The sequence below is a fragment of the Pinus tabuliformis genome, chromosome Q (genome assembly GCF_031772625.1).
Source record: "Pinus tabuliformis cultivar Carrire ecotype Pingquan chromosome Q, CPIR1, whole genome shotgun sequence".
NCBI classification, from domain to species: Eukaryota; Viridiplantae; Streptophyta; class Pinopsida; order Pinales; family Pinaceae; genus Pinus; species Pinus tabuliformis.
The window spans coordinates 775,447,264-775,591,442 of NC_142296.1; positions in this window are offsets into that span (position 1 = coordinate 775,447,264).

Here is a 144,179-nt window from a genome sequence, read left to right on the forward strand (position 1 = left end):
AATCCTGCTGAGAAATTGTATGACCTAGCACGGTCCCTTCAGTCATTAGGAATTCACATTTTTCAGGACTGAGGGACAGGTTCATTTCAATACACTTGGCTAAAACTTTTCTCAGGTTAGTCAAAGCTTCCTGAAAGTTAGAACCATAAGGGGTAAAGTCATCCATATAGATTTCCACTGAGTCGTGAACCAGTTCAACAAATATGCTCAGTACTGGTCTCTAGAAAGTGGCAGAAGCATTGCACAACCCAAAAGGAAGGACTCGGTAGGCAAAGGTACCCCATGGGCAAGTGAAAGTGGTCTTATCTTGGTCTTCTGAGCTGATTTGGATCTGGTTGTACCCACTAAACCCATCTAGGAAGGAAAAGAACTTCTTCCCTGCCAATCCATCTAACACTTGATCTATGATAGGCAAAGGGAAATGGTCCTTCTTGGTGGCCTTGTTTAGTTCCCGATAATCTACACAGATTCTCCACTTCCCGTTTTTCTTTGGCACTAACACCAAAGGAGAAACCCATTCACTATTAGAGATGGGGTAGATGAATCCTGCATCCAGCAACTTTTGTAGTTCTTCTTTGATAATGTCCTTAAGGGATGGATTGATCCTCCTTTGAGGCTTCTTGACTGGTTTACAATCTTCTTTAATGTAAATGTGATGACTACAGACTGAAGGGTGGACTCCCTTCATCTCCTTATAGCTCCAAGAAAAAGCATCCAAGTGGTTATTCAATAAGCTACACAGTTATTTCTCCTGAGAGGTGGATAGGGATGAGTTGATCTTCAAAGTTTTTCCTTGGCTGAACTCCACATTCTTAACTTGGAGAGAGGTCGGATCAGCCACACTGAGATCAACTAAAACATTGGCTTGGGTTTCTTCTACCAACTCTTCTAATGGCAACACACTTATGGGTGGATTCTGAATCAAGTTCTCAATAAGACCATCCTTGGTTTGTGGACCCCCCATGGTAGCTTCCATTGTGCACAATGGTGCGGAGTAGACTTCATCCTCATCTTCCTCCTCCAACCACAGAGGTAAGTCATGTTCTAGCAGAGGTTGGGCAGGAGGATATAAGACTAACTGTTTAGACATATGCCCATTCTTGATGGTCATGCTCCCAGCTCGACAACTAATGTAGGCATCTACAGTAGCCAACCAAGGTCTTCCTAGGATGAGAGGATACCCAGTGAGCTTTGCCTTTGGCTAAAGAACTAGGAAGTCAGCAAGGCACTCCTAGGAGTCAATAGAGACCATTACATCTTCCACAATCCCCTCAGGGGTCACGATGGAGCGGTCTGCCAACTGCAGCACTATTGAGGTCTTTCTTAGGGAACCCTAAAGGTTGATTTTGAGCATAGTGTCCCTAGTCATCACATTAATGGAAACCCATAGACCAATAAAGGTGTGGGGGATTATGGTGCCATTGATGTGGACATCGACTACAGGACTCCCAAGGTCCAGATATTTTGAACAGATTACCTACCCCAACATCAGGTCAGACAGTTGTCCTATGACATTGATAGTTGGGGCATCTCTCTTGCGCCTACGTGGGTTCCTGAAGCACTTCTCTTTGATCAACTTGTTGTAGATTGGTACATCTTTTATGGCTTGTAGAAGTGGTAATCACACATAACTATTTTAGTTCTCCCAGAAGTTCAGTTTCTTCTGGGACCGGTTGTGTGGTTCCAGTTAGTCTCTTAGGAAAGGGTGGAATGGTTTTTGGTTCACTTTCCTGTTTCTCTTCCTCATCCTCCTTAGGAGGAGGTTGGCTATCTGGGAGAACCTTCCCAAAGCATAGGTTGATCTCCTGAATATCCTCAGCATAGGGTGGGCATGTTGTTTCTCCAGTATATACTTGCTGGGCCTGTTTGTTATTGGGGTTCGGGTTCAGTTGAGCAAGTATTTAGGGTTGTCTTGGAGGAGCAGGAGGTAATGGTTGTGGTTAAGCAAGTGGTTGAGACAAAAGAGTGGGAGAAGAGTTGTATTGGGGCCTCCAATCCTGATGAGGTGCATTCCACTGAGGTTGTGGCTGAGCATGAAAATGAAACGAATGAGCAGCTAGTTGAGTATGATATTGAGATGGATACGACCATGGAGGGGGTGTGGACCAAGAAGGATGAGTATAGGGACCCCAAGAAGGCATGGAAATAGCTTGATTGGGGTTGTAATAAGTCTGGGATGTCCGTTGCATTCCCTGCTGGTAAGGTCTGGGTCCATGTGACCTCCTTTGGTTCATGAAATAGACTGGTTTAGTGGCTCCTTTAGCCCCTTGGTACATAGGTCTAAGTCCGAGTAAGGAAGGGCACTGATTTGTAGGATGGTCTTCTTCACAGACAAAACACACTCTACAGAGTGCAATGGACATTTATTCCTAGGATTCTTTCTAGTGCACCTGGGAAAAATATGACCAAAGCCCTCTCGGATTTCTCTTGCTTCCTTTGGATATGCAAGGTATCCATTTGCATGGAAAGAGTCTGTCTCATCTCACTCTTGAAATCTTCCATCTGATTCTTGTGTTTGTTTTTAAGGGATGAACTAGATAAGGGGGTATTGGCTAAAGGTTGTCTTCCCCTACCTCTCTTTTTGGTTGCCCTAGAATGGTTTCTAAACACAGTCTTTATGTCATCATAAGGTAGTTGGTAGATGTCTCCCCCAGCCAGCAAATGGAGGGTATCTAAAAGGTCTTCAGGGACTCCTCTGAGTAGAACCAAATTCAGAGATTTGGGGTCAAGTGTGCACCTAGCCCTTTTATAACTGAGTTGAAACCTCTCTTCATAGTCTTCTAAAGATTCATCACTTCCCATGGTCATTCGAAATATTTCTTCATTGGTATCCTTTGACCTACAGTAGTCCTGGTACTTGTTGTTAAAGGCTTGCTGCATCTGAGCCCAATTTTTGATACTGTTTCCAGGTAACCCCATGAACCAGCATAATGTTGCATCCTTGAGGGTAGAGGGAAAGAGTTTCAACTTCTGCTCGTCTTCTGCATAATCATAGGTTCGACAGAGAATAACAAACTCAAACAAGAAGGTATCAGGGTCTTTGGTAGTTAATCCATGGAAGTGAGGTAAGGCTGAGGGACTTATGTTTTTCATCTTTGTGTTCCCATTGGTCTCTCGGATAGGAAAGGCACCTTCTATTCTTCCCCATTTCCTCTAACGTTTCTATTTTCAGACATGGTATCCGGAGGAATGGTTTCTTGCTCTTCTTCTGTTATAAGATCTTCGTATATCTCTAGAGGTTCACTTATAGGTTCTTCTGGATCACTGCCACCAAAGAAGAGAGAAGGGTGACTTAGTGATGTGGTGGGGGTGTTGGGTAGGAATTTTCCTGAATTGTCTCTGTTCCTACGAGGCATGAAAGGAAATCTATTTTTTTGGGTGATTTTTTGTGTTTCTGTTTTTTCTTGTACCTGCAAAAACTAAAATGGATTGAACAACAAATTGCAACTAACTAAAATAAACTTTGTTGAAATGAAAATTTCAGAATTGAAATGAAAACAATAAAGGACTAATCTATTTTGCTGAAATGAAATTGCAGAATTGAAATGAAAGAAGGAAATGACTAATCTATTTTGCTGAAATGAAATTGTAGAATTGAAATCAAAGCAGGAAATGACTAATCTATTTTGCTGAAATGAAATTGCAGAATTGAAATGAAAGCAGGAAATGTCTAATTTACGCTTGCAGAAATGAAATTGTAGAATTGAAATGAAACAACTACTATATACTTACTGAAATAAACTACTTAGCAGAATGTTGTAGTAGAAAGTAGAAGAAAAGCAGTAATCACAAAATACTCTGACGCTTCCATGGCAACGGTGACAAAAATATGGTGAACTTTAGTATTGTAGCAATAATGTTGCAAATCCTAGGGCTCCCTACTTTACTTTTATCAACCCGGTAGTTCGTAACAAACTTGGAAGCGATGGTGCTATATGTACAAGTGCCAGCGCTTACTGCAAGCTGTCACTTGATCAACTGGCACAAGTTCGCTAGGAGTTTAAGCCAACTTCTATGAGTTCTTAGAAGAAGCTTTTAACTATGATAGAAGAAAGCTAACTCGAAAGAGGCTATTCTACTTGTAGAAAGAGAATGAAAACTGAAATGAAACGCAAACCCTAGCAAACCCTAGTTTACCCACTAACCCTACTTTTGCAAAGAAAGCGATGGAAACTACTGAAATGGGTGCCATTGACTACTGGAAAGGTAAAATGCATGTATTCAAGCTACTTTGGAAGAGAAATGAGAAGAAATCATCTTTTTGTACTTTTGAGAATTTTTATGTTTGTGTTTTAACTAGTTGTGATTATGCAGAGGTTTGGTGGTGAAGGGAGATGGAGTCGGACTTTTTAGGAGGTGAGGATGGTGTGGAGAGGTCCTAAGAAGCCCCTAGTACCCTTTTGGAGACTTCCATTGCAATCAGACTTCGAAAAATCACTTGCATGAACTTCTATAGGAGGCTGCAATGGATCTATAGGAGGTTCTACAGGAGGATCTACAGGAGGAGGCCAAAAGTGGTTTTGGGAGGTTTGAAGGTGGAAAAATGATGGAAAAGGGGAAATGAAGGCTAGATGGAGGTATTGAGGGGTCTAGGACCCTGTCAATGAAGATAAAAAATGAAGGAGATGGTTGGATTTGTTCAAAGGTCAAGAAAGCAAATTTGTGGAAGAATGCAGAAATTAGGGCAGATTGGAGAAGTATGGCAAATGAATGGGGAAATAGTGAGAGATGAATTGGTACAGGATATGTTATGGAGGAATGATAAGCTGGAATGTTCTACAAGTGAGTTTTGTCTATTTTGACCTAAAATCTGACCTAAAACCATAGAAATGTTGAACAGAACTTTATGGACATAAATTTATGCGATAAATCCATGGTAAATGAACAAGAAAGGATCTAAGCATGTGAATCCAACTGATATCAACTTCTCCAACTCGAAATCTCACACTAGCAATTGCATTGGGAAAGCAAAAACAATGTTTTTGGTGGCAACAATAGTGCCTTGATCTCAAATCATGGTCCCAAGGAGGGAGAAAGGAGATCAAGGCTTGCTTGGTAGCCTTTTCGAATCTTTTTTGTTGCTGCAACAAAGTATCTAATCAACCTGAAACAAGAACAACTATTCTAACCATCAAAAGCAACCTAATTAACAAAGCAAGATTTAACCTAAACAATAGAAATTATCTTATGAATGTAAGAAAAAGCATATAAATACACAAAGGAGGTGTTTGGCAGCTTGGTTTGGGCCCTAACCCAAGAGCTTCAGCCCTCTAGGAAATATCAGTGCTAGTTCAAAACTTGATTCATCTGCATTTATCAAAAAGTAGTTGTTACATCAGAAAACTATCTTCAAAAAGAGCTCGAAAATGAGCTAAGTACAAAGCTGCACAAAAGTGCAAAAATATACTATGAAATGGCTAACCTAATGAGGCTTGAAGCCTTCTTATTTATAAAATTTGGGACTCCCAATAGTCCTCCTAAACTTAAGGAACTCGGCTGCCTAAAACTGAAGATAACAACAAATTTACTAGACTTGGTCAGCTGCCCCTTGGAATCATCATTGCGGGCCTTTGTACTCCGATCTGCTGATGGAGAACTCAAGGAAGGGGTCATTAATGAAGGAGACACCCCTCCTATAAGTCCTCAGCCCTGTTTCTTCGAGTTTGGTTGCCAATCTGCTCATAAATGCCTGTTCTTTGTCCAAAAATATGCAATAAACACTCATTAGACTATGTGGCAAAGTGACTATCCCCATTCACTCTATTGACATAAATATATTCAAAAACATGCACAAAACTATGGAGAATGGCAGATTAAATGAAAAGAATAGGCAGAATGAGCCCATATAGTTACCCATTTATGGGGCTCATCACCTCTATCTTAGGAACATCATATAGATATTGTGGTCATATTGGCCTTGAATTTTTTTCTTTTGGGACCTTATCAGACTCCTTTTTTATACACTATTTGATTTTTATGCCCTTCGACCAATTTACCATGTGTTCTTGCATGGCCTCAAGATCCAAGTTGCAACTTTCATAAAATGGAAACTGGGATTGAGGTTGACAAAAAATATATTCTATTGGACTTGCAACATTTCATAACAACTAGGGGCAACCTTTTCTTAAAACTCGATGGATTGTCTTGTTTTAATTGAAAATGCATATAATTAAGGTTTTGCTCAATACTAGGAAATGCATTTTTTTTGTTTAGGGGTTGACCTTCAAAAACTTTACCATTATAACATATGGAAAATATATTCATTTCTACCTTCCCAAAACACATTTGTAGGATGTTATGGCACTATTTTTTACTTGAAAATAGTCATACTTCACAAATATAAGTTGACTTGCACATAGTTATTTTCATGAACATAGTCATAGGATTAAAAAAAGCAACATTGATTAGCTTATGGTGTCAATATTATATATAGGCTTAACCTCATAAATGAGAGTATATATACAATCCATTATGTATATAAAAAATAGGATAGAGATTATCCATGTGCATATTAGTGGCTAGTCTCCTATTCCACTAACTTAGAACAACATCTTAGCAATTTTACTACAATATCTTAAGTCCCCAATTTTTGGTGCATTTTTAGGCATTTCCCTCGTGTTTTTGGTAATTGACATAGAACATGAACCTTCAATTGCATAGGATATTTCACGTATAAAACATGGATTTATATTTGCATATGGTCAAGGAAATTCCCTAAATAGAGTTTTTATGCCAAATTTGTGGCCCCAAAAGTTGATGCATTAAATAGCTCCTCGGGACACTCTTTCCTTTTTCCCACATTGTTTCCTAGGGTTAGGATTTTGGATGTTTAGGGTTCTTACATATTACGACGTCATGATTTATGTTAAATTTTATGGTTGGCGTCTTGTAAGGTCTTCTTGTGAATGATCATAGCCAACACATATATCTTTAGAGATAAGTTATTTACATTCTATCTAGTTTGTATTAATTTTCAATTTGTTGTCTTTTCCTATCTCATTTATTAATAGAATTTGGATTTCATTGTATTGATGTACATTTGTAATATCCCATGGCCTATTCCATTTATATTCCTACCTTCATTTCATTCTGTATATAATCAAGATCAATGGTATTAGAGAAAATAATTCTTCCCAACAAGGTTCAGTGAGCCGTAAGTTGTCTTGTATATTCCAATGGATAGTTCATCACAACATATATGATAAAATATATTAAAAATATGAAATCTATAATATGAGGGTTGATTTACCTTATATTCCCATATTTATTAAGTTATTATTTTTTCTTATTTAGGTATGTATGAAATGCAGAAAACAAAGAATAGTGGAAAAATGAGCACTTACAAGCCACAATGACACAAGATATTCTCTAGGAATTATTACAAGAGAAATCCCAACTAGAAGGTGATGCTACACTACTCTCTCTTTCTTTGAATGGAAATGGATGCAAGTACAAATGTGTAAAATCCATCATGTTATCTTTAGTGTTGAAATGTTATATTTTTTATTGTGTAACACCAACATGAAATCCATGGATGGTTGAGACATTATGTTGTAAACATAAAATAAATTAAATATGAATTTTAATTTTCTATCCTGAATGGAGGGGCACATGGATCCAAGTTTTTGAGAAAGCTTCATGTTGCGTGTTTGTTGGTTTCTTATGAAATTCTTGTTGATTATTGGCAACATGCCTGTTGGGTAGACCCATACCAAAAACATTTAACCTCTTTAATGTTTCCTTGAATAACCACTAACCTGCACTGAAAAGCATTAAAGGTTGTAGAGTAGGAAAAATGGGGAAGGATGGTGCCATACATATTCCTCCTCATCGATCAATATGAAGGGAATAGAAGCCAAGGAAGATAGTGTGGAGAAGTGGATGCAACAACCTCACCCAAAGAGGGAGGAGGTGGTGTAATGGTCAAAATCACCACTTGAAAGATGAAAATATGTGATTAGATGGTATGGAATAGACAAAACATAAGAATAGATAGTGTGGAACAAAGAAAAAGGGAAGAAGACAAGCATTGAGCCATTGAAAAAAAAGGAGGTGCTCTGATTCGAAGCAATGGATCAGAACACTCTCTCATGTAGCCTACGGTCGTCGTGGAGAAGCATAGGGAGATAGTAATAAAGTTGGGTAAAGAAAGAGAAACAAGATAAAACATAACCAAATAGAAAGATTGAAATGGAATGGATCTTGGGTTCAAGCCCTATGATTGAGCTCAAATGAGTGAAGAAGTCACTATGGCACTTACTACTAGAGGGAAGTAGATAAGTCACTTGGGTAGTGGCCTAAACCTCTTATGAATGTGACCTTATCCTTGGTGTGAGTCCTTGAACTAGCATCCCCTTGGAATTTGGATTTGGCTTAAGGGTTGTCAATTGTAAACAAGTTATAATGAGGTTGGTCTATGGTTGGGTGGAGAGTTTAATTCCAACTTTCAGTTGCCAATCATTTCAGTTCATTCAAATAAGTATAAAATTTTTCTTGTTTGGTTTTCAAGATGTGATAACCTCACTTTGATGATCAACTCTATTATAGCTATGCATATTCATGTGTGGATTTTTTAATGATGTTGATTACCCTTATTGTTGGCTATTTCGGATTTTATGTTTTTGATGACTAGTAGCACCTTGGAGTTGCTACTTTGCTTATGAGCTATCTGTTATTTGTATGCATGTAGGTGAATTCATATATGGATTTAATGGTAGGTCCATATCTTATGAAAATAATAAATTTATACAATATTTTCTTTTTACTATTGCTTGGATGGTAGTTTGGAATTATTCATTCAAAATTCACCATCTTGAGAAAATGCATGATAAAATCCCCAACCTTGAGTTGCAGGTTTGTTTCATCTATTGGAGGAAAAATTTTGGACCTTGCCCATCTCTTTAAAAAAAATTGGCCTTCTAGGAAGATTCCTTGGACTTAAGAAATTTTCATAAAACTCCTTAATTTTTCCTCTCTTCCCCTACCTTAATGTTTCTATAGGAAATACAATGAATCTAGATAGACAAGGAAAAGTTCCTTTACGTATGGGATAGATTTCATTAGGACTATATTTTTTTAGTATGTGTATTTCATACCCAATGATCTGGGGTGGTCTTGACTTGAGGTGTTCTCTTATATGAGGACTTCATCTAATCTAGACTGAATTTTCTCATCAAAATGTAATTGCATTAAGGATCTAGGGTATCCTAAGGTGGTTGAGGTTAAGAATATATGGGAAAAGGCTTGGATTTATCCAATATTAGATTAATTTTGGAGGATCTATAGATCTAGGTATTCAGGATTGGGAGTGGAAAAGGTGCACACCCCTCTGGAGCCTTGGATGTTCGCTAGAGGGGTTTGATGAGGGTATTCTTACCAAGGGTCCCATGTTAAAAGGGTTCCACCTTATGGTGGAACAATTATAGTAAGGGCAAGATCAATGTACTACGTTCACCCCACCCCTGATTCGCCATGAGTTAATGGGGGGGGTGGTTGAAATGGGAAAGCCACTTGTGTTAAACTCACCCTAGTTTTTAGGAACCCAAAATCATATATAATATAGAGTCATGGCCTAGTGGTATCCACATGCTAGAAGTGTTATGGTAAGCGCCATGGGGACTTGGTAGTGGTCACATAGATACTATGTAAGGGCCCAAGTGATGTGGACTATTTGCCATGACATGGAAGAGCCAAGTGGAACACAAATGGATGACAATTGGGAGTTCCCTACTGATGTGGAATTATCTAATTGGTTAAAATTCAAATGGACATAACTTTCAATCCCAGAGTTGGATTGAGATAAATTTATATCACCAAAAATATCTCAACAAGATAGATATGGTTATGGTATTAGAATTCAACTATGAAAACATTGGAAAAAGGAGGTATTTTGTGACCTCATATTCATGACCAACCTTGGAGGTTGGGTAAAATTATCAAGTGATGCCTCCCACAACTTGAGATAGTACAAGAGGGTGGGAAGGAGTGTTACAGAGTAGTATCAAAGCCCAATTTCAACTCTTGGACCAGATGGGATTGGGTTCAACACTGGATTTGAAAAGGTTCATGTGAAAAATTTAATACAACAGTGTAATTATTGCATATGTTAATTTTATTTAGATTTACATCTGATGGGATGCTTAACCTTGATAGAATTCTTAAATGTCTTTTGTTTTTGTAACGAACATGGGTTTTATATGTGTGAGTAACATCATGCCAACATGTCTCACATTAGCATGATTAATGTTGGCATGACAAGGTAATGAGTTAATATGTTTATGCTTGATGTCACTAACAACTATGTGTGTGTGACAACACATAAGAAGACACAATTGTAGTAAGAAATAGAGGAATGGAAAATAGTATAGTACAACATTGTATGGGCCAAATCCATTTTGAGTAAGAAGAGGAATGTTTCCTTAATGGAACTGATACCCTCGGGAAATTGAGAGCTGAGTTGGAGAGTTATATATCAAAGAACGAAAGGCTCATTAGAAAGCAAGAAGAATAAGAAAATCTAAACACAATGATGCTACAACACTTTTCCTACATGCAAGGGCTATTAGAACATGGACCAAACTATAGAGATATGTAAGGGTGTCATGCTGACAATATTAGAGATAAACATCAGAAGGTTGGGAAGAAGAGAAGTCCATTGACCTGTTGGGGTTGCAGAGAAAAACACTTGACCCGTGAGTTCCCTAATAAACAACAAAAGAAGAATAGTTCATGTAAGCTCTAGAAACATGAACCAACATCAAACAATGTAGAAACAGATGAAGAAACATCCCCACAAGCTCTAGGAAATACTAAAAAGTTCCTTTTGAACTATTTATAAGGATTTTGGGATATTTAGGTTTCTATAAACCTTGGGAGAGACTCTAATTAAAATTGTGGGCATATGCTAAGTGTTCTTATGGAAATGAGTATAGAATGCTGGTGATGGACATGTTGAATGGCATAACTCAAGAAAGTAAATTTGTTGTATTTCTAATGAATAATGTGTAGAGGGGATGCTTTGCAATTATTTGTTTATGGTTGTTGGCTACATGCTTCTTTGTTGTTGACTTTGAGCATGGCCATGCTTTTTGTTGTTTGTCATGTGTTGTTATTGTTTTCCTTTGTTTTTCATTTTCTTTTATTTCCTTCTCCATTTGGTATTGGTTAGTTTTGTTTGGAAAGGAAAGGAAAGAAACTCATAAAGAGGAGTTGAATAAAAACCAACTATAAGTTCAAGACCTTGATCATTTTTTTTGCATACAATAAATTGCATTAGAGGGAATATGAGGATAAGGAATCAGCCAAGGGGGCTTGGCTGGGTCCACAAGAATAAAATGGATACCGATATTATATCTATAAAAATTGCATAAGAAAGGAGTTCTGTTGGGATGGGGTCCACTAGGGTCAATTTTGGGGCAAAAGCCCAAGTTTTGTTGTATAAATATGTAAAGTCTCCGCAAGTTGTGGTTGCAGAGCGTGTAGATAATTAAAGAGTCATAAAGGGTTTTACCCTTCTTTTATCTAAGTTGAGTCAGCTTTTTAAGATCTACCCATGGTCCACGGACCATGGGATTGTATAAATATGTGTGTCTTAGAGAGTTTAAGGCATGGTCATGATGAAGCAGGGAAAATTTTAAGAACCACCCTAATTTTATATGTATAATAAATGGGATAATCCCCATGATACATAGGAAAAATGGGAGGCGATTTTATCAATAATATAATATGTATATATAATTTTTTTGGCAAATCTCTCACTAGATTATATTATATTGTATAGTGATGGAGAATCTTTTACTGAATTATAAAATCTTGTAAGATCTTGGAAAATATTTTACTGAATAATAAAACATTATGAAGTCTTGGCGAATGTTTTGTTAAAGTATGAAACCATCTATGATAATAAGAAAACATATTCATTAAACTATAATATACTAACATACATGTTTGGAAAAAAGAAACATAATTTTCTCTTCCTACAAACAATGTTCCAAGTTTCAGTGGCCGTGTTTGTCAAGGTTCTTACAATACACTCTTTCATATCCTTCTATTAGTTTTGATAATATTCCACAACAAAGTTCTTGTAGGTGTTAATATTGAGAACGAGTTCTGTCAAGGTAGGAGAGATTAATCTTTTCTCTACAAATTTTGTCAAGCAACCACTTTTTTCAAGTTATCAAATTTATTTCTTATTCCATAGACTCCAATTGCGAGATAAAAAAAAAACACATCAAGTTTGTTTACCCCAACACACCAACAAGTAGCAAGCCCCAACTATATTATATAAGAAAGTATTAGGTATCCCAAAGGCTTGAAGGGGATCTAATTGAAAGAAGTGACCATTGTGAGAATCCTTACAATCAATATATGAATATATAAATGTAGATTATTATTATTTTAATTGGAAATCTTCAATTAAATAATAAAATTTAATTACGTATCTCCCAATCTAAATTTCTTATTAGCATAATTCACTAACCTCATAGGTATCACATTTTTTAACAGTGTTGTAACATGTAGATTAATTTCCTTTGTGGTGAACAATCTTCACCTTTTAGGAAAATATGGTGCAATGGCTCCAACCCCTACAGATCGTTAGGACAAACTAAGAATAGCACAGAAGATGAAAGGTTGTACAAACTAGCTTATTTTTCAAACAACTAATCCAACATCAGTACCTAAACTTTTTCATGAAGATATCATATTGAGAGTGTTTGAAAAATGATGAGAAATCTTTTGTGAGGGTGATTTGGAAAGAGTGATAATATTTCATTGTTTTGAATTTTTTTTGTTAAATCAGAAAAAGTTAAAAACCAATATTAATGGAGATATTGGTATTTTTTACTAAATTTTGTGAAGTGACTAAATGTAGCTTTAATCATTCACCTTAAGATGTTTTTACAATATAATTTCCTAAGTCTATTTAATATCTTCATTATCATAAAAAACAACCTATATCCATCTTAACTCCACATCTACCACTCTTAGGGGATGGAATCTATTTATCCCTCTGAGCACTTGGTAGACCAAGAATTAAGATGGATCTAACATGATAGAATTTCCCCTTTAAATAGTCTATGCTCACATGAATACCATGGTATTACCATGCGTTATCGTAAACCTGGAGCTTAAAAATTACTATTAGTAATTTATAAAAATTAATAAAATTCATACTGCTTTTTTTTTTTTTTTTTTTTTTAACCAAGTTAATTAACATACATAAAATTAAATCCATTTTTACTCTACATCCACCAAGCCCATAGAGGGATCAAATATTTTTTCACTCTATGCTAGTTTGCATATCACGATATTTGATCCCTCTCGGGGTTTAGTAGATCCAGAGTAAAGATGGATCTATGTTGGTTTAATTCCCCCATTTAAATAGGCTACATTCCACCTGAATACCATGGGTCAATACCATGTGCCATTTTTATTTTTATTAATACTAACATTAGGGTTAATAAAGTTTTTTTGCATGGTATTAATAATAATCTAGCCCATGGTATTTGGCCCACAGTATTTTGCCAATAGGTTTCACCTAAATATAACACATTTCTTGAGTGTTCGTAAATATAAGGTAACTTATGGAGTAAATATAAAAAAATGTTTTATTTGTTTACCATACCTCTAGTTTATTTATATTTTTATTAATTTACCATACCTCTTTACAAAAATGGTATTTGACCCATAGGGTTCACTTAAATAAAACCTCTTTTTTGAGCCTTCATAAATAGAAAGAGGGTTATGGACTAAATATAAAAAGAGGTTTTATTTATTTACTATATGTCTAGTTTATTTATATTTTTATTTATTTACCATACCTCTCATTTATTTATATTTTTATTAATTTACCATACCTCTTTTATAAATATGGTATTTGGCCCATAGGATTCACTTAAATAAAACCTATTCTTGAAAATTAGGGCGAATGGAAGGTTGTAACTCCTAATTTCAAGGGCTAAATTTACCTTTTTTACCCTCTCCCTTAAAATAAGGTGGGCTATTTGAGGCGATTTGTAAAAATGTACTATGATACAAAATATTCGCCCACTAAAAATTTAAAACCCCTTAATTTCGCCAAAGGGTGAACATTCGCCCCTAAAATTTTCCATGTGATGAAGTAATGTTTTGGTCTATGGGAGAAGTCTAAAGAGTAAGCGAAGATGAGTAGGAAGAAAGGCTCTGCAGTTGTGTGCGTAGAGGCCTAGAGTAGAGTATGCAACTGAGTGTGCGGACCCCTGCAGGTGAGTGCGCACGGAAGTCTTGAGTCTGTTAGAAGAACTGAGTATTAATAAAGAAGATTGTTACATAAATACTTGTGTTTATCTCTTTAATTTTGTTTATAGGAATGTGCCTTATGTTATAATGGGTTTATAAAATAATGATGTATTTATGCGCGACTCCACATGACTTATACTGTTATAGGAGCTCATTTACTATTAAATATTTACACGAAGATTATCTTGTTGTATGTTGAAGTTATCGAACACTTAAGCTAATCTGAGTAATTACTGAGTTATACGTAATCTTTGATGCACATAAATAGCAGATTCACCTATTCAGGGTCTGCGAAAGGTAGTCATAAACTTTCGCAGAGTTATAGAAGCTCATAAACAACATCACACTCATCTCTTGGGTGCGGAAACTTTCGCAGAGGTAGATTCATGGCATAAACAACATCACACTCATCTCTGGGTGCAGAAACTTGGTTCCAACATCCCCCCATACTGTTTCGAGTGAGACTTTAGTTCGTGCTCCGTGGATTGATGCCGAAAGGGCCAATGGTGTAGGGATTTGTTTGGTGAAACTAACTCTAAACCTGGGTCAGGACCTACTAAGCCAACAAATGGTTCTATTGTCGGGACCGGGATTTGCATAAAGAGATGTGTGATGTCACATCACGAGAATCCAACTAAGAAATAAATTGAGGAGTGGTTGGATAGAAATATCCATGAATTCACGGCACAAGAAAATAGAAATCCACGCCTGATGAAGGAATAGTGGTTGGACATATATCTATACACAAAAATACACAAGATCTTCTTCTGCACCTTCTCGATCGAACTATATGAGTGGATCGCTAAATTGGCAGATGACCAAGGAAGGTGGAGGCTTGACGGTCCAGTAGTGTGGACCCCAGAGCTAGTGTGGAGATTAGAAGCTTTTGAAGATAAGTTCGCGCATGTTATCAATCACTAGCTTGATCGAGTCATACAAGGATTTGTGACAGAATTCATGGTCGATACCTCAGTTAGCTATAGCAAAGTAGAGTGACGCTTCCTCAAGGGACTGCGAGGTAAGTATTTGGGATCTTTGAATACTTGGATTAAGATGCTCTTGTGTGAAAAGCAGGTTATGCCATTACCTTGATGTTTGGAGCTACACGAAGTGGAAATTTCTTCAGGGATAGAGGGAGAATAGGCCCTGAATATAGCCTGCTGATTGAGCCTCCTCTGAGTGATGACAAGGGAGAAACATAGGCTTCACCGCAGAGCATTGTCTAGTTAATAAGGAAAGGGTTTTCGTGAATACCGCATCCATCCACACCACCTCCACCTCCACAGCATACACCTTCGCCCACACCACCACCACCTCCGCCACTAGTCAACAGACAAAAGAATTGGTGGTGCGCGCAACATACTTTTTAGTTATTGCAGGCCATTTGTATAAGATGGGTTCGGATGAAATACTTCAACATTATGTGCCTGAATTTGAAAGAAACAGTATCCTTGCTGAATATCATGGAGGAGTTGCGGGAGGATATTATGCAGGAAAAGCAACAACATAGAAGATTTTGCATGCTGGGTTGTGGTGGTCGATGCTGCATGAGGCTTCTAAGTATATTGTAGGGCATGCGATGCATATCAGAGGATGGGTAGGCCATCACAGAGGGATGAGCTACCTTTGAATCGACAGGTGACATTGCAGCCATTTTAGAAATGGGTAATTGATTTTGTAGGGCCAATTCAGCCTCCAGGAAAGAAGACAAGCACGATATATATTATCATTGCGATAGAATATTTGACCAGATGGGCGGAGGCACAACCCATGAAAGACTGTACAGGGGAAACAACAATGAAATTTCTATTCGAATATGTGTTGACTAGGTTTGGTTGCCTGAAGGTTTTGATGAGTGACCACGGTACGCATTTTATCAATGAAACGATTAGCGTGCTGATAGAGGAGTTTTAGTTTTAGCATCAGAAGAGTATGCCACACCATTCTCAGGCCAATGGAATGATTGAGGCTTTTAATAAGATATTGGAGAATGCACTAATGAAGGTTTGCAATGTGCAGTGGAATGATTAGGATGTGTGCATACCAGCAGTGTTATGGGAATATAGAACTACGTGTAAGAAGCTTACGGGTTACACACCTTTTAAGTTGGTCTATGGTGTAGAAGTTGTAATGCCTATGGAATACATTGTGCCTAGTCTACGCATAGAGACTTTCACAGGAATGACAGATGCAGAGCCTTAGAATAGAGGCTCGCGTAGCTAACAGAGCTTGAGGAAGATAGGTTTTTGGTTGGATTCCATCAACAGGTTCAGAAGGGACGTGAGGAATCCTGGCACGATTGGCACATCAAATTGCACACCTTCAAGGTAAATGATTTAGTTTTATTATATGATAGTAAGTTTGATAAGTTTCTAGGAAATTTTTAGATGCATTGGCTGGGGCCATATGTTATCAAAGAGATTATAGATGGTGGAGTAGTTTAGATCGCAAAAATGAATGGAGATCCTTTCCGGGAAGGGTAAATGGAAGTTGATTGAAGCCATACACCAGGGATCCAGCCTAATGACTACATGATGGTAGCATAGTGTTAGCACTCCAGGTAGCTACAAGGAGGTGCGAGACTCTAAACTACACTGCTCAGTTAGTAGAGATGCACGACAAGGGGTCTGCACGAAAACAAATGTTGTCACAGTACCAGAAGAAGCGTGAAGGGAGTTGCGCTATAGGGGGAGAGACCACGTAATGCAGCTAGAAAGTAACCGTTATAGTCACTGTTCATGATTTGACTGCCAAGAGACAGTTAAGAGGAGTAGGGGTGGTGGCATTAAAGCTAAATTTAAGAGTGAAATATTTGGAAATCTGCCGCCCAATTCAGCATTTATGGATGGATTTTGGGGGGAATGGTCGAATTTGAATTCAAATTTACCTATAAATTACACGTGGCCATCCAGTGAAAAACCCTTTGCATCCTTAGAATTTTTGTGTTATGCTGTCGATTTCCTATGAATCGCTAATATTGGGAGGATTTAGTTGCAAGCCCTACATTTTCGAAGTTATCAAAGGTAAATCAGATATTCATCCTAGAAAAGATGATAGGACCAAGCCCCATGGAAACTATGAGTACTGGTGTAGATGTCGCTTCTGAGGGAGCGGTTCTGGAAGTTGTGAGCATGGAGGCTCCAGCTGCTATGCCTATGACACCAAGGTCACCTAAGCGGAAGCCGACACCAGTGAGGGAAGTCCCAAAACCTAAGAAGGACAAGCAGAAGGAGCCCATGCCGGTGCATGAGTCACCAAGGATGCATGCAGCCACGCAGGCTTAGAAGAAAGACAAACCGAGCGCGAAAGAGAAGGGGAAAGTGGTGGACTTGGAGGCTAATGAGGACATGGAGGACATCGACACTGAGGGGGTGGATCCAATATCCAAGTTTTTGGATTACATCCCTCCACGCAAGGGGAAATTGAACATCCCTAAGGAACCAGATGTAGGAAAATTCCTCCTTAATACACCCCTGCTATCGTAGAACATCACTTTTGAAGGTCCACGCTTGGCATAGATTCAACATCTCAAGATGCAAGATTGGGATTTAGCGGACCATGAGAGGTTCCCCCACTTGGCAACATAAAATTACATGAAGAGGGTGTTCTACAAAGAATCAGGTGTCATTGCACTGGAGACGATGGAGTGGATTCGTGGGGTGAATCAGTCGTGGTTATTGAACCTGTTATGGGTGCCCCACTACCACCGCTCCAAAATCAATCTGATTGTGATCAAGAAGTTGCTAACGCTGGTGCATGACGGTTGTTTGTGGCTAAGCACGCTAATCCCCATCACTGATATGCTGATCCATTGGATCACGCTGTTGTTGCACTCAGGGTTGAATCCGGCCAAGGAGTTTGGCGAAAAGACGAGAGAGCGCGATCTCACAGCAAAAATGAAGGATAAATTCAAGCTCAAGAAGAAGTCATGCGGGTACTCTATAACCTCAATCACTATTGCATGGTGAAGGTTTCCACATAGATCTTTGCAAGAAAAGTTATGAGAAAATGCTGAGAAAATGAAGTTCTAGTGCCAATGATTTCTTTGGCTACCTAGTGTGCCGAAAGGTGTACAGTTCAATTGGGCTTGCTACCTTTGTAGTGAGTTCCTCGCGAATTGTCGAGAGGCGTAGGATGAGATTAAAACATTCCACTATTCGTGGTTGTTGCTATCCATTGTGCTTGTCGCTTGGGATCTGTCGAAGGATAGTCAGTTTCCTCTTGTGGATAAGGATTTGTCGGAGGATGCAAAGTTTGCATCTCTCTGGGCCATAAAAGATCTTGCGTGGGTCATAGAGACCAAAGTATTTTGGGTGCTTATGGAGGCGAGCATTTGCATGGCCATCAACCAGAAGCCACGGTTGTCACCAACCATGTTTGAACAAATTACAGGGCACGCGGAGTTCAAATATGACTTCCATCATGTATACATTTGGGCGCGGAAGGATCCACAACAAAAATGGTTCAACCTACCCTACCTCACTACAGATGATGCTATTGAGGAAGTTGTCAAGCGCTGGTTGACAAAATGGCACTCTCCATTCGATCCAGCCACAGGTACTAACAAGTCCATGAAGAAGAAAAATAAGGAAGCAGCCAAGTAGAAGGCGCAACAGTTGGCTGAGAAGCAGAAAAAATAGGCTGAGGAGAAGGCCCGGGTGGAAGTGGAGCATGTCGCGAAGCAGCAGGCCAAGCAGGAAGTGGACGAATCTGAGTGGAGTGATAAGTCTCCTTCACCCCAAATGAAGGAGGAAGAGCAGTCAGACCAGGGCGGCAGTGGTCAGGAGGAGCAAGAAAGCACTCCCTTTCGGGTCAAAAGATACAGAGGACAAGGAAAGGAAGGAATATGGAAGAAGTCAAAGGCGACAAAGCCATCACTTGATCCGATCACTTTAACAGACGATGACCTGGATGAGATAGGTGACAAGGTGTAGGATACTACAGCAGAACTGCTACAACAGATTGAGAAGCAACAATAATAGGCACTGAGCACCATTCAAAAGGATCTGTGCAAGTTGCAGTTTCAAACAAGTAGGATCTAGGTAGGCACAAGGAAGATCAACGCTGCATCAAAAAGTTTAGCACCGGGAATCACTTAGGAAATAGAGATGGTTCGATCACTGGATCTCTGGAAAATCACACTTCTAGATGGATCTTTGAGCATGGAGGTGGCTTGTGACAAGGCCATAGTTTGTTCTTTGAAGAAAATTGGCCTCAACCTGGTCACGCTCTCGAATGAGTACCTGCACATGCTACATGTAAGAATGATATCAGAATTCAGAGCTTAGGAGCAACGCACACTCGACCTCATCAGCGAGTATAGAGTGTACAATGAACAAATGTTTGCTAAGAAGTAAGAGGCACAAAAGAAAATCTAGGCGTAGAACGACTAGCTTGCAACCGCGGTGGCAGAATCTCGTAGAAGAGTGCTCAAACTGCATATACTAGAGGGAGCGTCGTTAAATGTGAATATCAGAAAGATAGATGAAAGCGTGTGTGATGCCATGACAGAAGTGACTAGAGTTCAGTTTGAGCTAAACTTGAAGATCACAGAATTAGAGTTGAAGTCACAACCTTCAACTTTTCCAGAGGTAGGGGAACAACGTGAAGCTGCTATGAAGGATGGAGTCGCAATGGTGGATGCTGCTGTGGTAGACTGCACTGTGATTTTTGAGCAATCAATGGAGGTAGTCACAGCTCTGCAGAAAGATCCCACCCTGAAAGCCTTGAATACAGAAGCTCGCGAACACCAGAAACAATGTGATGAAGTAAGGGTGATGACGTGCACCGTTGCTACAACACAATGTCTTGCTAAGCTGCAGTAGGCGAGACAATTGTTTACACAGGTGGAAGAAATGTTGAAGAGAGGGGCAGTCCTGAAGGCCATATTGGGGCCTTGGTTGGATGAGGACTACGTTGTCTCTGCCAACTTTTAGAAGAAATTGGAAAATTTACAGAGTACACAGCAAAAAATCAAGGAAGACAGTGCAAGACTGGCAACCGAGCAACAAGTGGAGCAGATCAAGTAGGTAGCTACGCAGAGCACGGACGAGGTAGTAGTGGCGTGAGTGGAGTTGGGGGATCTTGGGAGTAAGATCTCTGTGGCAGTAGAGTGACTTGAGGGTGAGTCATGAGCTTTGTGTTAGGAGCCTGTTGGGATGGGGTCCCCTAGGGTCAATTTTGGGGCAAAAGCCCAAGTTTTGTTGTATAAAGATGTAAAGTCTTTGCAAGTTATGGTCACAGAGCACATAGATAATTAAAGAGTCAAAAATGGTTTTACCCTTCTTTTATGTAATTTGAGTTGGCTTTTGAAGATCTACCCATGGTTTGCGGACCATGGGATTGTATAAATAGGTGTGTCTTAGAGAGTCTAAGGCATGGTCACAATGAAGTAATGTTTTGGTCTATGGGAGAAGTCTAAAGAGTTAGTTAAGAAGAGTAGGAAGAAAGGCTTTGGAGTGCGCAAAGGCCTAGAGTAGAGTCTATAGCTAAGCGCACGGACCCCTGCAACTAGGTGCACAGGGAAGTCTTGAGCCTGTAAGCAGAACTGAGTATTAATAAAGAAGATTGTTCCAGAAATACTTGTGTTTATCTCTTTACTTGTGTTTATAGGAATGTGCCTTATGTTATAATGGGTTTATGAAATAATGATGTATTGATGCATGACTCTACATGACTTATACTGTTATATGAATGCATTTACTGTTAATGTTTACACGAAGATTATCTTGTTGTACGTTTAAGTTATCAAACACTTAAGATGATCTGAGTAATTACTCAGTTATACGTAATCTCTGATGCATGTAAATAGCGGAATGACCTATTCAGGGTCCGAAAAAGATAGTTGTAAATGTTCGCGAAGGTATATAAGCTGATTAAGGGTACTTATATCGATAAGACCTAAAGGCTTATCGATCTGCACGAAGGCAGATTTAGGGCATAAAATGACATCACGCTCATCTCCGGGTGCGAAAACTTGGTTCCAACATCCCCCCATACTGCTTCAGGTGATACTTCAGTTTGCGCTCCACGGATTGATGCTGAAAGGGCCATTGGTGTAGGGATTTGTTTGGCAAAAATAACTCTGAACCCGGGTCAAGACCCACTAAGCCAACAAGTTCCCTTAACTGAATATGAATATATATTATGAATATGCGAATGACAGGAAAAATAAGAAAATGGCATAATGATGCCATTTCATTTGAAATTTATTGAGAACCATCATGTTGATGGACGAAATAGAAATGTTAATCGCTCAACATATTTTGAATCCTTGGTGGGATAAACTAAGAAATATGGGAACGTTACCTAGAGTTTATAACCTTCTTGATTATATTCAACTTTGAAGTAACTACCTAGTATCTAAATACCATTAATATCAATGTGGCTTCCCTAATTGCATATTAATATCAACCACAAATAACTATCACAAACAAAAAACTAAAAACATAATTAAAGCGGTGAACTGAAGATAAATTACAAACATAAAACGAAAAACATTTATGGCAAGAGATCAAAACATGTAAACATATTCATGGAGAAGCAACCTCAACATGAAATTCATTGCATGTGCTTGAAATAGAAATTTATCAATAGAAGAGATGCTATATACAACACAAAAAGATATCGTTATCAAGAAAGTAAAGAAAAGAAACAGTAGAAATAGGACACAAGTTGGTAAGATAAGAAATAGATCCTTCATTATACTTGAAAATATTGTTCAAATATGATAAACTCAAAGTTAGTAGATTAAAGTAATTGGTTTCAAGAATCTCCTTTACAAATGGATACGTCTATGAACTGTATAAGTCAAATGCGAGTAACAAAGAATAATAAATAAGCCTTGGCCTTGTTGTAGCTAGCTTAGTGAAAACTTTTAGACATTGATATGCTATTGCATAGAATGCCAATTATCAGTATAGACAAATATACCAAGTTTTAGTACCATCAATGACCAAAGTAAATAATACTTTACTTAGAAAGTGATATTTTCAAACCTCGATTCACTGATATATTTAAAAGGGCCCTGCAACAAGAGTTTATGGGATTCAAATATCCAAACAACACAAAAAATTATCCCAAAATTGAATTAATCAAACTAGATCATACCATACTTTGTGTAAGGTTCTAATACCATTTTTCTTTTCTAAGCAAGTATTTATATTCTAGCTTTCTTTAACATGGTTATGTAACCATTCATTTTACTTAACTCAGGTAAATAACAAATTACTTAGATAGGTAAGGAGGAAAACAATTTTAATAGTGGGCTCCTAAAAAATATGAAACATTTAGTGACTTAAGAGGGAGGGATTAACCACATCCATATCCATATTACACCATAATATTTCATTAAATCTCTAAATAAAAGTTAAATGTGCATGATAATTCCTTATGTTCTCCACATGGACATGCATCACATAATAGTCAATTAACAAAATTGACTATTATCAAATAATTGTGATATACAAATATATAATTTCCATAAAAACAAGTGCACAGTATATGTCCATGAGAGATTATCACTAAAGTTCATCACAAAACCAACATCAAAACCATATAATAGTGTAAAATTGTATTGGCATAGTAAGTTACAATATATAAGAGAAAACAATTGTATTATGGGTTGTTTAAAAAAATATTTTCCATGGAAATCACTAGTTGTTGTGTGAGTAATTCTGCAAGGTTTTCATTAGATCCAATCTTCTTTCCTTTATTTGTTCCCTTCGTGGATGTAGCTATAGAAACAAGACTAGAATCAAGGCATTTAGAATTAGGAGTAGAATTCTCATAATTAGGACTGGAAAAATTCTCGGGCAGTGGCTCAAAATCAACAAATGTGGAGGTAGAGTGAAAACAACAAAAAATTTACTAGTAGGGGCATTGTCTAAACTAACATGAGCACTTCCAGTAATAGGTATATTGTTTTTTAGACTAGAATTAGGACTGAATGCCTCAAATGGGGAAGAATTTGAATGAGTAGTAGGGGAATGAGAATGAGCAGATGCATGACGAGTAGGATTGATGAGGATTTGTCTCCAATCTTTATCTTTTGCATGAGAAGGGTTTGGTAATGGGTTCCATCTATCTTCATTATTCTAACAATCATTGAAAGGGTACTACACAAGGATTTCATAAATTTTTGGATGAGGGCGCTTCTCTAAAATATAGCGGGCTAATAAGTGAAATTAGGAGGGCCTAAAAGTAGGTTTCCAGTGGTAGCAAACTGATCTTCGAAATCAACATTAAAATGTAGTGAGAAACAAATTTTATTATTTCTCCTAGTATCCCAAATACCATGGGGTCTACTTCCTCTTCCACAACCCATCCTACTTGTCTATGCGTATTCGAACTCATCTATGTAAGGAACCACAATGTTAACAGTAAGAAAAAACCATAAGCAAGTTGATATTTGAAAACGGCAAACCATTTCCCTTTAAAATCACTATAATGAGTTGCATTCAAGACACATACCAATGAGCTCTCATACAAAGGAAAATGAAGTTTTGAGGTGAGAGGATGGGTACAACGAATAATGAAGTAAGAGTGAATCAAACAGGGGAAAAAAAACCCCTTGTAAATTTCTTAGAACATGCCACTTTTTTTATTATGGGAAAGTGCCATTTTAATTGCATTATGACTTTTTTTAATATCAACTCTATTTTTTAATCTTTTATCTGCAAATTAAACCTTTTCTTGTAATTTTCTGTATATAAAAAATCAACAAAGGCTGGAAATGATTTCAAAAATAAAATTGTAATAACTAAGAATAGTAACAAATTGCATGAGGCATGTATAATTAGGGATTGGGTTTTTATATTAAAATGAGGGTTTTAGCTTTGAATTGAAATAACAAATGGAGACAGGGGATAAACCATGTAAATAGATGGATTTACAGTCAAAGTGAGGGTTTGAGGAGGAATGTAGTCAATATTGTATGAGGGTTGTTCTTAATTTACAATGAAATAAGAGTATTTTGTGGAATTTCTCTGCATAATACTCATAACCAATTTTTTTTATAAAAACCCTAGGTTGAAAGAGGTCTTTGAGCTATAAAGGGCTTAACAACAAAATGTGTAGATTTTTTGATAATTCTAATTGAAATTGAAAGGTTTGCAAAGAAAATGATATTTACATGAGAAGAAATGAGTGAAAACACAATGATAAGTAGTATGGATAGTAGTAGAGAAATATTGATAGGAACAAAGAGACATCAACCAATGTCAAAATACAACTCACTGCGCAATTAACCATAATATCAAATTACTGAATATGTCCTCTAACTAGTTGAAACACAACCTTCTAGGATGTACAACGGTCATCCCATGGACTGTTGTACAATTTACCCTTCAAAATTACAACTTTCCATAGTAATAGTCTAAGTAACAATGCGATTAATAGTGGATAAAACTTCCTAAATGAACTTGAGTTCCTAATTTTGAAACACACAATTTCCATGTAGGAAACCCTTATTATGGAGGACCATCAATTTCACAACGAAAATAATTTCCATCCTTTGATTACCATCAAAGACAAGCGCATTAAATACCTGGGCCGAAATTCCCCATTCCAATGTCTCACATTTAAGACTAAGAGTGATGCCAATCCACCTCATGTGTAGTGGATTCAAAAATGGAATATAAACATTAGGTGAATCGAGTTTAAACCAGAACACATCAATCATCCAAATGACTTGACAAGCATGCATCCTTTGAGTGGATCAACTATATATGCAAGGTATGTAGACATCATTTAAATTTCACAATATACTTGCGACAACATATTATGCACAAATAGCGGATCCAAAACATCATAATACCCATAAACCAAAGTCCAAGCCACAGGGAGAACCATAGGTCACCCAAAAAATAGTACAATAAGCATGTTATATGAATAATGCAAACTTGAACCCATCATATGTATCATATAACACCCGACGCCACCATAAAAAATAAACCATTGCCATATTATGTGTATCATTGTAAAACAAATCTCCAATTATTTACAATCATAGTATATGGAAAAAAAATATGACTCTCCTTTTAATCCTTTTAAAAGAAAATATATACTTGAGTTATTTGTATTCATGCAATTGGCTTGCATGGCATTCATAAATATAGGCTGTAAAAAATAGTAAGCATGTCAACATTAGCCATCATTCACGCAAACATCAAATATTTCTGGCACAGGACATATCAAGTTTTCTTTATGTTGTCCTCGCTCCTTCGGTCGCAAAATAGGTCAAAAGAGAAAAAAATAGGGTCACTTAAAACATGACACAACAATGATGGAGGGGTAATTTTTCAGTTTAATACAAAATTGGATTTTAGTGGAAGTACTATCAACACGTCATAGTAGGAAGAAGTGATTTAATTTTTAAAATATATGATTGTGTAAATGTTATGTAAATACAAATTTATACTTACTACGTTTGGGGTACTACAATGAAGTTATTTAATGAATTCCATGTCACATGGAATGCCTATCAAGTAAGTGTGCAAGAATTATTATCTTGCTATTAACTACCATCATTAGTGTGCATATAATATACTTAGGTTTATGAGCCTGGTCATGTAAATGAATGAACACAATATCATTTTAAAGTTGAATTTAAAACTAAAAAGATATGAATAGCATGGAATGTGTGCATGTATGAAACATGCTTGTCAAAATGAGTGGCATAGATTTGGGAGCATGCATAAAAACATGTTTGAGTTGGATATATAATCAACATGGCTTTGTGAAATATTTGAATTGACAAATTTGTGACTAATTTGTGAATAACATGTGAGGTTAAGATCATTTCAGGAATTACTAAATATCACAACAACATATATGTTGGATGCAAGTTGGATCCCTTCAAAAGGATTCATCTGAAAGTGTTGGTAATGATAGCCAAGTAAAGCAAGAAACAAGCTAAGGTAAAAAGGTAAAGGAAGGGAATTGGGTTCCCTTCAGCTATATTTGATATCTATGGCTTCAAAATTAATGCATGTATTGTATAGATGCCCGGGAAGGGGTATGGTTAAGGAAAGTATCTTTCTGTATGAAAGATATAAATGCTTTAGTAAATACATGCAAAAGCAAAGTGGAAACTATTTACTCATGAATTTAAAGATATACAACTCTCAGTTTCGGCTCTTTGGAATAAATGTTTGATTGCATTATGAAATTATTAGAATAAATGTGATGCACACATATGATGATATGATAGTTTCATTTCAATCTAATTCAAATTATATGGATTAATATAATTGTTATATGTGCAATAATTCTGAGATCACTTCAAGATGTTGTGATTCTTTGAAATAGAATAATATATGTAACTATTTGGCTGATTGGAAGCGTAGATTATAGGTATAGTGGTGGAATGGGGTGTGAGATAGAAGCTACCATAATAGAATAACACAACCTATAAGGGAGTTGAAAAACATGAATAAAATTCTCATTCCTATGAGTTCAGGGTTCTAAATGAAGCAAAGTTGGGCAATTTAAATTTCTGGTTTGAAAATTTTAGTACATATCATGGAAATTAAATGTTGTAACATAGGTTAAATGATGGAGCATGGAGCTTAGGAGGAAAACTGTTGTGAGGACATGGAAGCCTTGTGACACTTTGTTTATCTCATGGGAGAAAGTCATAATTGATATTTTGACTATAAGACTCCATGATGAGTGCAGTGGAGCACACTAGACCATCACTTGGCCATAAGACTCCATGCACTTTGCATTAGAGCATGCTAGATCAATACTTAGCTATAAGACTCTAATGATTACCCCATGTGAGAAAGCCCTTGGATAGGTAGATTTCTTGGAATGGGGGTTACCTGGGCTCAGAAGGGTGAGTGGTGGATGGGGGCCCATGAAGGAAAACATTTGGATAGGTAGACTACTCAGAAAGGCGCTTGTTTAGGCCTAAAATAGTGAGTATCTAATGGGAGAATAAATATGCCCCACGCTCACTAGGATATGATCATGAGGGGAAAAAAATTTTGTTGTAAGAGTTGTAATTATAAATGTTGGAATTTGTTTCTATTATTAATTTATATAACACCAAGGTTGATGTTCCTTTAAGAGGGTGGGGTTTGTAACATTCCTTACAGTATCCATGTTGTTGCAATGTTAAAATTGTGATTGTGTAATTCCAACATGGAGGCCATAGTTGGTTGAGACATTATGTTCTAAACATAAGACAAATTAAATGTGAATTCTAATTGGCTAGATTAAATGGAGGGATACACAGATCCAAGGTTTTGAGGGGTATTCCTATTGCATGCCTGTTGGTTTCTTGTGGCATGCTTGTTGATTTTTGGTACGTACCTATTGGGTACACCCATACCAACAACAGTTAACCTCTTTAAAATTTCCCTGATAAACCACCAACCTATGCTAACAAGAATTAAGTTTTTCAAAGTGGGAAGCATGGGGAAGAATGGAGACATCATTGTTCCCACTCAGGATCGAGACAAAGGGAACAAAAGCCCAATAATATTGTGTGGAGAAGTGGAGATGATGCCCTAACTTGAAGAGGGAGAATATTGTCTAAGGTCAATAAATGCTCCATAATTCCATAATATTATAACCACTTGCATCTATCTACACTTCAAAGGGTTGCTACAACTTTGGTTGATACAAATTTGTAAATATTGAATTATAAATATTGATTTTATTGCCTTGGTTGGAACTTACCATTTATATATTTGACTTACCTTTGTGCACATTGATGATGAAGTATTTTATATCCTTGATGAAGTGGTATGGCTTTGATACATGCATGAAGATCACAACCTACATGTACATATAGATACTCCCAAACACAACTCGACATACATCAAGTGGAACTAGATCCAATTCTACTTTATCAATAAAATTGATTCTGCATTGTTTATTTTCCTTTATTTCAACTTTCTTGTCGACCCATCCAATGGATATGAGATAGGATGGTCATGAACCTCCAATTCCAATTTTTTAACCAACTCTGCTATAGTGAGATTCGCTTGCGATCTTGAGTCAAACAAAGCATCATTTTCTTCTTCTTCACCTATATCTTTATATGGAAGAATTTAGTCATCTCCTCTTGGTGGGATCCAGTATTGTAGCAATAATGCTACAACTCCTGGAGCTTCCTATCTCTAATTTTATCAACCCAGTAGTTCGTACAAACTTGGAAGCGACGGTGCTGTATGCACAAGTACTAGCTCTTGTCGCAGCTGTCACTTGGTCAGCTGGCACAAGTCCGCTAGGGCTCAAGTCAACTTCTATATGCTCTCAGAAGAAGCTTTATGAGTGATGGACGAAAGCTAACTCAAAGGAGGCTAATCTATTTGCAGAAAGAAACTGAAAGCTAACGAAGCATGAAAACCCTAGTAAACCCTAATTTGACTAGCTAGGCCCTTACAATGCAAAACTGTGAATGAAACTTCTACCAATGATGCCATTACTTGCAGTGAGCCGAAATACATACATCTAAGCTACTTGCATCTGAAAAGACATGTTTTTGTATTTTTTCATTAAGTGGTTGGATTTATTGTGATGATGCTTTTGATTAGGGTTTGATTGTGCAGGAGTGGTTCGAATGGAAGGAAAGCATGGGCAAGGTCAGGGGGGCTAGGAGAGGTCCCAGAGGGTCTCTAGCGTCAGTCCACAGAATTCTACCACATTCGGATGCTCAGCAACCGAGTTTGCAGGCTTCTACAGGAAGTCTGCAGGGGATCCTACAGGAAACTCAGGGGTTCTACAGGAAGTCTGTGCAATTCTACAGGATGTTCGATCGTGGGAGTTTTGGGAGATGGTGAAGTGATGGAGTGGTGTGGGAGGATAGGTGAGATGGAGATGGAACTGGTGATGGCTCAGGAGCAGAGAAGTCAGATGGAGAAAGAGTGCATGCAGTGGGTTGATAGCTGAAAGGATGGGATCAACGAAAGGTTAAGTAAATGGAGCTATGTGAGTAATGGGAGAGCTGGAAGGTAAACGAGCTGAACAGAGGTCGGTTGAGTGGCTTCAGGTGTGGTTGAAAAGAAGAGGAAGGTAATGGAATGGTGTGGAGCAGTGTACATGAAACAAATTGTCTATGAATGTCACCAAAAACGAGAACTCTTTAACCTATGTTAACTGTGCTATTTTGAACCAATGAACAGCAGTGCAATTTGTGAAAGAAACTCATGCATGGAAGTGGAATGGAGAAGTAATGATCAAGACCAAAGTGCATGGATGGATCTACGACTAAAGTAACTGTTGCAGCTTGCATGGACGTGGAAAGAACTGCATTTCTTTTTGGTGGTTGATATGGACTGCACCCCAATCCCTAAGCAGAGATGGCAGTGATCTCTAACAACCTTTTTCTGGAGCTCCAATGAATTATAACTATCCTCTTCTAACCTAAGGAACTGGAAGCAAATTCACCATAAACTAATCCTATTCAATCTCATAAAAACTAAATCAGCAGACTGTAAATTCGAATTGCATGTCAAAGTAAAGAAACGAAGTGCTGGAACGAAAGGCAAATAACATTACAACACCGAGGAGATCTATTGCTCTCAGGTTGGGCCCTAACCTGAGAGCTATAGCTCCCTTAGAAACTCAGAATGAGATCAAAATCTGCCTGCCTTTATTCATAACCAAAAATCTGATGTCATGCCAAAACTGGCTTACAAAAAGAACCAACATCGAGCTGTAGCTCGTACTTCAAAATTACCAGAGTAATGCAAAAGTTCAAAAAAAGCTCCTATCAAAGGCTACGGCCTTAGTATTTATGCAAAATGATAATCCAACAGGTTTCCTTGATTTGTGGAGCTCGGCTGTCCAACTGAAGGTTAAACTGCTGATCCTGTAGAACAATTGTAACTGCTGTTCCTGTAGAACGGTTGGCTGCCTCTAAGCTCGGTGGGGAGATTGGTTGGAGCTCGGAGCTATGGTGGGAATCACGAGGAAGGTCCCCAAGACTGTGGACATCCTCTCCTAAAAACCAGCAGTGCCACCTTACTGTCTCCTTGTCTCCTTTCTCGTGGTCTTTGCTCCCTTTTAATGCCAAAAACCTGAAATCATCATGTATTAGTCACGTAGATAGAATGCCTACCCTTCTTCCTACAAACAACACGAATAAACCAAGAAATGAATGCATAAGCAATAAAAGATGAATGGTTTGAGCAAAGAAAGTAGGCCAAATGAGCCCAAATTGTACCAAAAATTGGGGCTCATCATCACCCCCCAGCTAAACTATTTGCTCATCCTTGAGCAACTTTGCTCTGGCTCCTCGTCTTTGGCCGAGAACTAGAGCCCGGAGCATGCTCTTCCTTTCTTGCTTTTGGTGGCCCTGCCTTTTCTGCCCCTGGTGGTGACGAGGGTGGCGCTTCTTCCCCCTTTTCCATTTCCTTGAGCCGGGCTTCCGAAGGCGATTGGCCTATTTTTTGTGTCCAGGAAGTTATTTTTGGGCTTCCCCTCTCGGGGGTGGCTGATGTTTTAGAGGGGGTTCTTGCACTGGGTGAAGTAGGGACATCCCCTAAAATGGTTTGGCTGCTGGGTGGAGGCTGTGGCTTGCCCGTGTTTATCCTCTTACTTCTCCTGGCTTCAGATGGTAGAGGGGTCTCCCTTTCTCTCTTCTCCTTCGGCTTTGGAGGTGTACTGAGGGCGGCCAGCGCCGCTGCTGCCTCCTTTTCGAGAATACCAACCTTCTCTTTCTTGCGTTTTGCTCCCTCAGAGCTCCTTGTAGAGGGTCCCTCCTTTTCAGATTTCGGGCTTCCTGTAGAAGACCATGCTTTGCCCACTTCCGGGCCTCCTGTAGAAGATCCTTTCTTTCCTGATTTTGGGCTTCCTGTAGAAGACCCGGTTTTAGTAATCTTCGGGCTTCCTGTAGAAGACCCTTTCTCTGTCTTCAGGCTTCCTGTAGGAGCCTGTTTCTCAATGATTTTCGGGCTTCTTGTAGAAGCCCCTTTTTCCAATTTCGGGCTTCCTGTAGAAGCCCTTGTCTCTGTTTTCGGGCTTCCTGTAGAAGCCTGTTTCTTAATGATTTTCGGGCTTCCTGTAGAAGCCTGTTTCTGCTTTCCTGTAGACACAGGTGTCTCCACCTTTGCTTGCTTGCCTGCCTGAGTTTTGCTTTTTTCTTTGGTTGTAGGTGCTGTTGAGGTACTTGGGCTGACGTGGACCACCTCGGCGTTGTCCATTCTGCTCTTCAGCCTCTTTTCTCTTGCTGACAAGATAGGTGTGCCACCTTTTTCTTTGTCATCCTTTTCCTCATGCTTCTTCCTTTGTTCTTTCTTCTGCACTGTGGTCAGGGTCTTCTGGCCTTTTTCTCTCTGTCCCTCGGCCACTGCTTCTTTTTCCTCACTGCTGGAGGAACCCGTTTCTTCGATCAACATTTTAATGTCTCCATCTTTTGTCAAATTCTGGAAGGATTCCCATGAGAGGGGAACCTTATATGAATGCAGCGCATCCTCCACAAGAAGCTTGATCAACCCATGGTGGGCTATCTGATCTGGTATGCCCTCTTTTAGCTTTGTGGCACACTCCATTAGAGACTGCAATAGGAAATAAGGGATGCTCAGTTTTTGTTCTACAGGAAGATCAATCTGGTGCCTCAATTCAGTGAGCAGCCGAAAGTGATATGCATACACGATGCTAAAACGGCCTTCACAAGTGATATATTTCATGATTTGCAAACTGACTTCATTCCATGGTGGCAACAGACTTGTTCTTCGCACCCCATTTTTGTCCTCCGAGAATTCCTCCTCCGGCGGAAAGAATTCTTTCTTTGCCTGCTGGCTCAGCTTTCTTTCTTCCTTATCCCACGGCAAACCCATAGGAAGTTCTGTGATCCGACTGATATGTTGCGGGGTGAGCTTGAGGCTTAGACCTCTGAAGTTCACTGTGGCCAGTGTCTGGGATTTCAGCCTCAGAGCCTGCAAGAATTCTTCGGCCACTTCATCATCGTAACCCTGCAGCTTATCACAAAAAGACATCCATTGTGCTCGTGTGAAGAGCTCTACCACTTCCTGGTTTTCCCTTAATTTGGTTGAATCAGTGGGTTCCCGTCTTATAAACCCACCCGGCATGATGAACACGGTTGTTTTAACTAAAGGTGGCAAATGCGAAGGAGATTTGGTCTATAATCCGCAAAATTCAACACAGTCTAATTACACTGACATCCTGTAGAACGACAGTATAGGCACAACAAACAACAATTTCACCGATATCTTTATTACCAGACTGTGGACGATGATCTTGCCACTCTTACTAACCAGTTGCATGAAGAGTTCAGGGTTACCTCTTTAATTGGCCACCTTTTTTCGTGAGGCACCCGCTTCCCTGTAGAAGACTGCGTTCCTGTAGAGACTGCGTTCCTGTAGAAACTGTGTTCCTGTAGGAGCAGTGCGCAAATTTCAGGGAGGACTGTAGTTGGCCTGCGCTCGAGGTGTGCTTCACCGGTGTTCTGGTAGCCAAAAGCTTGGCGTATCAAAGTGCAGAGGAGATCAGAATAGCCACTCGAGTTTGAAGTGGTGGTTGATAAATGCATGCGCACAATCTAGCCGATTAGATTTTGAATCAGCGCAATCCGTGGCGTGGGGAGTGAGCTGTCCCCGTCGGACCGTTGGGCGACGTCATCCATCATTCGCCTGCGTATTCACTTGCTTCCGCATCCATTCCCACAGATCTGCTGCCGCCTCTTTCTGTTAAACTCATTGCTTCCGATGGGAGTGTTCTCACGTGCGTGCTGCTCATTTTCTTTGTCGTGGCCGCCACCCAAACATCCAAGTATACCATAACTAGCCGACGTGGCCAGTCGACTGGCCATATGGCTGCTCAACCATTCACTTTTACGCTGTGCAAACAATCCAAAGTAAAATTCATGTGATTTGATGGAAGGAAGGGTCGAGACACTTACCTGCATGACTGCACACGATTTTTCCAGTTTTTGGACGATGGTGAGTGGATCTACCTGCTGCATGTGAACTTACACAGACCCAGAGGCTCATGGTTACAGGCTGCCAACGATAGAGTGGATGCTTTGGTTGCATGCGCCCGCGTTTCATTGCAGATGGCGGTGCTGTGAATGGTATCCACTCTAGCAGGTTTAACTGTTACAGGATTCCCGCGGGGTGTCTCGTAACAGTTCTTCCTCCTTGGCTGCATGCTGCACGACGGAGGATCTGGCCTTTCGATCACGCTCTCGGAGCTTCTGATGCCTGCGGTATGAGATCTCAGCACTTGTTTATCTTTGAAAATGGCTTTTCCCGCGAAAACTCATCGATCTGCTTTGTTGGTGCAGGGAACTTGGTTGCATGTCGACAAGGATGGTGGAGCAAGGTAACAACAATGTGCAAGGGTGCCAACAAAGGCTTGCATGCGTCCAAACCGATCCGTAGTCACTAGATCTCCTTTTAAAATGAATTCTGGGCCGTCCCAAACTTCTACAGGAAGTTTCCTGTAGAACACAGAGCTTCCTGTAGAAAGTTCGGGCTTCCTGTAGAGAGTCTGCACTTTCCTGTAGAAAATCCGCGTCTTCCTGTAGAAAGACTGCATCTTCCTGTAGAAGATTCAAACCATGATAAAATTGCGCATACCTTGAAAAAACATGGGCATCCTTGGAGGAGGTGCTGGTGAGGCCTCTTGACAGCATGATAAGGACCCTTGGCTTTGAGTTGAAGGGCTTCCTCTCCTCCATAGAACATCTGCAACCTGCATGCAATTTTACCATATTTTGCTTATTGTTTTTTCTTTTTTTTTCTTTTCTCTTTTTTTTTTGAAAGATAACAGGGGCGCCTCAAAGAGTTTTTCACCTGTGCCATCTGCCCTGAGCGCCTCAGAGAGGTTTTCACTCAAGGATCTTTTTCAAAACTTTTCCTTTTTTTTTTTTTTTTTTTGAAAGACAATAGGGGCGCCTCAATGAGGTTTTCACCCCTACCACCTGCCTTGGGCGCCTCAGAGAGGTTTTCACCCAAGGATCTTTATTATTTTTTCTTTTTTTTTTTTTTTTTTTTTTTTTTTATATATCCTTCAGGGTATGCCAAAAGCAGAGGCAGAACCCTTCTCTATGACCAATACAGATTTCTCCATAGTTTTGATGAACTCTTGTCTTGAGAGAGGTCTCCTGTAGATCTTCAATCGATGCCCATTGACAAGCATGGGAATGGCTTCCTCATCAATGGTTCGAATAAGGACAGATCCATTGTCATGGCATTTTTCCACTGCATATGGTCCTAGCCATCTGGTTCTCAGCTTCCCCTTGAAATCTTTGTATCTGGAGTCATACAACAAAGCCCAATCTCCCGGCTGAAATTTCTTGTCATGGAGATGTTGGTCATGCCACACCTTTCTCTGAAGTTGAACCACTTCTGAGTGAAGGAGGGCCTGCATTCGGTGCTCATCCAGGCCATTCAGCTGCAATAGCCTTTCTTGTTGTGCATGGCTGAGATCTAGGTCCAGCTGAGATGCCATCCTCAAAGTGTTGTATTCAAACTCAATGGACAACAAAGCTTTCTTCCCATAGACCAGCTCATACGGTGTGAAGCCGGTGGTGGTCTTCCAAGTGGTGTTGTAAGCCCATGTGGCTTCAACCAGGCGATCTACCCAGTCCTTTCTGCTACTGCTCACCACCTTAGTCAAGATCCCTTCTAATGCTCTATTGGTGACTTCCACCTGCCCATTTGCTTGAGGGAGATAAGGGGTGGAAGTCCTATGCTTGATCTTGTGATGAGCTAGTAGATCTTCAACCAGGTTGGAGGTGAACTGGCTCCCTTGATCGGTGACCAGCTCTCTTGGATAGCCAAACTTATAGAAGATGTTTCCTCTTAGGAACTCGGCCACCTTTTCTTCTGTTGCTGCTTTGATTGCTTTGGTCTCTGCCCACTTTGTCAAATAGTCAGTACACACAATGATGTAAGACCTTTGCCTCGAAGAGGGGTTGATTGGGGCACAAAGTCCGTGCCCCACTTCTCAAATGGCTCAAGAGTCACTTGAGGTTGGAGAGGCATCTCATCCCTTTGGGTCGGTTTCCCCATTCTTTGGCATTGGTCACACTGACTGACATATCTTCTGACATCTTGATGAAGTGTGGGCCAATAGTAGCCTGCCTGCAGGATTTTGAAGGTAGTTCTCTTTGCTGCAAAATGTCCTCCCCAAGGCCCATCATGACAAGTGAGGAGGATATCAAAGACTTCCTCCTCCCTTACACAACACCTTAAGATCTGATCGGGGCCAAGCTTGAACATATTGCCCCCGATCCAAGTAAATGAGGCACTTTTTCTGATGATTCTGCTCTTCTCTCTGGAAGATAGGTGCGGAGGGAACTGTGCTGAAACAAGATAGTTTGCTATATCAGCAAACCATGGAGAGAGTACTGAAATAGCAAACAGATGTTCATCGGGCATCTGGTCATCCACTGTTCCATCCTCATCTGCAGACAAATCCAATCTAGATAAAAAGTCAGCAACAACATTTTCTCTACCTGGTTTGTCAACAATGGTCAAATCAAACTGCTGCAATAAAAGTAACCATCTAATAATACGAGCATTCACATCTGGTTTATTCATTAAATATCTAATTGCAGCATGGTCAGTATGTACAAAGGTCTGGTAACCAGTAATATAATGTCGGAACTTGTTCAGTGCATGGACCACAACCAAGAATTCTTTCTCGGTTACAGTGTAATTCAGCTCAGCTTTGGACAAGTTTTTGCTAACAAAGTAAATGGCATATGGAAGTTTTTGCTCAACTTGTCCTAAAGCTGCACCTATGGCTTTGTTCGAGGCATCAGTGTGGATGTGGAAAGGTAGGGCCCAGTTTGGACCTCTCAGGATTGGGGCTGACACCAACTTGTCCTTCAATTCATTTAAAGCCCTCTGACAATCGTCAGTCCATTTAAACTCCACATCTTTTGCCAACAGACCAAACAATGGCGAGGCTAGCTTGCTGAAATATTTAATGAATCTCCGGTAGTATCCTGCTAATCCCAAGAAACTCCGGACATCCCTTACCTTTTGAGGAGGTGGAACCCTCTTGATGAGAGCAATTTTGTTAGGATCCACCTGCAACCCTTGGCAAGAAATGGTATGGCCTAGCACGGTCCCTTCAGTCATTAGGAATTCACATTTTTCAGGACTAAGGGACAAGTTCATCTCGGTGCATTTGGTTAGGACTTTTCCTAGGTTGGACAATGCTTCCTGGAAGTTGGCCCCATAAGGAGTAAAGTCATCCATATAGATTTCTACTGCATCATGGACCAGCTCCGAGAAGATGCTCAAGACAACTCTCTGGAAGGTAGCAGGAGCATTGCATAGCCCAAAGGGAAGGACTCGGTAGGCAAAGGTACCCCAAAGACAAGTGAAGGTGGTCTTATCTTGGTCTTCCAGGCTGATTTGGATTTGGTTGTACCCGCTAAACCCATCCAGGAAAGAGAAGAACTTCTTTCCTGCCAGTCCATCCAACACTTGATCTATGAAAGGTAGAGGGAAATGGTATTTCTTGGTAGCTTTGTTCAGTTCTCGGTAGTCCACACAGATTCTCCATTTCCCATTTTTCTTGGGAACCAACACTAGAGGGGACACCCATTCACTATCTGAGATGGGGTAGATGAACCCGGCATCCAACAGTTTTTGCAATTCTTCCTTGACAATGTCCTTAAGGGCTGGATTCATTCTCCTCTGAGGTTGCCTAACCGGTTTACAATCCTCTTTGATGTATATATGATGGGTACAGACCGAAGGATGGACTCCTTTCATTTCCTTATAGCTCCAAGCAAAAGCATCTAGGTGGTTGGCCAACAAACTACACAGCTCCTTTTCCTGGGAAGGAGATAGGGAGGAGCTGATCTTCAATGCTTTCTCAGGGCCGAACTCCACATTCTTGACTCTGGGAGTAACAGGGTTGGTTGTACAAAGATCCACTAAGGTGCTAGCTTGGGCATCCTCCACCAATTTCTCTAAGGGTAGTGCACTGGAAGGTGGATTCTGGATCAAGGTCTCGATCAAGTCATCCTCGGTTGGGGGGTCTCTTCTAGTGGTATCTAAGGTGCACAGAGGTGCTGAGTACACCTCGTCTTCCTCTCCTTCTTCCAACCAGAGTGGTAAGTCATGCTCTAAGGAGGGTTGGGCAGGAGGGTATAGGACTAGCTGCTTGGACATGGGACCATTTTTGATGGTCATGTTTCCTGCACGACAACTTATGTAAGCATCTGCAGTAGCTAACCAAGGCCTTCCCAAAATGAGAGGATATCCAGTAAGCTTTGCCTTTGGTTGCAGAACCAGGAAGTCTGCAGGGTATTCCCAAGAGTCAATAGAGACCAAGACATCCTCCACAATCCCTTCGGGAGTCACGGTGGAGAGATCTGATAATTGTAGTACTGTCGAGGTCTTCCTCAAGGAACCCTGAAGATTGAGTTTAAGCATGGTATCCCTGGTCATCACATTAATGGCAGCCCCCAGATCAATCAAGGTGTGAGGTATAATGGTTCCATTGATGTGGACATCTACTACAGGACTTCCAGGATCTAGGTACTTTGGGCAGATGACTTGTCCTAACATAAGGTCAAACAGTTGTCCTATGACATTGATAGTTGAAGCATCTTTCTTCAGTCTGCCTGGGTGTTTGAAACACTTCTCCTTAACCAGTTTGTCGTATATTGGCACATCCTTGATGGCTTGGAGAAGTGGTATTTTTACACACAATTGCTTGAGCTCACCCAGAAGCTCATCCTCCTCTGGGTTGGGTTGTGTGGTGGCTGTTAGTCTCTTAGGAAAGGGTGGAATAGCCTTTGGTTCACTTTCCTGTTTATCTTCCTCATCCTCTGGGGGAGGAGGTTGGCGATCTGGTAGAGTCTTTCCAGATCGAAGATTGATCTCCTGGATCTCCACAGCATAGGTAGGGCATGAGGTTTCCCCAGTGTATACCTGTTGGGCCTGTCTATTGTTGGGGTTCGGGTTTGGTTGAGCAGGCATTTGAGGTTGCCTTGGAGGAGCAGGAGGTAATGGCTGAGGTTGAACTGGTGGTGGAGGCAAGATGGCAGGAGGAGTGTTGTAATGGGGCCTCCACCCCGACTGAGGTGCATTCCATTGAGGCTGTGGCTGGGCATGTGAGTGATATGAATGAGAAGTAGGTTGAGTGGGGTACTGAGGTGGATAAGACCATGGAGGAGGCATGGACCATGAAGGATGAGCAGGGGGACCCCAGGAAGGCATAGGAGTCGATTGGTTGGGGCTGTAATAAGCTTGATATGCCCCTTGCATCCCCTACTGATAAGGTCTAGATCCTTGTGGCCTCCTTTGGTTGAGGTAATAGAGAGGTTCAGTGGGAGCTTCTGTCCCTTGGTACATGGCTTTAAACCCAGGTAAGGTTGGACACTGATTTGTGGGATGGTCCTCCTCACAAACGAAACACACTTCAACCGAATGCAATGGACATTCGTTCTTAGGGTGTCTCCTTGTGCACCTAGGGCAGAAGACAGCCAAGGCTCTCTTAGCTTCTTCTTTCTTTTGCTGAATCCTGAATGTGTCAAGCTGCATGGCAATGGTCTGTCTCACCTCACTCTTAAGATCTTCTAATTGATTTGGAAGCTCATGTTTGGAGAAAGGGACACCAGTTGAGAGGAGGTTTCCTCTACCTCGTTTCCGAGCTGCCCTGGAGTGGTTTCTAAACACAGTCTTGATGTCCTCATAAGGCAGTTGGTAAATGTCCCCCCCAGCTAACATGTGAAGGGTATCTAAGAGGTCTTCAGGGACTCCTCGGAGCAGGACCAACTTGAGGGATTCAGGGTCAAGTGTGCATCTGGCCCGCTTATAGCTTAGTTGGAACCTCTCCTCATAATCCTCTAAGGACTCATCATTTCCCATGGTCATCCGAAAGATTTCCCCCTTTGTTTCCTTGGACCTACAGTAATCCCGGTACTTGGTATTGAAAGCTTGCTGCATCTGAGCCCAAGTCGTGATACTATTCCCAGGTAAGCCCATGAACCAGCGTAATGCTGCATCCTTAAGAGTGGAAGGGAAAAGTTTCAGCTTTTGCTCATCTTCAGTATAGTCATAGGTTCTACATAGGACAGCAAACTCAAACAGGAAGGTATCCGGATCCTCAATAGTCAGCCCATGGAAGTGAGGTAAGGCGGAGGGGCTAATGTTCTTCATTTTCATCTCTCCATTGGTCTCTCGGATGGGGAAGGCACCTTCTATTCTCTCATCTTCTCTTCTATTGTCAGCCATAGCTTCAGATGGAGTGGTCTCTAACTCTTCTTCTACTATAGGATCTTTGTATATCTCAGGATGTTCACCTATAGGTTCTTCTGGGTCACTGTCACCAAAGAAGAGATAAGGGTGACTCAGTGATGTGGTGGGGGTCTTTGGTAGGAATTTGCTTGATCTATCTCGGTTCCTACGAGGCATGAAATGGAAAAGACTTTCTTTTTCTTTTGATTGTTTTTGCTTTTTTTTCTTTGGTACCTGCAAAACTGAAACAGATTGATCTACAACTAACTATGAAAGATGCAGAATTAAACTGAAAGCAGGAAAGAACTAATCTACTTTGCTCAAATGAAATTGCAAGAATGGAAATGCTAGTCTACGCTTGCATAAAGGAAATGCTACTCTATGAAAGCAGGAAATGCTAATCTATGAAAGCAGGAAATGTCTATGCTACTTTTGCAGAATGGAAATGAAATAAACTACTTAGCAGAAGGCAAGAGTAAGAAAGTAGAAGAAAAGCAACAATTACTAATACTCTGACGCTTCCCCAGCAACGGCGCCAAAAAGATGGTGGGCTCCAGTATTGTAGCAATAATGCTACAACTCCTGGAGCTTCCTATCTCTAATTTTATCAACCTGGTAGTTCGTACAAATTTGGAAGCGACGGTGTTGTATGCACAAGTACTAGCTCTTGTCGCAGCTGTCACTTGGTCAGCTGGCACAAGTCCGCTAGGGCTCAAGCCAACTTCTATATGCTCTCAGAAGAAGCTTTATGAGTGATGGACGAAAGCTAACTCAAAGGAGGCTAATCTATTTGCAGAAAGAAACTGAAAGCTAACGAAGCATGAAAACCCTAGTAAACCCTAATTTGACTAGCTAGGCCCTTACAATGCAAAACTGTGAATGAAACTTCTACCAATGATGCCATTACTTGCAGTGAGCCGAAATACATACATCTAAGCTACTTGCATCTGAAAAGACATGTTTTTGTATTTTTTCATTAAGTGGTTGGATTTATTGTGATGATGCTTTTGATTAGGGTTTGACTGTGCAGGAGTGGTTCGAATGGAAGGAAAGCATGGGCAAGGTCAGGGGGCTAGGAGAGGTCCCAGAGGGTCTCTAGCGTCAGTCCACAGAAGTCTACCACGTTCGGATGCCAGTCTCCTGAAGTTGTTTCTGTGGCCGAATTGTTGAGAAGATCCCGTAGACTTAGGGGTGAACCTCCTCAAGACGAGTCCAGTCATTTAGAAGGTTTAAAGGTCCTTGTAACTCCTCCTAGTGGCAGTAGAGTAGGTTCACCTGAAGAAGGAGAATCTTCCTTGGTGGTCCATCCAGATTACCAAAGTTTAGAGACAGGTTATAATCCCGAAGCTGTTACAGTTTCTGAGCTTGTTGGTAGTTTTTCGTCTGCTAGTGATACAGGCGAAGAACCAGAAATATCCGAACCTGTTACTCCGACTCCTAGTGTTCCTGATTCACCGAGAATAGAAAGGATTATCACCGAAAATCTTCCTGTTGGTTTGATTGCTATTGAAGAACTTGTTCCAGAGGAAGAAATAGGCGTCTCTGATCCTCAAGATCAAATTACCCTTGATCTAAGGGAGCATGAATCTATCTTTTACAGTCCTCCTAGAAGTACTACTTGGTACCTTTCGTTAACAAATTATCTAGACAACTTTGGGCTAGGTTTTTCTACACCTCATACTCCTTTTCCACCTGGAGGTATTCATACTCCTGTAAATATGTCTGGTCAGTCGTCCGTGTTTACACAAAGTCCTGAATCTTTTTTACATGGCGGTCCGTCTGTTCCTACTGGGTATCAATCTCTTTCTGGTACCTTTGCGGGAGCATCTCCTCAACCCGTTGATCATGGGTTATTAGTTGGAAACAGTGGTAATGTACCATTGGGTGTAGGAGACATTTACATGATGTCAGGTTCAGTTCCCGTTTCCCAACCTCAAGGTGACCAATTACCGCCTGGGGGGCAGCCTCCGTTAATGCCTGGGGGGCAACCTCAAGGTACTTCATTCGTGTCTGGGGGGCAACCTCATGGTCAGTACGCTCCTATAGGGCAATACATACCTCAAGGTCAACCCCAGCCTCAATATGTACCCCAAGGTCAACCTCAGTATCAATATCAACCTCAAGGATGGCAACCTCAAGGATGGCAACCCCAAGGGTATCAACCCCAAGGGTATCAACCTCAAGGGTACCAACCTCAAGGTCAAGGTCAACCCCAGTATCCGTATTTACCTCAAGGTTATCAACCTCAAGGTCAATACTCAAATCAAGGTTATCAACCACCTCAAGGTCAATCGTATGGTCAAGGTATGGGAACTACACCTTACAATTATCAATCCTATCCTCAATCCGGCTATGGATCTCAGTATCCTCAACCTGTTATGGGTCAATACCCTGGAATGTTAGTGTGGGATCCTTCACAGGGTCAACAGATGTTGCAGCCAAGTATGCAGTCGGTACCTCAAGCTGGACAACCTGTAGTTTCTGGTCCACCCCAGCAACCGCAACCTGTCCAGTCAAGTGTTCAAACCTCTGTAACTTTGGTAGTTACTCAGCCGCCAATTGCACCTAGTACTCCATCTCAAACGACTGCTGCAACTACCGCCACATCTACCATACTTACTTCTGGAGTATCGACGGCTCCGGTTTCTACTGTCTCTGTAACCACTCCTCAGACATCTGTACCGTTGTCTGAATCTACGATTCAAACCACGGTCTAGATGCCTGTAGGCCAGCCTGGTATAAGTGCGGTTGTCACTACTCAACCTCAATTTGTTCAACCTCCGTACCAGGGACAGTATCAACCTGGGCAAGCTGTCCAACAACCGGTTTACCAGTATCAACCGTATCCTGGGTACACTTATCAACAACCTCAACAACCCCAGTACGGTCCGGTTAATCCTGGTTTTCCAGGAGGATATAATATCCCAAATGCGACTCCTGTTCCTAGTTATCCTGGATATCCTCTTCCTGGGGCTGGTATTGTGACCCAGAGTTTTAGAGATCCTAACCGGCAGTTACCGTTTATCGCAACTTTGGATTTACCAGACTTGACGCGCCTAACGAACGATCCAATTCAATATCTTCCGTTCTGGCCGCCAATGCCAAATAAGTTGCCCAGCGATATACCCAAGTTCGAAGGTAAGTCTGGAGAGGATCCGTCCAATCACGTGATGACTTACCACCTCTGGTGTGCTTCAAATTCTATCTCGGATGATTCGATCCGCCTACGTCTTTTCCAGCGTACACTCATTGGTCTCGCGGCCAAGTGGTACATTGAGTTACCACGGGCCTCTTTTTACAACTTTAGCCAGTTAGCTACCTCGTTCTTAACTCACTTTCAGTTACCGGTCAGATATGATAACGGTACGGAGTTATTAACTTCACTAAAACAATCAACCTCCACGTATATTTCTGATCACATTCATGAGTGGAGACGTCGAAGAAGGCTAGTGAAAGTCTTTATCCCGGACCAAATCTTAGCTGAATGGTTTGTTAAATCATTATTACCAAGGATTACTGAAGATGTAGCTAAGGCCGGAGTAGTTACTGAGGAGCAAGTCATTGCTCAGGTGCAATACCTTGACTTAGTTTACACTCAGTCGGGTACATTACACGAGAAGATTCCGGATCTTCCAAAGTCGAATCAAATCGCTGCTGCTCCTTCGGGATCTCATGCCGCTGATGGTATGATTGGTATCGTGAATACAAAGAGCAAGAAGAAGTCTTCCAAGGCTTCAACTACTCCAATTATCACTTTGCCCGATTCTCCGACAGGAGAGTCTTCTCCTGAACTTACCGCTGATATTCACGCTGTAGAGTCATCTACGGCCAAATCAAAAAACGGTGGAAAGAAGAAAGGAAAGAAGAAGGCTAAAGCAGACAAGGCCCCGAAGGAGAAAACAGAAAAGACGGAAACCAATGACGAAAAGCGCAAACCTCGATATCCTTGTCTTATTTGCGAAGAGGATCATTTTACGAGAGATTGCCCTCATCGGGCCGAGGTAGTGAAAATAGTCAAAGGTTCTCCCACTCCTGCTGTGTTAAAAAATCCATTTCCGGAGCAGGAGAATAAGATGATAGGTTCTTCCTCGAATGCCAGTGAAGAACCCATTTTGATGATGTCTCATGTGAGGATTGCGACTCGATCACAAGATTATGGTAGTAAGAATCCTGTTGATGGTAAGGAAGCAGAATCTTCTCATTCTAATCCATCAACCTCAGCTCCTGGTTCCGATCCACTACAGATCGAGAAACCTAACCCAGACTTAGTAATTAAACCGCCCGCCAAGGGTCTACTTCGAAGGTCCGCTTTCAATCCACATGCGAGAGCGGCCCAGAATTACAACATTGTTGAGGACTTAGCTGTTTCACCCTCAGCAATGTCGGCTTTAGAAGTGCTGCAATCATGTCCAGCACAACGGAAATTACTTTTGTCGGCTATAGGAGCTGTTGACGTTCAGGATCCGAATCTAATGATCTTCGATCTAGAAAATAGTACGCCGCGTCTCCCCCATCAAATGGCTTTCCAAATTCCAGTGATAGTAAAAAACAGGCCTATTCATAGGACTGTGATTGATGAGGGAGCTTCTACGTGTATTATGTCGATTCAATGTTGGAGATCCCTTGGTTCTCCTTCGTTGAACAAATCCCCCACCATCCTTAAGGCCTTTGATGGCCGTGGGTTCCGTCCGTTTGGTATTCTACAGGAATTGCCTATAGGGGTAGAAGGTAAAACCATTAGTCTGGATGTGGAAGTGGTTGATGCCCCTCTAGACTACAACCTTCTTTTGGGTCGAAGTTGGTCATATGCTATGACAGCGGTCGTTTCATCGGTCTTCAGAGTAATTAAATTTCCACATAACGGTAAGATCGTGACTATTGATCAGCTAACATACTTTTCATCCGACCCAGCCTCTTCAGAAAGTATCCAGCATGTCGGTAAGACGACAATCCCTTATAGGGACGTTGGTGTAGGTTTAGTTAAGGATTCCAGTTTACTGGGAACTTTTCCTCTCCCTCCACTCAGCGTAGAACCTTCGTTTGCAACAATTCATATGATTACATCAGAAAACATTATTTATGATGATCCTTGGTTTGTCCCATCTGACTCTGAGATAGACTCATTCGGTAATGCTATGCCCTTGAGTCCATATGAAATTGCTTATGAAGCTCTCATGTATTTTACCGACTTTCATTCAACCGAGGTCGACCAAATGAATGTGGTCAGTGAAGAGTCACTTTTCACCTCACCCTTAGAACGGATAGCGTTTCCCGAAGTCGTGTCATCTGACGAACAACTTCGCGAAATCCTAAGTGTAGACGATCTACCATGGGAGGATCTCCATCACAGATCTTCGTTTTTACCTAAGGATGATGCATTTGAAAATGATTTTTCATCTATCTTTATCGCTGAATATGTCAAAGACGCTCAGGATCCAAAAAAACATTCTGATTCAGAGTTGAATTTAGGGAATATTTCTCGTACTATTCCCATTGATATTTCAGTGAAGCCCGGAATTGAGGAGAACATTCATATAGGTGCCGCATGTACAGAAGATGAAATCCAAACTTACAAGGCCCTATTCCAAGAATTCCGCGATGTGTTTGCCTGGTCTTACGAGGAAATGCCGGGAATCGATCCTGCCATTGTTGTTCATGAAATAAAGACCTACCCGGATGCTAAACCCATCCGGCAATGGATTGGGTATCGAATATTGTTCCCGTCAATAAGAAACAAGGAACAATAAGAATCTGTATCGACTATAGGGATATAAATCGAGCTTGTCCAAAAGACAACTATCCTACGCCTTATATCGATCAAATTATTGATGATTGTGCCGGAAGTGAAATGTTTTCCTTTATGGATGGTTTTTCGGGCTATAATCAAATCAATATTCTACCTGCCGATCAACCAAAAACGGCATTCATTTGTCCATGGGGAACATTTGCTTATTGCAAATTACCTTTTGGGCTTAAGAATGCCGGGGCCACTTTTCAACGGGCGATGTCTTATGCATTTCATGACATCAAGCACATTGTGCAACCGTATCTCGATGATTTTCCTGCTCATTCTTTACGTCGAGCTGATCACCTTGTCCACCTATGAGCAATCTTTATGAGGTGTAGGCATTATCGAATTCGGTTGAATCCCCACAAGTGTGTTTTCTGTATAGAAACAGGTCGATTGCTGGGATTTGTTGTTTCAAAAGCCGGCATTCGCGTCGATCCCTCGAAAGTCGAGGCTATCATCAAATTGCCTCCTCCTTCGAGTTTGCGCCAACTCCAAAGTTTGCAAGGGAAAGCGAACTTTTTACGCCGATTCATCCCAAACTACGCCGAGGTCACTAAAGGTTTTACACGGTTGTTGAAACAGAACGTTCAATTCTTTTGGGACGAGATTGCCCAACAATCTTTTGATGCACTTAAACACGCGTTGACCCATGCACCGTTGTTGCATCCTCCCAACTACAACCAGGACTACTTCTTATACCTCGCAGCTTCGCATTCCACCATTGGAATGGTGTTAGTTCAAGAAGATGAATTCGGAGCGGAACATGTGATATATTATCTCAGTAGGACCTTAAATCCCACTGAGTTAAAATATTCGCATGTGGAGAAATTGGCCCTGGCAGCCGTTCAAGCTGTCCAGCGTTTCCGTCACTACATTCTTCTCCGTAAAACTACAGTTACTTCGGATTGCAACCCTATGATTTACATTTTGACAAAACAATTGCTAGGGGGCAAGTACTCTAAATGGATCGTTATCCTACAAGAGTTCGACTTGGAATTCGAGAAGTCCAAGTCTAAGAAATCCTTAGTTTTTGCGGAATTGATGTGTGATTTCCCGAGTGCTGACACAGAGACTGTGGCAGAAGAGTCCATTGCGGACGAATCTTTGTTTCTTATCAGTACTGTAGATCCGTGGTACGGGGATATAATCATCTATCTCCAAACCCAAACCTTTCAGCCTGAAGCTTCAAAGGCGGAACGTCGCAAAATTCGGTTTCAATCCCAGCCATACAAAATTATTGGAGATACACTTTATCGCCGGGGGGCAGACTTAGTTTTTCGACGTTGTTTAACTCACGAAGGGGCTGAGAGAGTTTTGAATGATTGTCACTCTGGAGCATGTGGCGGTCATATGTCTGGGTATGCCACAGCTCAGAAGGTGTTGCGCGCTGGTTACTTCTGGCCATCTATGTTTAAAGATTGTATCATTGCAGTCCGGAAGTGCCACAACTGCCAAGTGTTTGATCGAAAGATGCGCGCACCGCCTGCTCCTCTCCACCCTATAATTGCCGTTGGTCCATTCGCCAAATGGGGTATCGACTTTATTACTTGTAACCCTCACTCGGTCGGGGGGCATGCATATATCATCCTCGCGGTTGATTATTTCACTAAATGGGCCGAGGCGATGCCTACATTCGACGCAAGCGACAAAACAGCTGCAATTTTCATATTCAATCATATAATAACTAGGTTTGGTGTCCCACAAGCAATCATTACTGACCATGGGAGCCATTTTCGAAACACCATGATGACTGAACTTACAAGCCAGCTTGGTTTGCGCCACGACAGCTCTACTCCTTATTATCCGCAAGCCAACGGCTTGGTTGAGTCTATCAACAAAGTTCTGGTTATCATGATCCGACGAACCATTGGTATTCATCGGTCGAATTGGCACAACATGTTATTTTCGGCGCTATGGGCATACCGAACCTCAGTGAAAACCTCAACAGGGTTCACTCCTTTCCAGCTAGTTTATGGCTTGGAAGCAGTGTTACCCATTGAATGTGAAATCCCCTCACTTCAAATGGCTGTCGAATTACTTCCAGCTACTTCCGAAGAGGAGAAACGTTTATTGTACTTAGCTAAATTAGATGAGACTCGACGTGATGCTGCATTGGCAATCGAGACTCACGCGAAGTGAATGAAAGCTCAGTATGATAGAAATGTGACCCCTCGAAGTTTTTCGGAGGGAGACCTAGTGCTTTTATATGATCAAGCTAACGATAAGCTAGGTGCTGGAAAATTCGTTCCTATGTGGCATGGACCCTATATTGTAAAGCGAAAGCTAGCAAAAGGGGCTTATGAGCTGGTAGATTTTGATGGGGACTCTTTGGGTAAACCCAGAAATGGACTTTACCTAAAGAGGTATTATGCTTAAATGGTGGGTATGGAGAATTTTTAGTTAGGTTAGGTTTTCTTTCTAGCTAGTATGATTGTTAGTTAGTCAGTGTGCTTAGCTTAGTGAGTGTGTTTTTCGTCGTTATTCTGGCTTATCTTGGTTTTACTCTTGATATTACAGATGTCGACGCCTCTCCAAACATACATTGGATTTGCTGATGGTGCTTGTCGTAGTACACGGAATATCTCTTCCGCAGCTTGGGTTATCTATTCACCCTCTGACGAGTTAGTTTCTATGCATGGGGTAAGCCTCGGTCAAACAACGAATAACATTGCAGAATACAGTGCAGTGGTTGAATTATTATCCGAATCTATTTCATTTGGAATTCGACGTTTGATAGTGAGGTTAGATTCTGAACTTGTTGTATTACAGCTTAATAGAGTTTATGCCATTAGAAATCCTGTGTTATTAAGGTTGTTTTTGAGAGTGCGTCTCTTGGAACGTGAATTTGATTACATTGAATATCAGCATATTCCAAGGTCCTTAAATACATTAGCAGATGCAATTGCTTCTCGAGTGTTGGACAGACATTTACGATAATCATGCAAGTAAATTTAAAAACATTTCATCATACATGTTAAACAAGATAAGCCGGTAATAGTGATATATATATAGATAGGAGTGTGTCAAAAAATATACATCGTCTTCGATCATAGGTTGAAAAACACCTTATGATCGGCAAGAATGATAGAGTACAAAAAGTCAAAAATGTCACATGTGTCTACAAAGTGACTAGCCAATCACTGGTGGTGCTCCCTGTACGACACCACTGCACGGGCTACCTTACGCAAAAATCTCCTAAACGGTCCAGGGACTGCGACTACAAAGCGCTGAAGCCTGATAGGAATGTCATCCATAGTAGTCTCAGGCATATCTGCCGTCAGACGCTCTAGATCATGCTCCAACTCAGCTAGTACTTCTGCAGCCGCGTCCTGTGGGGCCGGTACCGGTGCAGCTGGATGTCTCCTCTCAAAAGGCCGGAGGTTGGCTGGACGCTGTGGACCAACATCTGCATTTTGAAACTTTCACTGTCAGTTTTGAGACGATATATATAAAAACAAAAAAAATACATAATTTGAAAACTCGTGAAAAATAAAGTACCTCTGTCATCCCATTGTTCTCCCTGTGGAAGAACCATGTCCGGATCATGTCGAAAATCTACTCCGGCGTACGGAAAGTCCTGGATCGAGAAAACCTGGTCCTCCAACCAGTGAAAGTAACTATCAGAAAATCGAACAACTGCCGCGCCCTCGTCAGGATGCCGGGCCATCACCGCAACCCATCGTACCAGCTTTGGCTCCCGAGGACCCAAGATATCAACAGTGAGTTGCTGAGGGATCAGCATCGGAACTCTCTCTAAGGCAAAGCTCACGACTAAAGGCCCAGATCCAAAAGTTTTCAGTCGTCCGTTCTTTGCCTTAGTCAGTTGGCTCTTCATATTAGCCGACACAGCATCACACCAGTTGAAAATGGTGCCTTGGTAACAGTCAATTGCCATCCGCATTTGGGACCCAGAAGCAATGTGCAAAGCGGTCGCGCCGCAAATTCTGGTAACCGTGAAAGCAATAACTTTGAGTTCACGCAGAGAGATGTGTTTGATCTCCACGCCTTTCGAATGGTGTGCCCCAGGTGTGCACCAATCTTCCCGGAGACTAACAAGGGATTGGCCACCCGGCCTAGTCCCGGCTAGATTGAGTTGCTCGCCTCTGTTTGGCAAGCCAGTGAGAAAGTATACATCCGAGGGCTCTATCTCGAGTTGGTGCCCTCCTATGTAAAAGCATTGCTCTTGAACATTCCATCTCTCAACCAGCCATTCTAAGAATCTTACCTGAGCCCTCATGCCCGGTATGGCCCAGTATTTGTATAACCCGCATGCTTTTAGGGCATCCAGGGAAGGTTGGTGTTCTATTGCAGCTTCATCAACCTCTTCGTGCTCTCTTTCTCTCCAATCCAACATGGTGAGTGCCCTACACACCAAGAAATGATGATTAGAATTAATTTGGGGAAATTTGAATGGTCATTTGTGAGGATTGGGGTTTCAATTTCCGCGTTCCACGAAGGACGCACCCCGCGTTTGGAACACAGGGCGTCGGGACGCAGCTGGCCTGAAGGTGGGCTGTGTCCCCCGACCATTTTCCTGTATAGGAAAAAGTCGGGGGACGCAGGTCACCCGAAGGGCACCTGCGTCCACCGAGGAGCGCATTTTGAAACCTAAACCCTCCCAAAAAACAAAACTAAAACCTAAAAAACAATTTTAATCGGATAGAAATGAAGAGTAAGATGTTGTAAAATACCTGGAAGAGACGGCGTTCGATTCTGACGGTTGGATTTTCCGCAGTGACCACGGGAAGTTTCTTGTCAAAAGCTCCTTTTTCAACCTCAACAGTCAAACGGTAAAAATGACATGGTAAAAAGTCTTTTTATAGGTTTTTTGGATGAATTTGTTCATTTTTCACCATGGAAAGATGTTTTTCGATGTATTTTTGCCTATCTTAAACAGGTATGAGTAATGTGTCGCTTTTGTGCAAGACAAAGGGACTTAGAGGGAAAATTGTTATTTTTTCACGAACAAAATATCAGAGTCATCTTTTAAGCCCTTTTCTGACTCCTAAAATATGAAAAGATTGCCGAGCGTTTCTTTTACACTCGTTAAAACGGAATTAAAAGACGGTCCCCTTATAGCTCTTTTCTGACCGTAAAATCAGGAAAAGATTGCCGGGTTTTTGTCGTTTCAAACTCGATACGGAAATAAAACGACGTGTCCTTGATCGCTTTTTACTTTTCAGGTCAGTGGCACTAATTATGAAAGTACTCCTTGGTCGCAAGATCAAGCGGTTCCCCCAGGTATTATTTTATACTTTTTCGGGCTTGAGGGACACAAATCTACGAAAAAGTTCAACTTGGAGTCTTCTTAAGTTTTTCAGACTCTCTAAAATTGAAAAACACCGAGTTTCTCCTATACTGGGCTCGTTAAATATTTCACAGTAAAGGACCTGTTCAATTACAAATAGGAACGAACCACTCCTTCCTAGGGTTCGAATCAAAACTAGGTTGGACTCATCCGAAGGATGAGCTTATAATCAAGCACATGTTATCCTCCTCAAGCTTGTTAAAAATAAAGAGGTACTTGCCAGAAATGGTGGGGGAAAAAAGAGAAGAATGAGCCTATTTGTTATCCTTTGTCTCAGAAGAAACTTTATTACCACTCTTGAACGCGACACTTTTTCATTCACCTGGGTTGGGAAATTCTTCACCTCACAGTTGATCAAACCACCTTTGAAAGTCTTTAACCGGGTTTCAGGGATTAACTTTGAGTTATTCGTCACCAAGCCATCTGTCGTGTCGTTATGTGTTCAAGAGGTCTGCAAGCAAAACTTTCATCCGCAAAATACTTGTCATCCATTTGACCATCCCTGAGTCAGTCCTTACAGCAACATTTCTTCAACTTGAACAATGATTTCGTGTTGCGGGCTTGCCTGCAACGGGTCGCTTTCTATCGACATCAGCACATTATCTAGAGAGATGACTTAGAAATCGTCAGTACCTTGAAGTCTGCATGCATCAATGGCAGGTTTCTCGCCTTTGACGTCAGTTTACATCATTGACTTTCGATCGAAGGATTCCGTGAAATGTTCGACATCAACTCATTCATTCACATCTCATGGATTGTACTGGGTACTTTGAGAACCATTGACATTACTGGTGGTCTCTCTCACGCTTGTTAACAGTTTACATCATTGACTGGTAATCAAGTGGTTTCTACCATGTTCGACATCAACTCATTTATTCGCATGGCTAGAATCGTACCAATTCGGGAAGTAAAAATGAAGACCCTGGATCTAGTTTCCACCATCCAGGCTGCGAGGAGTTTTGTATTCATTATCTAAGTAGACTAATCATAAACAGATGGCTGCGTCCATACTGTGTCTACAAAAGTCTATGATTGTGATGTACTGCAAAATCATTCCTGTATCAGAATAGTTAGTCTGTTAGTTAAAGTTTTGATCTGAGTATGGGAATGCCTACCTCAGTGATGATATAATCTTATACATGTATTTTGTGTTGAAAATTGCAGGTTCTGACCAGGCTCTCCACGGGATAATCCTTGAAATGATAAAGCGCTTCACCCTTCCTAGATATTACAAACCCTAATCTATTCCAGGCTTCGCACTTTAGGGGGCAATCTGTTACACTAAAAAATGTCACCATGACTATTTACAGTTAGTATGGCTCAATCAACAGTCATGCTACCCTCTTAGGCAAGTCTTATGCCTCTGCTCTCCATGTCAAACTCCAAAAAGAGAGAAAGTCTTGTATAAATGTATTTATCTCTGGGGACGCAGGTTCTCTCAAACTTACCTGCGGGGACGCTCCCAATGTTCACAAAAGCTGCGTCCGAAGACGCTCTGTATGTAAAGGGACAGGTGCGTCCCCCTGTAAAAGTTAGAATGCGCAAGTTTCATCTTTAAAAAGTTACTTGTGGTCATTTCTAGAGCATTCTAGAAGGTTGTTCGACGTGTATTGGGCGCCTCCAGATGGTTCATGCACTCCTATCAAAGAGGAACTTATCCCATCAATAAGGGAGTGATCCCATCCAAAGAGGGGACTATCCCATTGATGGTGGACCTGATTAACCTCCTCTTGAGTACTATAAATACAGGCATTGGGCCAGAAGGAGGAGAGGTTGAAGCTATACATTTTCTAAGGGTAAATGCTGTAGGAATTAGGACTCCCATTTAGAAGCTTGTGAGGAGAGATTGCCATCTTTGCTTGTTCTATTTGGAAGTGGGTGAGCTTTGTCAAAGTAGAGGAAGACTCTTGTGGACCCTGGAAGGAGCTTGCACAACACCAAGGCTCAGGTTGTAATGGTTCCTTTTGATTACCTTTAATGCAAATTGGTCCATTCTTCTCAATAACTTGTTGTTTATGGGTTATTTCATGTACTCCTTGGTCTATATGTTGGATATGCTTTGTTTTATGTTATAATCAGGTGCTATTTAATTGTTTGACTGTTGGTGATTGCAGGTTTTGGAGAAAAGGAGGAGCTCATCCAGATCAACAAAGCTTAGACTTCTACAACAGCGTTTGGACAAAGGTAAGAACGAAACACTTGATTTCTCATATCATAATGCATGTTTAGAGAAGGATAGCTCCAGTTTGTTTTGTTTGTCATTAGAATGTCTTAGACTTCTAGGAAGGTCGGTTGTGTCCGCACTTTTGACTGATTCCGTGTGACAATACCCAATATGGTAAAATTAGGAATTTAAAAGAGTTCTGAAATCCTCCCACTTAGTCACTAGAGGATCCCCCTTAGCCTCAGGGTTACAGTATGGCTTTCCAACTAGGTCAGTGCATGTCCCTCTAGTTTCAAATGGGTGAAAGAAATTTTATGTTCTTCCTCTTTGTGATGACTGCTAAAATAAACCTTTAACTGATACAACTAATGATTTAATCTCAAAGCACCAATCTCACCTTGATATGGGTTGATGTATACCTTCACTTCCATATTGAATAGGGACTATGATTGGTTCATGGAACTCCAATTGGGTTATACTCTTTTTTAGGTCCTCTCTTGGCCTCATTCTCTAGTTCTTAGTCAATCGCCTAATTTTCCCTCTTATCTGACCTCTGAGTTTGAAATTCCATCTTCTCCAATTCCAAACTTATTTTCAAGAGCCACCATGAGAAGTTTCATATTACAACTAATGTCTATAACTTGATCTTCAAGCCTTGCAAATATCTTATTTGTTGAATATTGAGGGTTATTAATAGATTCGTCATCCATGGTTGTGGTTTTATGACTTTATATTTAACCAATATAGATCTCTTTCAACTCCCTAAAATATACCCAAATAAACATCCTTAAATACTAATATGATCTATAATTTATTGTGGATGTTCCACTAGACAATTTGTCACAGTAGATCTGATAAAATATATTGAGAATACAAAATATATACTATTGGATTCAATTTTCATTAGATTTATGCATTTATTAAATTATTATTTTTACTTATGAAATATGGAAAATATGGAACAATGGAAAAAGGAAAACTCACAAACCATAATGACACAATATATGCTTTGGGAAACCATTAAGAGAGAAAACCTAGCTGGAATGTGAGTTTTCTCTATTGTCTCTCTCTTTGAATGAAAATGGATGCAAGTGCTAAGAAGTGAGACATATAACCCATGAGATGCTATTTTTTTTGTTTTTTCTATGTAGTTCACGGACCTGAGATATTGGTGACTGCTACGTCCACAAAATATTTGTACCAAAAATATCCACCCAAAGAGATCACTTCCTGATGGCTCAACCACATAGCTTGACCTTGATAGTGTCGAGAGAATTGAACCCATGACCTCTCAATAGAAAAGGTGCTTTAACAATGGGGATTTAATCAATTCACATAACCCTTGAGGATAGCCATGGGATGCTATATAACACAAACCATCTCCATTTCCCCTATATTTATTAAACCATATCTACTCTAATAATATATGGAACAAAATGCACTCAAATAGCATGAAACCCTTTTTCCTCCTAGTAGCTCAGTTATAACCTTAGGCGCCTCACTCAATGAACCTTTGACATATCATGTATGTTTGTGGAATACTAAGAAATACCCTTAAGTTTACTACATATTGGAAAATACCTATAAATATCACATTACTTAACCCCCAACCAATACGAACCCAATACACATTCCCAATTTAAAAAACCCCTACTTTCACTAGATTATGTAGGTATCCATTTTTTCATTAACATTTTTATACCTCTTTTTTTTCATTAACTTTGAGCTCTATTTTTTATACCTACCAATATCAAAAACCTTTACCCCCTATTATATGTTCATTATATTATGTCATTTTTTCCTCAATATATATCCCCTAATATGAATGCATGTGGTATGTTATTGCCCCCCCAGTGAATCCCCCATGGTTATAACACATCCCAATAACCTACTCGTGGTTAAGTTCACCTCCTTCAACCCTTAAATAGAGCTACAATATTAGAAATTCAAAGTATTTTTTATCATATTCACATGGATAGCCCCTTACTTATGAGTAATGGGGCTTATGTGGCATCGTCTCGAATCATGGTGGACAAAACAAGAAGGTCAACTTCAAGGTTTAATAACCTTTGCATACATACTCCATTTGAGGTTTTTCTTGTTCCATTGGAAAGATATATAAGTGTAGAATAGTTCAAAGGGTTTCATGAAAGTGAGAGTTTTTGGACACCAAAAAAATTCAGGAAATTCCTCAAACTACCTCCAAAAGAATTAAAAGCCTAATTCACCAAACTTGAACCCTCCTGTAAAAATGGAATTATGAGTTTATTCCCTCAATTTTTCTACTTTGAAAGCATAAATATGGATGAAAAATAATATAATGATATAATCTAGTTCATCAAGGTATATGTAGTGGGGTCTCATACTAGTTGTGCTAGGGAATATCTCTTTCACCACCCTATGTGGCATCACATGGTGGAACAAAAGAGAGATGAAGGAGCAATGGATCATATTAAGTTATTTCTTGAGGAAATTCTCACATGGTGGAGGAATGAAATGATGTATAATTTATCCTAGACACCTAAATGGCTACCAATGGTAATAGAGACTCCCTCAATGAGAAGTGGTTTTGGAAGTGTAACACCCTTCAAGCTACCAATTAACTTTAGCATTCCTTTATCTGGAGGCTAGATAGTTGTATGTGATTTGGAGAAACAGTTGAATCATAGAAGTTTATTACTCTATTTAATTATTTTTCTAATGATGAGAATATAACCTTCACACTCCTCAATTCCCCCCATGTCAAATATTGGTGGGAAAATGTTTGGAGATACATGTGCAAGATGAGTTTACAAAATGTCAAGAGAAAATCAATATGACAAATTTTTTGATTCCCTCAAAGAATAATTCTACCTTGTTGGAAACTGTGATGACCAATACATTAGATGGCAAGTTTGTGCTAGGAGGAATCCAAGAAATGTCAAAGTACACCAATATCTTCTAAAACTTTGCACTCAAGGATGGGTGTCAGTTGGGACTCCAAGTGGCACTTAGGCCTGAAGTACTACATTGAACTAAATAATTAGACCCAAACAAGGATACAGTGGCCTAAATAATTTCATGTAGATAGAGATGGATTTCTTGTACATCTCGTCACTAGGAGCTACTTATTGATATGTTGTCAAATGAGAAAAACTTTAAGTAGGAAAATAAGCAAGATTTTAGGTCTACAAAGTCACCATAGTAAAAACGTGGTAAAGGAAGCCCTAACTCACAAAAAAAAGGATAGAACGAGGATATAAAACCTTAGGACAAATATTTTAATCCACAAGCAAAGAAGGGTAATAGGAAGCCAAAGAAGGACACTAGAAAGTATTGTGAGTTTCAAAAAATCCCTTGGCACGACATTGATGAATGTCACTTGAAGTAGTTATTATTGGTTAAGCTAAAAAGCTTAGAGTCAAAGTCTATCTTAAGCTATGATTTAGAGCAAAACAAGGGAAAGCGATCACCAACACAAAAACCAATGCAACATAGTTAGCAACTGAATGATAATATTACCAAGTTCTGATTGTTTTAGAGGTCAAATTTAGTGGTTATTATTACCCTTATTTAGAAAAGTGATGCTAATTGTAGCACCCATTTTTTTGGGGGACATTTTTTTGACATTTTAAATATTCTTATTTATAAAGTATCAAATTTTTTTTCATCAAATCTTTAAAATTTTAACTTTTTTCAATATTGCTTAAAAAAAATAATTTTTTTCCAATAGTGTTTTTAATTATTTTTTTCAATTTTTTCTCAATGTTAAAAATAAATAAAATTGCAATTTGTATTTTTTGAAGTTAATATTTTCCATCCAATTATGTATTGTTAACTGTTTTAGGGTGTCATACGTTTTAAATATAGGGTAAAAGATTATTTGTAATGATTTTTTATCTTTACTTCACTACAAATGAATAGTTGTCATTAAATAACACTACTTTTGAAACATATATATATATATATATATATATATATATATATATATATATATATATATATATATATATATATATATATATATATATATATATATATATCTATGTTGGAAATAATAGTGAGAGGGGGGGTGAATTAGTATTATCACATTAATAAAACTTTTTTCATTTCCATATTCAGATTCATATATGCTACTTCCACAACTTCTTATGATTCAGTTAGTTGATCCTTAATGAGTGCATTAGAACATTATCAATCATATTAACAGTAAACTGGTGCAATAAAATAGAACTGATCATCACACATAAGTCACACACATGAACACCATGATATAAGGTGGAAACCCAATGTGGGAGAAAACGACCTGCTGTAAGTCATCTCAATCTTCTTCTTAATAAGAAAATCCTTTTACAATATTAGTACTGGTGCAGTCTTATACCAGTACGGGAGCTACAACCCCCTTTGCTCTTGTACTAGCTTAGATACTAGTACGTAGGCGCCAGCCTACAATCTTCTCTCCTCCAGGTACCACATTTCATACATTTTCAGATTGGATACACTTGAAGCACAATACATAATCTAAAAGGCCACGTTTCATCCAATTTTCATACTGGACCCTTTAATATCATTGAAGCACATAATTCTTTTGAATCACCCAATCACCAGATCAATATACTTTACAAGGATAGTATGTATGATCGCAATCAGATCTAGTTACCAAAGCATCAGATCCATATACATGACAGTTATCACCCGATTTAGTCAACAGAGGCTGATATTAAGACCCAAACAGAGGATTTACATACTGCTGCACACCCGGAGGCTAAACAAAAAAAAACTTAATATTGCGCACTTAGAACCCTTTAGTAAACAACAGAAGCGGCTAGAGCATATATAAGAAATGATTGCAACTTTGTTAAAAAGAACCTGTGGGTGACCGCTCCCACATCACCTCCTGAATAGCGATTCTCCACACCCGAAGAGACTTCTATCTTTTGCGTGTCTGCGGCTGCACAGTTTCCTTAAGATCTTCAATTCATAATCGATACGTTGCCACCGGATCCCCCTTTTCTTTATATAGTCATGCTTTTGATAATGCCATGAATCGAAACCAGAGGATCCGAAACCTGACGCACAACTGTTTTGACCAATTCTCTTAAGAGAAGGCTTAAGCGGGAAAACTATGATAGCGGTCCAAAACCACAAAAGGTGGGCTTTTAACTTAATGCATCCAAACTAATAATATATCGGGTCCAATCCTCATTGCTAACAATACATGCCCGGCGTCCGATCCGATGGATCGGATGCGATATGCCCCATTAACCAGCCTTTATTTATATATCGGGTCCGCTCCTTTCATCGCTATCGGTGATTTGAAGTGGGAGGCTATTATAAGATGGGCGAACACCGTGGATGCGATTTAGTATGAAATGCTTTTAATTCCTTCATCGGGTCCGACCCCTCTTATCGCAATCGAAGGATTGGGGTGGGCGACCCTTTATGTATTCCGATATACTGTGGACGCGATATTTTTATAAACCATGCTTTGATGCCTTCATCAGGTCCGACCGCAATCGCATATATGCCGAACTGCGGATGCGATATTATTATAAGCCAGAGTTAATGCCACCATCAGGTCCATTGTAATATGCTTCCGGGTTACACAGCCAAAACCCCAATGCGCTGATATGCCGAAACACACATATATATATATATATATATATATATATATATATATAATTGTTATGTGATATGTCGAAACTTCGATGCCGCAATGATATTATTCATGTAACCGCCGAAAAGGGGATATAGTGCATATATATGGGTTTTAATAAGCCCGATAGCTCCCGATAGTGATAATGCATACATATATGGGTTTTAAGCACCCAAACATCTCCCGATAACACTAATACATGCATATGAGGCCTGATAACTCCCGATAAGCTCTTTATATATGAGAAAGAGCCTCTATTGCTCTGATAAGCTCCCAATGGCTCAAAGGTTCCAATAAGCATATGTAAATGGCCCCTCTTCTCTCCTTTTGGCTCTTCTTGTCCCCATCAAGAGAAATGTCTGTCTGTGAGAGGGTTGCCATCAAGTTCAACACATGTCCATAATGCCATAATGCCAACAATCTCCCCTTTTGGACTTGATGGCAACAACACCGAACAAAAAGCACTCTCCCCCTTTGACATCAAGGGCAAAGGGCGGATATCTGCATCTCCTGATTATTTCTCCCCCTGAGAGACCTGTTCCGCCTGATTATGAACCGGATGCTGAAAGCGATATCAACTTCAGATTTTTTGGGTAACCATTCCACTCCACATCTACTGGCTACTTATAATACAGAGACCGCCCTGTTTTCCCTTCTGCTCGTGTTGCTGATCGAACTCGGCACCTTTAATCAAGAAGTTACCGAGGATCGCCATCCGCCCTGTTTGCTCCTACTGAGATCAAATATGGTGCAATACTATAATGCCAACAATGGATTAGATATGCTCCCCCTGAGCCTTGTACGCGTATACCCCATTACGAACCTTGCGTACAAGAATCAATCTGAGAATTAACAACAGGATGATGCGTCGACAACCCCCAGCTTTTGCCTGAGGTATTCAAAAGTCTCCCTGGGCAATGGTTTGGTAAATATATCAGCCACTTGTTCCTTAGAAGAAACATATTCCAACTTGACCTTTTGTTCAAGCACTTGTTCCCTGAGAAAATGATACTCGATCGATATGTGCTTGGTTTTTGAATGCATGACTAGGTTCTTTGAAATGCTGATTGCACTTGTATTATCACATAAGATGGAACTCTGATAAGGCAATTGAACTCTGTTTCTTGCTGAACCATGATACTAATCTGGAACCCATAAAGAAAGCACCACCACTTGTGCTTTTCCTGTCATCCACACTTCCAGCCCAATCTGCATCTGTGTAAGCATGAAGTGTGAGATCTGCGTCTCTAGGATACCATAAACCATAGTTTTGAGTTCCTTGAAGATATTTGAAGATTCTCTTTACTTCCTGAAGATGAGTTTCCTTTGGATTTGCCTGAAATCTTCCAACTATTCCAACTGCATGCATGATGTCTGGTCAGGTACCTGTCAAATAAAGAAGACTTCCAATCATATATCTGTATGTTGGTTGATGAAATGCAGCTGATTCATCATTCGCACTAAGACTGCATCCTGTAACTATGGGGGTACATACTGGCTTTGAATCTTCCATGCCATACTTCTTCAAAGTCTGCTTGAGGTACTTGGTTTGTGACAAGAAGATACCGTCTTTATTTTGTTGGATTTGCAATCCAAGAAAGTATGTCAGTTCACCTAGTAGGGACATTTCGAATTCTTTCTGAATTACCGAGGCAAAGTTTTGACTCATAGCTTCTTCATTGCTGCCAAAGATAATATCATCTACATACACAACAAGTATTAGCAACTTGTCATTTTCAATTTTTATATAAAGATTGCTATCTGCTGATCCTTTTGAAAAACCTTGTTGATGAAGATATTTGTCCAAACGGTAGTACCAAGCCCTTGGAGCCTGTTTAAGACCATAGAGAACCTTTTTTAATATGCATACAAGATTTGGATCATTCCCAATAATGAAACCATCTGGCTGCTCAATGTATACTTCTTCTTCTAAGTCTCCATTCAGAAAAGCTGATTTCACATCCATTTGAAATACTTTGAACTTTTGAAAGCTTGAGAGAGCAAGGAACATTCGGATGGCCTCAAGTCTTGCAACAGGAGCAAATGTTTCTTCAAAATCTATTCCTTCTTGTTGGGCATACCCTTTACACACCAGTCTTGCCTTGTTTCTAATTACCTCCCCATTTTTGTTCAACTTATTTTTGAAGATCCATTTTGTTCCTATGACATTCTTATCCTTTGGTCTAGGAACCAACTCCCAAGTGTTGTTCTTTTCGATCTGTTCAAGTTCTTCATCCATTGCCTTGACCCAACATTCATCCTTGCTTGCCTCTCTTACATTTTGTGGTTCAGTGGAGGAGAGTAATGCCAAATAGCTTGAAGCTTCTGCAGTTGTTCTTCTAGTTTGTACGCCTGCCTCTTTTTGTCCCAAAATCTGAGATTCTGGATGATTCTTCTGTACATACCTAGATGGAGTCTTTTCTTCTATCCTTATCTATTCTTCTGGTGATTCTTGAGGTTCTTCTTCTTCATCATTCTGTCTTTGAGGGTAGTCTTCATCTTCTTCGATATTTTCATGATTTATTTGCCTAGGAATGTATCCTTTTTCATCAACCACTACATCAATGCTGTCAACAATTCTTCCAAGTCTTTTATTGTAACACTTATATGCTTTAATATAAGGTGAATAACCAAGGAGAATGCCTTCATCTGCTCTAGGCTCAAGTTTTCCAAGCTGTTCATCAGTATACTTAATATAGCATTTGCTTCCAAAAATTTTAAAATGCTTTACCGAAGGAGTCTTACCATACCAGAGCTCATGAGGAGTTTGAGTGTTGTTCACTTGGACATTTGTTTTGTTGAGAATAACAACCGCGGCATATGCAACTTCATCCTAGAAGGTTGCGGGAGTTCCAGACTCATCAAGCATGGCACAAGCCATTTGTTGGACTGTTCTGTTCATCCTTTCCACCACTCCATTTTGTTGAGGAGTCCTTGCTATAGAGAATTCCCTTTTTATTCCATGCTCTTCACAGAAATCGAAAAATTCATTTGAGGTAAATTCCCCACCTCTGTCAGACCTGAGACACTTAATTTTGTGATCTAATTCATTTTCGACCAAGGCTTTGAAGGATTTGAATTTTTCAAATGCTTCGTCTTTGTGCTTCATAAGTCCTAACCAAACAAACCTGGAGAAATTGTCAATGAATAATATAAGGTATTCCTCTCCTCGAGGTGTCCTTGTCCTAAATGGACCACATACATCTGTATGAATAAGTTCGAGAGGTTTGCTGGCTAATCCTTCCTTCTCAGGGAAGTTAGTCCTGGTTTGTTTACCAAACTGACATGATTTGCATATTGTGTTGTCTGGAATTTTGATATTTGGAAGATCACGAACTGCCTGATACTTGCATGCTTTCCTTATTTGTGAAAAACTTAGATGCCCCAACCTCCGGTGCCATAACCAGTGCTCATCATCCTTGCTCATATAGCATTGTTGTTGTCCTTCTTCAAATATGTATAGATTGTTTGGAGTTATTTTTCCTTTGATCACTGTTTCACCTGTATCAAGATCACGAACACGACATCCATTTGATCTAAATATTACCTCGGTTCCTTGATCGCACATCTGACTGACACTTAAAAGATTATGTTTCAATCCATCAACGTACAAAACATTTCCAGCCTTGACCTTTTCTTTCAACTGAGCAGTGCCTTGTCCTTTTATGGCCGCAGGAGTATCATTTCCAAAAGAAACCTTCTTTCCCTTTTCTAGAGTAGTATATGATTCAAGTTTTTCTTTATCACCTGTCATATGCTTTGAACATTCGCTGTAGATAAACCATAAATTTTCTTGTCCTTCTGCGTAAAAGGCTATTCCACATCTTTCTGGTTGTGGTTCCTTCATTCTCCATGTTCTGGCATTCAGGCTTTGTTCCTTCTGAGTTGTCTTCCGAAACCTGCTCCTGCATTCAGATTCTTCATGACCGAAGTTATTGCAAATGGAACATTCAATTTCACTTTCTAGGGTGGAAAAATTGTTATAGGTCCTTTTCTTGATTCCAGACATACTTCTTTTTTTTTGAGCTTCTCTAGTCATGATTGTTTTGTAGGCAACACATTGAGCTGCTTTGTGACCGAAGTTATGGCAAGAGAAACATTGGCCATTGAAGAAACTTCTGCGATTATCAAATTTACCAGTCATATGATTGTGATTTCTATTTTCATCCATTCTTGAGGTAAATTGAGAGGATCTTGGCTGATTGTAGCTTTTGTTCATCCTTAAGGTGAATTTTCCCTGATTTTTTTGGTAGTCTTTGTTTATTCTTGATGAAATTTGTCCCTGTTTTACCTGGTGATCTCTGTTTGGCTTTTGCTCATATCTTCTTGCAGCATCGAGATAACTCTTCGAGGTGGATGCTTGAGATGTTTCTCCATTATACCCCAGACCTGTCTTAATTAGAGGAGAGCGTTGTACATTGATGATCTCATCCAGAGTTTCAGATCCTTTAACAAATTTAAGATTGAGAGCCTTTTTTTCTCAATTTCTTTTCGAAGCCCAACAATTTCACATTCTAACTTTTCAAGAGATTGTTCCTTTTCATCAAGTTGGATTTGCAGAGTCTCAATGATCACATTCTTTTCTTCTAAGCATGTCTTGAGTCTAGACATCTCCTCATAATAGCTATCTATATCTAGAGCATCCATGTAATCATCATCTTCAAAAGCCATTAAAAGTTTATAGGGATTACCTCGTTCATCTTCATCGCTATTTGATAGACCATCACTGTCTTCATGGGTGTAATAGCTCTTCTTATTTGCATTTTGTTTCTTGTTCCATCTAACAGGTTCCTTTCCCTTGTCAATCTTATCCTTATGAGGACATTTGGCAGCATAGTGACCTACTCTTCCACAAGCAAAACATTTGAAGGGTAACTTACCTCTGAATCTGCCAGTACCTCGTTGAAGATTTCTGACAAAATTTGATTCTTCTTCTTCTTCTGACACATGACTTGATTCAAGGTACTCTCCTTTGCCTGAAGCCTTGAAGGCAGCTTCTCTCCTATCTGAAGGACCTCCTTTTCTCATTTCATAAGCAGTTAGAATTCCATGCAGCTGTGACATGGTGAGAGTTCTTAGATTCTCCTTTTCTTCTATGGCAGATACTTTAGATTCAAACTTGGTAGACAAGGATCTTAAAACTTTTTCAACCACAATAGCCTCTTTTATTTCTTCACCCAAGTTTTTCATGCAGTTAACAATCTCATCTACCCTAAGGAAATAGTTAGCCACACTTTCATCATTATACATTCTAAGATTCTCATACTGAATCCTGAGGGTTTGAAGTTTAGCACGCTTTACCTGTTCATCTCCTTCGTAGCTCAAGACAATCTTGTCCCATATTTCTTTTGCGGATTTATATTACATAACCTTTACGAATTCTGACTCAGATAAGCATCCCAACAGAGTATTGACTCCTTTAGCATTTGTTTCATATTTCTTTTTCTCGGCCGGATCTGTAGGAGTAGTTGAAGGAAAAGTGTAGCCTGTCTCTATGATATCCCAAACTTCCGTACCAAGAGATTGAATATAGGCAGTAACTCTTACCTTCCAATAATTGAAGTTTGTCCCATCAAAAATCGGTGGCCTGATTGATGCTTCCCTCTTGTAGTTGCTCATAATGAACGATCTTCCTTCAAGCGATCAAGCTTTTACCAAAGGACCTGCTCTGATACCAATTGTTGGAAATAATACTGAGAGGGGGGGTGAATCAGTATTATCACATTAATAAAACTTTTTTCATTTCCATATTCAGATTCATATATGCTACTTCCACAACTTCTTATGATTCAGTTAGTTGATCCTTAATGAGTGCATTAGAACATTATCAATCATATTAACAGTAAACTGGTGCAATAAAATAGAACTGATCATCACACATAAGTCACACACATGAACACCATGATATAAGGTGGAAACCCAATGTGGGAGAAAACGACCTGCTGTAAGTCATCTCAATCTTCTTCTTAATAAGAAAATCCTTTTACAATATTAGTACTGGTGCAGTCTTATACCAGTACGGGAGCTACAACCCCCTTTGCTCTTGTACTAGCTTAGATACTAGTACGTAGGCGCCAGCCTACAATCTTCTCTCCTCCAGGTACCACATTTCATACATTTTCAGATTGGATACACTTGAAGCACAATACATAATCTGAAAGGCCACGTTTCATCCAATTTTCATACTGGACCCTTTAATATCATTGAAGCACATAATTCTTTTGAATCACCCAATCACCAGATCAATATACTTTACAAGGATAGTATGTATGATCGCAATCAGATCTAGTTACCCAAGCATCAGATCCATATACATGACAGTTATCACCCGATTTAGTCAACAGAGGCTGATATTAAGACCCAAACAGAGGATTTACATACTGTTGTGCACCTGGAGGCTAAACAAAAAAAAACTTAATATTGCGCACTTAGAACCCTTTAGTAAACAGCAGAAGCGGCTAGAGCATATATAAGAAATGATTGCAGCTTTGTTAAAAAGAACCTGTGGGTGACCGCTCCCACATCACCTCCTGAATAGCGATTCTCCACACCCGAAGAGACTTCTATCTTTTGTGTGTCTGCGGCTGCACAATTTCCTTAAGATCTTCAATTCATAATCGATATGTTGCCACCTGATCCCCTTTTTCTTTATATAGTCATGCTTTTGATAATACCATGAATCGAAACCAGAGGATCTGAAACCTGAGGCACAACTGTTTTGACCAATTCTCTTAAGAGAAGGCTTAAGCGGGAAAACTATGATAGCGGTCCAAAACCACAAAAGGCGGGCTTTTAACTTAATGCATCCAAACTAATAATATATCGGGTCCAATCCTCATTGCTAACAATACATGCCCGGCGTCCGATCTGATGGATCGGATGCGATATGCCCCATTAACCAACCTTTATTTATATATCGGGTCCGCTCCTTTCATCGCTATCGGCGATTTGAAGTGGGAGGCTATTATAAGATGGGCGAACACCGCCGATGCGATTTAATATGAAATGCTTTTAATTCCTTCATCGGGTCCGACCCCTCTTATCGCAATCGGAGGATTGGGGTGGGCGACCCTTTATGTATTCCGATATACTGTGGACGCGATATTTTTATAAACCATGCTTTGATGCCTTCATCGCGTCCGACCGCAATCAAATATATGCCGAACTGCGGATGCGATATTATTATAAGCCAGAGTTAATGCCACCATCAGGTCCATTGCAATATGCTTCCGGGTTACACAGTCGAAACCCCAATGCGCCGATATGCCGAAACATATATATATATATATATATATATATATATATATATATATATATATATATATATATATATATATAATTGTTATGTGATATGTCGAAACTTCGATGCCGCAATGATATTATTCATGTAACCGCCGAAAAGGGGATACAGTGCATATATATGGGTTTTAATAAGCCCGATAGCTCCCGATAGTGATAATTCATACATATGTGGGTTTTAAGTGCCCAAACATCTTCCGATAACACTAATACATGCATATGAGGCCTGATCACTACCGATAAGCTCTTTATATATGAGAAAGAGCCTCTATTGCTCCAATAAGCTCCCAATGGCTCAAAGGTTCCAATAAGCATATGTAAATGGCCCCTCTTCTCTCCTTTTGGCTCTTCTTGTCCCCATCAAGAGAAATGTCTGTCTATGAGAGGGTTGCCATCAAGTTCAACACATGTCCATAATGCCATAATGCCAACAATATATACATTTTATGGGCAACAAATGTTAGTGGGGGGTGGGGGAATGTGGTGAAGTAAAATTATAATTGCAGACATGAACGAATTCCTCTAGCACGATAATGGGTCTAGCCACAACAGATACATTCTATGGAAGATTTCCTTAGGTTAGAATCAATCAAGAGGGCCTACCTCTTGGTCACTTATCCTGCTTGATGATGTCCTCGCTTGCTCGCTCCAACAATCTCTCGCTTCCTTCTTCAAGCTCCTGAAACAAGTAAACAACGACAACACACAAACGTAATAATAGACAAATTGAAATTCAACTTACTTAATGAGTCAAGAAGTATCAAGACACGAATATGTAATATTACAAAATATGTAGGAAATCAATCGATAGTTGCATATATTAAGTTCAAAGAGAGATTACAACCATTCGCCTTGATGTCGCAGTCTTCCTCTGACAAGACCAGGTTCCCACACACTTTTGCTAGCATTCCATGATGGCTTCAAAAAACATTAGTTTAAAGGCTCTTCCCTTTAGACTTCACTCCAAACCAAACACACTTTTCCCTCACACAACTAGATGGCTACAACTAGTAATAGCTTTCTTGTCTAATGAAAATAGTATACTCACACTCAGCCAACACTCTAACTAGCTTATGCTTGGGAAGAATGGAGGTTTATATAGGAAATATGGATGGGAGATGGATCCTCTTCTCATGGGAGAAGGAGTTATCCCTTGAGGTAGTTCCATCATTATAAGGGAAAGGAGCCCAAACTGTCTTCCTTGACCCTATCTAGCCAAACCATTTACCAGACTTTCGTTACGAGGCTTCTAGAGTTGGAAGCTTCAGCTCTAATTTAAAAAACTTTCCATAACAGGAACGGGGTGACTAGAACACATCTCAGTTGCACCGATCGATGCGGGAACAATGGTAATCTCTGCACATCGGCATAGAGGAGGCAAAGGTCATTAGCACCGACCTTGTAAACTAAGCAAAACAGAAGTTTCAAGGGAAATGGTGCAAAAGGGAAATGATTTACTTATGAAGAGGGACATAATGGGAGTTTCTTCATGAAGGCAAAGCATGCGGGGTTCACTGTAGAGGTCCTCTAGGGTCAAGGAATGGGGAGTACAGGGACAGTCAAAAATGTTGTGTAACAGATGCCCCCTGGCCGAGCCGGAGTGAGGGAAGAAATGCTTTATAAATCGGTGCGGGGAACTGGTCTACCATCAGAAAACCTGCAAGCAAGTATAGATACATATACATAAATGAGATCTCTGTCAAATGATATATGAATCATAGCATGGATGCAGCCATCTAGAGAATGATAATGTAAATGGATCCTAGGTATGGGCGCAACCATTCGTCAAAGAGGATCATAATGAAACCAAGGTATGGTCACAACCATCCAATAATGAGAAGGATCACATATGATAACTCATGGTCTGGTCACATCCAACCATCTGATAGAGACATGCATATCATCATAACCATGTCACACCACTTCGCAACTTGGAATTTTATGATCTGAGTTCAGGGTCTTGCGCTCCAACACGACCCGATCAAAGTACAGATCCTAGCACGCGAATAGATGGTTGATGTCAAACATGCTAGAAAGTCGCTTGATTACCAGTCAATGATGTAAACTATTAACAAGAGTGAGAGAAACTAGCATTAATGACAATGGAACTCAAGGTACTATCAGCACCGTTCATAGAATGTGAATATAGGAACTGAAGTCGAACACCCGTGAAATCACTCGATTGAAAGCCAATGTTGTGAACTTGTCGTCGAGTGTGAAGAACTTGCCATTGAGGCATGCAATCTCTAACTTACTAGAAGGGAGTCTCTTGGGCAACTTCCCAGATGATGAGTTGAAGTCAATGGAAAGCGACTGTGTCAAAGGAGGGCCATAATGAATCCCACATCATCGATACAAGACAAGAGGATGCAAAATGATTTTTGGATGATACAAAGAAACGAAGGTAAGTGTAACTTCAGAAGGACAACTCTTGAACATATCGATGACAAAACTGGAAGTTTGGCACCTTTTAGATCCATAGGATCAGTGGTCATGATGACGTGGCAGAGATCAAATCGAAGGAAAAAAAGAACGGCCCAAACCCAAGAAGGTCAATGATACTAAGGAGGATGTCCCAACCTGACACGAAGAAAAGAGTGTCATGTTCAAGAGTAAGCTGCTGACACGACTCAATAGATTTCCAAATTTCCCCCCACCATCTCTAGGGAGTACCCCAATTATTTTTTAATCGCAAGCTTCAAGGGGATAACATATGATTGCACTGTAAGTTCATCCTTCGGATGAATCCGACCTAGTAAGTTTAATGAGCCCTAGGAAGGAGAAGCTTGTGTTCATCATGGCGACAAATTCAATTTCGTTTAATAATTTAACGAGTTCAACAAAGGTATAACTTGATATCTTTTCACGTTTAGAGAGTTTGAAAAAGACACGTAAAAGAAAACTCCACATGGTCCCTTTTCATACATTTGTGTCTCAAAATCCTGAAAAGGTAGAAAAAATACTTGAGAGAACCGCTTGACCATTTCAGTCAAGGAGTACCTTTTCGTAAATAGTGCCTCCCAGCTTGAAAAAGGGTAAAATTCGGAAAAGAGCTGAAAGCGGACCCCCCATTTTTATTCTATTTAACGAGTCAAAAAGGGAAAAATACTCGGCAATATTTTCATATGAGTTTAACGAGTCAAGAAAAGAGTTGTTGTGACTCATCGTCATCATGGAACATCCATCACTTGTTGCTACACAAGTAAGGAAAATTGTATTATCGAGTCCTTGAGTCAAAATTGGTAAAAAAATATTTACAAAACCTGATATTTTCATGAAAAAATGAATAAAAGGGGAAAAGTAAATATATTTTTACCATTTACCATTTTACCTTTGCAGTAAAGACTTTTTACACACTTTTTCCCTAGTTTTTCTGAAGCATATTACGGGAGATCTAGGAGGTCAATCGACGAGCCATCAATTCCAGGTAATAGCCGAAGCCCTGAGATACATTTTAATGCTATTCATTTTTGTTTTTAGCCATTTTTTAGGATTTTTAAGGGGGGTTTTTGAGAAAACAATTTGCCCTCAGTCGACGCGATTTCTGGGCACAGGATTGCGTCGACCGAGGGTTATTTTCATAAGCATCCATGTCGACCAGCGTGACTATTTCTAAAATAGGCGCGTTGGTGTCGTGGATAGGGAAAAATCATATTTTCTCAAAAACTGACTATTAAAACTTGAATTTTATGTGCCAAAATTGATAATTGACTCAAATAAATGGCTTTTGCAGGAGAGAAATTATCGAAAATGATGGATTGGAAGGAAAGAGAACACAAATATTTTGACACCCAGGCATTGAATGATCCAAATTGCCTAGAGGATTTGAGGGCTTATGGGCTTCTCAAATTCTTCCTTACACTAGGGATGCAGGCCTAGCCCGAGCTACTTCGATACTTGATAATCCTTTGGGACATCTATCGTGAGATTTTTGTCATTGGGGACTAGGAGATGGAGTTGAAAACTTCAGATATCTACTTCATCACTGGACTATCTTAGAGAGGTGAGCTAGTGAACTTGTATGGGTCACATTCGATTAGGAGAAGCATATCTTCCCTACTTGCCGAATATTATCCTGAGGCCCTAAAATCCAAGACTGGGAAGATAGAGATTTCCAGTGTGTGAGATTTGACACTGAGGGTACTTCTATTGACTATCAACAGAGTGGCGGGGTCCCAGGCAGAACATGAGACTAACAAGTAGAATTTCCTTTATGCTATTGACTACATAGCTCCTATGGTTTTCAACTGGGTAGAGGCTATGCAGATGAACATCAAGTGCTAGTTGTCCAAGGCCAAGGTGAGGAATCTGAAGCAATTTGGCTTCGGATTAGTACTTGTGACCTTTTTCCTCGAACGAATACCACTATTCCAGTATCAGTTGACTAAGGTTGATCCTCCTACACCATGCGATCCACGGATGGTCCGCTGGAGTCGTTTGATGCCCAGGATCACTACGGGTTAGCATATGTCATACCGATTGACATTCTTCTCATGGCTATGATGACAGAAGATCGTCGTGGAGGACTGGCCGTACAACTACATTGATTTTTTTGGAGACCCAGATATACCCTTACCAGATGGAGAGGAATTTGATGACGAAGGTACAAATCAATTTTTTTGATTTTGATTTTTTTTAATTGTTTTGATATATGCATGCTTATAACATTTATTTTTTCTATCCAGATGTTGGACCAAAGCGGCTAGCTGGGATGTCCCTGATAGCTAGGTGTGTCCCCCATCCTATTGATGTTGTTTCCCCTTATCAGGAAGGGAATGATAACGAGGAGGAGATCGTGAGGAACCTCGAGGGGTTGACTCATGGTATCCCGAAGTATGCTCAGATAGGAGACATGCCTCAGCGGTACCAGACGCACACAGTAGGAGTCTCAGATCGGATCCACCGACTACTGAGTCGTGTTGCATGAGTTGTCTCGTGCTATGATGAACACCATTCTAAGTAGTTCCTAGGTCTAGTACTTACATATTTTTTGAGGCCTGCATGCCATGGATATATGAGGTTTTCGAGCCACCGATGTTATTATAGACACACACACTACTTTTTAGGTTATGATGTATCAAACATTCACACACACACACACACATATATATGTTGTAGTTTCTTCTCTATTATGGTACAAATGGTTTTCCTTATCTTTTACATGTTTTGTAAATGTCGATCCAACACGTAATTAACTAATGCACCTGTCAATGTATTCATGCGTCTAGGAATATGACGATATGTAATATAATCAAAATGTATTTCCAATAGATGGATACAAAGATACATTCGTAATATTTCAGGGTTCCTAACGGAATATTACCCGTTGAGTTGAAGGACAACAAGATGTGAATCCAAGTTGACAACTAATTCCCTGATTTCCAGGGTGATGGCTTCTGATAACAGTTCGATGACCGCACTGTATTCAACAATGTTGTTGGTTGTACAACCTAGGCAGATACCTTGAAGGTCAATGAACTCACTATTAGGGTTGTAGATAGCCCATGTCGCGGATGATAGGTTCTGGGTACTTCGGAAAGCACCATCGGCGAAACCAACGTGAGGAGTTGCGGACATCTGCAAAGCTAGAAAGTCATAGTAAACAGGGAATTTGTTTGAAAACTATCACACGAAACCACATTGTAAAAAAATGAATCACACACTATTGTACATAAGTAACCATGCAAGATGACCTACACATAGTACTTTTTAAGGTAAGGCCTGTTTCGAGGCTTATCGAGAGGATTTCCTTCATAATCAATAAGCTCATAGGCTCCTTTCTACAAAACGTGTTTTACAATATAAGGCCCATGCCACATAGGTTCGAACTTTCCTACCTCCAACTTATCGTTAGCTTGGTCATATAGCATGACAAAATCACCCTTAAATAAAGCACGAGGGGAGACCGGCTTATCGAAATGGGATTTGACTCATTTCTTTTGTGCTTCTATGACCAAGGTAGCAAGATGGTGAGTCTCGTCCAGTCGTTCTAAATATAAGAGGCCTTCCTATTGAGGTGATGTTTTGGGGAGGAGTTCAATTACTAACTTGAGCGAAGGAATCTCACATTTGACCAATAATGTTGCTTCTAGACCATAAACCAGTTGGAATGGTGTGAAACTAGTTGCTTCTTTGGTTGAAGTTCGGTAGGCCCACAAAGATGAAAAAAGCATGAGATGCCAATTTGACTTGTACATCCCAATAGTACGCTAAATCATGGTGACCAAAACCTTGTTCACGGCTTCAAATTGGCCATTGGATTAAGGCTAATATGGGGTCGAGCCATCATGGTGCAAGCCTAATGCATATGTCAGTTCTGCCATCATGTAATCTCTGAAATGGGAGCCATGGTCTGTGACAATGGCTTGGGGTACGCAAAACATAGAAATAACATGGTTAAAAAGGAATTGAGACATCATCTTACCATCTGCAGAATATGTAGCCATCGCTTTGGCCCATTTGGTAAAATAATCCACAACGACGATAATATAGCCATTCCCCCCGGTCAAACGGAGCTTACATGTCATATAATCAATGCCCCATGGGAAGATAAAGGTTGTCTTCTCTTGGTCGGCTGGTGCAATATTGATCTAGTTATAACCAAAAAAATTGTCCATAAAGGAAAAGATCTCACTCCCGGCACATTCATCAATGATTTGATCAACGAAGGGAGTAGGATAATTGTCTTTAGGATAGGCACAATTAAGATCTCGATAATCCACGCAAATGTGGATCTGCCTTGTTTTTTAGTCACTAGGACAATATTGGACACCCAATATGTAAGGCGGATGGGATAGTTGAACCCAACTTTGAGAAGATTTTCAACTTCACCCTTAATAGCAGCGGCCTTCCTAGGGTGCATCGGGCAAAGCTGTTGGCGAATGGGCTTCGCCTGTGGACACGTTGGTATTTTATGCACCACAATGCTAGGATTGATGCTAGGCATTTCTTCGTAAGACCATGCAAACACATCACAGAATTCCTGAAATAGACGAGTATATGTCTTGATCTCATCCGAAGAACAAGATACCCCAATATGAATGTGTTTAATGACACCGAGTTTGATAGAAATGTCAATTGGCATCATTTGGGTAATATTACCAAAATTTCCTTCCGACCATACTTCATGAGTAATAGACGGTGGCAAAAATGGAGAAGAGGACTCTTCGAAAGTGGTATACATGACCGCCGGGCGAGGCAACAACGAGGAGTGATGATGGGTATCACTCCATGGTGGTTCCTTGAGAGACATGACTTCCATGATACCTTCATCTGCAAGGAAGGTCTCGACTAAGGGATCAAATGATTCCAAAGTGCTAAGCCAAGGGGATTGAGAATACATATCGAGAGAGGTCTTCGACATATGAGAATCAGAGGATGCAGAGTTCGAAGCCGAAACAATTTCCACGTAATTAACTTCGGCAGGACTAAGCGGCATGACCTCACCCCAAGCATCAATAAGATTTGGTGTAGGTATGACCCAGGGATCAAATTTGACCGAGACCATGTTGACAGAGGCAACATGATGAGGTGGGAGTGGAAAAATTCCCATTAAGGTAGAATATTTGAAGAGACATGCCCCCACACTGTCAAATGGAGCACCAGAATGCTTGACGTAGAGAATGTTGCCATTCAAGGAGGAAGAAACAAAGAAAGATAACTGATCAATGGTGACAATCTTCCCTTGATGGGGAAAAATGATCATGCAAAATAAAGAGGAGGCCATGGCATGCATGGCATGAGTCCAACTTCGGCCGAGTAGAAGATTATAATTGAGATTGGTGTCAACAATCTCTACTTCAACTTACATTGTCTTCCCTTCTAGGTTGATGGCAAGGTTAGGTAAGACAGCGAAGGGTCACGAATCGCGCCCATCAAAAGCTTCCAAAGTGTTCGAAGACTGGTTCAATGCAGGGGAACCAATAGCCTTCCAACATGCAGTTGACATGATGCAGGTGGAAGCACCTTCATCTATGAAAGTGTGGTGGATGGCCTTCTTGTTAATGATTACCTGAATAAGAAATGAAATCTGATGATGGAGCTGCAAAACATGGTTCTCTAGATTGAAACGGATGCAATTATAATCGGTGGGATCGATGCCTTGATAGCCGACAACAAAGATTTTTGTTGTGATGGGTAGCTTTGGAGTACCTCGAGAGCTGACATAGATAACAGTGCCTGAGCCAAATCCTCAACAATATTGTAGTGATGAGCGGCTCGGGTGTTCAAATTATACGAGGATTTCCACAGCACACCTTGAGAGGGTGACCATGTAGCGAAATCAAGGTTAGGGTGCTCGATTTGTGGAGGGCTAGAACTCAAGGTGGAAGAATAAGGAGCAAATTCTTTTTCTTTCCCAACTGTCGGAGCTGTAGTTTGATAATATTTCAATCAGGTAGCCAGATTAATGGGCGTGCTCATCATGAACACTTGAGATCTAGAGGAAGAAAATCGGGATTGGTCTACCATCTAGTTTGCTGAGATGGAAATGGCTCTTTAAGGACAGTAGGGGTCCCTTTGAGTAGGAGACTAACTTCGGATCATCGTGGACAATCCTTAGTATAGTGATCCTCATCGCAAATGAGGCAGGGATATTTAGGTTTCCGTTGCAAAGATTTGCCAGCAGACAATTTGGGAGGACCCTATTTTGGGGCATCAATTTTAGCTTTGCCTTTGCCTTTCCTTTTTCCTTTCGAGGATTTATATGCTATGGTAGACTGGACAACGTTGACCTTTGAGGTTTTACCAGGTCCTGGTGGATTTTGAGATGAACTATTAGGAGTAGCATTCGAGACCAACTTCTATTTGGAAGAAGTTTTAGCAGGGGTATGGGATACTGAACCGATAACTCCATCAATGGGAGGAACAATTGGTGACTTTGATACTGCAGGATTGGATGATGACCGTGGAGCATTGGGTAACAATTCATATAAGGTGCCAGACTGAGAGTAAACCAGATCCAAGTACTGGGCACAAGCAATGGCTTGCTCTTCAGTGATGCATCCACCCATAGCTATATCGCGAGCAATTGGGGCTATGAATGATTTGGTAAACCATTCAGTGAGAAACTGATCAGCTATCTCGAACTTGATCAGGTGACGTCTATGTCTCCATTCATGGATATGATCAGAGATGTGCATCGCAATGTCTTGCTTAAGCGATGTGAGCAAATAGGTGCCAGTTTCATAATGAACTGACAGCTAAAAATGCATGAGGAAAGCCATGGCTAATGAATTGAAGTCATGGAAAGTACTTCGAGGTAGCTCGATGTACCATTTTGCTGTGGCACTTGTGAGGGTTCATTGGAAAAGATGAAGACGAATGGAATCATCCACGTATGAGTTCGACGACCACTAGAGGTGATATTTCATCACATGGGCTTGAGGATCTTCTTTAGATTTTCCATCGAAATTTGGGCAATCACTTGGTATCTTGGATGGAACTAGATGCCAGTATGGCAAATGAATAATCAAATCATTCATGAGACGTGATACATCTGGCAACTCAAGTGTAGCCAAGAAAGGTAATTGAGTGTTAAAAGGAATGGGAGTTCGATAAGCAGGCTCATAGGGAGGAGCCCATCCCTGCTGGTAAGGATTTTGGCCCCATAGTGGGGGATTTTGGCCATATGGCATTTGAGGCTGCCCCCATTGTGGATTAACTTGACCATAGGGAGGATTCGAACCTTGAATACCTTGAAACTATCCATGCACATGTTGCTGATAGGCAACAGGGTTAAAAGGCTGTTGAGCATAGGGTTGTTGGGCCTGTTGTCCCTGAACAAGAGGGATCTAGACTTGCAGTCCTTGGGAATAAGGTTGATACACTTGTTGCCCTTGGACATAGGGGTTTTGTACCTGGTGCCCTTGGCCAACAAGATTCTGAACTTGTTGACCCTGGACAAGAGGATTCTGCACCTACTGCTACAAGATTTGACCTTGACCCTGTCCCTACAGGGGTTGACCTTGTTGATATGTATACAAGGGTTGATGCTTCCCTGGTTGTTTTTGATGTTGTAAGGGCTGACCTTGCGATTGAAAAATTTGTCCCTAGGGCTACAGCGGTTGGCCTTGTGAGGGTATGGGTTGAGAGGTATGCAGAGTATATTGCATCTGCTGCTGCGCGACCTGTTGTAACTATTGAAAGGACTGACCTTGTGGTTGTTGCAGGTGACCTTGCTATAGGATAATCTGCCCTTGCTGTTGCGTGGAAATCCCTTGCTGCAACAAACGTTTCCCTTGCGGTAACAAAGGCTGCCTTGGTTGTTGCAAAAGTTTTCCTTGCTATTGCAAGGGTATTTGAACAGTGCCCGGGAAATTACCGAACTGAATCTGGTCATAGCCAGGCTGGATGTACTGCCTAGGTTGGAGGGTGTAAGTTTGATTAACCAATCCTTGAGAACCATATGGAACGTAAGGATTTTGGTATTGGACTTGAGCCCCATAGGGCTGTTGTTACTAAACATTACTCAATCCAGACGGACCACCAGGATTCTAAACCTGTTGGTACTAGACATTACTTGATCTAGTAGGGTCAGCAGGGTTGTAAATAATACCAGAAGAGGGCTAGTTTATACCAAGCATGTGAGCTTGTGAGCGCTCACATTACTGGCACCTGAAACCATAGAGACATTCAGGTTCTGCCCCCAGGCGGTGGCAAAATCTAGCCACTGACTAATGGGCCAGAAGAACTGACGGAGACAATCTTTGAAGCCGCCGGTTGTGACTGATGCATAACCGGGATCGATGATACAAGAGTGTTCGGGATGGTGGGTTGCACCAGGACTGAAGTAGCCGCTGGTTGGGAAGTCGTGTTCATGATGAACGGGCTTGACGCAAGACACCCAAATAGAATTATGGTAGAGTGATGAGGCACTAAGTGTGCCTGAAACTAAGTGTCCCAAAGACACATAGCTGGGTGGAAAACTGATAGGAATACCTTCCAAATAAGGGAAACCCTCGGGAGGAAACTGCAACTACAATTATTCCCCCTCAACATTGTGTGGAGTAGAACCTTTGGACTCATCGAGAGAAGTGACTAGGGCATCGCAAACGAGTTCCATGTCTAAAAACAAATGACGACGAATGGCCGAAAGTGTACTGGGGGACAGTTCCAAAGGAACACCTCGGTTGTTGTATGGACTGTAAGGATGCTGCGGTGATATCTCAAAAACGTCAAGTAAGGGGTTCAGAGGATAGATAACCAGTCCAAGCTGACCATCAGTGGTCGGCGAGTTCTCTGGAGTTCGAATAGGATTATTCGGAGATTCTGGGCCAAGATCAGTAGATGGCCTTGAATCGAAAGTAGGTGGAGGACGAGATGACAATGGTTGAACATTCAAAACAATTGTGAGTTCAAATCCGTGCTAGCGTTGTCTAATACCAAAGCTAATGACAACTGCTAGGTTTACAGATGCCGAAACACATCTCTAGCCTAGACCTTCTAGTTATGATCGTTAATGTCAAATGTGCCTTAGGTTAATTTAATTCATTTTAGAGTTGATCTTGAGTTAAGTTTCAGCTTTTAGGTCTTAGCGATGCTACTCGAGAAACCTAAAATGCAACTAAATGGGACAAGACCCTTTCAATTCGATGAAACACCTACACTAGAGAGGGTAGAAACTACTCAATCAAATGCAAACAATCAAGAAACTGAAAATGAAATGATCTTTCACTACTTCACTTTTTCAGAAATAAATTAATGAAAATGCATTCCAATTCCTAATTTCCTAACAAGAACTTATGTATGAGTCCTTTCGAAATGAAAAAATTTATCTTCCTTTTCCAAATGCTGATGCAATTTTAGTTTTTAAGAGATGCGAATCATAATGATGCAACAAGCTAGAATTTCATATTTTCTCATGAAACAATGAAACAAAGTTTTCGCATACAAAATTTAAATGAAATTTTTTCGAGACTATGAGCTCTTCAAGCATATGCAAACATGAAAAGAGAAGTTCATTCAGATCGATGAAACACCGACTTTACCAAACACTAGACTAACAATGTAATCTATGCCAGAAAAAGACATTCAAACTAGTAAACAAAACTTTTTCAAGCTTGTGAAAAAAGAGGTGAAAGTCTTAAGAGGGACCAAAAGCAAATGAAAGGAGAAAACACACCCTCAACCAGACTTGATGAGTCCACAAATTGCTGAATGGGTGACTAGCTAGATTCCCTAGTGTTGCTAGCCATTCAATGACTCAATCAATCAAACAACAAGATGACAAGCCAACAAGCAAGCAAAACCAAATAAAAATTAGCTTCCTAATCAGGGAGAAAACAATCAAAAGGGATCATGAGGTCAAAAACACATGAGCAGAACACACTAGCTAAGATTGGGGTCTAGCCCTAATTCTCACTTATAGAGATCAACGTGACTGTCTCACTGACAACAAGCGCCAGAGGTGGTTCGATGCGACTGTTCCTCTATAATTCGCACTGGTCGGCATGACTATCAGTCGATTAAACGCGATGTCTAAGGGAACTAAGGAAAAAAAAATTCAAAATAGGGACCAAATCTGCTACTATGAATTTTAGACTTAGGCCTTTAAGCCAGAGAAAAGAAACAGAAACAAAGGGAAAACGTGAAACTAGAAAAGTTCTCACGAAATCATGAAATCCAAAACAAAAAAATTATGGTATCTCCCTATCAGAGTCGCTAATTTGTGATGAAGTAAAATTATAAGTGCGGACACGAATGAATTCCTCTAGCCCTATAATGGGTGTAGCCACAACAGATACATTCTATGGAAGATTTCCTTAGGTTAGAATCAATCAATAGGGCCTACCTCTTGGTCGCTTATCCTACTTGATGATTTCCTCACTTGCTCGCTCCAGCAATCTCTCGCTTCCTTCTTCAAGCTCCTAAAACAAGTAAACAACGACATCATGCAAACGTAATAATAGACAAATTTCAATTCAACCTACTTAATGATTCAAGAAGCATCAAGGCACAAATATGTAATATTACAAAACATGTTGGAAATCAATCAATAGTTGCATATATTAATATCAAAGAGAGATTACAACCATTCATCTTGACATCACAATCTTCCTCTGACACGACCAGGTTCCCACACACTTCTGATAGCATTCCATGATGGCTTCAAACAACAATATTTTAAAGGCTCTCCCCTTTAGACTTCACTCCAAACCAAACACACTTCTCCCTCACACAACTAGATGGCTACAACTAGTAATAGCTTGCTTGTCTAATCAAAATAGTATACTTACACTCAATCAACACTCTAACTAGCTTGTGCTTGGGAAGACGGGAGGTTTATATAGGAAATATGGATGGGAGATGGATCCTCTTCTCATGGGAGAAGGACCTATAACTTGAGGTAGTTCCATCATTATAGGGGAAAGGAACCCAAACTATGATCCTCGACCCCATTCAGCCAAATCATTTACCAGACTTCCGTTACAAAGCTTCTAGAGTTGGAAGCTTCAGCTCTAATTTAAAAAAATTTCCATAATAGGACCGACACGACTGTAACACAACTCAATCACATTGATCAGCATAGGGAACAATGCTAATCTTTGCACATCGGCGTGAAGGAGACAAAGGTCATTACCGCTGGCCTTGTAAACTGAGCAAAACAGAAGTTTCAAGGCAAATGGTGCAAAATCGAAATGATCTTCTCATGAAGAGGGACATAATGGGAGTTTCTTCATGAAGGCAAAGAATGCGAGGTTCACTGTAGAGGTCCTCTAGGATCAAGTAATGGGGAGTACAGGGACAGTGACAAAATGTTGTGTAATAGAGGAGTAATGTGCCCTAGAGGACAAGAATACAAGCATAAATAGATTTTCCATGGAGCCTAGTAAAAGCTTAAAATAACCAAGTAGAGGCCTATACATTATGTCAATGAATCAAACAAGCTTCTACACTAGACATCAACTAATTGATCATTGTGGGAGATTTAGCAATTAAAATCAAGCATAACAATTTTAACTCTCTTCCCACAAATTGTAGACTCAAGTGATGTTCAAAAGATTCATTTTTCTTTGAACCACATCTAGGAATTTCAATCCCTCCATGTGATGAGACAAAGAAAAAGGAAAATGAATTAGCAACATGCTAGAAGGTATGATGAAGGAAACATTACAATAAATGTCAGGGGTATTTATTCCCTAATCCCATGATCTTGGTATAGTATTGTAGACTCCATTTGGCACGTGGAAATGTTGTTATAATCATGGATAAAAGGTATTCTTCAAATCCATTTAAACTTACATGTCACAATTTCATACATTTCCTGTGCCACTTAGATCAAGAGCATTACTCTTCATATCAGGTGTTCATGATGTTGAAGTTAGTTATGCTCTTAGGAATCCAATTTGATGCATGGAAGTCGATCTTACCCTACATGACCACCCTCACAATGATACTTTTACTAGCCATCAAGGAGGAAGTGGGAAATTTCCCTCTAGATTTGTCACAACCCTCATCTATCACAACGTTTTTCATTGTTATATGCTTATTCCTAATATGAATTTCTTAGAATAGGGAGGAAGAGTGGCTCAACCCATGTTAGCCCCTACTTTGGAGCCTATCTCCCCAGTTTGATTTAGTGTGGGAGCATCTAGAGTGTAAACTTTTGAGAGCCTCTCAATATGAGATGAGCCACATGGATCATCTAGTGAAAATGGTAGAGCATTCCCAAATAGGAAAAAAGGATATCCCTCATAGACATTTAAAATAAATATCTAACTTGCAACATGAAATGAATCATATCCAACCATAGCTTGCACACTTGTGAGCACAGTGGTCCACCAACATTGACATTATCTTCATCCAAAGGCAATAACCTCATAGAATGGAAGATGAAACCAATGCACTCAGGAGCCAGTTGAAGATTTAAAGCTCTCAACCTAGCAATATACCCACTCTCCCTACTCTTCAATGCACTATGTCAATTCCCCTCCACCTACTCTACTTGATTTAAATGTAGAATCTTAGCTTCTCCCTCCTCTAGGTTGAGTTAACAAACCTCTCTACTAGTGGTCTTATGAAAGTTAAAACATGTCAAAATTTGGGAATTTTCTATATAGTATTTACAGTCAACAACAAGACTTATCAAGATTTTTTGTTGATATACTTCATAAAAACTAGTCCCCTAGCCCTGTTAGAAGAACATAGCTAAAAGACAAATTTTTATGTAATTCTTGTCCTCTATTGCATCCCAGATACATATTTATATTAATAGAAATGGTGTTTGTGTGCGTGCACTAATCCTAATTGGATCCATGAAGAACTGTCAAAAGAACCATGACTGTATCAGGTTGAGACAAACATCAAATAATTCAAAATAGCAATCAAAAACACCTTGAACCAGTGGCAGTGGCAACCAACGTGGAACGATGAGGACCTCGATCAAAGTGCACTGACCGAGGCCCATGGAGATTGTGCGGGAGGCGGAATTAGCCCTTGGGAGGCCCAGATCGGGAAATAGAGGAGGTTTTTGATGCATGATTAGTGCTTAGGCTCGAAATGGAGAAGCCCCGAGCACTTGGTCGCATGGGGAGCTAGAGAACCGTAGGGCAAGAGACAGAAGGGCTAAAAGCTAAAAGCAGGACCCGCTCTGAAACCGACGGTATTGATCGGGGGCTCCTTGAATGGTAAGTGGTTTTGGATGAAAGAAAAATGATTCCACTCATTGATTAACACGTAGCAAGCAGAGGAGAGAGAAAATCACCGCTCATCGCGCACTAATGGTCAAGCAAGTCAACTGCATGAAACGTGCGTATGGCATCGGATCTTGGGGTCCCAGATCTAACGGTTGAGATCGTGCTCGATGGAGAACTGGAATCAAAGAGGGATTAAGCTGCAGCTTGTAAAGAATTCAAGGCTTGTTTTGATAACCACGGTGGAGGAAGAATCATTCCACGACGTAATTGCATAATTGAACTAACGAAGCAGGCTGGCGCAGTTACAGGAGGACATGTGGCCACTCCCTGCGAGCTTGGTGATGAATCCAAACAGGGAACTCCAAGCGCAGCTGCAGAAGGTGATTTGACGGAGGTGGAAGAGGAACTGAAAAAAATGGGAACGAATGGATTTAAAGCCATGAATAGAAGACAGAAGACACAGAGAAGTGGAACCAGAACCCCGAGAGGAGGATGGAACACAGAGAGACAGAAAACAGAGAAGCAAAGAAGACAGTGAAGCAAAAGCAGAAAGAAGACAGAGGGCCAAGCTGACCAAAGGCACCATCGAGCACCAGAGAGCTTGAGATATTCAAGCCATCCCAGAGAGGATCTATCCGGACTGAGCACGGCATTGGGCTCTCTCCATTGTAGACCAGAAGGTCACAGAGCTGGTAGGAAAATGAGTCTGTGCACTCCAGTGGCTTGGGGAATCCAAGAACCACCCTGCTAAGCAAATTTGTCCCAGGAGACTTATTTTTAGCTCCTGCATTGTAATCCTCTGCTTAAGACACAATAAAATAAAGCCACCACTTAGCGCTGGACCGGAGATGTAGCCCTGGAGGATAGAGTGAACTCCTTATTAATTTCTTGTGTTCTTGTATTTGCTTACTGTATTTCTTTGTTGTCTTTCCATTTCAAGTGTTTGTGTATTTGCAATCTGATCGATCCGTTGCTTAAATAACATAGACACACACTAGCACATGAGTCTATAATACCTTTAATCAACAAATACTTAACTGATGTCACTCATAGGGTGATTATCAGATCATGCACAGACACACCCCATTTGCACACCATTTGCATTAAAATAAGTATGCATCTAGGGTGCAATATAAAATAAGAATTAAATTAAAATTTTCCTTCTAGTTGTGTTCTCTCTCTCTCTCTCTCTCTCTCACACACACACACACACACATGAATTTCAAAGATAGATATAATAAAAACACAATACATATTTTGGAAACTTTTTTGTTAAAATGATATGTCAAATAAAGCATTTCTCTGGGGATAATTGAACAAAAAAAATAGCTATAAAAATAATAATAATGATAACATAATAAAAATATTCATCATAACACAATAATAAATGAATATTTATTTTTATCATAAAAATATGAAATTCAAAACATTACAACAATAAGTTATTAATAATTTCCAACAATGAGCATGCTTTTTAAGAACAATTTAAAACTAACAAAAATATCATTTATTCAAATTCATCATCCTTGAGAGGCTTATCATCATTTTCTTTAGTATTATTCTATGCTTCCATTTTGTTCTTCCATTGGATTTTTGTTGTCTATAAGTCACCAAAAGCGATCATTTCCATACATCCATATAACGATGGCTAAGGTTCTTTTGAGATATTTCCCACACATGATTCACTAAATCTCTTTTCCTCAAACCAATTTCTTGCATTTCATCTAGAAGAACATTAATTGCATTAATTTTTTGTAAAATAACATTTCATTGTAGTGGGTCATTTCAATGGTTATCCAATTTCTTATTTTTTGAAAGAAACATGTTAATGTTGTACCTAATCACCAAATACAAAATGAATAATTAAATAAATTAGTGTAAATAAACATAAATATTAAATAACAAAGATTGAAGTTTGATTTCATATATGTTATATCATAAATCTTACAAACATCAAAAAAATTACAAACCAATCTCCTTGACTTGAAATGTATCTATACGATAATTAATTGGTGTTTCTCATTTTTAATAAAATATTAACAAACTCACCTTTCAAATCCATTTCCTCATATGTCATTTTTCTCACCACAACATTATAAATCAATAATTGAGTATGCTTCCATCTATGTTTTTTTCGTTGATTGATCCTCCAATCTAGAATATAAAAGATGTTGTAATGTCCCATTATGTTATGTAAACATTTTGACTTGGTCAAATAAAAATAAAATAAAACACACACACGCACAAATCAATTAAGATATCAAAATAAGAAGACGAGAATCAAAATAACTGAAATAAGAAGATATCATATGCTGAAACCAGTTTTGTCTCTCAACATTATGAATATGATGGTTGACCCGAAACACAGATCTCATCCCGGTCTGCTTCCTCTATCCTCCAACTATCCATAAATTGTTGCAGACCCTCTTTAGAAAGCTGGTCTGTTGTGCTATTACATTCCCTGTATATATGACGTAGAGAAAAATCATTGAAAAAAGATTTTAAATGTTTTGCTTCTTCTAATAACGGGGATAATATGTAGTTCTGGCATATTCTCACACCGCTAAACCATTTAATGATATTCATCGAATCCCCGAAGATCTGAACCGAATGAATGCCCAGGTGGGTAAGCCAACAAAGGATAATTTTTAAGGCAAGAAGTTCTGTAAAATTATTGGTTCCAATCCCCAATCCAACTGAGGCTTTGAGGCTTTTGTGCTCATTTAGGTGGATCACCAATCCTGCCCCACATTTATTATTTTGATCGGATGCCTAGTCAAAATAAGCCCATGGGGTTCCTTCCTTTATTTGTTCCTCTCTTATAGGTCTCGGGTTTGCATCCCAAATTGGCTCATGAATACTTGAGTAAATTGTTGTGCATCCTACAATGATATGCCCTGTGGAGGGGTTCTGTTCTTTAAATATAATGTTGTTACGATCCATCCATACACCCCAGGATATGATTAGGGGTAGAATCCTCAAATTTCCCTCAGGATAATCCTTCCACCATTTATTCCATACTTTTGCTAGTGACTCCCCTTGCCAGGTCATCCTGATCTGAATTAGTCTCCCTAATTCCATCCATACCTCTTTTGTGAATAGGCATTTTAAAAAGAGATGTTGGATATTTTATACTTCATTTTTACATAAAGCGAACCTCCCTAGGTCCGACTTATATATCCTTTGTAATATATCCCAATTTGGCACTTTATTCTTGAGAATGCACCAGAAGAACATACAAGCTTTGGCTGGGAATTTTAGCTTCTAGATGAGGTGTTCGGGCCTTCGTTTAAATTTTAAAAAGGTTTTGACCCATTTTGGTTGACCAAGGAACGAGAAGGAAATGGGTGGTAGCAACGGTTGGCTGGTGCAACAAGCAGTTGTGTAAGAGTTGAGGAAAGGTGGCAACGGGAGTCAAAGGTAGCTGACGGGGTGGGAAGGTGTAGAAGTAGCTGAGGGGAAGAACTAGCAGTCCAAGTAACAGAGAAGGGATATAAAAAGAGAAGACTAGGAAAGGAGCGAGGTTAGATTCGGCAAGGTTGAGGGAAGGGGAAAAGGATTATTGTTGCGGCCAACGGAGGGGGAGATCGCAGGACCCGAGAAGACATAATCCGTGAAGTTGCACAGTACTCGCAAAACTGACCCATGTATTTTATGTAGTTTTTTATGGCAGAAGCTTAGTGATGTTGTAATGGTTAACTGGTATGATTAATATAAAGATCTGCTAAGATCAGTTGTAGTTTATTATGTATCTGGGCCCTGCGTATGAGGGATCTTTAAAAAAAATTTGAATCACTTATAAATTACAGGTAATCAGTAGTTCGTGTGACATCATGAGTATGTTGTTATCTCTGTGTTTTATATAATGTATTCATGTATTTGATGAAATGCAACTCGGTTAAGACTTTCATGACTCCATGCTGAACCCTTTTCCCTTTTGGTCGTGACACACCTCGGGTGAGACTCCTTGCCCTTTGGGGTAAGTTGAAAATGTCACCGTTGTCCTAGACTACATCGGACCATTGTTGGACTCCTGTGCCCGAACCCAGGGTCTCCCCCTGATGACTCTCGCGATCCAACAAATGGTTCTGTAGCCGGGACCTATAGGTACTAGCACTGGTTCAGAATATTGTGTCGAGGATATTTAAAAGAGAGATAAGGGGTTGCTGGAACCATAGAGTAGATTAGTTTGTAGTAGAGCAGGCTACCTGTAGAAGTCAACTAATCAGCAAGGTAAGCGTTGAAATTTTATATGCTAACCGAACTAATGACCAGTATGAAATTTTCTGGTGTAAGTCCCCAGAGGATCTGTATATTTAGTTAAGAAGGCTGAAGATACAGACTTAGCCAGGTGGATTGGTGACAACTTGCTGAAGCTGGACCCAATTTGATGTCACCCTAATGCAACAGTTGGATAATGATTTTACCAGAGAAATCAACTTTTGGGTAAGGACTACGGTGGAGGGATACGTAGTTGAGTTTGCTACGGAGAGTTATCTGTGCTTTTAAAAAGCAGAAGCTATGTTCAACTTGGCACTGAGAGGTGAGTTGATGATGGAAGTCCCGACATGGATCAAGATGTTTATGGTGGAAGAAGGACTATTGTCTTTTCCTACTGCAGGGATGGCAGCGTAAATCCTCGGTACCGGGGGGAGACGTAGAGGGGAAGGGCACTGCTAGTGGATAAATGGTAGGTGAGGGTGATTCAGACTCTAGGGAAGAAAAGAATGGGGCCCCACCAAGTAGGAGTGGTGAGGGGAAAACCCCAGTCAAAGAGGAAGGAGAAGATGGTAATGGGAAAATCAAGAGTGGTGAAGGAAGATGGAAGAGTCAGGGAAATGGGGACAGAACTTCCCTGCAGGTTGCAGAATCTATATGGCAAGTACAAGTTGTGACAAACAGATCGCAAGAGAAGAGGCCACATGGGCATGAAGAAGTAAGCAAGGAGGATACGGGTGAGTTGATGAGGAGGTTATTCAACGAAGAGGAAGTATCCATTAAGAGTTAGTAGCAATACCCCTGAGACATAGGTAGTGTTTCCCCTGATCTTCCCCTGGTACTTTATCATAATCTGGAGGAATTTATTATTATCATAGCTAAGGCAGTGCAAGTATATAGCTTGTGGGAGAAATACCGAGTCTAGTTCAACATTGGGAGCAGCACAGGAACCAGTAATATTAGTAATTTAGGATTACAGGGATCCCAACAGCCAGGGAGAAAGGGGTTCATGCTAATAGCACCTACCAAGATAAATATGGTGAGATCTTTTACCAGATACACTGAATTTGCGAGAAGAGGAAATGTGGATGTAGAGTAGCACTGCTATCTCTGTGAAGCTATTTGGAGGGCCCGTCAGACTCCAGACAATGTAAGGGCAGTAGAATTCCAAACCACACTAAGAGAAAGGGATCTATGCTAGTTTATAAAGTGGGTGAAGTAGAATCAGAACCCCATAGTATATGTCATCAAGAGAGGATTTGTGCAGGAGTTCAAGGTATCACAGATGGATCAGTAAGGGCTATCAGAACTTTAGGAGATTAAGCAAAGGGAAGGAGAGACAACTTTGGAGCTTATGAAAAGGTTTAAGGATGCCATTTACAAGTTGAGTTACACTCTGGACCCAAACCACCAGTGGGACTGGTTCATTAAGGCATTATTTCCTTTGAGTAGAACACCACTAACAAAATAGAAGATAGGAACCCTCTAGGATGCATTGGAACAAGCATCACGCATAGAAGCTATGGCGGGATACCCACATGAGTATAGGGGAGGGGTGAGCTTGCAAGACCCATCGATTTTAGGCTTGCAGAATCAAATCGTGACCTTGACGGAGAAATTGAAAGATCTTTAGCTAGTGCGTCTAGCCAAACCCAACGTTTGGTGTACCCCCTACATGGTGGAGGGGAACGTCGCGACAGAATTGTTGTTGGGAAAAGTATCCAATACGGAATGACCCTATCCCACTCTAAGGGTGATAGTACCTCAGCAACAATCGAAGCAAAGCTATCTAAGATTTCTTCTTTATGAAAGTAAAATAGGGGAGAAAGAGGTCCACTAACCGATGTCTTTCGCTAATGGTTGATCCGATCTTCTCTCCTTGCTGCTTGCTCCCAACTCCTTGCTCTTTCACTGGCCCAGCTACACCAAGATCCTGCAAAATGGCAAGAGAGAGAAACTACAAGAAGCATACATTCATAATTGATTTAAGTATTAGAATAAATCAAATACACAAGCATAACAATACATCATTGAGATACATGCATATAGAAGAACCTCAAATGCTTTATTAATGGAAGAAGTAAAGTTCAGGAAGTGATACAACCATAGAAGGCCCAATCCAGCATCACCTCCCAGCAGAAAGAAATCTCCTCTTCACCTCCTTCAAAGCAAATCACCCAATAGTTCTAAACTCAAACCAACAGCAATTCCTTACATTCACAAGATTCCAGCCTCCCTAGACCTCATGAGAGAGATCTATATATAGGAGTTTTGGAGAAAGGATGAGTTAGCCTGAGAGTTGACTAGTGTCCTCTCTCACTTCAGTTATTCTTCAGTTCTTGAGTCCACTTGGAGGTTCTTGCTTCCACTTGGAGATCTAGACCCTCTTACTCATCACTAGTCGAATTCCCTGATCCAAGTGTCATTTTGGAAGCTTCCTGGGCATTGACACCTTGAGGAATGACTGTGCCACTTGTCCAAACTTGCCCAGTGCAGGTAGCCTTCTTTGCAGTTGAAATTCAGCGCAGGTAGACAGTGGAGCAGTTGACATTCAGCGCAGATGCTCAGTGGAGCAGTTGACATGATCCAGAATTGCCTTGTTTTTGAGTGTTTTCAGGTGGAGAACTGTTACTCAGTGCTGTGGTTTGCTAACCTTGTTCCTCTAGGGGTAGGAACAACATGTTTAGGGACTTTGGATCCCTTAGATTATGGACATTTCATGCTTCATGCTGTAAGGCACAAAAATGTCTATAACAGTTGCCCCCTAAAGTATGAGGTCGTTTATCGGGTGAAATGCTTTATCAGGAGGATCCGAAGTTCATTCAATCGCTGAGAGGTGACATGTAATAAAATACAATACAATACATTATTTTTCATTCTGCTTTCATGATCTAGCTGAGGCGGGCATTCCCATGCTCAACTTTATAAATTCATTTTGGTACATAGAACAGACGATCGTCTGATGATAGACTGATAATTCTCTGCTGAAATTATCATCCTTTGAGTAGGATGATCATCTGCTGCAATAATGTACATGTCAAATGTCTTTATATTTCCTGAATATATATCGCAGCCCGGATGGATGAAACTAGATCCGGGGTCTTCAAACTCATTCGATCTTCACTCTAAGTACAAGTCGATCTATGTGAGAATTGCGCTGAAGTCGAACATGGAAAGACATCGCTTGATTACCGGTCAATGATGTAAACCGTTAACAAGCGCGAGAGGAATCACCGATAATGATAATGACCCTCAAGGTACTGCAGTACAATTCACGTGGTGTGAATAAATGACTTGGCGTCGAACACCACGCAAAATCTTCTGGTCGAAGGTCATTGATGTATACCTATCGCCGGAAGTGAGAAACTTGTCATTGAGGCATGCAAGCTTCAAAGTACTGAGGGGGTTGTCCCTAGATCAACTTCTTGGATAATGAGCTGAAGTCGACAAGAAGCGATCCGTCAAAGGAGGGCCTTAATGAATCCCACATCAGTGACACGGAACGGAGCTAATGATTTTAATGGAGGTGAAAACAATCTGTGAAATATGATTCAGGGTGGCGGTCATGGATGGATGAAGGATAATGTATGGCAGTGGATGGGACACGGTTGACTCTTTCTGAACAACATCTCTTGAACATATAACGACACTGATGCGATGGATCGGTAGCATTACCCCAAATGTGGATGGTTTGGCGAGACCATGGTGATGAGACCGGTGAATGAAACAACCCAACCCGATGTGATACGGAGGAAAAGTGTCATGTTCAAGAGCGACTTGCTACCATTAAAGCTTTGAGGTTCTCCCAATTTTTCCCCAGTAATTTCTGACCAGTACCTCTTTATTTTTGTCAAGCTTGAGGAGGATAACATATGCTTGTTCTATAACCTGCCCTTCGGGCAAGCCCATCGCTATGTTTTAACGAGCCTAGCGATAGGGAAACTCGTTCTCGTCTAAAGACAAGTTTGTCGCTATTTAATCATTTTAACAAGTCTAACGACAAGGAAAACTCGGTCCTTTTCATTTTTAGAGAGTCTGAAAAGGTACAGAAAGTTAACTCCAAAATTCCTTTTTCATCATCTAATCCCTTAAGTCCGAAAAAGTATAAAACAATACAGAAGGGATGAGTTTTCGATAATTTTAACGAGCCGAATAAAACAAGCGCTCGACCTTTTTGTGCAATAATCCCTCAGGTCCAAAAAGATTAAAATCTAGAGGAGGGATAGCTCTTTCGGTACCTTTAACGAGCTGGAAGGCCAAAACTCGGCAAACTTTTCATATTTTACGAGTCAGTTGAAAAGAGCTCAAAGAAGACTCGTCTTTTGAGGAACGAGTGATAAACAGGGATAGCAACTGATTCCAGGTACAGGTTGGAATTTTCCAATCACGGCAGTGTCACAAGGATGGCTAGGTGAAATCACTCTTCGCAGCTGTTCCTCAAAATAGGTAAACAATAATATGGAGGTGAACGATCGGCCAAATGACGGTGGAGGTGGCAGGTGCAAACACAACCAAGGCTTTTATGGCTGATAAATTTACGATCACAGAGGTTATTTACCGGGTAGGTTCATTTTTAAAAATGAGCTTAAACTCTGGGGGGAACATTGCTCACTGCTTTTATTTATTTTTTAACGAGCATGAAGACCGCGTTAAAACTGCTCGGATCTTGCGTTTATTTTTTAACGAGCATGAACTTTATGCTAAAACTGCTCGATATACCAGTCATAAGATAAGAAATGTCTCCTGTGAGATCTCTATTTTTTAAGGAGTTTCATCTTCACTAAGCTTTACTCCATATCCTTTCTTTATGCAAGTTCGGAAACGACTAATCCAAAAAACAGATAAATAACCGCTCTTTGCTTGCACTCCAAAAGGTTTGCATGCCCCCAGGTATAAAATACAATTTCAAGGCTGCCCCTACTTATCCATCAAAACATTTGTTTTAAAGGGTGAGGCTTACCTCTTTCTGGTTACCCAAAGATTGTTTCGTTAATCTTTCAAACAAAACATTTCCTCGGCACTGTCTACCGAAATAGACAAGGGTGAATGACTGTTGTCAAACACGTAACCTTGACAAAAGAATCCTATTCCAGAACAACCCCTCTTCCATCCACGGACGGGGTACGGACTAGTCATATTCTCTCGCGGAAATTCTATCTTATACCCAAAGTTTTCTCTGCCCTAAGCAGACCAGGATGCATGCCCCCTGGGTTCCAGTCCCATCTTTCCGAATCACTCGCACTCATCGGGAAGGAGGACTGGGGGTGGAGACATTTCTTGATTGAATAGACCATTCAGGGTTGGTATGTGACTATTTGCGATGCGTGATCCCGGAAACGAAAGTTGGTCTACGAGCTTGACCATCCTTCCTTCGTGTGGAAAACACATTACTCTAAAGAGTGAGGAGACTATTGCTCCCATGCAATATATATAGTCTCGTCCAAGGAGTAGGTTATAATCCAAGGGTCCTTGAACGACCATCTCGTTCATTTGAACGGTCTTCCCTTTCAATGTAACAGGCACATTGGGGAGGATCCCTAATGGTCGACTGGTTCCTTTATCGAAACCTGAGAGATTTCTTATCTCAGGCAAAAGCGCCGGGGAACCCAGTGCTTTCCAAGCAACAGAGGAAAGGATACTCACAGATGCCCCCTCATCAATGATAGTTCCAGCCATTACCATTCTGTATATTTGGACTATGATTCTGAATGGTATACTGGCTGGCAACCGGGGTCTGCCTAGTTGATTCCAATCAAAGGATACAACCAGGTTGCTTGGTGGTGGGACCGAATATACGGCCGGATATGACCCTGACGATGTTCCTTCCTGCGATAAAGGAGTGGGCGCATTTCCCTGATGCTCATCAGAGTCTGTGTTGATGAAAAGAATCTGGATGGTGTCATCCTTATTCTCTTCAGTGAGGGTGTCATTTGAAGATGAGTCTTCAGTGACGGTGTCATTTGAAGATGAAACTTTTGAAGGGAGAACCAGGTCAACTGCCATTTCGACCTTTGGACTTTCGTCCGGTCTGGATTCAGTAGGTTCATTTTCAGTGACTGACGCTTCAGCTGACCACTTGAGCGGGCCAACTGTATTCTCAACCAACGAAGGACTTGGCACGAGTTTTTTGTATCCAAGAGGAAGTCTCAACGGTGAAACCGGACGATCTTCCAAAACTCTCTTCGCTTCGTCTAAGAAGGGACAACGGTGGATGGCGTGATCGCCTTCACACAGTCTGCAGGGGGATCTTGCTCCCCCTCTTTGTCTTGAACCTTCACTTTCGCTGGTTGATGGTAAGCATTCAACATGGCTATCAGAGGTTGATGCTCCCAAATTGTGCAAACGAGGGGACCAGTCCCTTAGTATCCGGGGAATACAGGGACAATCTCTATGGAAGTGGTCTCCTCTACATATGACACATGGCGATTTAGGCCCGGTCTGTGTTGTATGTGGATTTTTGTCAGATGTCTTTTGCTTGCCCCCGGTCGCCTTAGGCTCCTTCTTCTTCTTTTCTCTCTTCTTCTTCTCCTTCTTCTCCATGGGAGCTTGGATTTTGCCGGCTCTACCTTGCGAAGATGAAGGATTGGATGAAGAGTTATAGGAAGTAGAAGGCTGGTGGGTAGCTCTAGACTGATCTAACTGTTGACTCAACTGTTCAGGAACCATGGTGTTCTGAACTACATTGGTTGAGAATAGCCAAATTGGCAGGCCAATTGTCAGTCCTGGAAGCGACAATGTGGCCATGTGGGGCGCACCAACTTCTCCCCAAGAGGAGAAAGGACTAGGATTTCCATCATGTGGAATTCCTTGGTTGGGGCGTTCCATGTTCTCAACCTACAGATCAACGCAGGAATAGGAGGTGATTATGTTCCGTTTAAAATAAATTTCATAACGATGCTTTAGACACAACTTGCTTTTTCACTTTTTAAGAGTCGAGAAAAAGCTAAAGATGACTCTAGTCTCCTTCGATGTTTTAACGAGCCCGAAGTGACAAATGCTCGGATGGACTTTTTCAGTTATAGAGTTTGAAAAAGGCCAAAAGAAACTGCTCTGGAGATCTAGGCAGAGGGTGTGCCAAACTTTTCGCAAAACCACAGAATACGTTTTACAGTACGGGTGGTCGATCTTCGTGAATGCTGTGTTCACTGCATTGCGATTAGTAGGGCGGCCGACACGGCTTCCTATGGATAAAGGCTTTGTTCCTATAGGGGTCTCCCAATATATACGCGACGGTACGTGGGAGCACAAGTCCGTATTGATACTTATCGCTTCACCGTGGAGGAATCACCCAACCACTCAACGCTAAGATATCACGTTTAACGACGCCGGAACACGTCTCTAGCTTAGACCTCTATGTGTTTGCGTTATGTTTCAAAGCGTTGTTATGTAAATTCAATTCATTTTAAGTTGATCTTGTTTAGCAGTTTGCCTTTATGGATCACCACGAGATGTATAATACAACTTCCTAAATGCAGTCTAAGATGATAAGCAAGCTTTTCAATCTTTCAACTTTGAAAATCTCAACTACTGAGGGAAAAGAAAGACATCATCTTTTCACACAGATCATAGAGCACACACTAATGCACTTTTCCCTAAATCAACATACAAGTTGTCAAATGCAAAATGCATAATGCAGGTATTTCTTTTCTCTTTCTTAATGTTGATGTACTACAAAAAGAAAGCTGTTGTATAACTTTGAATTCAATTTCAAGTGAAAGAAAACAAGCTTTAGTCCAAAATCAAAAGACACCTTAAGATTTACTTGTTTCAACACTAGAAATACATAAATTCAAACCATATGACGAAAGCAAAAGCTCAATCAGCTATGAACAGCAAACAAACTAACTCTTAAGATCAAAACGACACTTATCACAGGTCTAGATCTAAGAGGCCAGAGCAAGACTAGTTCACTTTTCGTTATGGGAAACTGCAAATGATGTAAGAAATACACAAAGAACAAATACAATTTCTTTATACAACCGAGGCGGAATAGTGGCAAAGAAAGGTGGTTTCAGATAGGTACATTGACTGATAACACGCTGCAAAAACAAGGATGAAAACAGGGCAATAAACAGCAGGGAACCCCAGTTGCACAAGGCAAAAACTGGTTCAGCGCAGGTAGTACACTGTCAGTTTGACATTCAGCGCAGGTAGCCCCTTCGGGACCTGCGATGAAATGCAGACTGCCTTCACAGTGCCTGCAATGAAGAGAGAAACTTTCGTTTTTCTCAGTTTCCGGGTTACAGATTTCTCAAAAATTCACAGTTTTTGGCCAAATCAAAAGCTATCAATCAAGTACACACTAAAGGGTAATTAGGAGGATGAAAAGCTATCACTAAGAGCTGTTCAGAGTCCTTGTGGATCAGCTCTTCAAATCATAAACATGCCTAGAAACTGAGCTAGAGTAGTTGCCCTCTACTTTGCATTTGAAAGATCCAAATGCAGTTTGATTCGGTACTCCCTGTGTTTATGAAATGAATAGCAAAAACACAAACAACCAACAAGATACGGGTCCCCAGCGGAGTCGCCAATTTGTTGTTGGGAAAAGTATCCAATACGGAATGACCCTATCCCACTCTAAGGGTGATAGTACCTCAGCAACAATCGAAGCAAAGCTATCTAAGATTTCTTCTTTATGAAAGTAAAATAGGGGAGAAAGAGGTCCACTAACCGATGTCTTTCGCTAATGGTTGATCCGATCTTCTCTCCTTGCTGCTTGCTCCCAGCTCCTTGCTCTTTCACTGGCCCAGCTACACCAAGATCCTGCAAAATGGCAAGAGAGAGAAACTACAAGAAGCATACATTCATAATTGATTTAAGGATTAGAATAAATCAAATACACAAGCATAACAATACATCATTGAGATACATGCATATAGAAGAACCTCAAATGCTTTATTAATGGAAGAAGTAAAGTTCAGGAAGTGATACAACCATAGAAGGCCCAATCCAGCATCACCTCCCAGCAGAAAGAAATCTCCTCTTCACCTCCTTCAAAGCAAATCACCCAATAGTTCTAAACTCAAACCAACAGCAATTCCTTACATTCACAAGATTCCAGCCTCCCTAGACCTCATGAGAGAGATCTATATATAGGAGTTTTGGAGAAAGGATGAGTCAGCCTGAGAGCTGACTAGTGTCCTCTCTCACTTCAGTTATTCTTTAGTTCTTGAGTCCACTTGGAGGTTCTTGCTTCCACTTGGAGATCTAGACCCTCTTACTCATCACTAGTCGAATTCCCTGATCCAAGTGTCATTTTGGAAGCTTCCTGGGCATTGACACCTTGAGGAATGACTGTGCCACTTGTCCAAACTCGCCCAACGTAGGTAGCCTTCTTTGCAGTTGACATTCAGCGCAGGTAGACAGTGGAGCAGTTGACATTCAGCGCAGATGCTCAGTGGAGCAGTTGACATGATCCAGAATTGCCTTGTTTTTTAGTGTTTTCAGGTGGAGAACTGTTACTCAGTGCTGTGGTTTGCTGACCTTGTTCCTCTAGGGGTAGGAACAACATGTTTAGGGACTTTGGATCCCTTAGATTATGGACATTTCATGCTTCATGCTGTAAGGCACAAAAATGTCTATAACAAGAATGCCTGAGGTTGTGAGGGTTTAATCATGCAGGTGGGGTTGCAAGTTCGTCAGGAGCCCAACCAACTAGAAGAGTTGCGGCGATGGAAGTGCAAGGAGCCTTCCTAGGGAGGAATACTTAGGGCTTTTGTGAATTATGTAGGGCATATGGACACCTGCCATGGATGTTCCCCATTTTGCAAAAGTACTCTAACGTCCCCAATAATACCTACTATGAGTTTTGCGCATCAACGACGCATCACACTGATCAGTGCCGAGCGCTAGATGCCCTAGCAGAAAGGTTGGACAGATCCACATTCAGGGTCAATGAATCGAACCGGGGGGGACGAGGAGGAAATGGGCGAGGGGGAAGAACAGGGGGAAGAGGGCTTGTGAGGTGTTACAACTACGATTAGGAAGGGCATGTTGCTTGAGAATGTCCATTGTTGAGGAGACCCCGGTGCTTGCAATGTTGAATTAATACCCACACAAAAAAGGATTGTCCGGAACTCATTGCAAAGTGGGAATAAAGTACCATACAGAGAGGGGAAAACTTGGTGAATGCTGAACCATGGACCGATGACAACCTCCCCATAACCAATATTAATATAGTCACTAGGGGAGGGAAGAAGATAGGGGAGGACCGCTACATAGAGGACCCCCCCTTCATCCTTAAAGCAATGTCTCCACAAAAGGGGTATCAACCTAAACAACAAAAGCAGTACTATCATGAGGTAGCTAAGCTGTTCGAAGAGATGACAGTGGAGAAGGATACTAAAAGACCACGAAACCACATGCTTGATCACACCCAGCTAATTGGAGAATGGTTTAAACTGTTCTTGATTTTTTTTTAGGATGAAGACATGCTGAAGGAATTGAGAAAAGGTCTAAAGGTTGTGGTATACCTGGAGGAAGAGGAAGTGGATCAACCAGGTACAAGGTTTCCAGAGAAGGATTCAAGAAGAGTGAAATGGAACAAGAAAAGAATAGGCAAGGAGTTCCGAATCAATGCGCAAGTGGGAGGATTCCAGATAAGAGTACCATGTTAGAATTGGGGTCGGATGTAAACATCCTACCAAGGAAAACTTGGGAGGAAATGGGGAAGCCTCAATTAAAATAATCACCAATTCAACTAAGAATGGAAAATCAGTACTGCATACTACCAACTAGGAGAATGGAGAATGTAGAGGTTGATGTGGTGGGGGTGAAGATGCACACAAAATTTGAGGTGATTGATAGCATGAGGGATAAGGACCCATACTTGAAACTCCTAGGGATTGATTGGGAATATGAGAACTATGTGGTCATAGACCTGAAGAAAGAACTGATGATTTTTGAAGTAGATGGGTTAAGGGTGATCCAACCATTAGACCCCTACCAAGGGCCTAGGTTCACAGAACCAACAGATGACAGGGATGCACCAGGAGGGTTAGACCAACTATACGCGGTCACAACAGGGAAGAGGGATGACTACATCAGCCCCACAGCTGGAGGATCACTAAGCTAGTGAAGTATCCAAAGCTCGGAAGCCACTCAAAAGCTGCATGGGATGCATGGCAGTAGTGGGGATATGAATTTACCACTAAATGGTGTGCGATGATAAGCTGAGTAAACTGGGGAGAAATGGAGATAACTGGCTACCTGAAGTACCATAGCCTTGAGCTAGTGGACACCTTCGTAGACATAGTAGACAGGGAAGTAACAGAGGATCAAAGGATCTTCTATCTAAGTATCGACCTCAGGGAAACTCCGGCAAGATGGTGGAGAATGCATTGCAATACATTGAAAGACTGGCCGAGCGTCAAACAAACCATGAAGGAAGTGTTTGCCTGAGATGGAGATCATCCACAGGATAAGGGAAAATACAAGGGGGATTCAAGTCTCAAGGAGCACATCAAGGATTGCATGGTCAATTGGAAAAGCAAAGGAATGCCAAGGGATCGATGGTTACACACATTTATACATACCCTTAGACTTGTTCCCCGAGTGTGGTATGTCCAAGAGGAGCTCCATTGGCAGACAACAGATGGGATACCATGGAGGCACAATCTGTCAGCAACTTCTCATTCAGAGGGGATGAGACACAAATGACGGGGCCACTCCAAGCAATAAAGGGAGCTCTGTTCACACCGAAGCCGTTGGTTGAAGGAGGGCGTGATGAAATTTTTCTGCAGTATTTGTATGAAATAGAGTTGCCAGGATATGCAATGTGTGATAGGGTAGGCGCAGGACAATATGACGATGACGGGATGGAGGGACTGAGACATCTAGCCTTCAGGGAAACAGAAGGGGAGAGGGATATCTGGGAGAGCCCCCTAATGGAAGGTGCTCACCTTCTACTAATGAAGTTGATGAAGTAGAATGTTGGGTCAGAGGAAATTCTAAGATAACATCGGTGGGAGACTACTAGGACGAGCAAAACACCAAGGAAATTTTCGACCTATTGCATGAATATCAAGACCTATTCCTGGCTATAGTGGAAGAACTGAAGGGAATAAAAGGAAACATTGGGGAGATGAAAGTTTTCTTGAGACTAGACGCCTGACCAGTGAAACATAGACCATACAGATTAAACCCAAGGGTGAAAGAGAAAGTTAAGAGGGAAATTGACAAAATGTTGGAGGCAGGGATCATCTTCCCGGTGGACAAAGTTGAATGGATAAGTCCGATAGTTATTCAGAACAGGAAGGACACAACTGAAATCAGAGTATGTGTCGACTATAGGAGCCTGAATAACGCATGCATGCATAACCCGTTTCCCACGCCCTTTCGCAATGAGGTCCTAGACAATGTTGCGGGGAGCGAAGCATATTCGTTCACAGATGGTTTCTCGGGTTACCATTAAGTGAAAATAGCTGAAGAAGATAAGATGAAAACAACATTCACTATGGAGTGGTGGTCATATGCTTACAATGTCATGCACCAATAGTCTTCTCAAGAATTGATCCAGGTGAATCTTAAGATACAATGGCATGGAAAAGCTCAAAATTCAAAGTGGCAGAAAAGCAAGTATCCTGACATCATATCGAAGTGCTCGTCACCCTAATTCCAATGGTGTGAACGACACTCCAATCCTAGTCTAGATGATGAAGTTATGACAGAAAGAAGGACACCTTGTTCCTTTGGAAAATGAGGATTTTTCCCAAAAAAAATTGGGGTGTTAGCTTTAAAAGGGAATCGCATCGGAAATCATGCAAGGGGTAGACTTTAAGACCCCCAATCAGCGATTGCTGATATATTAGGTCAGAGAAGTCAAAGGCGGAGAAGCAAGGGAAGTGGAACCCCCGATTTGCGATCTCTGACTAATCGTAATTGGGGGTAGGCAATCGGTGGATCGAGTCGACGAAACCAAAGGCACAAGACCCTGAACTTTGGGTCGTTGCGATTGCGATCACTGATCAGCGACGTGCAATCTCAGCCATTATATTGGGAAGCAAATCGACGGCCAGGATTAAATCGGCGGTCGGCAGATCGACAATCTCTGATACCAAGGAGCGATGTGATCCTTCTAAAGTTGAAGCAATTGTAAATTGGCCTAAGCCTACTAATGTAACTGAGATCTGTAGCTTTTTAGGTGCAGTCTAGTATTGGAGGAGCTTTATTGCTAATTTCTCTGTTAGTGCAACACCTTTGCACACATTAAAAAGTGTGAAAAAAGTCTTCCAATGGGGAGGAAGAAAGCAAAATTCCTTCAAAACATTGAAGGAAAAGATCAGCACCACGCCAGTCTTAGCCTTACCCGATCTCCAACAGCCATTCGAGATCGAAACCGATGCTAGCGATTATGCCATGGGAGTTGTACTGATGCAGCAAAAGAAGCTGATTTGTTACCATTCTGAGAAGTTTTCTCAAGCTATGATAAACTATCCCACTTATGACAAGGAGCTTTATGCCTTGGTGCAGAGTGTGAAAAAGTGGAAACGCTACCTGATCGACAAGGAGAACATCATCCATACAGATCATCAACCCTTGCAGTACCTTCAGTCACAAACCAAGTTGCAACAATCTCATCATTTCAGGTGGATGGGTTTTCTTCAACAGTTTCATCTGGTAATAAAGTATAAGAAGGGCACTAGCAATAAAGTGGCCGATATGCTATCTCGCCCTCCTATTTCTGCTTCTGTTATTTTGCATAATGCTTCGTTGTCTTTTGAGAGTTATGTTGAACAATATGCTAACAATGATGACTTTAAGGAGATTTATGCAAAACTAACCCATGGTTCATAGGTGGACAACTATCACTTGCAAGGGAAACTGTTGTATCACCTTGGTAAATTGTGTATTCCCACAAGGGAAAGAGTACATGTAATTCGAGAGGCTCACACCTCTCTTGTGTCTGGGCACTTTGGTGTCGAAAATACTTTATGTCATGTACAAAGATTTTGTTTTTGGCCTCATATGAAAAACATTGTGACTCGCTATGTAAAGGATTGTGTGATGTGTTCTATTTCAAAGCCCTATAATAGAAAACTCAGGCTCTACACACCACTCCCTATTACGAGTCGTCCATGGGAAAGTGTGTCAATGGAATTTGTAGGAGGTTTGCCTTTGTCTAAGAAGAGTCACGACTATTTGTATGTCATCGTTGACCATTTTAGCAAGATCTGTATTCTTATGCCTTGTAAAAAGTAGATCACTGCAGAGCAGACTGCTTCTCTTTTCTTTTAGCATGTTTGGGCCCATTTTGGGTTATCCACATCGATTGTGTCAGATCAGGGCTCCCACTTTCTTGGATAGTTTTGGACCAACTGGTGGAAGATGATGGACACCAAATTGAAAAGAAGCACGACATTTCATATGCAGACTGATGAACAAATAGAGGTTTTCAACCATACCGTCGTACACTTGTTACGAGGCTATTTTGGGAAACATCCCAAGTTGTGGGATGAACATCTCTCATATGTACAACATTCCTACAACCGAGCAGTGCATTCATCTACGCAACGTTCACCTTTTGAGACATGCTTTGGTTACCTGCCAAAGGACCCTTTTGATATGGTCTTTGGAAGGGAAGATGGCTCCAGTGGACGTAATGATAGGGACAAAGCTCAGGAGTTCATTCAACGAATCCAATTCATTCACCAAGAAATACAAGAGTAGTTGGAGAAAATTCAAGCCTGTTAAAAGGCTCAACATGACAAACAATGAGTCGACCACCAATTCCAAGTGGGTGAAAAAGTGTGGTTCCACATTAGCAAGGACAGGATGAAGGGAGAAGGGAAGAAGTTGCAACCCATCTGATATGGTCCATTCACCATATTGGAGAAGATTGGAAATAATGCCTTTCATCTTGATTTTCCGGTATATATGCAGATGTAATCAGTAGTGAATGTAGAGAACCTAAAGCTGTATGAGCCACCATTGATCATGGGCATCGATGAGGTGGGCATAGTTCCTACAGTTGATGATTTTGCACCAGAATATCTTGATGAGTTACCTGAAGACATCGTCCTTGACCAAAGAACCAGGACTTCACAGTGAGGAGATGTGGAATGCCTTCGAGTTGGTTTCAAGGGAATGCACCCTAGCAAGGCCAAATGGCTAAAGAAGGAAAAGGTGAGGGAACAATTCTCTCACTTTCCAATTAACTATTGAAAACTTTTGGCGGTCCAAAAGCTCCTCAATGGGGAGGATTGATCCAGGTGGATCTTTAGATACAATGGCATGGAAAAGCTCAAAATTCAAAGTGGTAGAAAAGCAAGTATCCTGACATCATATCGAAGTGTTCGTCACCTGATTCCAATGGTGTGAACGAGACTCCAACCTGAGTCTAGATGATGAAGTTATGGCAGAAACAAGGTCACCTTGTTCCTTTGGAAAATGAGGATTTTTCCCAAAAAAATGGGTTGTTAGCTTTAAAAGGGAATCGCATCAGAATTCGTGCAAAGGGTGGACTTTAAGATCCTCGATAAGCAATTGCCGATATATCGGGTCGGAGAAGTCAAAGGCAGAGAAGCAAGGGCAGCGGAACCCCATATTATTGATCTTCGATTAATCGCAACCGGGGGCAGGCAATCGGTGGATCGGGTCGGCGAAACCCAAGGCACAAGGCCTGGACCTTTGGGCCATTGCGATTGCGATCGCTGATCAACGACATGCAATCTCAACCGTCGGATCAGGAAGCAGATCAATGGAAAGGATTAAATTAGTGGTTGACAGATCGGTGATCTCTGATACCAAGAAGCGATGCGATGCAATATGGACCATTCGATCAGGAATAGATCAACAACCTAGATATAATCGGTGATTGGCGAATTGACAAATCGATGATCGACGATTTCCTGATATATAGGGCCATGGACCTCAGCGATAACGATTTGTGATTAGGATTGGACCCGATGGATTTATAGGGTAGATTTGATATATTTGAAGTCTGGTTTTAAAGGTTTTGGTCGGATTTTCAGTTTTTTTCAGGTTTTTTGTATTATCACTTTTAAACGATAAGAAGGTCATTTTAGAGGGTTAGTTGTGCCCGCTGACCCTTCTACCTAAACGACTTTTATTCTGAACTAAACAACCCCGATTTAAGGCAGAAGACATTATAAAAGCCCGATGTTAGGAAAAGGTATGGGAGAGGGATTTTTCAGCACACTGTTCGAGGCAAGAGAGCTTTCAGGTGGTAAACAATGCATTTTGTCTAATTTGGACAAGTTTTGTATGTTTTTAGCCCCTCTCAATGCCATGGATGCATTGGTGTTGTCCATTTCTCCATCTGAGGTCTCCATTTCATAACCATTGTCCAGGATGGAGATATAAGTCACTTTTTATGTAACTGATGATTGTAATTCTCTTCTTTTCATGCCATTTAATATATGAAGGCCTACCCATTAATCGAGTAGGGCTCAGAGACTTAGTTTGAGTTGGACGAACTTCTTTATCAAGTCTTGCTGTCTTATTGTTGTTCCTTTATGTGTTCCTTCTTCTTTTCTTGTGTGCGCATTAGATTTCTGTGTTAAGTTGCAATTCCTACATGTGATTCTTTCCATAAATCTATAAGAAAAAGATTCCTGGATCAAGAATTGTCATATCTACATTCAGAGATTATATTCATAACTTCCTAGAAGTTTACATGGATGACTGGACAGTATACAGCCTATTGAGAAAACACACCAGCCTATTGAGAATAATTTTCAAAAGATGCATACAATTACAGATCTCCTTAAACCTTAAGAAATGTACCTTCGCAATCCCCTTTGGAAATCTGCTAGGCCATATCATCTGCAAGGATGGAGTATGTGTAGACCCTGCAAAGGTTACGACAATTATCCACATGGAACTATCGCGCAACATCAAACAACTAAGAGAAACTCTAGGTCATACGGCATACTACAGGTAATTTATCAGAAATTACGCATCCATCATGGCTCTAATGGATAGATTACTGAAGAAAACAGAAGAGTTCATTTGGATTGCAGAATGCCATATAGCCCTGAATAACTTAAAGAGAGACTAGTAAGCGCCCCTATATTGGTGTATCATGATTGGAACAAAATCTTCCACATGCACATCGATGCATCAGGAATAGCTTTGGGAGTGGTCTTAGCACAGCTAGGGGAGAAAAACATGGACCGTCTAGTGTATATGCTAGCAAGAAGCTATCTACTATGGAAAGGAACTGCACAACAACTGAAAGGGAAGCCCTGGCAATGTTTACTCTCTCCAAAAGTTCAAACACTACTTATTAGGTGCGCCATTCAATTTTTTCACAGACCATTATGTGCTCAAGTATCTAGTAAACAAGCCAGTGCTAGAAGGGAGAATATGTCGATGGTTGTTGTTGTTCCAGGAATTCACGTTTGAAGTAGTGGTAAAGCTCAACAGACTCAATGTGGGACCAGACCACTTGTCGCAGCTAGAAACAAGGGAAAATGAAGGAGCAGTAGATGATCGATTGCCCAATGCCGATTTATTCAAAGTAGAGCCAATTTCAGACCACAACCAGTCACTACCCAACAGAATACACAGTAGTGTAGAGACAAGACTTAGTAGTTAGACCAGTAGATTACCAGCTGATTGTGGGACACCTTTATAAAATGGGCTTAGATCAAATACTGAGGGGTTGTGTCCTTCAGCATGAAAAGAATGATGTCTTATGGGAGTGCCATGCAGGGGTCACAGGAGGTCATCTAGGAGGGAAGGCCACTATAAGAAAGATACTCCACGTAGGACTATGGTAGCCAACTATCCATAAGGATTCTAAAGAATTTTCTAGGACATGCGACATCTGTCAAAGGGTTAGAAAGTTGTCAAGACATGATGAGCTACCTCTACATCCAGTTCACACAGTGCATATCTTTCATAAGTGGGCAATAGACTTCATTGGACCCATTTCTCCACCAATGAGACATTCACGAGCAAGGTGTTGGGCACGAGCCAAAGGGACGTTTTGGGGCTTAAAACCCAGATTTTGACTAAATATGATGTAAAGACTCCGCATTTTGTGGGCACAGAGCGCGAGCTTGTAAATGAGTCATAGGGTTGTTTGCCCTCATCTTTGTAATGTAATATCGACTTTAGAGATCTACCCATGGTCCGCAGACCATGGGATTGTATAAATAGAGTGAGGCTCTAAGTTGTAAATAACCGAATGATAGTCATGAATGAAGGATGAAGAATTGAGTCTTATCTAAGTGACGAGTCGAGTCTTTGAGTTTTTGAGTAGGAGAAGGCTCTACAGCTGAGTGCGCAGAGGCCTAGTAATCCGTAGCTGAGTGCGCGGACCCCTGCAGCTGAGTGCATAGGGTGAGTCGAGTCTGTAACCTTTAGGAGAAGTGATAAAGAGAAGTTTTACATCATTTTTGTGTATCTTTTTCCTATTCTGTGCATTAAATGTATTGGATATAAATTGCATTTCTATTATTTATATGATGCGCAAACTTATATGAATGTGTTGATAAAGTGAATATAAGATAAGGTATCGACTTACGCAAAGGTAACTAACAGTTATAAAAATATAAGTAAGATCTGTGGTGTAACTTGGGGAAATAGCACAGATCGCTGCTTTAGTAGTGTGAAAGCACCTCAGCCCCTGGTTAGGTCCGCGCGAAGGCAATTATAACAGATTACAAAGGCCTCGTAGGTGAGGATAGTGTGCAAAGTGACATGCGTGAAGGTATTCACAGTTGGACTAAACTGACCCCTTAGACATCTCAAGGGTGCAGAAGCTTGGTTCCAACATCCATGCATACTACTTCGGGTGAGACATCAGTCCGCGCTTCGTGGGTTGTTTCCGAAAGGGCCAGTATTGTAGGGATTTGTTTGGCTAATTAATTTCGAACCTGGGTCAGGCCCCCTCAAGCCAACAAATGGTTTCGTTGCCAGGACCAGAATCTCCATAGAGATGTTTGATGTCGTATCATTGGAATCCAACTAAGAAGGAAATCGAAGGTTGGTTCGACAAAAGAATTCACGAGTTCATGGTGCAAGAGAATAGGAAGCCACAAATGGCAAAATAAGAGTGGTTAGACTGCTACTTGTACACATAGATCCATGAAATATTTTTTGCACATTTCCCTACTGAGTTGTATGAGTGGATCGTGAAGCTAGCAGATAGCCAAGGAAGGTGGAAACTCAACAATCCTATTGTGTGGACCCCAAAGTTGGTGCGCAGGTTGGAAGCATCGAAGGATAAGATCGTGCGTGCCGTTGATCATTGGCTGGATCAGATTATAGGAGGATTCATTACTGAGTTTGTGGTAGATACTTTAGCCAGCTATAGCGAAGTGGAGTGATATTTTCTCAAAAGACCGTGAGGTAAGTACGTAAAGTCTCTGAATACTTGGATTAAAATGTTATTGTGTGAAATATGGTTATGTAATTACCTTGATGTCTAGAGCCACGCGAAGTGGAAAAACCTATAGAAACGAAGGAAGTAAGGGACCAAAGAATAACCCTTTGATTTCACCTTGGCGAGGGGATGAGGAAGAGCTCGCGAAGGTCTTGTAGCAAAGTGCGATCCATTTGATAAGGCAAAGGATTCCACACATACCACCCCCACCCACACCGGCACTGGTTTCACTGCCTTCACCTCCATCTTCGCCCCTACCACCTCCGCCACTACCACGAGTCAATATGGAAAGCACAATAAATTTGTCTGTGTTTAAGGGAGTAGGAAATGAAGATCTGGACCAGTTTTGGTTCGTGATAAGAGCCGTATGAGAAGTGTAGGGAGTTACAGATGATAATATAAAGAAAGCAATGTTGGTCAGCGCTCTGCAGGATCGCGCGCTGACCTAGTATGTTGAGCATTCAAATGAAAATCTGAATGGAGATATCGCGGATATCCAAATTGCACTAAATAGAGAATTTAGTAGGTCGATGTCAAAAGAACAGTCAATCATTAGATTCAAAGAAATCATAATGCTACTAGGCGAGACTCCTTGGGAGCTGGATCAGAGACTGAAGTCTATGATTCGCGAAGCTAATATGACTTTGACAGATGGACAATGTCGCGAATGGTTTTCAGCATCGCTAACGCCACATTTGAGGAACATGTTGTCGCAACAAAGGTTAACGACTCAAGCAGAGGCCTTGGAGATCACGATGAGGCTTCATGAAACCCCGATGCAGGATCCTAACTTGGGATTTCAGCAGATCCACGCGTAGTTGAAAAACTTGTGCCTTGAGATGCAGAGTCTGAAACAAGACAAGACAACCAGACCAGAAGTGTGCGAAGAGGTGTGGTACGTAAAATGCAAGGGTCAGGGTCATGATAAGGACCACTACCTTGTGTTCACAAATTACCTTGCGGGAGGAGGATCGATGCCCTTAAGGTCGGAAGCACAAGCATGACCTAGCGCTACCACCTCCCCCGACTCAGAACCTGTAGATGATGAGATTTGAGCCGCGCGAGAAAGATCCAAATGTGAACATTGTGCTTCAAAGTGGAATCGTGATGGGAGATGATAAAGGAAAACAACGCGAAGATAGTACTTGGGTTTGCAAGGATTCAACAAAAGAAGTATAGTTTGATTTGGAGCACGCTAAGGAAACCTTCATGGAAGCTAAGAAGAGCTTCGCTGATGCCTCCACTTCAAAAAGCAAAGATAGACCGGAGCTGGAAATGGACCCATCTATGCTTAATACGTTCCTGGAAACATGCATGAAGCTACTGCGTGACAGTAAGGCTATAAAAGGATTGCAGGAACTCACTAAAATATGTGCTAGGACTACGCCAGGAGAACCGCATGTAGTCCGGAAGATTGAAAAACACAAGACTAGGACAGGGAGAGAAATGAGGCTAACCACGCAGATTAGAGAATATGAGATGGAACAAGTAATTATGGACTTAGGATCAGATGCGAACGTTCTACTGAAGTAGACATGGGAGCGCATGGGGAGGCCTATGTGTTGTGGGGAAAAATACCTATGCAGGACGATCCTATCCACCTAAGGTGTGACAGTGCCTTAGCAACAAACAGACACAGCTATTCTAGTATTCTTCCTTTATGAATTAAGAATGAAGAGAGATGGATGGACTAACCGGTGTCTTCCATTTGTCCCTCGATCCGGTTTCTCTTCTCTTTGAGAGTTCCCAGCTACTTGCCTTCTCGCTTGCCCAGCTTCAACAGGTTCCTGCAAGATCACAAGAAGGGAACACTACACAAAGACATAGATTCATATTCATAACTAGTTTAGGATTAGAAATAAACTAAACATACTAATGCAATCATACATCAAAGATACATCAGTATATAGGAGAAACCAAGATAGCTTTATTGATGAATAACAAGGTTCAGGAGGAGATACAACCAAGAGGGCTCCAATCCAGCATTTACCTCCCAGCGAATGAAATCCTTTCTTCACCTCCCTTCAAAGCATTAAGCACCCAATGATTCCAATCTCAAACCAACAGCAATTCTTTGCAATAACAAAATTCCAGCCTCCTAGATCTCATGGAGAATAGATCCATATATAGATGTTTGGAGGGAGGATGAGTCAGCTTGTGATCTGACTAGTGTCCTCTCCCTCTGTCAGTTCTTACTTCCACTTGGAGATTAAGAGCCTCTTACTCATCACTTAGTCGAACTCAGCAAGGCAAGTGTCATGGAGGAAGATTCTGGAAGCTTCCACAGTCTTGATACCTCTCACAAGAGACCCTAACATTTGTCATTTCCCGCTCAGCGCACCCTGGTAGTGCTTCCACCTGCGTTGCAATGCAACTAGCTAGTGTAGCCTCTGCATTTCAACGCAGGCAGCTAGTGGAGCTTCTGAATTGATCCTGAATTGACTTGTTTTTGAGCAGTTTCTGGTGGAGAACTTCTGTGAATTGTTGTGGTTTGTTAGCCTTGTTCCTCTAAGGGTAGGAACAACATGTTTAGGGACTTTGGATCCCTTGGATTATGGAAATTTCATGCTTATAGCTGTAAGGCACAAAAATGTCTATAACAGTTGCCCCCTAAAGTATGAGGCCGTTTATCGGGTGAAATGCTTTATTAGGAGGATCCGAAGTTCTTTCATTGCTGGGAGGAGACCTGTAATACAATACAATACAATACATTATTTTCATACTTTTTTCATGATCTAGCCGAGGCGAGCATTCCCATGCTCAGCTTTATAAATTCATTTTCATGTACATATAACAGACAATCGTCTGATGATAGACTGATGATTCTGAAAGAGTCATCATCCTTTTGGTAGGATGATTATCTATGCTGCAAAGCTGTACATTTCCATGTCTTTATTTTCTGAATATATATCGCAGCCCGGATGGATGAAACTAGATCCGAGGTCTTCAATCTCGTCCGATCTTCACTCTAAGTACAAGTCAATCCATGTGAGAATTGCTCTGAAGTCGAACATGGAAAGACATCGCTTGATTACCAGTCAATGATGTAAACTGTTAACAAGCGCGAGAGGAATCACCGATAATGAAGATGACCCTCAAGGTACTGCAGTGCAATTCACGTGGTGTGAATAGAGGACTTGGCATCGAACACCACGCAAAATCTTTCGGTCGAAGGTCATTGATGTATACCTGTCGTCGGAAGTGAGAAACTTGCCATTGAGGCATGCAAGCTTCAAAGTACTGAAGGGGGTGTTCCTAGATCAACTTCTTGGATAATGAGCTGATGTCGACAAGAAGCGATCCATCAAAGGAGGGCCTTAATGAATCCCACATCGATGACACGGAACGGAGCTAATGATTTTGATGGAGGTGAAAACGATCTGATGACATATGATTCAGGGTGGCGGTCATGAAAGAGTATAATGTATGGTAGTGGATGGGACACAGGTGACTTCTCTGAACGACTTCTCTTGAACATATGGCAACACTTATGCGATGGATCGGTAGCATTACCCCAAATATGGATGGTATGGTGAGACCATGGTGATGTGACCAGTGAATGAAACAACCCAACCCGACTGTGGTACGGAGGAAAAGTGTCATGTTCAAGAGCGACTTGCTACCATCAAAGTTTTCTTGAGTTTCTCCCAATTTTTCCCCAATCATTACTGACCAGTACCTCTTTATTTTTGTCAAGCTTGAGGAGGATAACATATGCTTGTTCTATAACCTGCCCTTCGGGCAAGCCCATCGCTATGTTTTAACGAGCCTAGCAATAGTGAAACTCGTTCTCGTCTAAAGACAAGTTTGTCGCTATTTCATGCATTTAACGAGTCTAACGACAAGGATAACTCGGTCCTTTTCATTTTTAGAGAGTCTGAAAAGGTACAGAAAGTTAACTCCAAAAGTCCTTTTTCGTCATCTAATCCCTTAAGTCCGAAAAAGTATAAAACAATACAGAAGGGATGGATTTTCGATATCTTTAACGAGCTGAACAAAACAAGCGCTCGATCTTTTTGTGCAATAATCCCTCGGGTCCAAAAAGATTAAAATCTAGAGGAGGGATAGCTCTTCCGGTCACTTTATCGAGCTGGAAGGCCAAAACTCGGCAATCTTTTCATATTTCATGAGTCAGATGAAAAGAGCTTAAAGAAGACTCGTCTTTTGAGGAATGAGTGATAAAAAGGGTAGCAGCTGATTCTAGGGAAGGATTGGAATTTCCAAATCATAGCAGTGTCACAAGGATGGCTAGTGAAATCACTCTTCGCAACTGTTCCTCAAAATGGGTAAACAATCATATGGAGGTGAATGATCGGCCAATGGAAAAGTGGAGGTGATGGGAAAACACGACCAAGGCTTTAAATGGCTGATGATATTACATTCACGGTGGTTATTTACCGGAATAGTTCATTTTTTAACGAGCTTAAACGCGGGTGGAAACATTTGCTCGGTCTTATGTTTATTTTTTAACGAGCATGAACTATGCGCTAAAACTGCTCGGATCTTGCGTTTATTTTTAACGAGCATGAACTGTATGCTAAAACTGCTCGATTAATCCAGTCATATGATAAGAATGTCTCATTAAGATTCTATTTTTTATGGAGCTTCATCTTACAAAGCTTTGCTCTGCATCCTTTCTTTATGCAAGTTAGGAAACGACTAATCCAAAAAACAGATAAATAACCGCTCTTTGGTTGCACTCCAAAAGGTTTGCATGCCCCCAAGCATAAAACAGAGTTTCAATGTTACCCCTACTTCATCTTCCGCCAAAACATTTGTTTTACTGAGAGATGCCTACCTCTTACAGGTTATCCAAAGATTGTTCTATTTGCACCCCAAACAAAACACTTCTTCGGCGATGTCTACCGAAATAGACAAAGGTGAGGCGCCAAACACATAACTTTGACAAGAGAATCTTATTCTAGAATAACCCCTCTTCCAACCACGGACGGGGTACAGACTAGTCATATTCTCCCGTGGAAACCTACTCTATACCCAAAGTTTTCCTGCCGAAGCAGACCAGGACGCATGCCCCCTGGGTTCCAGTCATATCCTTCCGAATCACTCGCGCTCATCGGGAGGACAGACCGTGGGTTGAGAAGAGACCATTTAGGGATGGTATATGACTATTTGCGATGCGTGATCCGGGAAATGAAAGTTGGTCCACGAGCTTGACCACTCTTCCTTCATGCGGAAAACACATTACTCTAAAGAGTGAGGAGACGATGGCTCCCATGCAATAAATATAGTCTCGTCCAAGGAGTAGGTTATAATCCAAGGGTCCTTGAATGACCATCACGTTCATTTGAACGGTCTTCCCTTTCAATGCTAATGGCACATTGGGAAGAATCCCTAAAGGTCGACTGGTTCCTTTATCAAAGCCTGTCAGATTTCTCATTTCAGGCAAAAGCGCTGGCGAACCAAGCGCTTTCCAAGCAATAGAGGAAAGGATACTCACAGATGCCCCCTCATCAATGATGGTGCCAGCCATTACCATTCTGTATATTTGAACGATAATTCTGAATGGTATGCTTGCTGGCAACCAGGGTCTGCCTAGTTGGTTCCAATCGAAGGATACAACTAGGTTGCTTGGTGGTGGGACCGAATAGACGGCTGGATATCGCTCTGACGAACTTCCTTCCTGTGATAAAGGAATGGGCGAATTGCCCCTTGTTCGTCGGAGTCTGTGTTGATGAAGAGAATTTGGACGGTGTCGTCTTTATTCTCCTCTGTGATGGTATCATCCGAAGATAGAACCTCTGAAGGCAAGACCGGGTCAACTGCCGCCTCGACCTTTTGACTTTCGTCAGGTATGGATTCAGACGGTTCATCCTCAATGATAGGTGCTGTCACACGGAATCTGTCAAGGGTGCGGACACGACTGACCTTCCTAGAAGTCTAAGACATTCTAATGACAAACAAGACAAAAAGGAGTGATCTTTCTCTAAATACACCTTTTACAACATGAAAACTACAAGTGTTTAGGCTTACCTTATTCCAAAACGCTGTTGTTGAAGTCCGTTCTTGACGATCCGGATGAGCTCCTCCTTCAAGTCAATTCCTGCAACCACAAACAATCAAACAATTACCAAGCACTTGCATTTCATATAATAAAACATATATTCAACATGCAGACCAAGGAACACATGAAATAACTCATTAACACAAGCTATTGAGAAAAATAAACCAGTTTGTATTAATAACGAAACAAAGAAACTCTTACAACCTGGCCTTGGTGTTGTGCAAGTTCCTCCCAGGGTCCATCAAGGGTTTTCCTCTACTTTGACAAAGCTCACCCTCTCCCAAGTAGAATCAAGTGAAGACAATCTCTCCTCACAAAGGCTCTAATGGAAGACCTAAATCCTGCAGCATTTACCCAAAGAAAATGTATAGCTCCAACCTCCTCTCCTTCTGGCTCAATGCCTTTATTTATAGTGCTGTAAAGAGGTTATTCAGGTCCACTATCAATGGGATCATCCCCCTCTATGGGTGGGATAGCTCCCTTATTGATGGGATAAGTTCCCCCTTAATAGAGATACATGAACCAACTGGAGGCGCATCCATTTCATCAAACCGACCTCTAGAATGTTCTAGAAGTAACCACAAGTAACTTTTTCAAGATAAAACTCGCGCATTTTGCCTTTTACAGAGGGACGCACCTGTCCCTTAACATACAGAGCGTCCATGGACGCATATTTTGTGAACAAGGTCAGCGTCCCCGCAGGTAAGGCTAGAGAGAACCTGCGACCCCAGAGATAAACATAGTTTTTACAAGACTTTCTCTCTTCTTTGAGTTTGAGATGGATAACAGAGGCATGAGACTTGCCTAAAGGGGTAGCATGACTGTTGATTTGAGCCATACTAACTGTAAGTAGTCAAGGTGACATTTTTTAGTGTAACAGATTGCCCCCTAAAGTGCGAAGCCTGGAATAAATTAGGGTTTTGTAATTCTAGGAAGGGTGAAGCGCTTTATCATTTCAAGGATTGTCTTGTGGATGACCTGGTTGGAACCTGCAATTTTCAACACAAAATACATGGATAAGATTATATCATCACTGAGGTAGGCATTCCCATACTCAGATTCAAAACTTTAACTAATGGACTAACTATTCTGATACAGGAATGATCTTGCAGTACATCATTTTTATAGACTTTTGTAGACACAGTATGGACGCAGCCATCTGTTTATGATTAGTCTACATAGATAATGAATACAAAACTCCTCGCAGCCTGGATGGTAGAAACTAGATCCAGGGTCTTCACTTCTACTTCCCGAATTGGTACGATTCTAAGCATGTGATTAAATGATTTGATGTCGAACATGTTAGAAACCACTTGATTACCAGTCGATGATGTAAACTGTTAACAAGCGTGAGAGAGACCACCAGTAATGTCAATGGTTCTCAAAGTACCAAGCACAACCCGTGAAATGTGAATAGATGTTTTGATGTCGAACACTTCACGGAATCCTTTGATCGAAAGTCAATGATGTAAACTGACGTCAAAGGCGAGAAACCTGCCATTGATGCATGCAGACTTCAAGGTACTGTCGATTCCTAAGTCATCTTTCTAGATAATGTGTCGATGTCGATAGAAAGCGACCCGTTGCAAGCAAGCCCACAACACGAAATCATTGTTCAAGTTGAAGAAATGTTGCTGTAAGGACTGACTCAGGGATGGTCAAATGGATGACAAGTATTTTGCAGATGAAAGTTTTGCTTGCAGACCTCTTGAACACATAACGACACGACAGATGGCTTGGTGACGAATAACTCAAAGTTAATCCCCGGAACCTGGTTAAAGACTTTCAAAGTGGTTTGGTCAACTGTGAGGTAAAAGATTTCCCAACCCAGGTGAATAAAAAGTGTCGTGTTCAAGAGTGGTAATAAAGTTTCTTTTGAGATAAAGGTAACAAATAGGTTCATTCTTCTCTCTTTTCCCCCACCATTTCTGGCAAGTACCTCTTTATTTTTAACAAGCTTGAGGAGGATAACATATGCTTGATTATAAGCTCATCCTTCGGACGAGTCCAACCTAGTTTAAATTCGAACCCTAGGAAGGAGTGGTTCGTTCCTGTTTGTAATTGAACAGGTCCTCTACTGTAAAAGTTTAACGAGCCCAGTATAGGAGAAACTCGGCGTTTTTCAATTTTAGAGAGTCTGAAAAAACTAAAGGAGACTCCACGTTGAACTTTTTCGTATATTTGTGTCCCTCAAGCCCGAAAAAGTATAAAATAATACCTGGGGGAACCGCTTGATCTTGCGACCAAGGAGTACTTTCATAATAGTGTCGTTAACCTGAAAAGTAAAAAGCGATCAAGGACACGTCGTTTTATTTCCTTATCGAGTTCGAAACGACAAAAACCCGGCAATCTTTTCCTGATTTTGCGGTCAGAAAAGAGCTAAAAGGGGACCGTCTTTTAATTCGTTTTAACGAGTGAAAAAGAAACACTCGGCGATCTTTTCATGTTTTAGGAGTCAGAAAAGGGCTTAAAAGATGACTCTGATATTTTTGTTTGTGAAAAATTACAATTTCCCTCGAAATCCCTTTGTCCTGCACAAAAGTAACACATTACTCATACCTGTTTAAAATAGGCAAAAATACATTCAAAAACATCTTTTCATGGTAAAAAATGAACTAATTCATCCAAAAAACCTATAAAAAGACCTTTTACCATGTCATTTTTACCGTTTCACTGTTGAGGTTGAAAAAGGAGCTTTTGACAAGAAACTTCCCGTGGTTGCTGCGGAAAATCTGACCGTCGGAATCGAACGCCGTCTCATCCAGGTATTTTACACATCCTACTCTGCATTTCTATCCGTTTAGAATCAATTTTTAGGTTTTAGTTTCATTTTTTGGGGGGGTTTTGGTTTTGGAATGCGCCTCTCGGCGGACGCAGGTGCCCTTCGGGTGACCTGCGTCCCCCGACTTTTTCTCATACGGGAAAACGGTCGGAAGACGCAGCCCGCCTTCAGGCCAGCTGCGTCCGGGCGCCCTGTGCTACAAAGCCGGGGTGCGTCCTCCGAGAAACGCGCATTTCAAAACCCCAACTCTCTCAAAAAACCACCAAAAATTCCCAAATCAATTTCTAATTGCTATTTTTGATATGCAGGGCATTAATCATGTTAGACTGGAGAGAAAGAGAGCATGTAGAGGAAGATGAAGCTGCAATAAATCATCAACCTTCCCTGGATGCCCTAAGAGCATGCGGATTATACAAATATTGGACCATACCGGGCATGAGGGGCCAGGTAAGATTCTTGGAATGGCTGGTTGAGCGATGGAACGTACAAGAACAATGCTTTTACATAGGAGGGCACCAGCTCGAGATAGAGCCCTCGGATGTATACTTTCTCACTGGCTTGCCAAACAGAGGTGAGCAACTCAGTCTTGCGGGGACTAGGCCGGGTGGCCAATCCCTTGATAGTCTCCGCGAGAATTGGTGCACACCTGGGGCTCACCATTCAAAAGGCATAGAGATAAAACACATCACTCTGCCGGAACTCAAAGTCATAGCGTTCACGGTTACCAGAATTTGCGGCGCGGCCGCTTTACACATTGCTTCCGGATCCCAAATGCGGATGGCAATTGACTGTTACCAAGGCACCATTTTCAACTGGTGTGAAGCTGTGTCGGCTCATATGAAGAGCCAACTGACCAAGGCAAAGAACGGACGACTAAAGACTTTTGGATATGGGCCTATAGTCGTGAGCTTTGCCTTGGAGAGAATTCCAATGCTGATCCCTCAGCAACTCACTGTTGATATCTTGGGTCCCCAACAGCCAAAGCTGATACGATGGGTTGCGGTGATGGCCCGGCATCCTGACGAGGGCGCGACAGTAGTTCGATTCTCAGATAGTTATTTTGACTGGTTAGAGGGCCAGCTTTTTGTGATACAGGACTTTCCGTATGCCGGAATGGATTTCAGAGGTGATCCGGACATGGTTCTTCCACAGGGAGAACAATGGGACGACAGAGGTACTTTTTATTTTCACAAGTTTTCTAGTTATGTATTTTTTGTATTTTTTATATATATCGTCTCAAAACTAATAGTAAACTTTTTCAAAATGCAGATGTTGGTCCACAGCGTCCAGCCAACCTCCGGCCTTATGATAGACTACATCCAGCTGCACCGGTACCGGCCCCACAGGATGCGACAGCAGAAGTACTAGCTGAGTTGGAGCATGATCTAGAGCGTCTCACGGCAGATATACCTGAGACTACTATGGACGACATTCCTATCAGGCTTCAGCGCTTCGTAGTCGCGGTCCCTGGACCGTTTAGGAGATTTTTGCGTAAGGTAGCCCGCGCAGTGGTGTCGTACAGAGAGCACCACCAGTGATTGACTAGTCACTTTTGTAGTCACATGTGACATTTTTGACTTTTGTACTATCATTTTGCCGATCATAAGGTGTTTTAAACCTATGATCGAAGACGATGTATATATTTTTTGACACACTTCTATCTATATATATCACTATTACCGGCTTATCTTGTTTAACATATGTGATGAAATGTTTTTAAATTTACTTGCATGATTATCGTAAATGTCTGTCCAACATTCGAGAAGCAATTGCATCTGCTAATGTATTCAAAGACCTTGGAATATGTTGATATTCAATGTAATCAAATTCACGTTCCAAGAGACGCACTCTCAAAAACAACCTTAATAACACAGGATTTCTAATGGCATAAACTCTATTAAGCTGTAATACAACAAGTTCAGAATCTAACCTCACTATCAAACGTCGAATTCCAAATGAAATAGATTCGGATAATAATTCAACCACTGCACTGTATTCTGCAATGTTATTCGTTGTTTGACCGAGGCTTACCCCATGCATAGAAACTAACTCGTCAGAGGGCGAATAGATAACCCAAGCTGCGGAAGAGATATTCCGTGTACTACGACAAGCACCATCAGCAAATCCAATGTATGTTTGGAGAGGCGTCGACATCTACAATATCAAGAGTAAAACCAAGATAAGCCAGAATAATGACGAAAAACCACACTTGCTAAGCTAAGCACACTGACTAAACTAACACACTTGCTAGCTAGAAAGAAAATCTAACCTATCTAAAAATTTCTCCATACCCATCATTTTAAGCATAATACCTCTTTAGGTAAAGTCCATTTCTGGGTTTACCCAAAGAGTCCCCATCAAAATCAACTAACTCATAAGCCCCTTTTGCTAGCTTTCGCTTTACAATGTAGGGCCCATGCCACATGGGAACGAATTTTCCGGCACCTAGCTTATCGTTAGCTTGATCATATAATAGTACTAGGTCTCCTTCCGAAAAACTTCGAGGGGTTACATTTTTATCGTACTGAGCTTTCATTCGTTTCGCGTGAGTCTCGATAGCTAAAGTAGCGTCACGTCGAGTCTCATCTAATTTAGCCAAGTATAATAACCGTTTCTCCTCTTCGGAAGTAGCTGGAAGTAATTCGACAGCCATTTGAAGTGATGGGATTTCGCATTCAATAGGTAACACAGCTTCTAAGCCATAAACTAGCTGGAAAGGGGTGAAACCTGTTGAATTTTTCACTGAAGTTCGATATGCCCATAGCGCCGAAAATAACATGTTATGCCAATTCGTTCGATGGATACCAATGATCCGTCGAATCATGATGACTAGAACTTTGTTGATTGACTCAACCAAACCGTTGGCTTGCGGATAATAAGGAGTAGAGCTATCGTGGCGCAAACCAAGCTGGCTTGTAAGCTCAGTCATCATGACGTTTCGAAAATGGCTCCCATGGTCAGTAATGATTGCTTGTGGGACACCAAACCTAGTTATGATATGATTGAATACGAAAACTGCAGCTGTCTTGCCGCTTGCGTCGAATGTAGGCATCGCCTCGGCCCATTTTGTAAAATAATCAACCGCGAGGATGATATACGCATGCCCCCCGGCCGAGTGAGGGTTACAAGTAATAAAGTCAATGCCCCATTTGGCGAATGGACCAGCGGCAATTATAGGGTGGAGAGGAGCAGGTGGAGCGCGCATCTTTCGATCAAACACTTGACAGTTGTGGCATGTTCTGACAGCAAGGATACAATCTTTAAACATAGACGGCCAGAAATAGCCAGCGCGCAACACCTTCTGAGCTGTGGCATACCCAGACATATGACCGCCACATGCTCCAGAGTGACAATCATTCAAAACTCTCTCAGCCTCTTCGTGAGTTAAACAACGTCGAAAAACTAAGTCTGCCCCCCGGCGATAAAGTGTATCTCCAATAATTCTGTATTGCTGGGATCGAAACCGAATTTTTCGACGGTCTTCCTTGGAAGCTTCAGGCCGAAAGGTTTGGGTTTGGAGATAGATGATTATATCCCCATACCACGGATCTAAAGTGCTAATAAGAAACAAAGATTCGTCCACAATGGACTCCTCTGCCACAGTCTCTGTGTCAGCACTCGGGAAATCACACATCAATTCCGCAAAAACTAAAGATTTCTTAGACTTGGACTTCTCGAACTCCAAGTCGAACTCTTGCAGGATAACAATCCATTTAGAGTACTTGCCCCCTAGCAGTTGTTTTGTCAAAATATAAATCATAGGGTTGCAATCCGAAATAACTGTAGTCTTGCGGAGAAGAATGTAGTGACGAAAACGCTGGACAGCTTGAACGGCTGCCAGGGCCAATTTCTCCACATGCGAATATTTTAACTCAGTGGGATTTAAGGTTCTACTAAGATAATATATCACATGCTCTGCTTTGAATTCATCTTCTTGAACTAACACCATTCCAATGGTGGAATGCGAAGCTGCGAGGTATAAGAAGTAGTCCTGGTTGTAGTTGGGAGGATGCAATAACGGTGCATGGGTCAACGCGTGTTTTAGTGCATCAAAAGATTGTTGGGCAATCTCGTCCCAAAAGAATTGTGCGTTCTGTTTCAACAACCGTGTAAAACCTTTAGTGACCTCGGCGTAGTTTGGGATGAATCGGCGTAAAAAGTTCGCTTTCCCTTGCAAACTTTGGAGTTGGCGCAAACTCGAAGGAGGAGGCAATTTGATGATAGCCTCGACTTTCGAGGGATCGACGCGAATGCCGGCTTTTGAAACAACAAATCCCAGCAATCGACCTGTTTCTATACAGAAAACACACTTGTGGGGATTCAACCGAATTCGATAATGCCTACACCTCATAAAGATTGCTCGTAGGTGGACAAGGTGATCAGCTCGTTGTAAAGAATGAGCAGGCAAATCATCGAGATAGGGTTGCACAATGTGCTTGATGTCATGAAATGCATAAGACATCGCCCGTTGAAAAGTAGCGCCGGCATTCTTAAGCCCAAAAGGTAATTTGCAATAAGCAAATGTCCCCCATGGACAAATGAATGCCGTTTTTGGTTGATCGGCAGGTAGAATATTGATTTGATTATAGCCTGAGAAACCATCCATGAAGGAAAACATCTCACTTCCGGCACAATCATCAATGATTTGATCGATATAAGGCGTAGGATAGTTGTCTTTTGGACAAGCTCGATTGATATCCCTATAGTCGATACAGATTCTTATTGTTCCTTGTTTTTTATTGACGGGAACAATATTCGATACCCAATCCGTTAACGGGATCGGATAAATGAAACCTGCTTTCAACAGCTTTTCGACTTCTGCTTTAATCGCAGCCGCTTTTCGAGGGTGAATCTGACGCAACCGTTGCCGAATGGGTTTAGCATCCGGGTAGGTTTTGATTTCATGAACAACAATGGCAGGATCAATTCCCGGCATTTCCTCGTAAGACCAGGCAAACACGTCGCGGAATTCTTGGAATAGGGCCTTGTAAGTTTGGATTTCTTCTTCAGTACATGCGGCACCTATATGAATGTTCTCCTCGATTCCGGGCTTCACTGAAATATCAATGGGAATAGTACGAGAAATATTCCCTAAATTCAGCTCTGAATCAGAATGTTTCGTTGGATCCTGAGCGTCTTTGACATATTCAGCGGTAAAGATAGATGAAAAATCATTTTCAAATGCATCATCCTTAGGTAAAAACGAAGATCTGTGATGGAGATCTTCCCATGGTAGATCATCTACACTTAGGATTTCGCGAAGTTGTTCGTCAGATGACACTTCTTCGGGAAACGTTATCCGTTCTAAGGGTGAGGTGAAAAAAGACTCTTCACTGACCACATTCATTTGGTCGGTTTCGGTTGAATGAAAGTCGGTAAAAGACATAAGAGCTTCATAAGCAATCTCATACGGACTCAACGGCATAACATCACCGAGTGAGTCTAGCTCAGAGTCAGAGGGAACATACCAAGGATCATCATAAATAATGTTTTCTGACGTGATCATATGAATTGTTGCGAACGAAGGGTCTGCATTGAGTGGAGGGAGAGGAAAAGTTCCCAGTAAACCGGAATCCTTAACTAAACCTACACCAATGTCCCTATAAGGGATTGTCGTTTTACCAACATGCTGGATAGTTTCTGAAGAGGTTGGGTCGGATGAAAAGTATGTCAGCTGATCAATAGTCACGATCTTACCGTTATGTGGAAACTTAATGACTCTGAAGACCGATGAAACGACCGCTGTCATAGCATATGACCAACTTCGACCCAAAAGAAGGTTGTAGTCTAGAGGGGCATCAACCACTTCCACATCCAGACTAACGGTTTTACCTTCGACCCCTATAGGCAATTCTTGTAGAATACCAAACGGACGGAACCCACGGCCATCAAAGGCCTTAAGGATGGTGGGGGATTGGTTCAACGAAGGAGAACCAAGCGATCTCCAACATTGAATCGACATAATACACGTAGAAGCTCCCTCATCAATCACAGTCCGATGAATAGGCCTGTTTTTGACTATCACTGGAATTTGGAAAGCCATTTGATGGGGGAGACGCGGTGTACTACTTTCTAGATCAAAGATCATTAGGTTCGGGTCCTGAACATCGACAGCTCCAATAGCCGACAAAAGCAATTTTCGTTGCGCTGGACATGATTGCAGCACTTCGAGTGCCGACATTGCTGAAGGTGAAACAGCTAAGTCTTCAACAATGTTGTAATTCTGGGCTGCTCTCGCATGTGGATTGAAAGCAGACCTTCGAAGTACACCCTTGGCGGGCGGCTTAATCACTAAGTCTGGGTTAGGTTTTTCGATCTGTAGTGGATCGGAACCAGGAGCTGAGGTTGATGGGTTAGAGTGAGAAGATTCTGCTTCCTTACCATCAACAGGAGCCTTACTACCATAATCTTGCGATCGAGTCGCAATCCTGACATGAGACATCATCAAAATGGGTTCTTCACTGGCATTCGAAGAAGAACCTATCATCTTATTCTCCTGCTCTGGAAATGGATTTTTTAACACAGCAGGAGTGGGAGAACCTTTGACTATTTTTACTACCTCGGCCCGATGAGGGCAGTCTCTCGTAAAATGATCTTCTTCACAAATAAGACAAGGATATCGAGGTTTGCGCTTTTCGTCATTGGTTTCCGACTTTTCCGTTTTCTCCTTTGGAGCCTTGTCTGCTTTAGCCTTCTTCTTTCCTTTCTTCTTTCCACCGTTTTTGGATTTGGCCGTAGATGACTCTACAGCGTGAATGTCGGCGGTAAGTTCAGGAGGAGAAGACTCTCCTGTCGGAGAATCAGGCAAAGTGATAATTGGAGTATTGGAGGTCTTGGAAGACTTCTTCTTACTCTTCGTAGTCACGATACCGATCATACCATCAGCGGCATGAGATCCCGAAGGAGCAGCAGCGATTTGGTTTGACTTTGGAAGATCCGGAATTTTCTCGTGTAACGTACCCGACTGAGTGTAAACTAAGTCAAGGTATTGTGCCTGAGCAATGACTTGCTCCTCAGTAACTACTCCGGCCTTAGCGACATCTTCAGTAATTCTTGGTAATAATGATTTGACAAACCATTCAGCTAAGATTTGGTCCGGGATAAAAACTTTCACTAATCTCCTTCGACGTCTCCACTCATGAATGTGATCAGAAATGTACGTGGATGTCGATTGTTTTAGCGAAGTTAATAATTCTGTACCATTATCGTATCTGACTGGTAACTGAAAATGAGTTAAGAACGAGGTAGCTAACTGGCTAAAGTTGTAAAAAGAGGCCCGTGGTAACTCAATGTACCACTTGGCTGCGAGACCAATGAGTGTACGCTGGAAAAGACGTAAGCGGATGGAATCATCTGAGATGGAATTTGATGCACACCAGAGGTGGTAAGTCATCACGTGATTAGACGGATCCTCTCCAGACTTACCTTCGAACTTGGGTATATCGCTGGGCAACTTATTTGGCATTGGCGGCCAGAACTGAAGATATTGAATTGGATCGTTCGTTAGGCGCGTCAAGTCGGGTAAATCTAAAGTCGCAATAAACGGTAACTGCCGGTTAGGATCTCTAAAACTCTGAGTCACAATACCAGCCCCAGGAGGAGGATATCCAGGATAACTAGGAACAGGAGTCGCATTTGGGATATTATATCCTCCTGGAAAACCAGGATTAACCGGACCGTACTGGGGTTGCTGAGGTGGTTGATAAGTGTACCCAGGATACGGTTGATACTGGTAAACCGGTTGTTGGGCAGCTTGCCCAGGTTGATACTGTCCCTGGTACGGAGGTTGAACAAATTGAGGTTGAGTAGTAACAACCGTACTTGTACCAGGTTGGCCTACAGGCATCTGGACTGTGGTTTGAACCGTGGGTCCAGACAACGGTACAGATGTCTGAGGAGTGGTTACAGGGACAGTAGAAACCGGAGCTGCCGATACTCCAGAAGTAAGCATGGTAGATGAAGCGGTAGTTGCTACAGCCGTGTGAGGTGGAGTACCAGGTGCAATTGGCGGCTGAGTAACTACAGAAGTTACAGGGGTCTGAACACTTGACTGGACAGGTTGCGGTTGCTGGGGTGGACCAGGAACTGCAGGTTGTCCTGCTTGAGGTACCGACTGTATACTTGGTTGCGACATCTGTTGACCCTGTGACGGATCCCATGTTAACATTCCAGGGTATTGACTCGTAACAGGTTGAGGATACTGAGATCCATAGCCGTATTGAGGATAGGGTTGATAACTGTAAGGTGCAGTCCCATATGATTGCCCTTGAGGTGGTTGATAACCTTGACCAGGGTATTGACCCGTAGGTTGATAACCTTGAGGTAAATACGAATACTGGGGTTGACCTTGACCTTGAGGTTGGTATCCTTGAGGTTGATACCCTTGGGGTTGCCATCCTTGAGGTTGCCATCCTTGAGGTTGATATTGATACTGAGGTTGACTTTGGGGTACATATTGAGGCTGGGGTTGATACCCTTGGGGTTGATACCCTTGAGGTTGCCCCCCAGTCACGAATGAAGTACCTTGAGGTTGCCCCCCAGGCATTAACGAAGGTTGCCCCCCAGGCGGTAATTGGCCACCTTGAGGTTGGTTAATGGGAGTTGAACCTGACATCATATAAACTTCACCTATACTCAATGGTACATTACCACTGTTTCCAACTAATAACCCATGATCAACAGGTTGAGGAGATGCTCCCGCAAAGGTACCAGAAAGTGATTGATACCCAGTAGGAACAGAAGGACCGCCATGTAAAAATGATTCAGGACTTTGTGAAAACACAGATGACTGACCAGACATATTTACAGGAGAATGAATTCCTCTAGGTGGAACCGGAGTACGAGGTGTAGAAAAACCTACTGAGTTGTCTAAAAAATTGGTTAATGCAAGGTACCAAGATTCACTTCTAGGAGGACTGTAAAAGATGGATTCACGCTCCCTTAGATCAAGGGTAATTAGATCTTCAGAATCAGAAACGCCTATTTCTTCCTCTGGAACAAGTTCTTCTATAGCAATTAATCCAACAGGAAGATTTTCGGTGATAATTCTTTCTATTCTTGGTGAATCAGGAACACTAGGAGTTGGAGTAACAGGTTCTGAAATTTCAGGTTCTTCGCCTGTTTCACTGGCAGATGAAAAACTACCAGCAAGCTCGGAAACTGTAACAGCTTCGGGATTGTAACCTGTTTCTAAACTTTGGTAATCTGGATGGACTACCAAGGAAGATTCTCCTTCTTCAGGTGATCCTACTCTACTGCCACTAGGAGGAGTTACAAGGACCTTTAACCCTTCTAAATGACCCGGAATGTCTTCAGGAGATTCACCCCGCGATTTACGGAGTTTTCTTAACAAATCTATTCCGGTAACAATCTCAGGAGACTTGCCCCGAAGTCTACGGGACTGTCTCGGTAATTCCGCCACAATTAAAGATTTTAACTACAACACACGAAAACAAAGTAAAAAATTTCAAATCAAACCACCTAAAGTCTTCTAAAGAAGCAAACAAATTTGAAGCACACGCCTAAATAATCTAGAGCGTCAAACCACACACAAACAGTAGTCTTCCGGACCAAAAGCGCTAGTTGGTGATTAGGCCCAACCTCGCAGGATTCAGTACAGAAATGGTGGGTGGAACAGTTACCCCGGCAACCTGCTTAATGAATAGACTGGACCAAGTTCCTCCACTTTAACCGTCTCGAAGTGAAGCGAACCCCCCAGAAAATCCAAGTGAGTATAACCGACGTCTGCTCCAGGTACAGTGGGACCTTCCCTCCACCGTCACCTTGGGTAGAATCCTAGATATTATGGCCACTAAGGTTACCAATCACAACAATTACACCTGGGGGAACAGTCTAAACTCCGACAGCACGCAAGGGCAGAGTAACAAGCTCCAATCCCCTTACCGGCTCCTTGACAATAATCCAAGGTTTACCGATAAGTGACCCCTGGCTCCTCGACAATGGTTAATCCGAGGTTTACCGTTTGTAATACGTACTGCCTGGCGTCGTTCCCAACGAGGGAGGAATGATCCCCTCACTGGTTCGGACACGAGCTCGTGCTTCTCCTTTAAGAGGAGCTTTCCCAGAATGTAACTGAAACAATTGGATTTGTTCTACTCAAGATAGACTATCTGTTTGGTTTTGTAGTCTTGGAGAGTTAAGTACTCACCTACTCCAAGACCCTAGCCTAAGCTATGTTGGTGCTTCAGAGCCCTAGAAAAATAAAGATTACTAGATTGATTTTAATTTAAGCGTTACTTTTAAGGTTGTTTCTTAAGTCAAAAGGTGATGGAAGTGAAACTAGTGGTGTGTTGACTCGACTCGAAACCACTACAAAATGCACCTAGAATGATTTATCCACTACTTTACTTTTTCGATGAATTGCTTAACTAAAAAGTTGAGAGAATGCAATCTTTATAAAAGCAACTTCTTAATTGAAGACAATCAAAGAAACAATTCGTTTTTCTTTTCCAAGCATAAAAACATAACCTCTCTTTACATGCACGAAAAAACTCTTTTCTTCTTTCGAAAACAAAAAGCTACTTGAAACAAGACCTTTTAAGAAGATGTTTTTGTATTTTTCTTTTAATAAAACAAATAAATCTAATATAACCAAAAATCAATCTTAACAACTCTTAAAATCTATGAAAATGCACTCATAAGCAAACTAAAGGCAAATTTACTCTAAGCAATCTTAACGAGGCCAAAACTAACAATGATTATTTCTAAGGTGTTTTACTTGATCACAATCAAATCAAGGACTAGCTTATTGCAGAATCAAAAACTAGCCAAAACAAAACTCTAATCTTTTTGTTCTTTTTGTAAAATGGAAATCAATACTTTATAAACAAGTAATTCGAAATTTGACCCAAAACAACTCAAATGGCAAGTTGCTCACAAAAGGAGACTTTACGACAGGCCCGACTTCTAAGAAGGTTGACTAACCAGAGAGATCTAAGGCTGGACAACTTTCTACTATCAAAGTCACTACAAAGCCTTTCCAAAAATCAAACCCTAGGTCTAAACTTCGTTGAAAACCACTAAAACACTCAAAGCTCACAAAACTAGTTCAGGTGAAAATTCTTGACAGGGTACTAAAGGATCTGGGCAGAAAACACTAAAGAAAAACAAAATCTAAAAGCAATTTAAAGCAAAAATGGAATTTTCTTAAGTTTTACAGGAAGACGCAGGCAACCCGTTGTCACAGGTGCGGCCCCACTCTGTGCAGACGGCAACAGCGCGTCCAAAGACGCACTGTGCAGTACTAAGAGGGTGCGTCCGTCTGGAAAAATGAAGAAAAACCAAATCTAACTAAATCTAAAGCTAAGCCACCCAAATACTAATTCTCACAGTCAAAAACCAGAAAATAAAAACGATTTTCTCAAAGCAAAGTTCATATAAAGGAAAAGACTCTCTCATTAATGGATTCCCCAGCGGAGTCGCCAATTTGTCACACGGAATCTGTCAAGGGTGCGGACACGACTGACCTTCCTAGAAGTCTAAGACATTCTAATGACAAACAAGACAAAAAGGAGTGATCTTTCTCTAAATACACCTTTTACAACATGAAAACTACAAGTGTTTAGGCTTACCTTATTCCAAAACGCTGTTGTTGAAGTCCGTTCTTGACGATCCGGATGAGCTCCTCCTTCAAGTCAATTCCTGCAACCACAAACAATCAAACAATTACCAAGCACTTGCATTTCATATAATAAAACATATATTCAACATGCAGACCAAGGAACACATGAAATAACTCATTAACACAAGCTATTGAGAAAAATAAACCAGTTTGTATTAATAACGAAACAAAGAAACTCTTACAACCTGGCCTTGGTGTTGTGCAAGTTCCTCCCAGGGTCCATCAAGGGTTTTCCTCTACTTTGACAAAGCTCACCCTCTCCCAAGTAGAATCAAGTGAAGACAATCTCTCCTCACAAAGGCTCTAATGGAAGACCTAAATCCTGCAGCATTTACCCAAAGAAAATGTATAGCTCCAACCTCCTCTCCTTCTGGCTCAATGCCTTTATTTATAGTGCTGTAAAGAGGTTATTCAGGTCCACTATCAATGGGATCATCCCCCTCTATGGGTGGGATAGCTCCCTTATTGATGGGATAAGTTCCCCCTTAATAGAGATACATGAACCAACTGGAGGCGCATCCATTTCATCAAACCGACCTCTAGAATGTTCTAGAAGTAACCACAAGTAACTTTTTCAAGATAAAACTCGCGCATTTTGCCTTTTACAGAGGGACGCACCTGTCCCTTAACATACAGAGCGTCCATGGACGCATATTTTGTGAACAAGGTCAGCGTCCCCGCAGGTAAGGCTAGAGAGAACCTGCGACCCCAGAGATAAACATAGTTTTTACAAGACTTTCTCTCTTCTTTGAGTTTGAGATGGATAACAGAGGCATGAGACTTGCCTAAAAGGGGTAGCATGACTGTTGATTTGAGCCATACTAACTGTAAGTAGTCAAGGTGACATTTTTTAGTGTAACAGGTGCTTCGACTGACCACCTAGGGGGGCCAACCGGGTTCTCAACTGGTGAAGGACTTGGCAGGAGTTTTTGATATCCAGGAGGAAGTTGCGTTGGTAAAACCGAGCGATCTTCCAAAACTCTTTTAGCCTCATCTAAGAAGGGACAATGGTGGATGGCATGGTCGCCTTCACACAGTTTGCAGGGAAATTTAGCTCTCCCTCTCTGTCCTGTGACTTCACTTTCACTAGTTGACGGTGTGCTGTCAACATGGCTATCAGAGGTTGACGCTACCGAATTGTGCAATCGGGGAGACCAGTCCCTTAGTATCCGAGGGATGCAAGGACAATCTTTGTGAAAGTGGTCTCCCTTGCATATGACACATGGCGATTTAGGCCTGGTCAGTGCTGTGTGTGGATTTTCATTAGACGCCATTCGCTTGCCCCCAGTCGCTTTTGGCTCCTTCTTCTTCTTCTCTCTCTTCTTATTTTCCTTCTTCTCCTTAGGAGCTTGGCTTTTGGGTTTTCCAGCTCCATCAAGCGAAGAGGAAGGAGGAGAGGAAGAGTTAGAGGAAGTGGAAGGCTGGTGGGCAGCTCTGGACTGGTCTAACTGCTGATTCGATTGTTCAGGAATAGTGGTGTTTTGAACAACATTAGTTGAGAAGAGCCAGACAGGCAAGCCGATTGTCAGTCCCGGAAGCGACAATGTGGCCATATGGGGTGCTCCAACATCTCCCCAAGAGGAGAAGGGACTAGGACTTCCACCAAGGGGAATTCCTTGGTTGGAGGGCTCCATTTTCTCAACTCAAAGATCCACGCGGGAATAAGGGTGATTTATTATTCCGTTAAAATAAATTTTAATGACTCTTTAGACACAACTTGCTTTTTCAATTTTAAAGAGTCGAGAAAAAGCTAAAGATGACTCTAGTCTCCTTCGATGTTTTAACGAGCCCGAAGTGACAAATGCTCGGATGGACTTTTTCCGTTATAGAGTTTGAAAAAGGCCAAAAGGAACTGCTCTGGAGTTCCAGGTAGAGGGTGTGCCAAACTTTTCGCAAAACCGCAGAATACTTTTTAAGGTACGGGCGGTCAATCTTCTTGAATGTTGTGTTCAGTGCATCGCGATCAGTAGGGCGGCCGACACGGCTTCCTAAGGATAAAGGTTTTATGCCTATAGGGGTCTCCCAATATATACTCGACAGTACGTGGGAGCACAATCCGTACTGGCGCTATCGTCCCTCAGGAGGAATCACCCACCATCAGCGAGATCGACAGTCACTAGGCTTTACAATGCTGGAACACGTCTCTAGCCTAGACCTCTATGTTGTGCGTTATGTTACAAAGCGTTATTAAGTTCATTCGGTTTATTTTATGTTGATCTTTCTTAGAAGTTTGCCTTTTGAGGTTCACCATGAGATGTATAAACAACTTCCTAAATGCAATCTAAAAGATGATAAGCAAATTTTATCTCTTTTTTAACAATGAAAATCCTAGCTACAAAGGGAAAAGAAAGACACCATCTTTTCTCAGAGAGAAATCAGCACACTCTAAATGCACTTTCCTTAAATCAATCATGCAAACTATCAAGATGCAAATGCACAATGCAAGTGTTTGTTTTCCGCTTTCTTAATATTGATGCCTAAAAAGAAAGCTTTTTGCACAACTTTGAATTTGCTTTTAAATGACAAATACAAACAAGTTTACTTTTTCGAAATCAGAAAGCGTAGAAGAGATTACAACACTTTACGATTTTCGAAATGAACACTTGTTTCGACACTTAAAAGAGACAAACTCAAACCAAAAGCAAAAGTAAATGTATAACCAACTGTAAACAGCCAATGAACTCTCTCCTAAGATCACAATCAACAGATCTGAATCAAGGGCTACATGATGACTATTTCACTCTTGCAATGGAAAACTGTAAATGACGCCACAAACACATTAAAAAACTCACAGTCTTTTTGTACAAAAGGAGGCGGAATTAAAGCAGAGAAAAGGGCTATCAGACAGGTACCTATGCTGGTTACAGGCTGCAAAAATCAGAGATCAAAACAAGGCAAAACAGAGCATAGAACCCCAGCTGCACAAGCCCTAACTAGATCAGCGCACCTGTATAACAGGGAAACTGAATTTCAACGCAGGTAGCCTTCACGGGAACTGCGTTGAAATGCAGAGTCTCTTCACAGAGCCTGCGCTGAAGGAGAAACGAGAGTTCCTCACTGGGTTCTAGGTCACGGTTTGCTATTTAATCTACAGTTTCAGGCCAAATCAAAGCAACAAGCAAGGTACAATCAAAGGGATGCTTTGAAGGAAGACTAAGATCTATCACAAAGGATCATCAAATCATTTGTGAGTCCATTTTTCAGATCATAGACAAATCCAGTGACTGGATCAAAGCAGCAGTTGTCTACTTTGCATCTGAGAATAGCAGATGCAGTTCGATTGTTGCTGTTGAGTCTATGAAACAAACAATGATAGAAACACAAATAAAATGACTAAACAGATCTCCCCAACAGAATCGCCAATTTGTTGTGGGGAAAAATGCCTATGCAGGACGATCCTATCCACCTAAGGTGTGACAGTGCCTTAGCAACAAACAGACACAGCTATTCTAGTATTCTTCCTTTATGAATTAAGAATGAAGAGAGATGGATGGACTAACCGGTGTCTTCCATTTGTCCCTCGATCCGGTTTCTCTTCTCTTTGAGAGTTCCCAGCTAATTTCCTTCTCGCTTGCCCAGCTTCAACAGGTTCCTGCAAGATCACAAGAAGGGAACACTACACAAAGACATAGATTCATATTCATAACTAGTTTAGGATTAGAAATAAACTAAACATACTAATGCAATCATACATCAAAGATACATCAGTATATAGGAGAAACCAAGATAGATTTATTGATGTATAACAAGGTTTAGGAGGAGATACAACCAAGAGGGCTCCAATCCAGCATCTACCTCCCAGCAAATGATATCCTTTCTTCACCTCCCTTCAAAGCATTAAGCACCCAATGATTCCAATCTCAAACCAACAGCAATTCTTTGCAATAACAAAATTCCAGCCTCCTAGATCTCATGGAGAAGAGATCCATATATAGATGTTTAGAGGGAGGATGAGTCAGCTTGTGATCTGACTAGTGTCCTCTCTCTCTGTCAGTTTTTACTTCCACTTGGAGACTAAGAGCCTCTTACTCATCACTTAGTCGAACTCAGCAAGGCAAGTATCATGGAGGAAGATTCTGGAAGCTTCCACAGTCTTGACACCTCTCACAAGAGACCCTGACATTTGTCATTTCCCGCTCAGCGCACCCTGGTAGTGCTTCCACCTGCGTTGCAATGCAACTAGCCAGTGTAGCCTCTGCATTTCAACGCAGGCAGCTAGTGGAGCTTCTGAATTGATCCTGAATTGACTTTTTTTTGAGCAGTTTCTGGTGGAGAACTTCTGTGAATTGTTGTGGTTTGTTAGCCTTGTTCCTCTAGGGGTAGGAACAACATGTTTAGGGACTTTGGATCCCTTGGATTATGGACATTTCATGCTTATAGCTGTAAGGCACAAAAATGTCTATAACACTATGCTACAGTGGTATCCTATCCAGCTGCGAATGGCGAACCGACAAAAGATAATACCTACGGGGAGATCGCAGGGAATCACCGTGGATATTGAGGGAGCGAGCATGCTAGTAGACTTTGAAGTAATGGAGATTGTTGATGACAACAATCCCTACCCTGTGCTCTTAGGAATTGATTGGGCCACTGACATGAATGGGGTGATTAATCTAAAGAAGCGCCAGATGATTTTTGAGAAGAAGTCTCTGCGCGTAGTTATACCCTTAGACCCTGCAAAGGGATCGCGCTACACAGAGCCAGTGCGTGACTATGAAAGCGACAATGATTTGGATTGCATCTACAAGATAACTATGCGAGAGCAAGATTGGGTAAATCCCACTGCGGACGGACACATCTCATGGGAGCGTGAAAGCTCCTGTACGTTGGATTTTGATGAGGAGATAGAGCGATGGTAGAATTGGTTACACGAGGTAACCACGCTAAAATGTAATATGATGAGAAGATCACTGCTCTGCGTATCGACGGAAGTGAGGGATTTGCCTACTTACGATGGGTTAAGTGAGGTAGATACTTTCCTAGATACATTTGAAAGGCAGGTGCTAGAAAAGCAGCGTTTCCAGGCCTTGAATTGGGTACTACACACTATGCCGGCAAGGTGGTGGGGTATGCACAAAGGGAGCTTGGAGGACTGGTGCGAATGTAGGGGAATGATGTGCACACAGTTTGGGAAGCCAAGTGGATGCTGACATATGAAAAAGAACCTATGCGGATGCACATGAACTTTGTGTTGGGAGATACAGTCAATAAGCATGTGTTGGGGGGGCAATTTCACAAATGGCTCCTCAAGTTGGAATGACAGAATGTGGAGAGAACAATCACAGAGAAGGTTATCCACGCAGAAGCATCTAACGAGGTGTGCGAAGCACTAAACAAGGTATGTAGTGCGCAGTGAAGTGATTGGGACCTACGCGTACCAGCATTTTTATGGGCTTATAGGAAAATGTGCAAGAAATTGATGGGACAGGCCCCTTCTAGGCTAGCCTATGGAGCAAACACTGTAATGCCGATGGAGTATATCTTGCCTAGTCCATGCATAATAGCGCCCGTGGATATGACGGATCATGGAGCCTTGGAAGAAGGGATTGCGCTATTGGAAGAACTTGAAGAAGAACGATTGGGACTTGATGAGGAGATTCAGCAGGGTGATCTTAGGCTCCAAGCACTCATGAATGAAAGAGTTTAGTTGAGGGAGAAAAGTTTTGTGGCGGAAGAAGAAGTCAAGAAGCTTGAGGAAGGAATAAAGAAGGAGATGCGCACGATTATGTTGACAAATTTGGGGACTACCACCGAGAGTTGATCAGCTTGATGCCTTGGATTAGATAGTATGTTATTAAGGAAACCTCGGATAGGGGCACGGCGCAGTGGGTGAAGTCAAATGGCAGACTCTTCTCGGGAAAGTAACTGGTAGAGAAGTTAAATGGTGAGCTCTTCCTATCTGTCTAGCCCAGCGAAGCACACTCTTAGTGCTCCAGGTAGCTGAAAGGAGGCATGGGACTATAAATAGATGCAGGGTACCAGTTCAGATATAGCAGTATTTGAACAATGTGTGCAGGAGATACAGTAGGAAGCGCATGCGTGCAGGAGATACAACAAGCAACTTCTTAGTGTGTTTCTGATCTTGCAGCAATTCAGACAGAGTTGGGAGGTCTCCACACTGACAGAGTGACTCGAAGGTGAGTTGCGATGTTTGTGTTGGGGGCTTGTTGGGCGTGGGATCCCCCAAGGGAAGTTTTGGGGCTTAAAACTAAGATTTTGACTAAATCTAGTTGTAAAGACTCTGCGTTTTGTGGGTGCGGAGTACGAGCTTGTAAATGAGTCATAGGGTTGTCCGCCCTCATCTTTGTAATGTAATGTCGGCTTTAGAGATCTACCCATGGTTCGAAAACCATGGGATTGTATAAATAGATCCAGGTTCTAAGTTGTAAATAACTTAATGAAAGTCATGAATGAAGGATGAAGAATTGAGTCTTATCTAAGTGACGAGTTGAGCCTTTGGGTCATAGAGTAGGAGAAGGCTCTGTAGCTGAGTGTGCAGAGGTCTAATAGTCTGCAGCTGAGTGCACAGAGGCCTAGTAGTCCATAGCTGAGTGCGCAGACCCTTGCAGCTAAGTGCGCAGGGTGAGTCGAGTCTGTAACCTTTGGGAGAAGTAATAAATAGAAGTTTCACATCATTTCTGTGTATCTTTTTCTTGTTTTATGCATTAAATGTATCAGATATAAATTGTATTTCTATTGTTTATATGATGCGCGAACTTATATGAATGTGTTGATGAAGTGAATATAAGATAAGGTATCGGTTTATGCGAAGGTAACTAATAGTTATAAGAAGATAAGTAAGATATATGGTGTAACTTGGGGAAATAGCGCAGATCGCTGGTTTAGCAGCGCGAAAGCACCCGAGCCCCTAGTTATGGGTGCGTGAAGGTGATTATAACAGATCGTGAGGCCTTGCAGGTCAGGATAGTGTGCGAAGGTATTCACAGTTGGACTAAACCGACCCCTCAAACATCTCAAGGGTGCAGAAACTTGGTTCGAACATCCCCCCATACTGCTTTGAGTGAGACCTTAGTCCGCGCTCCATAGGCTGTTGTCAAAAGGGCCAGTAGTGTAGGGATTTGTTTGGATAATTAACTCCAAACCTAGGTCATGCCCCCTCAAGCCAACACAAGGCACATCATAACAACAACAAAATACCTGACAAGGTGGGCAAAAGCGGCACTTGTAAAGGAGTGCACATCAGAAATAGTGGCAAGGTTCATATTTGAGAACATCATTACACAGTTCAGATGCCCGAGGAGCCTCAAAAGCGACCAAGGCACACATTTCCTAAACGAGACCATTGAGTCTCTGCTAAAGACATTCATGGTTCAACACAACAAGAGTAGCTTGTACCACCCACAAGCTAATGATGCAATAGAAGCGTTTAACAAGATACTGGAGAAAGGACTCACAAAAGTTGTATCTGCCAATAGGAATGACTGGGATGAAAGAATACCCACGACCCTATGGGCATATAGGATGCGAGTAAAAATACTCCATAATAAAAATCCATTTCAACTTGTATATGGAAGGGAAACGGTAGTACCAACAAAATTTATGCTACCGAGCATGTTCCTCTCAGAGGCAACAGGAATGACAGAAAATAGTGCCTTAAGAGAGTGAATAAACCAGCTGTGGAACTTGATGAAACTCATTTTTTAGCAGAATTCCATCAATCAGTAGAGCAGCAAAGGCACAAAGCTTGGCATGATAGGAATATCAAGAGGAAGTCATTTTAGTAGGGGAACAAATGCTACTTTATGAGAACAAGTTCTATAAGTTCCTAGGAAAATTGTAGATGCATTGGCTGGGTCCATTCATAGTAACAAAAATCTGAGATTCGGGTGTGGTTAGGCTTGTGCAACTGGATGGAGTCTTACTGCATGGATGAGTGAATGGTGCACACTTGAAGCCCTTCCGCAACTGTGAAAAAAAAGAAGAAAAAGGTGGCAAATATCAATAAGGTTGCGGCAAAGTTTTCTTTTACCGTCAATAGGGAGAAGTAGCATCAGTTTGCACCCATGTAGTCCTTTTCAGCAGAGTTAGGGGGGGAAGGTAGTTTCAGTGGATACGCATGCAATCCTAGTCAGTAGAATCAGTGGCCACATACATAATCCTAATTAGTAGAATACACATAGGCATGGACTTTTTCAAACATTTATGACCACACAGATACCCGTCCCGTTTGTCGTACCAGTAGTTATTTCCTAATTAAGTAACTAAATAAGCAGCTTTCAGAGTAGGAGCTGCAATACCTTTTCCTATTAAGAGTAAATTTAGTTAATAAATAAACACATCATGGCAAAATAAATACGCCATGCAGCCCACTCTGTACCTTCAAGTCCACGTCATTCTTCTCACATCTAAGTCGGTCAGTGGCAGAAAGGTCTAGCCAAAAGGCATGGGAAGATCGATGAAGTAATTAGTTATTAAGGCCTTGTTAGTGTGGGAACGTCATGTTAGGACTGGCTAATTAAGTTTCAAAATAATGGAGGGAATTCCAGAATTCCAATTGCAGGCAACATAAGAGTTACAAGTTCGCTCTGAAGAACAGGAACAGAGACAAAAAATCTGGAAGCCTCCAGTGCAGATAGTTTATCATAGGAGAAAGGAGATGGCTAAGGGACTTGTATCAGTTCCACAAGACGCATTGGATGCATGAATTGAAGTAGTCGACAATTTATATGGCAAGTATGACAAGGCAAATCTGATAGACAATGACTTCACATACTGTTTCCAGTTCCCGACAATGAAGAGAGAAGTTTACACAGAGGATTTCCTAAAGGAGGATGGCACTAAGTCCTCCAGGGTCAGGGAAGAATTCAAGGGATTACAGAGATCAACACTCCTCCATTTGAGGAGCTTATTTGTGTTTGACACTCAATTTGCTGCAATGCAGTGTACCAAGCTACTAGTGAGCAGGATGCATGGAGGTTCGTTGTGGTTGGATACGGATTACCCTATCCACGTGGAAGATATCAGTTGACTCATAGGATTGGCTAAGGGTGGAAATGCAGTTAGCACCACGTTCCAGGTAGGGGCGAAGCGGGGCAAGAAGCAGAGTGAAGATAACATTTATGCCAGATATGGGACCGAGTGGGGTGGGAGAGGGGCGAAGTTAGATAATATCAACAAGGATGACATTAAATTTTCTTGTTACCTCATTACAGGAAAAATGATGTGGCACTACACAAAGAACAAATGCACCTTGGATGCCATCTCAGTTGCGAAACATTTCTACCGAGGGGAGGTGCTCAACTGGTCAGTCTATGTTCTGAACGAGCTATTTGAGGCATGTGAGGATGTATACAGAAGGGGTACCAGTTTTGTGTTTGGATATCTGTTGATGTTGTTGGAAATGTGGAAATGGAGGCCACCGAAGGAGAGGCAAATGGCGCCTATCCTTGAGGGACAACCAATTGCACTCTGGTATGACCCCTAGAAGGCATTAGGAGACCCTAGCATAAAGGAGATAAACAAGATAGCCTTCACGGACTGGTATGAGCAGATGTTGGCCACTGTCAGGTCAACAGAAAGGATACCAAAGGATCTATTAGACGAGTTCTCAAAATACCTTTGGTTTGGTGCCTCCCACGCGCATACATACCTAAGGCCAAGGTGTGCCCATCCTGAAACATTTAAGATGAGACCTCTGAGATTTGTCCTGACTGAGGAAGCGCTACAAAAAGAAGTGGGATCATGACCGGGAGTGGCCTGTGAGATAACAGAAGGTAGGCACAAGTAACTTTTTGGAGCGTTGACTCCATAGGGGCAAGGTGAATATCGGGTCGAGAGCGGCAGGAAGTGGCCATCCGAGGACAAAATCGAGCCAATGGTGCCCCAGATGGAAGAAAATATGTTCAAGCTATGACAAACAATCGCCAGCTTCAATTTAGGTGAGAGCAACTACCTTGCCATATTTCAGGGCTCCACCATGTTTACACTACTCGTCACAACACTTCTAGCCATGAAACTCCCAATAAGCATAGCACAAGCCCCTCTTAGCGCATGGTCCCCAAGCCCAAGAAAAAGTGAGTCGCTCGAACCCCAATTGTCAAGAAACCGAAAGTTAATTCGCCAGCTACAATCATCGACCTCACTATGGAGGTCGAGAAATCAATCCCCACAACCACCATCATCAAATAAATACCCACCACCACCTCCATTGCCTTACACCAGTCACGGGAGTCATCCCCGCACACTGCATCAACCTCCGTGGCTTTATCTAAAACCCTTCAGCTTGGCCGACAAGGGACGACTGCAGAAGTAGAAGTCTAGTTAGCTGGGAAGACAGAGGGCACCACTCATACCACTGGGATGCAACCTACAGAATTCCTGATGCTTTGGTCAGACCCGACAGAGTGGGGAAACTTGGATTCTACTGTATAGGGGGGAAGGGTTGAGCTATACTTGCAACCCATCCCTATAAGTCTCTCAATCTGCCTGATTCCCAACATCATTCTACCCACTCCACAGTTCACCCCTCCATTACTGCAAGCCCATTCGACGACCTCCCATTCCAAAAAATCCATCGCAAGTGGCCTACCTCTACAATAGCAATTCCCATACCATAGCACAATGTAGGTAAAGACAATCCAGCGCTAGTCGTTGGCCCAATTGTTTTCATTTATTTAGCAGGCAACACATAGAGCCGAAAGGCTCCATGAGGACCTAGCCCAGGAGCATGAATGACAAGTGAAGTAGTTTTAGATGGTGACCAACGAGCATGATCAACTACGGCAAGCAAATGCTGGATTGCAGACCCTGGTTGATCAGGTCACACATTGGTTCAGCTCACTATAACAAACCATCACCAAGGCGGATGCCGAAGTACCAACATACATGGATAATTGCACACTAGTCAGCTATTGCGACCACATCCATGTAGCATGCTCGCACCTAGTAGCCAACAATGCTGAGATGAAGAAGAAATTGAAGATGGTGGGATCTACATTACCGGATCCAGTAGAAATTTACACAAGGACTGTCGAGGGGAAGGTCAAGGAGCTAGAAGCCAAGAAGAAAGCTTTAGCTGATGCCCTCACTGATGGATATGCCCTGATGAACAAGGTCCATGACTGGTCTGGCAGCCTAGCACTGAAGAACCACATGGTCTATCCCCTTTGAGAGGAAATGTAGACTCTGTTTTCTAGTGTGAAAGATTGCACAGACCCCACCCAGTTGCACCAAACCAACAATCAAATGGAGACCCTCCAGGCTCAGGTTGATAATATAGAGGGGGAGTCTGCACGAACAAAGAAGATCATCAGGGATCTGCAGCCACCGGTCTGAATGCAAGTGTTACTTGTGAAGGAGGTGTGCGACTCCAGTGGGTAGCAATGGAGTGTGTTACACTAAAATTTGTCACCATGACTATTTGCAGTTAGTATGGCTCCATCAACGGTCATACTATCCTCCTTGGCAAGTCTTATACCCCTGCTCTTCATGTCAAACTCCAAAAAAGAGAGAAAGTCTTTAAAAATCTATATAACTCTGGGTACGTAGTTTCTCTTAGCCTTACCTGCGTGTACACACCTCAAGTTCACATTCCATGCGTACTTGTACGCTTTGTCTGTAAAGGGGTGGGTGCGTACCCCTGTAAAGGTCAAAAGGCGTGAGTTTTACTTCAAAAAAGTTACTTGTGGTTGATTCTAGAGCATTCTAGAAGTTTGTTTGACGTGTATTGAGCGCCTCTAGATGGTTCATGTATCCCTATGAAAGAGGAACTTATCCCATCAAGAGGGGAGCTATCCCATTCAAAGAGGGGCTTATCCCATTGATGGTGGACCTGATTAACTTCCTCCAAAGCACTATAAATACAGGCATTGGGCCAGAGGGAGGGGAGGTCGAAAGCTGAACATTCCTAAGGGTAGATGCTACTGGAATTAGGACTCCATTATAGAGCTTGAGAGGAGAGATTCCCATCCTTTCCTAGCCTCATTTGGAAGTGGGTGAGCTGATCAAAGTAACCCAACTACAACCAGGATTACTTTTTGTACCTCGTCGCCGCTCATTCCACCATTGGAATGGTCTTAGTACAGGAAGACGAATTCGGAACGGAACATGTGATATATTACCTTAGTCGGACCTTAAACCCAACTGAGCTCAAATACTCACATGTGGAGAAATTTGCATTGGCAGTCGTTCAAGCTTTCCAACGTTTTCGTCACTACATTCTACTCCGTAAAACTACAGTTATTTCGGATTGCAACCCTATGATCTACATTTTGACTAAACAATTGCTAGGGGGCAAGTACTCTAAATGGATCATTATCCTGCAAGAGTTTGACTTGGAGTTTGAAAAATCTAAGTCTAAGAAATCTTTAGTTTTTGCCGAGTTAATGTGTGACTTCCCGCGTGCTGACACAGAAATTGTGGCAGAGGAGCCCATTGCGGACGAATCTTTGTTTCTCATCAGCACTTTAAATCCATGGTATGGGGATATAATCGTCTATTTCCAGACCCAATCCTTTCGGCCCGAAGTTTCAAAGTCGGAACGTCGGAAAATTCGATTCCAGTCCCAACAGTACAAAATTATTGGCAATACTCTTTATCGCCGTGGGGCAGACTTGGTTTTTCGCCATTGCTTAACTCACGAGGAAGCTGAAAGGGTTTTGAATGACTATCACTCTGGAGCGTGTGGCGGTCATATGTCTGGGTATGCCGCAGCCCAAAAGATATTGCGCGCTGGCTACTTCTGGCCGTCCTTATTTAAAGACTGTATTATTGTGGTCCGGAAATGCCACAACTGTCAAGTGTTTGATCGCAAGATGCACGCTCCACCTGCTCCTCTCCACCCTATAATTGCCGTTGGTCCTTTTGCCAAATGGGGTATCGATTTTATTACATGTAACCCTCACTCGGCCGGGGGGCATGCGTATATCATCCTTGCGGTTGACTATTTTACTAAGTGGGCCGAGGCAATGCCTACATTTGAGGCAGACGGCAAGACAGCTGCAATTTTCGTATTCAATCACATTATTGCTAGGTTTGGTGTCCCACAAGTGATAATCACTGACCATGGGTGCCATTTTCGAAACGTTATGATGACAGAACTTACAGGCCAGCTTGGTTTGCGTCACGATAGCTCAACTCCTTATTATCCACAAGCGAATGGTCTGGTTGAGTCCATCAACAAAGTTTTAGTTATCATGATCCGACGAATCATTGGTATTCATCGGTCAAATTGGCACAACATGTTATTTTCCGTGCTTTGGGCGTACCGAACCTCAGTGAAAACATCAACAGGGTTCACTCCTTTCCAACTAGTTTATGGTTTGGAAGCTGTGCTGCCCATTGAATGCGAAATCCCGTCACTTCAAATGGTTGTCGAATTACTTCCAGCTACTTCCGAAGAGGAGAAGCGTTTATTATACTTAGCTCAATTAGATGAGACTCGACGTGATGCTGCATTAGCGATCGAGGCTCATGCAAAACGTATGAAAGCTCAGTATGATCGAAATGTGACCCCTCAAAATTTTTCGGAAGGAGACCTAGTGCTATTATATGATCAAGCTAACGATAAATTAGGTGCTGGAAAATTCGTTCCTATGTGGCATGGGCCCTACATTGTCAAGTGGAAGCTAGCAAAAGGGGCCTATGAGCTGGTAGATTTTGACGGGGACTCTTTGGGTAAACCCAGAAATGGAATTTACCTAAAGAGGTATTATGCTTAAATGATGGGTATGGAGATTTTAGGTTAGGTTTTTCTTTCTAGCTGGTGTGTTTGTTAGTTTAGACAGTGTTCTTAGCTTAGAAAGTGTGTTTTTCGTCGTTATTTTGCCTATCTTGGTTTTACGCTTGATGTTTGCAGATGTCGATGCCTCTCCAAACATACATTGGATTTGCTGATGGTGCTTGTCGTAGTACATGGAATATCTCTTCCGCAGCTTGGGTTATTTATTCGCCCTCTGACGAGTTAGTTTATATGCATGGGGTGAGCCTCGGTCAAACAACAAACAACATTGCAGAATACAGTGCAGTGATTGAATTATTGTCTGAATCTATTTCATTTGGGATTTGGAGTTTGATAGTGAGGTTAGATTCTGAACTCGTTGTATTACATCTTAATAGAGTGTATGCCATTAGAATTCCAGTGTTATTAAGGTTATTTTTGAGAGTGCGTCCCTTGGAACGTGAATTTGATTACATTGAATATCAGCATATTCCAAGGTCTTTAAATACATTAGCAGATGCAATTGCTTCTCGAATGTCAGACAAACATTTGCGATAATCATACATGTAAATTTTAAAAAATTTAATCACACATGTTTAACAAGATAAGCTGGTAATAATGATATATATATAGGAGTGTGTCAAAAAATACATCTTCTTCGATCATAGGTTGAAAAACACCTTATGATCGGCAAAAATGATAAGTACAAAAAACCAAAATGTCACATGTGTCTACAAAAATGACCATCCAATCACTGGTGATGCTCTTTATACGACACCACTGCACGAGCCACCCTACACAAGAACCTCCTAAAAGGTCCTGGGACTGCGACTACATAGCGCTGAAGCCTGATAGGAATATCATCTATAGTAGTCTCTGGTATATCTGCCGTAAGACGCTCTAGGTCTTGTTCCAACTCAGCTAAGGTCTCTGCGGCCGCGTCCTGTGGGGTCGGTGCCGGTGCAACTGGTAGTCTCCTCTCGAAAGGCCGGAGATTGGCTGGACGGCGTGGGCCTACATCTGCATTTTGAAAATTGTTACTGTCAGTTTTGAGACGATATAAAAAATAAAAAAATAGATAATTTAAAAACTTGTGAAAAATGAAGTACCTGTGTCATCCCATTGTTCTCCCGATGGAAGAACCATGTCCAGATCTCCAAGAAAATCAACTCCGGCATAAGGAAAATCCTGTATCGAAAAGATCTGGTCCTCCAACCAGTGAAAATACTCCGGTCTAAATCGGACAACCTCCGTGCCCTCGTCAGGATGACGGGCCATAACAACAACCCATCGCGTCAATTTGGGCTCTCGGGGATGCCCAGCCTCAACAGTGAGATGCTGTGGGATCAGCATCGGAACCCTCTCTAAAGCAAAACTGACAACTAAAGCCCCATAACCAAAGGTCTTCAGCTGTCCGTTTTTGGTTTTAGTCAGTTGGCTTTTTAAGTTAGCCAACACAACATCACACCAGTTGAAAATGGTGCCCCGATAGCAATCAATCGCCATTCGCATCTGGGATCCAGTGGCAATGTGCAAAGTGGCAGCCCCGCAAAGTCTGGTAACTATGAAAGCAATGACCATAAGTTCAGGACGGGATATAGTTTTGATCTCTATCCCCTTCTCCTGGTTCTGCGTGTTGCACCACTCTAGTGGGAGACTAGCAATGGACTGGCCACCCGGCCTAGTCCCAGACAGAGTCAATTGTTCGCCCCTCTTGGGCAAACCAGTGAGAAAGTAAATATCTGAGGGCTCTATCTCAAGCTGGTTCCCTCCAATGTAAAAGCACTGGTCCTGGACGTTCCATCTCTCTACCAGCCACTCTAGAAAGCGCACCTGGGCCCTCATGCCAGGTATGGCCCAGTATTTGTAAAGGTCGCATGCCTTCAAAGCATCAATGGAAGGTTGATGATTAATGGTGGCCAAATCGACATCTTCGTGCTCTCTCTCGCGCCAATCAAGCATGGTGGGCAATCTACACACCAAAAAACATCTGTTAGAATCAATGAAATCCAAAATTTTGGTCCATTTTTGAAGGAATTAGGGTTTAAAAACGCGTTTTGCAGGGTACGCACCCCGCCTTTAGGAACAGGGCGTGCGTACGCAGGTTCCCTCAAGGCAAGGTGCGTACACCCGACATTTTCCCAACTGAGAAAATGTCGGGGTACGCGGGTCACCTGTGGAGCACCTGCGTACCCCGAAAAGCGGACCTTGAAACCCCAAAACCTCCAAAAAATGAAACTAGGGCCTAAAAGCAAATGCTAAATGGATGGAAATGAAGAGGAGGATGTTGTAGAATACCTGATGAGACGGTGTTCAGTTTCGACGGTCGGATTCTCGACAATGTCCACAGGAAGTTTCTTGCCAAAAGCCCTTTTTCTCTCCTCAAGAGTAAAATGGTAAAAATGAAATGGTAAAAGCCCTTTTTATAGGTTTTTTGGGTAAATAAATGTTGAATTTGTTTATTTTTCACCATGAAAAGGTATTTTTCAAAGTATTTTTATCTATCTTAAACAGGTATGAGTAATGTGTTGGTTTTTGTGCAGGATAAAAGTATTTTCAGGGAAAATTGTCATTTTTCACAAACAAAAACATCAGAGTCATCTTTTAAGCCCTTTTCTGACTCCTAAAACATGAAAATATTGTCGAGCGTTTCTTTTACACTCGTTAAAACGGAATTAAAAGACGGTCCCCTTATAGCCCTTTTCTGACCGTAAAAACAAGAAAAGATTGCCGGATTTTTGTCGTTTCAAATTTGATACTGGAAATAAAACGACGTGTCCTTGATCGCTTTTTACTTTTCAGGTCAAAGACACTAACTATGAAATTACTCCTTGGTCGTAAAAGATCAAGCGGTTCTCTCAAGTATTATTTTATACTTTTTCGGGCTTGGGAGACACAAATTTATGAAAAAGTTCAACCCTGGAGTCTTCTTAAGTTTTTTCAGACTCTCTAAAATTGAAAAACGCTGAGTTTCTCCTATACTGGACTCGTTAAAATTTCACAGTAAAGGACCTGTTCGATTACAAACAGGAATGGACCACTCCTTCTAAGGGTTCGAATCTAAACTAAGTTGGACTCATCCGAAGGATGAGCTTATAATCAAGCATATGTTATCCTCCTCAATCTTGTAAAAAATAAATAGGTACTTGCCAGAAATGGTGGGGGAAAAGAGAGAAAAATGAGCCTATTTGTTATCGTTTGTCTCAGAAGAAGCCTTCTCACCACTCTTGAACACAACACTTTTCATTCACCTGGGTTGGGAAATCCTTTGTCTAACAGTTGATCAAACCACATTGAAAATCTTCAACCGGTTCCGGGTATTAACTTTGGGTCAATTATCGCCAAGCCATCTGTCGTGTCGTTATGTGTTCAAGAGGTCACTGCAAATAAACCATTCATCTGCAAAATACCCGTCATCCATCTCGACCATCCCTGAGTCAGTCCTTACAGCTACATTTCTTCAACTTGATCTATGATTTCGTGTTGTGGGCTTGCCTGCAACGGGTCTCTTTCTATCGACATCAACACATTATCTAGAAAGATGACCTAGAAATCGTCAGTACCTTGAAATCTGCATGCATCAATGGCAGGTTTCCCGCCTTCGACGACGGTTTACATCATTGACTTTCGATCGAAGGATTCCGTGAAATGTTCGACATCAACTCATTCATTCACATCTCATGGATTGTACTGGGTACTTTGAGAACCATTGACATCACTGGTGGTCTCTCTCACACTTGTTAACAGTTTACATCATCGACTGGTAATGAATTGTTTTCTACCATGTTCGACATCAACTCATTTATTCGCATGGATAGAATCGTACCATTTCGGGAAGTAGAAATGAAGACCCTGGATCTAGTTTCTACCATCCAGGCTGCGAGGAGTTTTGTATTCATTATATAGTAGACTAATCATAAATAGATGGTTGCGTCCATACTGTGTCTACAAGAGTCTATGATTATGATGTACTGCGAAATCATTCCTATATCAGAGCAGTAGTTAGTTTGTTAGTTAAAGTTTTCAATCTGAGTATGGGAATGCCTACCTCAACGATGATATGATCTTATCTATGTATTTTGTGTTGAATATTTGCAAGTTCCGACTGGGCTCTCCACAAGATAATCCTTGAAATGATAAAGTACTTCACCCTTCCTAGATGATATGAAACCCTAATCTACTATAGGCTTCGCACTTTAGGGGGAAATCTGTTACACTAAAATTTTTCACCATGATTATTTGCAGTTAGTATGGCTCCATCAACTGTCATACTATCCTCCTTGGAAAGTCTTATACCCCTGCTCTTCATGTCAAACTCCAAAAAAGAGAGAAAGTCTTTAAAAATATATATAACTCTGGGTACGCAATTTCTCTTAGCCTTACCTGCGTGTACGCACCTCAAGTTCACATTCCATGCGTACTTGTACGCTCTGTCTGTAAAGGGGTGGGTGCGTACCCCTGTAAAGGTCAAAAGGCGCGAGTTTTACTTCAAAAAAGTTACTTGTGGTTGATTCTAGAGCATTCTAGAAGTTTGTTTGACGTGTATTGAGCGCCTCCAGATGGTTCATGTATCCCTATGAAAGAGGAACTTATCCCATCAAGAGGGGAGCTATCCCATTCAAAGAGGGGCTTATCCCATTGATGGTGGACCTGATTAACTTCCTCTAAAGCACTATAAATATAGGCATTGGGCCAGAGGGAGAAGAGGTTGAAAGCTGAACATTCCTAAGGGTAGATGCTGCTGGAATTAGGACTCCCTTATAGAGCTTGAGAGGAGAGATTCCCATCCTTTCCTAGCCTCATTTGGAAGTGGGTGAGCTGATCAAAGTAAAGGAGAACTCTTGCTGGACCCTAGGAGGGACCTGCACAACACCAAGGCACAGGTTGTAATGGTTTCTTTTGTTTCCACTTAATACAATTAAGCTCATTTTCTCAACAGGTTGTTATACATGATTTGTTTCATATACTCCTTGGTCTGTATGATGAATATGTTTTATTTTATAAGTTATTAAGGTGCTATGTAATCTTTTGCTTGTTAGTGAATTCAGGTTTCGAGGAGAAGGAGGAGCTCATCCAGATCGGCGAGGCTGGACTACTACAAAGCGTTGGACTAAAGGTATGTTATAAACGCCTGATTACTTGTATTCTAAATCCATATTTAGGGAAAGGTAGTGTTTAATTGTCTTGTTTG